The sequence below is a fragment of the Phoca vitulina genome, unplaced genomic scaffold, assembly GCF_004348235.1.
Source record: "Phoca vitulina isolate PV1807 unplaced genomic scaffold, GSC_HSeal_1.0 scaffold1, whole genome shotgun sequence".
Taxonomy (NCBI): domain Eukaryota; kingdom Metazoa; phylum Chordata; class Mammalia; order Carnivora; family Phocidae; genus Phoca; species Phoca vitulina.
This window is the reverse complement of record NW_022589704.1, coordinates 18717430-18827520: the sequence shown is the minus strand read 5'-3', so window position 1 is coordinate 18827520 and position 110091 is coordinate 18717430. Positions and strand designations below refer to the sequence as shown.

General features: G+C 49.4%; 4 protein-coding genes across 4 annotated transcripts in view; 3 read left to right on the top strand and 1 right to left on the bottom strand.

The window, feature by feature from the left end:
* The first annotated feature begins 13395 nt into the window (after positions 1–13395).
* On the top strand, positions 13396–46891 carry LOC116630995 (sterol 26-hydroxylase, mitochondrial). The gene is made up of 9 exons (XM_032402019.1): positions 13396–14269; positions 40334–40524; positions 43761–43960; positions 44086–44283; positions 44473–44645; positions 45170–45336; positions 45504–45585; positions 45666–45878; positions 45989–46891. The coding sequence occupies exons 1-9, from the start codon at positions 14006–14008 to the stop codon at positions 46106–46108; spliced, it is 1608 nt and encodes a 535-aa protein (XP_032257910.1). The 5' UTR covers positions 13396–14005; the 3' UTR covers positions 46109–46891.
* A 5206-nt stretch (positions 46892–52097) lies between these two features.
* Positions 52098–59240, bottom strand: PRKAG3 (protein kinase AMP-activated non-catalytic subunit gamma 3). The gene is made up of 13 exons (XM_032412146.1): positions 59197–59240; positions 58447–58486; positions 57847–58002; positions 57081–57484; positions 55845–55926; positions 55275–55333; positions 55109–55154; positions 54820–54874; positions 54508–54634; positions 54209–54374; positions 52875–52912; positions 52553–52699; positions 52098–52214 (listed from the first exon to the last, which is right to left on the bottom strand). The coding sequence occupies exons 1-13, from the start codon at positions 59215–59217 to the stop codon at positions 52098–52100; spliced, it is 1458 nt and encodes a 485-aa protein (XP_032268037.1). The 5' UTR covers positions 59218–59240.
* Positions 59241–87092: 27852 nt separating this feature from the next.
* WNT6 (Wnt family member 6) lies at positions 87093–100098 on the top strand. The gene is made up of 4 exons (XM_032427737.1): positions 87093–87163; positions 97199–97419; positions 97647–97981; positions 99637–100098. The coding sequence occupies exons 1-4, from the start codon at positions 87093–87095 to the stop codon at positions 100096–100098; spliced, it is 1089 nt and encodes a 362-aa protein (XP_032283628.1).
* A 7216-nt stretch (positions 100099–107314) lies between these two features.
* The window catches only part of WNT10A (Wnt family member 10A), an 11874-nt gene continuing 9097 nt past the window's right edge, over positions 107315–110091 (top strand). The window contains exons 1-2 of the mRNA XM_032412056.1: positions 107315–107427; positions 108465–108727. Of these exons, the coding sequence (XP_032267947.1) occupies positions 107315–107427; positions 108465–108727 (376 nt within the window). The remainder of the gene's footprint in view (positions 107428–108464; positions 108728–110091) is intronic.

Below are 110091 nucleotides of genomic sequence, written 5' to 3'. Positions count from 1 at the left end.
TCAGTAGCATGAACGACATGCACTTTGTTACATAACCATTATCACTACCTGCTGCCAAATATTTCATCACCCCAAACAGATGGCTCATGTGGGAGGTTTTTTTTCCAAAGGGGACTGCCGTAATTTCTTTGGAAACTCATGTAATCCTACAACTGATCTTGCCATTCTTCCATTAGGAATTGGAGTCTGATTTCTCTCGCCTTGGATCTGGGAGAGCATGTAACCGCTCTGACTACAGAGTAAGGCAGAAGTGATGTGGTGTTGCTTCTGAAGCAGGGTAATCACAGATCAGGCTGCTTTTGTCTTGTTCTTTGGAACCTTCATGCTTGCAGCCCTGAGCTGCCATGTACTCTGAAGCTGCTTTGCTACGGGGAAGCCAAGGCCACAAACAAAACCATGTGAGGACACTCTGGACGACAATCCTTACCCCTGAGTCATCAGGCACTTCCAGATTCTTGCAGCCCTCAGCCTTTGCATCTTTCAGACTGAGGTCTCAGACACCATAGAACAGAAACAAGCCATTCCCACTGTGCCCACTCCAGATTCCCCTGACTCACAGAATCCGTACCCATAATGCAGCCGTTGTCATTTTATGTCGCTAATTATTTGGACAGTTTGTTATGCAGCAATAGCAGAAGTCTAATACAAATGATTGGTTTTATTTTTTTTTTTAAGAGATTTTATTTATTTATTTGACGGAGAGAGACACAGCGAGAGAGGGAACACAAGCAGGGGGAGTGGGAAAGGGAGAAGCAGGCTTCCTGCAGAGCAGGGAGCCCGATGTGGGGCTCGATCCCAGGACCCTGTGATCATGACCTGAGTCGAAGGCACACGCTTAACAACTGAGCCACCCAGGAGCCCCCAAATGATTGGTTTTAATGCATAATGCTAGCATGTTAGAACACATGAGCTCCATTTACCCCTTCCTGCCTTTTTTATTATTATTGTGACATTGTGATTTATGAGATATATATAGTCGGTCATGCAGATGACCAATATATATTTCTCATATACATTTGGTCTTCATTGATGGTTCCTAGCTTACAGCTCTCAAGACCCTAGGAATTTCCTGAGCAATAAGAGCAATGGGAGAATCTTTTGCTGTAATATTTGCTCTCCCGGGGCACCTGGGTGGCTCAGTCATTAAGCATCTGCCTTCGGCTCGGGTCATGATCCCAGGGTCCTGGGATCGAGCACTGCATCAGGCTCCCTGCTCGGCAGGAAGTCTGCTTCTCCCTCTCCTACTCCCCCTGCTTATGTTCCCTCTCTTGCTGTCTCTCTCTCTGTCAAATAAATAAATAACATCTTTTAAAAAAAAAATTTGCTCTCTCATGCTCAGTTCCTGAAATCACTCCAGAGCCATAAATGTGCAATGTGTGTCTTGTGGTTTCTAACGAGCCCCTTTCCACCCCAACTGGGTTTACACTCATAAGGTGACTTTTGGAAAGCACCTAAGAATGGGGGCTAGTTGCCAGGGGAGCCAACCATGAATAGAGGATTGGAACTTTCAGTCCCGAGCCCTGATTTCCGGGGAGGGGAGAGGGGCTGGAGGCTGAATCAGTCACCAACGGCCAATGATTTAATCAACATGCCTCTGTAATGAAGCCTCCATAAAAAACCCAAAGGATGGGGTTCAGAGAGCTTCCAGTCTGGGGAACCAGAAGGCTTCCACATGCCACCATCCTGGGCCCAAAGTCCATGGGGACAGAAGCTCCTTTGTTCTGGATATTGTCCTATGTTTCTCTTCATCTGGTGGTTGGTTTATCTCCTTTAAAATTCTTTGTAATAAACCAGCAATCTAGTGAGTAATTGGTTTTCCTGAGTTCTGGGAACTGCTCTAGCAAATTAATCAAAGTCAAAAACCTGGGACCCTCTGATTTAGAGCTAGTTGGTCAGAAGTCTAAATAACCACCTGCCCTTGTGGCGGGCATCAGAAGTCTAAGGAAGAGGTCATGGGAACCTCCAAACTGCAGCTGGGTGGTCCGAAGCACAGATCACCTGGGCTCGAGATCGGCATCTGCGGGGGTGGGCAGCAGTCTTGTGGGACCGAGCCCCTCACCTGTAGAATCTGATGCTGTCTCCGGGTCCATAGTGTCAGAATGGAGCTGAGCTGTAGAACACCCAGCTGGTGTCCCAGCACCATGTGGTGGTGTCTCCCCGCACCCCCCAGACACGTTGGAATTAGGTGAGCAGAACCCCTTATTTAAAATTACATTTTAGGGGCGCCTGGGTGGCTCAGTTGGTTAAGCGACTGCCTTCAGCTCAGGTCATGATCCTGGGGTCCTGGGATCGAGCCCCACATCGGGCTCCCTGCTCAGCCGGAAGCCTGCTTCTCCCTCTCCCACTCCCCCTACTTGTGTTCCCCCTCATGCTGTCTCTCTCTCTCTATTAAATAAATAAATAAATAAATAATAAAATAACATTTTAATTCTACATATATTGCAAAACTGCTGAAAGCAACACTCCGCTTTTTGGAGGCTTTTCTTCTTAGCTTTCCAATCTCTCACTTTGCAACCCTAGAATCTGGCAAATGTCCAGAGGTAGAAACTGGCTGCGTGCTGGAAGTCTCCTATAAGTTCTGCCAACATTCTTTCTAGTTTCTCTCTCCCGCCTGAGTGACTCTCCTTGAAATTAAAGCCTGGACTTTCAACCTCCCATCTGTTCCCAGAATTTCCGAATGCTCCCAGCATGAAAATACCTGTAGTGATCAGCTATACATTCTTTTTTTTTTTAGATTTTTTTTTAAAACTATTTATTTGACAGTGAGAGAGACAGCGAGAGAGGGAACACAAGCAGGGGGAGTGGGAGAGGGAGAAGCAGGCTTCCCGTGGAGCAGGGAGTCCGATGCGGGGCTCGATCCCAGGACCTTGGGATCATGACCTGAGCCGAAGGCAGATGCTTAACAACTGAGCCACCCAGGCGCCCCTCAGCTATACATTCTTTTCCCTCAGTGGCTTCATCACTCTGGACCTACTACTCAAAATGTGGTCTATGGGCCAGAGGTCTTGTCATTACCTAGGAGCTTGTTAGAGATGGAGAATTCAGGCCCTCCCCCAAGCCTCCTGAATCAATACTTTCTATCCATTGTGAACAGAGCCCTGGTTATAGATTAAATAGGACACCCTGGTAAATTACAATAGTGATAATCATTAATTGAGTGATGAACTTTACTTATATTATCTTTCATCCTCACAACAGCCCTGTAACTTTGGTATGCATTATTGTTATTTAATTGTTGAGAACTGAGACTTATTCAAGGAGTTATGTAACTTGCCCAGAGTCTCATAGCTAGTAAGTAACAAAGCCAGGACTGTGCGTCCATTACAGCCCATATACTTTACTGCCATGAATCTTTGTATCTTATTACAAAGAAATTCATTTAAAAAATTAAGACAACATACAGAAAAGTATAAAGAATAAAAGTCACATATAATTTACCACCATTATTAATTTTCGTGTGTGTATTTCCAATTTTGTGTGTGTGTGTGAGAGAGAGAGAGGGAGGGAGAGATGAACTGTTGAAATGGTTTTGTAACTTGTTTTTGTTTCTTCTTAATGAAACGTTGTGAGCATTTTAATACAACCCTTGCTCTTTTCACCATATCAAGCTGCCTCTTGTTTCAATAAATTCTTTTGTATTAGGGTAGGGAGCCCCATTCAAGGGTCAGAATATAGCAACATTCCCAGGGGCTCCCTTTGCATGGGTGGCCCTCCCCCATAAAGGGAGCAGTGGCTGAAATATTTCATCTCATTCCTTTTTGGGAAAGACCAACACAGCAGAGAAGAAAATAGTCATTTATTTGTTTGCAAAAAATTTCAGGTTTATTATTTTTTTCTAATTTTATTTTTTTATTTTTTTATTTTATTTTTAATTTTATTATGTTATGTTAGTCACCATACAATACATCATTAGTTTTTGATGTAGTGATCCACAATCCATTGTTTTCGTATAACACCCAGTGCTCCATGCAGTACGTGCCCTCCTTAATACCCATCACCGGGCTAACCAATCCCCCCTCCCCCCCAAAAATTTCAGGTTTATATGTGTGATGAAATATTTAGAAAAAAACATATTTGGTTACAGAGAGCCAGAATTCCTGCTCCGAAGAGCAGACGGGTTACCTGAGGTGGCAGAAGGGGAGGCAACGGCGAAGAGGTCTAGTGAAAGGAAGTCAGTACGGAGCGCTGCAGAAAGCAAGATGGAGTCCCTCATGTCAAGCAATGGTGCAGGCAGCTGGGGGCACTGCGGTTCAGACCAGGTTACCACCGAGAGCAGCACCTGCTGACGACGCACCCAGAACAATAACCAGCAGAAAGAGAGCAGATCTGCAAACGCCCGACACTGACTAAATCCCCTGTAAAAGGGAGGATTTTGCAGCAAACGGTCAGACTCTCTGGACACTGAGCCTTCTGCGTCTGACCACTTCAGAAAGGTAGCTGCTGCCAACGGCTCTGCCCAATTGATCTCTGAACAGAACCGAGATCCTTGCCGGCCTGAACACAATAAGCAGTCAGTGCCGAGAGGGGACCCGGACCGGACCTGGACCGGACTGAGGCCTTATCTCAAGCCTTATCTCAGGGGCGACTCAGACTGAGTCTTTTGATTCATTAACGTCCTACACCTGCTCTTATCTTGTTTGTTGTGTGACTTGCCTTGTGCCTTGCGTGACTTTTTTTTTTTTTTTAAAGGAGGCTCCCCACCCAACGCGGGGCTTGAACTCAAGACCCTGAGATCAAGACCTGAGCTGAGCTGGTATCAAGAGTCAAACCCTTGGGGCACCTGGGTGGCTCAGTCAGTTGAGCATCTACCTTGGGCTCAGGACATGATCTCGGGGGAGGGGGAGGTTGGTCCAGGGATCAAGCCTCTGTCCAGCTCCCTGCTCAGCGGGGAGCCTGCTTCTCCCTCTCTCTCTGCCCCTGCCCCCCACTTGTAAACACGTGCTCTCTAAAATAAATAAATAAATCTTAAAAAAAAAAGAAAGAGGCAATGTACCAGTTTGCTCAGGCCGCCATTACAAAGCACGCAGACTGTGCGGCTTAAAGAGCAGACATTTATTCTTTCAGTTCTTCTGGAGGCCAGAAGTCTGAGATCAAGGTGTTGGCAGGGGTGGTTTTTTTCCCCTAAGATCTCTCTCCTTGGCTTGTAGACGTCCTGCTCAGGTGCCTTCACCTGGACTCCTCTGTGTGTGTCTGGGTCCAAATCCCCTTACAAGGATGCCAAATGTATTAATTTAGGGCCCACTCAACCTCATTGAATCTTAATCACCTCTTTAAAGGCCCGATTTCCAAATATAGTCACATTCTGAGGTACTGGGGGTTAGGACTTCAACAAACGGGTTTGAGGGGCAGACACTTCAGTCTATAACAAGCAGTATTTCAAAGGAGATTCCACTAGCCCAGGAACAGGCCGAGAGAAGAGTGGGACATAAAGCAGGGAGTGAAAACCGGCACACACAGATTTTGTTTGGACTGATTAATTTGTTTATTAAGGCTGTAGGGGGTATTCTCATAAAAATTCTGATGATTTGGCTTCTTGCTTAAAATCTAAAGCTCCAGCCCCATGGGGCCTGCATTCCTGCATGGCAATGCTTGGCTGGGGTCGGGTGGTAGCTGCCCCAATTCCCAGCACTCCCCTGCTCTGCTCTCCGGCCTGGTCTGCTTCACCTAAAGCCATCAGGGTTTTTGGCACCTGGGGTGGAGAGTATAGATGTAGATCCAAATTCATGTTCGAACTGAAGAAAAAAACGTATGTGATATTTCAAACCTATGGGGAAGCATTGTGTGGAAGAACGGGCCATGCTGTCCCACCCCCACTGAGAGGACAACTGTTGACTTGAGGAGTTTAAGGCAGGCGCCTTCCTCTGGGCGACTGAGAGTGCAGCCCTTAAGTGCTAGCCTAGAGCTCCTGTGATGTCGGCAGTTCCCCTGGGCCCCAAGAAAGGCAGGGGAGGAACCAGCTGCTTTGTTTGTTCTTCAGCAAAGTGATGGACACTCACTGATTCTATTAAGAGGAAATGCTCTGGCGTCGATATGGTTTAGACTGCACCGTCTTTAAGGGGAAGAAAAGTAATTTGCCTCGGGTGAGATGCTCGCTTTTAGAGGTCAGCCAATAGAGGAACGATGCCAGCTGCCCGGCCGCGTGCTCACAGGCGGGAACACTGTGAATACAACAGGAACCGGAGGGTCTTCCTTCACCATCTCCCGGCGGCTGGGTGCCCACCCCCCTGCGCCTGCGGGGCCACTGGCTGAAACTCAGGGTTGAATGAAACTACCAAACTAAGACTCAGAACCTTAATCTGAAGAAAAGAATCCAGGTTCCTTGGGAAAGAAGTGGGGTTTTCTTAAGGAAGGGAAGTAGAGTTTCTCTACTTTGAGACTTGAAGAAGAGAATGCAAGAGGGACCAGGAACAAACCAAGTTCTGGAGCAGCCAGTTAGAAAGCTGTTCGAGAAGCATCTGAAGCACAGGGTCATGAAGGTCTAGGGCACCAGCTGCCCACCCTTGGGCAACTTGAGGGAGAATGTGTGATTCTCCTATGTAGCGGTTCCCTTCTGGAAATGTCTTTTTTGCTAAAGGAACATAGGCTGTCTGCTCTGTTGGTCTTGTGAACACTAAAGAGGCAGAGTGGCATGACGTGGAAGGGTATGTTCCTTCCCATCTCCTCCTGGCCCTCAGTGAAGACAGAGGGTCACCCTTGGGTGAACTGTAACCCTAAGCTGCAGGTGGTCATTGTAATATCAGAGGATAATCCTGAAAGCTACACGGCACCGGGACGCCTGGGTGGCTCAGTTGGTTAAACAGCTGCCTTCGGCTCAGATCATGGTCCCAAGGTCCTGGGATCAAGTCCCGCATCGGGCTCCCCGCTCAGCAGGGAGCCTGCTTTTCCCTCTGCCTGCTGCTCCTGCTTATGCTCTCTCTCTCTGAAAAATAAATAAAATCTTAAAAAAAAAAAAAAAAAGCTACACGGCACCAAAGCAATGTTCTGCAGTGAAATGGAAGATCAAATCTGCTAAGTCTTGTAAGTTAAAGAATCCTGCTCCCAGATGGGAGATGGGGGCACCCAGCAAACTCCCAAGCTATTATATAATAAATGATGTTGGAATAATTAGATGTTATTTAATTTAATGATGTTGGAATAATTAGATACGTTAACACCCTAGGTCACACCAGAAACAAAAATTCATTCTAGATGGATTGGATTGCTCAATGTGAAAAAAATATATAGCATATAAAAAACAAAACTATCAAATATTAGGTAAAATATATGAAAGCTTTTTCTTTCTTTTTTTTTTTTTTTAAAGATTTTATTTATTTATTTATTTGACAGAGAGACACACAGCGAGAGAGGGAACACAAGCAGGGGGAGTGGGAGAGGGAGAGGCAGGCTTCCCACAGAGCAGGGAGCCCAATGCGGGGCTCGATCCCAGGACCCTGGGATCATGACCTGAGCTGAAGGCAGACGCTTAACAACTGAGCCACCCAGGCGCCCCTATGAAAGTTTTTTCTGCTAACAATCTTGGGGTAGTCCCAAGCAAGATATGAAACCGAGAGGTCATAAAAGGAAAAAAATGCCAGGCTTGACTACACAGAAATGAACAAAAGATACTTTAAATGCAACCAAGATATAGGGAACAGATGACCAGAAGAAAATACTTGTAATATATAACAGACAAAGGTTAATCTCCCTAAATAGGAAAAGAACACCAACACACTAATAAGAAAGACAAAAACAAAAAACAAACAAAAAAACTCGACAGGAAAAAGATCAAAGGATATAATGAAGGACTTCATAGAGAAATAGAAATGGTCAATAAGAATATATTTTTAGAAACCCTGAGCCTTTATAATATTTTTTTTTTTTAAGATTTTATTTATTTATTTGACAGAGAGAGACACAGTGAGAGAGGGAACACAAGCAGGGGGAGTGGGAGAGGGAGAAGCAGGCTTCCCGCCGAGCAGGGAGCCCGATGTGGGACTTGATCCCAGGACCCTGGGATCATGACCTGAGCTGAAGGCAGACGCTTAACGACTGAGCCACCCAGGCACCCCCGAGCCTTTATAATATTTAAAGGAATTCACATTGAAGTATCATTATGACTCTTTTACCTGTAGGCGAAAAAAGATTTGTAAATACAGAATAAGGTCTGGAAGAATATGCACTAAACCCTGCGCAGTGTTTCATTCTGAGGGAATATAACAGGAAGCAGAGCAGGTGTCTTTTATTTTGTTACTTTATATTGATTTTTCATGTGGTGAGATTATGGGTGATTTTTACCTTGGGGATGTTTTGTCGCTGTACAATTTAATTCCTTGGCAAGCAGTGCAAACATAAATTCACTGCTTTCAGGGGGTTTGAAAAGTTTCTGTTTATTTTAGTTTTCAAAATCACAAAAAATGTATGAGTTAATTAGAAGAATCAGGCCAGTTTTTACCTATTTTCACATCTCAAATTTTTTTAGAGGGGGAGGGGCAGAAGGAGAGGGAGAGAGAGAATCTTAAGCTGGCTCCAAGACCCTGAGATCATGACCTGAGCTGAAATCAGGAGTCAGACACGGAACTGACAGCCATCCAGACGCTGCTACAACCAATTTTTATTCACATTATTTGTCCTTGTACTTAATTCATGGATATCTTCAAGTATACAATTTCCCCAACATACTTCTTTCTAGATATCCCCCCTACTGAAAATAGAAAAGAAAGAAAACAAGGAAGAAGGAAAGAAAGAAAAAAAGAAGGTGCCATATATATACGGCTTTGATTATTTTAATACATTATTATTGCTTTCACTAAAGTTTTGCCTCTAGTGAGGACCAAAGTGACCAGGATAAGAGATAGCCAGACATCACTTTGGGAAACAAGTTTCAGAAAGGTCAAAAGAAAACGTCCTTGCTACGTGACTTTTGAATAAGCCACTTGAAAAAACTAGGTATTACATGTACATATTACATAACTCAAAGAGTCCAAGAGAGTGTGCTGGGGAATTGTGTCCCTGCCACCTTTGTTCCTGAGGCAGATACCATTACAAATAGTAATATCTAGTATATCCTTCCAGAGACAGTCTATGCATGTGCAAATGTTGGCTTAATTATAGGGTAGCCTACCGTAACACTGGTTTGCCTCTTACTCTTTTTACTTAAAAAAATAGATCTTAGGGGCGCCTGCGTGGCTCAGTTGTTAAGCGTCTGCCTTCGGCTCAGGTCATGATCCCAGGGTCCTGGGATGGAGCCCTGCATCGGGCTCCCTGCTCAGTGGGAAGCCTGCCTCTCCCTCTCCCACTCCCCCTGCTTGTGTTCCCTCTCTCGCTGTGTCTCTCTCTGTCAAATAAATATTTTTTAAAAAAATAGATCTTAGAAATTGTTGTATATCAGTATATCGATAGAGCTGTATCATTGTTTTCAATGATATGCAAATGCAAATGATTTCAGTCATTGAATGATGGTTAACCATCATTTACCTCATTAGTCCCCTACTGATGAGCACTTATGTTGTTTCTAATATTTTATCTGTTCAAGCAATGCTGTGATAAATATCCCTCCGTGGGGCACCTGGGTGGGTCAGTTGGTTAAGCAACTGCCTTCGGCTCAGGGTCCTGGGATCGAGCCCCGTAACGGGCTCCCTGCTCGGCAGGAAGCCTGCTTCTCCCTTTCCCACTCCCCCTGCTTCTGTTCCCTCTCTTGCTGTCTCTCTCTCTCTCTCTGTCAAATAAATAAATAAAATCTTAATAAATAAATAAATAAATAAATAGCACTCCGTATTTGTGATTTTGCAAATGTGCAAGAATTTGTAGAAGAAATCCCTGCATGTAGGATTACTGGCTCATAAGGTAAGTGCAATTTATTTTTTATTTTTATTTTTATTTTTTTAAGATTTTATTTATTTATTTGACAGAGACAGACACAGCGAGAGAGGGAACACAAGCAGAGGGGGAGTGGGAGAGGGAGAAGCAGGCTTCCCGCTGAGCAGGGAGCCCGATGCGGGGCTCCATCCCAGGACCCTGGGATCATGACCTGAGCTGAAGGCAGATGCTTAATGACTGAGCCACCCAGGCACCCCCCAAGTGCTATTTAAATTGTGAATGCTCTGTAGTAATTTGTATTCCTTTGAACCATGATTAAGGGTTTGTTTCCCTATACCTTCAACTACATAATGATATCAAGCTTTTGATCTTTGCCAACCTCATAGGTGAAAAATGGTCTCTTACGTAGTTTTGATTTGTCTTTCTTTCATTGCAAGTGAAGTTGAACATTTTTGTATATGTTTAAAGCCATTTATATTTCCTCTAAGGTATCCATTTATTATGTCTTAATTTTATTCAATTTCATGTATTTAGTTTTAAGCGTTCATTCAAATTATAAAAATAATTTTTGCTATTTAAAGATTCGCTTGCTGGGTAAGAAAAAATCCAGCTACATGGTATTTATGAGAGATACTTCTAAATCAAAATAACTGGAAATAGAGGGATGAATAAAGATATATCAAACACATGAATAAAAAATAAAGTAGGAGTAACAATATTAAAACCAAAGCAATTTAATATTTCAGATTTATGAGAGGTGCTATTCATCAAGAATATATAATAGTCATGAACCTTTATGAATCTAACAACAGATTTCAAAATATAAAACAAAAACTGTTGGAAATACAAGAAAAAAATTTTTTTAATACAGCTTTTTTTTTTAAGATTTTATTTATTTGTAAGAGAGAGAGAGAGCACAAGCAGGGGGAGCAGCAGGCAGAGGGAGAAGCAGGCTTCCCCCTGAGCAAGGAGCCCGATGCAGAACTTGATCCCAGAACCCTGGGATCATGACCTGAGCCAAAGGCAGACACTTAACTGACTGAGCCACCCAGGTGTCCTGAAATGCAAGAAAATTTGATGAATCCACAGATACATAATATTTTGGGGATACTAAAATGTATCTCTCAGAAGTTAACCAATCAAGTAGACAAAAGTAAGTAAGGTTATAGAGGATCTAAATAACAAAATTAAGTTAATAAACAGAGAATACATATTTAAAAAAGACACATGGAATGTTCAGAAAAAGAAACAATTATGAGACTATAAAAACATTTTGATAATTCTAAAAAGACCATATACAATCTGACCACAATGTAATAACTATAATTTAATAACAAAAGAATGGAACCTTTCAAAACAAAACACAAAACCGCAACTATTTGCAAGAAAATAAAATCACCTTTCTGTATGACTCTTAGATTAAAAAGAAAATCAAAATGGAAATTACAAACTATTGGGACATGAATGACATTAAGGGAGAATGTTTAGTGAATCTTGTTGGAATGGCCAACACAGTAACATGTGAAAATGTATAGCATTAAAAGCATTTATCGGGAAATCAGAAAATTTTACTAAGCAGTCAGTTTTTTAAAAAGGTTAAAAAATAGAAAATAGCAAGAAAATGAATCCGGTGGGCAGGGGGGAAGAATAAAGATAAAAGCATACATCAGATTTCTACTTCTGTTAATACTGGACTTTCTTCTAAGGATAGCTAGAAAAGCTATATGACTACAAATATGACAAGCATTTACTTGAAGCATCAGCATCAGCGAACACGCAAGGTAATAAGACAATAGAACCAGAAGATGGAAACCCAGAGGTAAGTTAGGCATTAGGTACCACTTTCCTATTAGTGGTATTTCCCATTTTCTTTTCTTAAACTTTTTTTTCTTTTAAATATTTTATTTATTTATCCGAGAGAGAGAGAGAGAGAGAGAGAGAGAGAGAGAGAGAGAGAAAGAGAGATCATGAACAGCAGGGAAAAGGAGACTCCCCACTGAGTAGGGAGCCCAATGCGGGACTCGATCCCAGGACCCTGGGATCACAACCTGAGTCAAAGGCAGACGCTTAACTGATTGAGCCACCCAGGCGCCCCTGCATCTTCATTAGAGGAAGCTGAGTGGTTTAGCCTCACAGGGCTGGGTGAAGAAACGTTGGAATCCATGATCTCTTATACCCAACTTCAGATAGGGATCCCAAAGGGTTAAGGACTGACTAGGATTGCAGCTTGGCTTCAGAGAATCTCACTCCTGAAATTGAATTAGGCTCATCCTGGGTTGCTTGTGCCTTCAGGCAACTGTCAGAAACAAAAGTAAATCTTGCCTGAGGAAAATGAAATCATCCTAAACCTTAATGAGCTCCACCAGAAACTTAAAGAATGCATTTTTCTGGCACACAATCAAAAGCAACCAGGCCCAGGAAGAAATACGGCAACATGAACAAAAACCACTAGAAACAATGGACAATAAAAACTGTTTCATGTAGAACCCAGATATTGGAGTTATTAGTCATAATTCTTAAAACAACTATGTTTACAAAATATAAGGGAATAATAAAAGATAAAACTAAGAATTCTGACATAAAACTAGAAATATAAAAAAGGACATAGATTTTAAAAAAACTATTCAAAATTAAAAACTGAAAAATACAATAGCTGAAATTAAGAATTCAATGGACAGATTTAACAGCAGTTTAGACACAGCTGAATTGAGGATTAAGGAGCTAGAAGAGACAAGATAATTTAAAAAAAATGCAGAAGAGGGGCACCTGGATGGCTCAGTCGATTAAGCGACCAACTCTTCATCTCAGCTCAGTTCTTGATCTCAGGGTCCTGAGTTCAAGCCCCACTTGGGCTCCACCCTGGGCGTGGGGCCTGCCTAAAAAAAACAAAAGTTAAAAAAATGCAGGAGAGAGGGTAAGAGACAGGAAGGATCGGCCAGAAGGCCTAGCATAGGTATAATCTGAAGTTTTAGAAGGGGGGTGGAGAAAAAGGAATGGGATTGAAGAAATGTTTGAACAGATAATGTCTGCAAAACTCCCATACTGATGAAAGATTTTCAGTCACAGATTTAAGAAACCCTATGGCCCCAAATGGGATAAATACAAACATAAATCCACACCTAGGCCACATTAACTGACCCTCTAATTGTTGCCCCTTTGAACCTAAAATGACCTTTCTCCCTCTGGCTGTTTGTAAATAACCAGTTCTTCCAATGTTCTTAGAACAAGATTTACCATCCTGCTTTTAACTTTTTGAAATAGAAATAACGTTTCAATGTACCTTGAATATATAGGAGACAAAGGATTCATGAAACACTACTCTTTCTTCTTGGCAGTATTTTCTGTACTATTTTATTCTTTTCCATCTTATTAAAAAATAATTCTGGTCACAGTCCCTAAATCCGGGCTCAACCTACAGTTTGGAAAACCCTGCCTTAGCTGATTTAGGAGTGTGGAGAGAATAGAAATGCATTAACAAACCTCTGATATGTAAATTTGTTTGTTTGGCTTTTACCCTCCAGGAATCAGATGACCTTGGACACGGGCCGGTTTTCTTTTCTTCGCTGTGCTCTGCTTTGTTTGCTTCTTCTTCCTCTTTTTTTTTTTTTTTTTTTTTCTTTTTCTTTGCTTTGGGGGTGGTGCGCATTAGGAAAAGCCGGCGGCCAGTTAAATCTCAGCGGCCGGTTCCTGCTCTCGGGGAAGGGAGGAACACTGGGGCGAGGGCGCTCTGCGGTAGCGACCCTGTAGGTCAGGCGAGGGCCCGGCTCGCTGGCTGGGGCTTCCTGGCCTTGGAAGCGCCCGGAGCTTTCGAGAACTTTGCTGTCCTGCGAATGAAATGTCAGACCAAAGAACTTCAAGTTCTCCTTGAGAGTCCGCGGAAGTGCAAGGTGGGGAGTCGCGGAAGAGGGGGCCGCGATCGGCGCTCTGGAGGTCTCGGTAAATCCCGGGGTGCATCCTCTGCAGTCGTGTTGGCCGGCGCCTCCCCCGGGCCGCAGGCTTACGGCTGGAGGAGGTGGCTTCTGTGTGTTCGTGAGGTCCCGTCGGGGAGAGACCGAGGACCGCGAGGAAAAGTGAGCGGTAAGGGGCCTGGCCGGCCTTCGCCCGGCCCACGCCTGGCTGTTGGCGCCCTTGAACCCGCCCCTCCGGATAGATCTCGGAGCGGGTTCCAGGCGCTCTTCGCTCGCGGTCCAAAGGCGCGGCGGCGCGGGCCATGGATCGCCTGGCTGCGCTGCGGGGCGCGAGGCTGCGGTGGGCGCTGCTGGGGACGCGGGTGGCCCTCCCTGGCCTCTGCCCGCACGGGGCCAGAGCCAAGGCCGCGATCCCCGCCGCCGTCCCGGTTACCGCCGAGACTCCTGGAAACGGGCCTGGCGACCGGAGACTGCGGACCCTGGAGGAGCTTCCAGGGCCCGGGCAACTGCGCTTCTTCTTCCAGCTGTTAGTGCAAGGCTACGTTCTGCGGTTACACAAGCTCCAGGTAATCGAGCTGGGGCGGGGGGGGGGGGGGGGGGGGGGGGGGGGGGGGGGGGGGGGGGGGGGGTGAGCACCGGGACAGAGAAGCTGGAGATGGAGAGATGTTGGACAAAAAAGTGAAGGACACGAGAATTTAGCTCAGGACCGACTGGAGCTATGGTCCTAGACTGGACATCTGTAGGGATTATGTGTAAAGGGTAGACAGAACCCTTTGAACTGAAATGAATAGGTCCAGGAGTGGTAGGGCACCAGGGAGGAGGTGACTTGGGAGGCCAGGTTCCAAAATGAACAGAGGTTGAGAGAGGCAGGAACTGTCTTGGTAACAGAATGGCAGATGCAAGTGTCTTAAGTTGCCAGATGTGGTAGAACCACTATTTAATTCCGGGATGACGTTGGCAACCACAGACTTCTTCCAAAGGAAATGGCTTGGGGAGGATTACAGACATCTCGCAATTTGCAAGATAGATTTTTCCATGGGGAGAAAAATGTCACTTCTCAGGGAGTGAAAGCAAAATCGTAGACGTTCGGGAAAAGGTGCATTTTTTTGTTGTTGTTATTAAGGAATCAATGTCCAGTAAGAAGAGTTTATTCAGTGGAACACTGAGGCAGGGATGGATGGATATCCCACTGTGAACGGGCGGAAACTGGAAAACCCAATGTGGGTTAAGGTGGAGAGGTTTTAGGAAATGAACTGAAGAGATTCATCTGGGATCTGTCTTCCTCATGACTATCACAAAGTTATAAACCCATCCACTCTGCCCCAGGCATTTTTCCAAGTGCTGGGATTCATTGAGAGGTGGCCAATGCCCTCATGGTTTATATGCTCAGTTGGAAGCTTACATCCCAGGGTTTATATGCTCCTTTGAGGGAAGGAGGAGGACAAGGATATGAACAAGTCAATAAACAGCTCATTTCAGAAAGAGAACTTGAGTGCCCTGCGAGGAGAAGCCTGTCCAGCGTTGGGGGCGGAGTGGGACCTTTGATTCATTTGCCCTCCACATGTGTGGTTCACAGTGATTGGCAAGAGGAACGGGCAAGCTCACCTGCTGGGCTGGTAAGCAGGCTGGTTACCAAATAGGTGTGCTGGCCAGTAGTCAAAAACTCAGAGGAGCTGTGGGCACTGGGGATAGGACAGGCCTTTGAGGAGGGCCTCGAAGGTCAGACTGAGGGCCCGGGTTCCTCTGAGGGGCTTCGATGGGTTCTTGAGCAGGCCTGGGGGCAAGATGGCCTCCAAGGGACACTGTCCAGGTTATGGTGTGTGCAGTAGGATGGACTAGACAGGAGGGGTAGAGAGGGCCTCAGGGGACAAAGGCTCGGGCGTGGTGTATTCGAACCACCCTCCAGACAAAGCTGGACCAGGAGTTGAGGATCAGGGGGGAAAATGACTCTGAGGCTTTGAAGCACTAAACTGACCGGTGTCTCTGCACCCACCCGGGCTGCTGCTGTCTCCTGGGGCCGCCTTTGTTAGCTCCTGTTTCCGAGACTTGGTGGGCAGCTCCCAAGGCACTCAGAGATGGTTAAAAAATCATTCCTTCCGGGCTCAGCCTCAAGAAACCAAGTAAGCCAAGAAACCAGAGTCCTGTAAACTTTTCCTACTTGATTTAACCTCTGGAAATATGAGAGGCCCAGTGAATGCCCCGAGGGTGGCGACTAAGGATTTCTCATAACTTCTTAGGGAGAGTTTACCGGAAGGTTTTGCTTAGGATTATCTCTGGAGCAGTAACTACCAAAGAAATTCTAGGCCATCTTAGGAGGTGGAGGAGGAAGCAGGAGGAAAGCCAGGAATGTGTAATATTTTATTTTATTTTATTTTAATGTTATTTTATTTTATTTATTTGAGAGAGAGAGAGAGCCAGGAGAGAGGGAGAGAGAGAATCTCAAGCAGACCCCCTGCTGAGCGTGGAGCCCAACATGGGGCTTGGTCTCACGACCCTGAGATCATGACCTGAGCTGAAATCAAGAGTCGGACGCTTAACCGCCTGAGCCACCCAGGCGCCCCAGGCATGTATAGCCTTTTAGAGCAGCCAGGGCTAGGATCTAAGAGAGCCCCCTGGCTCCAGCCCCTGTATCCCAGAGATCTGGAGTCACATGAACCTTCCCAGGGCATTGATGGAAAAATACATTAGCCCTTCCCCCTACATGCGGCTGGTGTGAGGTAATAAAGAGAGGAGTGCTGCACATCTATAAAACACAGTTAATACCCCTATTGAGGAGGAGGATACATTTCAGTGACCCACTTTGTATCAGTTCAAGTTTATTTGGTTGCCACTCACACTGGCTGCAGGTAGCTTTACTGGCTCCTGTAACCAGAAAGTGTAATAGTTGGATGCCCTCCAGCTATATGGTTTGCTCTGGAGCTTCATGAGATCGTCAAAGCTTTAGTTTTGTTTTTCTGCAGTTCTCTTGGCTCTGCTGTCTTGAAGAAGTTGGTTGACTGACCCGGGTTAATTGCCTGTCTCTGAACCCATCATAGTGGCCAGAGACATACTCTAATGAGCTTAGACACGTGCAGGCTCACCCCTAAAGCTGGGATTGGGGTCCCTTCCACCTAAACCACGTGAGTACTGCACAAAAGGCAGAGGACTGGAGCTGATAGAAGGGCAGCTGACCATAATATCCCCCGGACCCTCAGTTGTCAAAAACTGCGCATCACACACAAAAATAATAAAATCAGCTCAGGGAAGCGTTGTAGGACTTAAGGGGCGGGGTGGGGATTGGAACATGTGAAAATCGTGCCAGTCCATAAATGCAGTTCCCTTCTCTTTCTTAACTAAAATAATACCAAGAGTGCTAGAAAAATGAAATGTGAGCGTACATTAAATTTATATGTAGATTTATATCAAATTGGTTTCTTTCAAAGAGGTCGGCCCAGAGAATGATGAGACCAGTTCCATATTCCGTAGTTCTTATCGTGGACTGCCTCGGTTGGCGACCCCTCGTGTGCCCCACAATGCCCTGTGCACGTAACTGTCATTTCATATGCATGGTTCTCTCTCTCTCTCTCTTTTTTCATAGTTACACATATTTTTTCCTGTGATGAGAACTCTAAGATCTACTCTCTTAGAAATGTTCAAATATACAATACTGTATTAATAATTATAGTCACCAGGCTGAACATTACATCCCCCGGACTTATTTACTTTGTATCCGGAAATTTGTATCTTTTGACCCCCTTCACCCATTCCAGCCCCCTCCCACCTGCCATGCCACCAGTCTGTTCTGTGTATCTATGAATTCGGTTTTGTTTGTTTTGTTTTTAGATTCCGCATGGAAGAGAGATCAGTCAATATTTGTCTTTGTCTGACTTATTTCAGTTAGCATAATGCTCTCAAGGTCCATCCATGTTGTCATACATGTCAAGATGACCTTCTCTTGTGTGGCTGAATAATATTGCATTGTATATATACCACAATTTCTGTATCAATCCATCCATCAATGGACATGTAGATCACTTCTGGGTCTTGGCTCTTGTAAATAATACTTCCATGAACATGGGGTGAGTAGATCTTTTGGGTTAGTATTTTCTGTTTTCTTTAGATAAATACCCAGAGTGAAATTGCTGGATTACAGGGTAGTTCTATTTTTGATTTTTTGAGGAACCTCCATACTCTTCCACAAGGGCTGTACCAGTTTGCATTCCCACCAACGGGGCGCGAGGGTTCCCTTTTCTCCACGCCCTTGCCAGCACTTTGTCATCTCTCGTCCTTTGAGGTTCATTCTAACAGGTGTGGGATGCTGTCTCATTGTGGTTTTGATTTGCATTTCCCTGATGATGAGTGATGTTGAGGGTCTTTTCATGTACCGGTTGGCCATTTGTGTGTCTTCTTTGGAAAAATGTCTACTCGGATCTTCTGCCCATTTGTGAGGCAGATGGTTTTCATTGATATTTTCTATTGTCTTTTTCGTCTCTATTTTATTTATTTCCATCCTGATCTTTGTTATTTTCTTCCTTCTACTAACTTTGGGGTTAGTTTGTTGTTCTTTTTCTAGTTCCTCGAGGTGTAAAGTTAGGTTGTTTATTTGAGATCTTTCCTGTTTCTTGATGTAGGCATCTATCACCATGAACTTCTCTCTTAGAATTGCTTTTGCTGTATCCCATAAATTCTGGCTTTTTCCACTCTTTCCGTCCTTTCCCTGAAGCCTGCATTCCCATTCTCCACTGGACATCAGCATCAAAGGCCAGATCAAAGGCCAGATGATCTGTGACCTTCTGAACCTGGCAGGCTTTGTTCGAGGATGTCGTGTCCAGCTCCGGCAGCAACAGCGCCAGGTCAGCCTCCTTGCTTGGCTGTGGCTCAGCCGGCAGCCTGAGCAGCCCCACGGGGACTGTGGGAAGGAAGGGTGCCCGGGCGCCCCCTCCTGCTGGGTCTCCCGTGCGGCACAGTCTGCCCCTATGATTTATGCAGGCACCACTGCCCTGTCCGTGTCCCTTAAAGCATGTTTGGTTCCCCTGCTCGGGAATCTCCAAAGGGCCTGGGCAGTCAGCTTTTAACTCTTCACAGGGATGTCAGAGGCCCCAGCCTCCTTTTCCCAAGAGGCCCCCTCCTCTTTTAAGGTTTAGGATGCTGTATTTCCATTTTCTTTCTTTCTTTTTTTTTTTTTTTTAAGGTTTTATTTATTTATTTGTCAGAGAGAGAGAGAGAGAGAGTAAGCACAAGCAGGGGGAATGACAGGCAGAGGGAAAAGCAGGCTTCCCGCCGAGCAGGGAGCCTGATGCAGAACTCGATCCCAGGACCCCAGGATCATGACCCGAGCCGAAGGCAGACGCTCAACCGACTGAGCCACCCAGGCGTCCCTCTTTTTTTTCCTTTTAAATTTTTTTTTAATTTTTAAGATTTTTATTTATTTACTTGAGAGAGAGAGAGAGAGCATGAGCACGGGGGAGGGGCAGCAGCAGAGGGAGAAGCAGACTCCCCTCTGAGCAGGGAGCCCGATGTGGGACTCGATCCCAGGACCCTGAGATCACCACCCGAGCTGAAGGCAGATGCCCAACCAACTGAGCCACCGGCGCCCCTGTATTTCTATTTTCATTTGTCTTTAGGTATTTTTTGATTTTTCTCTTTCGGTTTCTTCTTGGTTATTCAGTAGCCTGTTGTTTAATCTCCACATTTTCGTGAATTCTCCAGGGTGTTGGGTGTTTGTTTGTTTGTTTGGTAATTGATTTCTAGATTCATACCCTTCTGGTGACAAAAGATGCTTGATAAGATTTTAATCTTCTTAAATTTGTTAAGACTTGTTTTGTGGCCTATCATGTGATCTCTCCTGGAGAATGTTCCTTGTGCACTTGAGAAGAATGTGGATTCTGTTGTGTTTGGATGGAATGTTTGGTATATGTCTGTTAAATCCATCTAGTCTGTTGTGTCATTTAAGGCCCATGTTTCCTTATTGATTTTCTGTCTTGGTGATCTGTCCAGTGGGGTATCAAATTCCCCTACTATTATTGTATCACTGCCTATTTCTCCCTTTAGGTCTGTTAATATTTGTTTTATATATTCAGGTGCCCATGTTTTATATCATCACCTGTTTATATGGCTTAGAGGCTGGGCTGATAAGTTCTGAGGGCTGGGCCTATGTCTTTCCCACCTCTTTGTCTCCCAGTGCCAGAGACAGGCCTGGGTACAAGGAATGTTCTCAGTAATGTTTAATAAAAAATAAATTTCAGGGGCGTCTGGGTGGCTCAGTCGGTTAAGTGTCCAACTCTTAACTTCGGCTGAGGTCACGATGTCAGGGTCGTGAGATGGAGCCCCGCGTTGGGCTCTGTGCTGGGCGTGGAGCCTGCTTGAGATTCTTTCTCTTTCTCTGCCGCTCCCCACTCTCTCTCTCAGATAAAAAATAAAAATAATAAAAAATAATAAATTAAAAAAAAATAATAATAAATTTCATGTAACAGCCAAGGGACTGGGACGGATACCAAGCAGTGGCTACATCTGGTGGCAGACTTTGTGAGTCTCTCCTCAGCTCTTGGGTCTGGGTTGTGTGACGTTAGATGGAGTAAAGAAGAGACAGTGAGGGCGGTGGGCAGATGGAGTAAGCCTGACCCTTCAGGTCTTAGCTTTTCGAGTTCAGAAACTAAATTTCATCAGCAAATTCAGCATGGGCAGACTATTAGGGACTGACCAACATTGGCCAAACCCACAGAAACAGATTGTGGACCGGAGTGCTCACATGTTTATTTACTGGAGAAGCTGGCCCTCTTGGGGATCCTAATACTCCATCACATAGAAACCCTATATTCTAGTTATCTATTGCTGTGTAACAACCTACTCCAAAACATAATGGCTTAAAGCAACATTTTGTTACACTCCTGGTTTTGTGGGTCAGGAATTTGAGCAGTACACATCAGAATTGACTTATCTCAGCTTCACAGTGTAGTGGGCTTCCGTTTGAATGGCTAGTGATGGTTGGGATGGCTCGAGTGGGGTGTATTTCCGGGCCTCAGGCCTGGTTTTGGGCTGGCTTCCTCAGTTTTTCCCCATGTCACAACTCCTGGGCCTGGAATTTCCAAGATTGTTTCTTCAATTGCATGTTTGGTGCCTGGGCTGGTTTGGCCACATCAGCTGAATCTCTCTCTCTCTCTCTCTCTCTCTCTCTCTCTCTGCATGTGGCTAGCTTGGGCTTCTTCACAGCATGGTGGTCTCTGGATAATGAGAGTTCTTACAGGGTCCTGGCTTCCCCCAAAGTGAATTTCCAAGGGCTAGAAAGTGGATGTTGCCAGTTTCTTAAGGCCTGGGCCTGAAAATTGGCACAGCATCATTTCGACTGTATTCTACCCATCAAAGCAGTTACAGAGCCCACCCAGATTCTAGAGGAGAAGACGTAGACCTCACCTCTTAATGGGAAGGGTGTCAACGAGTCTCTGGCCATCTTTAATCTGCCACATCCTCTTCCTAGGATCCAGGTACCTAGAGACAGAAAACAGTCATTACATTAATGGATTGCTTGGTGTGCAGAGACCCCAGAACGAAAGGAGTAGAATCGTATGGAAGGAAATTTCATCTAGGCTTTGGAGAAACCTGGTTGAATGTGACTCTCTTGTGCCTATCCATTAGATTAAGTATCTCTCTCTTGAGAGATGAATGCTGCCAAATTCTTGCTGCTTGGCTCCCCTCTTCTGGGTTTTGTAAAGGCCACTCCCATTCTGTTAACACATTCTTTCTTCAGTTTGGCTAATACCATTGATTGGGTGGATTTTCTGCCCCAGGACTCCTGTTACCATCCAGGCTTTCAGAGATTATCCTCTAGTTACCTTTATTTGGCTCTCAGTCTCATCTGGCAGACATGATAGGTTGTCCTTGAGACTATGGCCAAATTGGGTGGATGACTTTTAAGCCTCAGGGGTGGGCAATTTGAAACCAGGTATTAAGGTCAAAGGTGTGAATCATACCAATTTAGCAACTGCACTGTGGAATTTTTATCTTACAGATACAATTCTCTGGTCAAAGAGAATACCAAATAGTCAAGGTAGCAGTATTTCTGATTGGGAAAGATTAGAATGACGTGCATGTCCCAGTAAGGGACTATTTGATTATAGTATCTTCATACAATGGAATTTTATGCAACCGCTAAAACAGACCACAGTTCTATGTGTATTACTATGAATTGCCTGCTAAGAGATGGGAAGAAAGTAAGGCACAAAACTGTATCTATATGCATGCATATATTTAGTGGGTGCATAAAATCTCTCTGGGAGGACGCACCAGAACTTGGTAATGATGGTTGCCTCTGTGTGGGGTCTTGGCATTGGAGACGAGAGTTAGGAGGAGGTCTTACCTTTAATGTGGGACTGCTCTGGACCTCCACCAGGTTTTCTCTGTTACAATGAAATTACCTATTACAATAAAAACAATAGCAGCAGCCAAAGAATGGAAAGCAGGGGATAAGTGCACAGCTGACCACATGCTTCCTGGTCTAACATAATGTTTTGAGGTCCTCTGATGGCCCTTCCTCTTGCACCCTTGTTTGGCTCCGGGTCCTTACTTTGATTTCCACCTCTGTGCTACATCCTCTTTCCAGTTCTGTATCCGCTGCTGATTGCACGTTCCTTGTTCTTGGAATACTCTCGTTGTTCCGCCCGCCTGAGACCAGCCCGGTGTGTAGGCAATGATAGGTGTAGTAGAATACTATTTCTGTAAATTAAAAAACCACACAAAGATACTATAGGCTATCATTGGACCCATATATATGTAGTAAAATTATATAAACATTGACAGAAAGGATACATTTCAAATTCAGGATAGTGGGTTGTTCTGGAAAGGGAGGGTGAAGGGAAGGATAAGGAGACTTTGAAGTGTTTTCTTTTTTTTTTTTTAATATTTTCATTTTTGAAAAAGATTTGAAGCAAATATGACAAACGGTAACAGTTCTTAATTTTGGTGGGTGGGTGCGTGTGTATTTATAATGTTATTTTCTTTAACTATCCACATTAAAATATTCATAATAAAAAGTACAAGTACTCCTGCTCATCCTAAGTCCACATGGAGCCACCGATCTCGGAAATCATTCAAGGCCAGGTCGAGAGCTGGGAGAACCGGGGAATGCTGTTAATTATCTAGCACCTTCTGTCTCTTGGAAATGTGAATTCCATTTGTGGGAGGGGGTTGGGGCTAAATTCCTGATGACACTTTGACAGTCCTGAGACATGACTGTCCCAGCGGGGCTCCTCTTCACCTTTGACCCCGAGTGGGCCTTCTTTCTGCCACATCTGTCAGTGTAGGCAAAGGAATGACCTGTGCCTACAATTACCTCTCTCCTTCCGTTTATCCAACTGATGGCTGCCAACTTTTAGGGGCAGGCTTGTTGGTACCGGAAAAACAGTACATGGTGTTTGTGAGTTTACTTTTGTCCTCAGCGCTGTTTACTTGCTGTTTTTGTGGTGGTTTTTTTTTTTTTTAATGCTGTGCCGAGAGCCTCCCTGAGGAGTCCACTTGTCAGTACACTGAACAGGCCATTAAGTAGGAAAATAGAATATTGCGATGTGGTATCAGTTTTTCCCAGGGGAGATTTTAGATGATTTTAATGTTCTTTTTTCCCCCCCTCTGCTAACAGCTTTATGGAGATATAATCACGTGCCATCTCATCCACCCCATTGAACAATTACATGGCTTTTAGGAGATTCACAGACTTGTGCAACCATCACCACGTCAATTTTAGAATATTTTCATTGCCCCAGAAGGAAACCTTGTGCTCTTTAGCGTCACCTGGGCCCCATTCCCTCATTAGCCCCTGGCAGCCACTAATCTATTTTCTCTCTCTATGGATTTGCCTATTCTAGATATTTCGTACAAACGGACTCAATGGACATGTGGTCTATTATGAGAGGCTCCTTTCACTTAGTGTGCCGTTTTCAAGGTTCATCCACGTTGTGGCCTGTATTGGCACTTTGTTCCTTTTCATGGCTGACTAATATTCCATTGTGGGGATACGGCACAATGTGTTCTTTCCCCATTTGTTGATGGAGGTTTGTGTAGTTTCCACTTTGGGGCTCAGTATTACTTTTTGAGTTTTCAGGGTACACATGACTGTCAAAAATAAGCACGGCGGACATTAAAGTGGTGAAAACAGATTTTATTCAGTAATGAGTGACAGGAGGGGAAAGAAATTAAACTCCTTTCTGGTTTGTGCGGGGGGAGTGACTGGGCATTTTCAAGGGAGAGTGAGAGAGCGGGGAGCGGGATGGTGGGGGCTTGAGCAGAGACAGGGAAATGAAAAATTACAAAAGCAGGAAGCGGGGCAGTTGGTCCATGTGAAACTCATCTGGTTTGTTAACTGGTGCTTATCAAAGTCAGACTCCCACATTTCCTCAGAGCCTGGAGACAGGGGCCTTATTTTTAGGTGTTGGCGGGAACAAACAAGAAATTCTTTTGGCAGCCTTGAGTTTTCTCAGGCAGGCCTTTCTCCTAAGGATGAAGGTCATCCTAGGGATGCTACTCTGAGCTATTAGATGTCGGTGTGTTCAAATCTTTCTCGGCCCCAGCTGAGGCCTAGCTGAGAAGAGGCCTGGGGAGAGCCTGACCAGGTCTGGTTAAGGACTGAATCTCTATCATATCCCAAAGCTGAGTTTCCTAACTTTGTTTAGGTCCCTGACCTTTTAAAAATCTGAAAGTTACAGCCCTTTGCAACAGCAAAAAATGAGTCTATATACAACATATTACATAGAATTGCAGCTTTCCCTCCCACCCCCCAGCCTGTCTGCACCCCAGGTAACCACCCCTTACCTAGAGGCAGATTAGTGCATTCTAGGCACTATGCCTAAAATTTGGGTAATGGCCATTATGACCTGCCTTGAGTGATTTATCTTAACGTATGGGTAGCCACAGTGTACCTTTGGGATCAACTAATAGTCTAGTTCTCTTATTTAACTGATGAAGTGTCAAAGAGGAAAAGGCAAAGCTAAGGCTTGACTGATTTAATCAGTAAAGATACAACAAGCCACTTACAGATTTAGACATTTTATTTCTTACATAGTAAAAGGAAGAATAAGCAAAGGTACCAGCTCCCCGGGAACCGCATCCCACACATTCAAAAGGACAATACTGAAACTTTTCCCACCAGATCAGTGCAATGTGAGTTACAGGGTACCCTGTTGCTGAGGCATTCCTTCTAGACGGCAGCCAAGGGGATTTCTCTTCGGTGGCTCTTGTCTGGGTGGGGGTGGGCAGAAAGCCAGCACTTCATCAGAACCTGGGAGGTGATGAGGAACTGTTTCATGACAACCTCCCAGGGGATATTAGGAAGGTGAGTGCGAGGTGGCCTTATAGCAGCTCCTTATAGAACATTCTCTCATATTCCAGGAAGATGGCAGAGTGTTCTGCCAAAACTCATAAGCTATGGCTCAAGTCATTGCATGTGTGGATATGTACGGGGCTGTTCCATTATTCTCCCCTGACCTTTCACATATCCAGATATGAGAGAGAATTCTCAGTGATGTGAATATCCCACCAGATAAATAGTCCAGTTCTACTGATAGGAGCTCATACCAAATCGGCCGTTTGTCTTCAGCAACATCAGATGAGAGTCACCACACCCTCCACTCCCTGGAGGCTGACGGGGCCTATTTGGAGTATAGACTGCGGCCGGGCCCGCACCCGAGGGTAGCCAGAGGTGTCAGCGACCACGCACGCCCCACCCAGCCGGCCTGGGAAGTCGTGGGCATTACGACTGCCCATCACCACTGGTGCTGAGAGTTTAGAGCAGCCCGTGACAAATGAACAAAAGAGGCCAACAGTAACAGGATGAAGCTAAAGAGACCAAATCAGTGTCCAGAAAGTTAATCTTGTTCTGTTATCTTTACTGGAGGCTGACCATTTCTGAAATCAGTGTCTCTTGGGAAGTTTATAACAGTTTTTAGATTGAGATTCCGTTTGGCCGGTGGTCAAGTTGAGGGTGGTGGCAGTCTGGGTTAAATTGGCCAGATGTCAATTAGATGCCATCTTGTCTGTAGATAGATGCTGAGAGAGAGAGAGAGAGATTAGTAGTCCTTCCTGAACCTCCAGCTACCAGGGGATGGCCCCTGATCTCCCACAAGCCAGAGGTATCCCTTTTTTCCACAGCCGTGTGACCAATGACCATTTCTTCTAGCAATCACTTCACCTTTTTGTCCCAGTCCTTCTTTTGTCTTACTCTCACACGAACCCTGGTTTCTCATGAGGTGCTTCAGTCATTTCTCCCTTATCTACCAGCTACGTATTCTAGAACATCTCCGAACCCCCATGGCAGGACCATCTGGGGAGTCGTCATGTCATAGTCATGACCATTATCGTCAACATCTATTATTGCCCAAGAGCAGCAAACACAGCTGATGGCAAGAGAAGTACCAGGTTAGAGTCGTTCACTCCCTGACTCTTCTTGCTGCATGCAAATTCCAGGAACCTTGGTTTTCCAAAGGGCAAGTGTGGGAAGAAAAATGGTAGAATGAGAAGAGTTAATTATGTGGCTTGGGTCCCTTACAGCTTATCCAGGCCTCTCGAGAGGATGGTAGGGGACCCCTACGGTCTGTATGCCAGGACAGGCTAGCGCTGGTACTCCTCACTACGTGCCCCCACATTTCCTTTACCGCTGGACTGTTTAGCGGACAGTCCAGACATATTTGCCAGGCTTCTTTGGCTTCATGTGCCGGAGTCACTATGCCTTGTTTGGGGGCCAAGTCTTGAATTGTAGATGGAGTACCATGCCCTGTGCAATGGTGTACCCAGGTGGCTAGGGTCCTTACATGGGCATCACAGGTCCCCTCCGCTTGCTGATTTCCACTGATGTGTGTTCATCCAAGGAAACCTTTGCCACGGGCATCCACCTGGGGCACGGACAGAGGGTATGGGTCTTGTGTGATCTGCTGCCATAATGTTCCTTACCAGAGAGCCTGAGACTTGTTCATCCAGGCATTCCACTGCCAAACATCAGCTCACAGGGATCAGGGATGAAGGGAAAATGTAGCAAGGTGCATTTTGGGAGGGCTTTTCCAGAACAAGTACCACAGCTCCCAACTCTGCCTGTTGAGCAGCGAATGTTCTCTTTTCCACATATAGTTGTAAGCAGTTTTCTTTGGGGCCACACAGCAGCAGCCCAGTATCCCCCCCCTGGCCCTCAACTTAGCTGATCTGTCCATGAACCAGGCCCAGGCTTTGTCAGGAACCTCAGTGCGGCAAGGCCTCCAAGAAATTTGAGGGCTGGCCTGGACCCTGCATCTGAATCAACACATCTGGGGGGCGACTAGCCACTTAATGGCTGGTGGACGACTTCCCTGGATGTACCACTGCCACATAATAAGGGACGCTTGTTAGGCCATACCCCCTTCGTTGGTGTTCTCATTTCTGACCCATCTCATGGGAGGGACCCCAGGTAGAGCCACGCTTTGCTGTGTTGGCCTGTCCGTGGGCACTAGCTCTGGGTAATAAGCCAGTAACGGTCTCTCACATGGGGTATTCCAGGTCCTGATGACAGGCGAGGGCCACGTCCAAAACCCTAGAGAACCAGTGTCCCATGGCCACATCATTTCGCTGCAAAACTCAGTCTGCATGTCAGTCACTGACCCGTGTAGCTCAAATGGCGAGTGAGGGTTGACCCAAGTGGAAGGGCAGTCTGTACTGTTGGATTGTTTGTTTGTTTTTCTAAAAAAATACAAACATACATCTATCTATCTATCATCTATCTATCTTAGTGACCTCTACACCCAGTGCAGGGCTTGAACCCATGACCCTGAGATCAAGCATCGCAGGCTCTTCTGACTGAGCCAGCTAGGTGCCCCTGGATTGTTTTCTTAAGCATCATGTTTGTCTGTACTGGTTCTTTGATCAAGACTGTGATCTTCCCTTCTACCCCTTCCCTTTCCCTGGAGTCCTGTACTACTTTATTGATTATTGATAACACATGACTGAGCTGAGAGAACAAGGTGGACTCCCAGTGGTCCACTCAACCCACCACCATTGTTCTAATCATGGCGTTTCCCCACTGGGAACATCCCTGACAGTGTACAGAAGCATGAGATGTACTTAACACACCTATTCCCACAATACATTCAGTAGTATCCATGACAACCATTGGAGTGTGTATTGGCTCAAAAAAGGTCACCCATGGTAATCGTTAACTTTATGTGTCCTCTTGGCTAGGTTATGATGTTTGGTGAGACACTGGTCTAGATATTGCCATGAAGGTATTTTGTGGGTGTGATTAACATTTAAATCAGTACCCCTTGAGTAGAGCAGTTTACCCTCCATAATGTGGGTGGGTGGGCCTCATCAAATCAGTTAATGGCCTTAAGTGAAAAGACTTAATGTCCCCAGAAGAAGAAGAAGGAACTCTGCCTCCAGACTGCCTTCAGACTGAAGACTACAACATCACCTCCTGCTGGAATTTCCAGCCTTCTGGCTTGCCTTATAAATTTCAGACTTGTTAGCCCCACAATTGCATGAGCCAGTTCCTTAAAATAAATCTCTCTTTATATATACATATACCCCAGTGGTTTTGTTTCTCTAAAAAGGCCTGATTAATATACCCACAAAATTATATCAGTCCATTGTCCAATTTGAGAGTCATTTCCAAATCCAGCTGAGGTAATTTTTCAGCCATGCCCATGGGTATTTCTCAGCATCCTAGTGACTTGTGCCCAGAGTCCAAAAAGGCTGAAAAATTCTGACAGCCTTGGTTGCCATCAAGTCCCGAACCCATCTTAGCCAGTGAGTGCATAAGAACCCTGGTCCTCCTTAGGGAAGGAGGGACTTGGGTCTCTGCCCTAGTCCTGTTTATTCTTGAAAGGGGTAAGATCTGGGGGGAGGGGCGGGGTGGAGGCACTGGATCAGCAGGGCTCCAAACTGCACAAACCTCAGCAAGGGCATCTCGATCCTCTTGGCCGTCCTCCTGTTTGTCCACAGTAAGGGCCAGTGGTGACTGGGGATTCTTCTCTGTTACAACCTGGGTCTTTCAGTTTTGTAGCCCTCTCATGGCCTGGTAGCGAGAGAGAATTTCCTTCCTGGACAAACTCTCAGTCTCCAATTCAGTGTCATCCTGGCATAATAACCAGGTCCATATGATCCTACATCCTGGATGCCTGTATTCCTATGTTGTCCCCGTGTGTTCGTTTGCGAGGGCCGCCATAACAAAGGACCCCAAGCCAAGTGGCTTAAACAACAAAGATGTACTGTCGCACGGTTCTGGAGGCCAGAAGCCCTGGATCAAGGTGTTGGCAGGGTGGGTTCCTTCTAAGGGCTATGCAAGGAGGATCTTTTCCAGGCCTCTTTTCTTGCCTGGTAGAAGAGTTGTCTTCATGTTCACCTGCCATTCTCCCTGTATGCATGTGTGTCTGCATCCAAATTTCCTTTTCTTAGGACACCAGTCATAATGGATTTGGACCCACCCTTGTGTTCACTGGATTACTTCTTTATTCTGTCTTAAAACAAGGTCACGTTCTGAGGTACTGCATGTTGGGACTTCAACATATGAATTTGTGGGGGGGGGCACATTTCAATCCATAACACCCCCCCCCCCCTTAGCCTGAGGGGCATTGACCTTGCTCTCTGTCTAGGCTTCCATTCTGGGAAGTTTGTTGCCCAGAGATGAATAGTTTTCCAGAGTCTGTCTTTGGGGTGCAAGAGCAGATTTAACTGTCCCCTAAAGCCTGATGGTGCCCCTTGAACAAACAACTCAATCTAACCATAAGTGACTATCTGATCATCCAGGCACTCATGTTTTCCACTATAAATCCAGCTGTGGTTACAGCGTCCCAAGAGAAGTTATGGTTTCCTCCCTGGTCATCCCTGGGTGCTTATCAGATGATGGTTTCATTATGGGTGGAAGGACCCAGTGCAACAAGCCCTGATCAGTCTTCACCTGTCCTTCCTCCATCACCTAAGGAATTTGTGTTCATGGCCAGGGTGTCTAAAGAGCATGGGGTTGGTCATTAGGTGACATGTTGATTTCCATTCATTCTCATCCGGCGGAACTGGTGTGGCTTTCTTATCTACTACCTGGTGCAACCAAATTTCCAGAGTCTCATTAGGCTTTTGCCCAAATCGCTCCCTAATTTCTCCTTTCCTGCTCATTGTAAGAGGAGACTTCAGTACATCTCTGGGGAACTGACTGCCCTTGATGACCGGGGGTATTTTACTTCTAGCCACAGCCACCTGTCCGATGGAAACAGTGTCGCTTTCCTTGGTGATAAGGAACAACTGTGGAATGCTTTTTAAACATTTTATGGGCCCCTCTCCCCTTTTGCTCTAAAAACCAACACAACTCACCAGGGCTCTCAGGAACCACGGTCAAGAACCTTTTGTCACCTTGTCACTAAACACATCCACCAGGTCTGCTACTGCCTACCAGGATCCTATTGCAGACTTCGCGAGTTGGCCTGTGGGGTCTCACTGTCTTTTTCCTAAAAGGATGCTGTGACCTCATCAGCTTTGGTGAGGAGGGTTTAAAAACCCCATGTAAGTCCATCTGTCAGGAGCAATGGAGTGACACCCCGGGTACTGTGGTTCTTTTTTGCGGGAGCAACTTTTTTTAAAGAAGATTTATTTATTTATTTGGCAGAGAGAGAGACAGAGAGAGCGCACAAGCAGGGGGAGCGGCAGGCAGAGGGAGAGGGAGATGCAGGCTCCCCGCTGAGCAAGGACCCCGGGATCATTGGCCTGAGCCGAAGGCAGGCGCTTAACTGACTGAGGCACCCAGGTGCCCTGCAGGGGCAACTTTTATATCAGGAATATACCGCTTTTTAGTTGGTAAAAGACAGCAGTTTTTCTCTGACTGCTAGAGGGATTCCATGCTGTCACTTTACCAACATTGTTGCCAAAACTACTTGGCAAGCGGACTCTGAATCTTACTGGTCATTCCTACTGAGACCTTCAACTTGCCAACCAACAAGACATCATTATACAATGAAAAGTTGAGACATCAGAGGAATGTTCGTAACACCTTAGGAACACTGTCAGGGAGACGTCTCAATACTGGTCACACATTTTGCAACAGTCTGTAGGAGGAATCGCCTTGGGGACCTCTCACGGAAGGAATTTTCCCTTTTGTTCTCTCTTGGAGGCCATTCTTGTCCCAAACCATCAGTCGCTTTTTACGGAAGCACAGACCAAGGGGTTTACGTCAGGCACTTCAGTGAGCAGTGGCTGGAAGGTCAGGGGAGAAGGGGCAGCGCGGGGGGACAGCTCCAACAGAAGGACAGCTTTGCAGTTAATTTCAATTTTCGGTGGCCTTTGTTTTTTTTTTTAAGATTTATTTATTTGAGAGAGAGAGAGCGCGAGAGTGAGCGGGAGGGGGGTGTGAAGGGAGGGGCAGAGCGAGAGAACTCAAGCAGACTTCCCATTGAGCGCGGACCTCCCTCTGGGGCTCCATGTCATGACCCATGTGAGATCATGACCTGAGCCAGAATCATGAGTTGGAACGTTAACTGATTGAGCCACCACAATGCCTTTTCAGTAGCCTTTTATTAACAGGATGGATAGCACGGTGGGAAGACCCCTACTCCTCTGCCTTCTCTCCCCTACCCTGGCCCATGCCATCCACCAGTGGGAGGACCCTTCCCTGCCTGCCCCCCCAACACACACTTAGCCCAGAGCATGTGCTCCTAGATCATGGGTTCTGCTTTGTCTCCAAACCTGACCACGTGGTGCCAGTTCTCTAAAAGGGCATTGTAACCTTAGCAGCCCCATGTTAGGCACCAAATGTGTCCAGTTCACTCTTTAGACAAGGCAAGGCCAAGACATAACCGATCTTTCTGGTAAAGATGTCATGGGCCACATTTAGATTTCGACAGTTCATTACTTACATAGGCAGTGAAAAGAAGAGTAAGCCCAAGGTGCCAGCTCCCCAAGATCCTTGTCGCACACATGCAGAAGGACAACCCCAAAACAAAAGGGGTACCCCATGGTGGAAGTGCCCCTTCTAGATTGCAGCTAGGGGTGGTTTATATTTTGCAGCTCTTTCCTGAGGGGTGCGGGGCAGAAAGCACACACCTCATCAGAGCCCGGAGGAGAAGCTGTAGGTCTCCTGACGGCCTCCCAGGGGACATAGGGAGGCAAGTGCTAGGTGTCCTTGTGGTGGCTCCTGGTCGGCCTCCTGTCCTCCGGTGTCCCGGGAGGGTCACAGGGCATTCAGCCCAAAGACCCAGGGAAGGCTGGGTTCCAGCCTTTGTGTGTATAGATACACACAGGGTCGGGAGGGTGCCATAGTGAAGCTGTCATCCAGTAAAGTGACAAAGCCTGTTAGTGTTGGGACTGGAACTAGAACAAAATCTCCTGCCAGGCAGTCCCTGCTCCCTGCCCTGATCCTGCCAGCTGTGGATGAGAGAAAAACACACAACAGCAACAGGCTCTTTTTTGCTGTAAAAAGTACTCTTGTTTTTTGGAAAAAATCACATAAATATGAGTTATGTGCTAATTATTTATGACTGCATACCACCTGTAGGAGAAAATGTCATTTCGACATGGCTGATGTAATTTTCGGATATTAAACAATATTCTGCACACATTAACGCGTGTTTATTGTAGAGGAATCAGAAGATATAAAGACACAAAAAGAAGAAAATCCAAAACTTCCATAATCCCCAAACCCTGCACAGGTCACAGTGCCTTGTGCACATAGGTGCTTGATAAACATTTGTGAAATGAATACATAAATACACACACCTGATCTTAGTGATAAGTAAGCATTATCCCTGTTTGCTTATCCTTGGTGAATAGATTTCCACACTTTCCCCGATGTGTCATCAACATTTATATATATATTTTTAAATGAAAGCACACCATATACTCTCTTTGGTAAACCTGCCCTTTATTAAAGATAAATATGGGGGCGCCTGGATGGCTCAGATGGTTAAGCAACTGCCTTTGGCTCAGGTCATAATCTCAGGGTCCTGGGATCGACCCCGCGTCGGGCTCCCTGCTCAGTGGGGAGTCTGCTTCTCCCTCTCCCTCTGCCCCTCCTCCATGCTCATGCTGTCTCTCTCTCTCTCAAATAAATAAAAAAAAAAATCTAAAAATAAATAAATATGCATACCTTTCTATATCAACAAACACTTCTAGAATAATTTTTAATGGCTGAATAGTGTTCTAGCGTATAGCTTCACCAGAATTTGCTGAACCTTACTGTTATATATTTAGATTTTTTTTTTATTTGTAAAGCTTTCACAAATATATCTATCATTAAATATCATGCCCATCCTGAATTAGTTCCGCAGAATAAACCCCTAAAATGGAATTGTTGTGTAAAAGATTTTGTTCAGAGGTTTGGTATGTATCACCTGCCAAATTGTCCTTTAGGAAAGTTGTAAACACAGTAGTTTAGCACAACAGAGGGCATTTTCAGAGACTCTGCCACTATGTTCTTCCCGGAACAAATAAACAGACCCACAAATACCCCCCAAAGCTTGATCCTTTGTCCTGGGTTAGGAAAGGTTGGTCTGATTCTCTTTCCTCCTTGATCTACAAGAGAGAAAACCTTGGAGGCAAGGAAGAACCAACTCAAGGGAACATTCCTTAGCCTCTTTCTGTTCTCTCTTTTCTGAGGGGCAATTTTTTGTTCACAGCAGGTTCTTTTTTTTTAAGATTTTATTTATTCACTTGAGACACAGAGATACAGAGAGAGAGCATGAGCAGGGAGAGAGGCAGAGAGAGAGGGAGAAGCAGGCTCCCTGCTGAGCCAGGAGCCCGATGCGGGGCTCGATCCCAGGACCCTGGAATTTTTAAGTAGGCTCCACACCCAGAGTGGAGCGCAACCTGGGGCCTGAATTCATGACCCTGAGCTCAAGACCTGAGCTGAGATCAAGAGTCAGTTGCTTAACCAACTGAACCACCCAGGCACCCCTGGAGGTTTTAAATATCACAAACTTGGGCGCCTGGGGGGCTCAGTTGGTTAAGCGACGGCCTTCGGCTCAGGTCATGATCCTGGAGTCCCTGGATCGAGTCCTGCATCGGGCTCCCTGCTCGGCAGGGAGTCTGCTTCTCCCTCTGACCCTCCCCCGTCTCATGTGCTCTCTCTCATTCTCTCTCTCTCAAATAAATAAATAAAATCTTTAAAAAAAAAAATAAATATCACAAACTTCTGGGCTTTTTGTTTTGTTTTGTTTTAGGGGAAATTCACATAATACAATTAATCATTTTAAAGTGAACAATTCAGTGGCATTTAGTGTATTCTCAATGTTATGAAACCACTACCTCGCCCTAATTTCAAAACTTTCTCAATACCCCAGAAAAACACCCTGTCACCAATCAATCTCTCCTCATTCCTCTCTCCTACTGCCCCTCGATAATCATTAATCTGCTTTCTGTCTCTATCGATTTGCCCATCCAGATAAATCATAAAAAGGATCATACAGGGGTGACTGGGTGCCTCAGTCGATTAAGCGTCTGACTCTTGATCTCAGCTCAGGTTTTGATCTCAGGGTCATGAGTTTAGGCTCGGCATTGGGCTTCATGCTGGTGTGGAGCTTACGTTAAAAAAAAAAAAAAAAAAGGATCATTCAGTAAATTACCTTTCGTGTCTGACATCTTTCACTTAGCACATGTTTTTAAGATTCACCCAAATTGTAGCATGTATCATATTTTATTCCTTTTTATGACTGAATAATATTCCATTGTATGTGTAGACCACAATTTGCTTATTCACTCATCAACCGATGACATTTGGGTTGTTTCCACCTTTCAACTATTATGAATAATGCTGCTGTAAACATTCGTGTCCAAGTCTCTGTGTGGCATATGTTTTCATTTATCTTGGGCATATACTTAGCAGTGGAATTGCTGGATCATATGGTAATTCAATGTATAACCTTGGAGACCTGCCAAATGGTTTTCCAGAGCATCTGCACCATTTTTACAATTCCAGTGTACAAGGGTTTCAGTTTCTCCACATGCTCACCAAAAACTTGTTATTTTCTGTTGTTTTGGATTAAAGCCATCTTAGTCAGTGTGAAATGGTATCTTATTGTGGTGTTGATTTGCATTTCCTTAATGACCAATGGTGTTGAATGTCTTTTCATGTGCTTATTGGCCATTTGTGTGTCTTCTTTGGAGACATGTCAAATCCTTTAACCATTTTAAAATTGAGCTGTCTTCTTATTGTTGGTTTTTTAAAGACTTCTTTGTATATTCTGGATATCAAACTCTCATCAGGCATATGATTTGCAAATATTTTCTCCCATTCTATTAATGGTCTTTTCACATTCTTGATAATATCTTTTGATGTGCAAATATTTTAAATTTTTATGAAGTCCTGTTTATCTTTTGTTTTTCTTTTATTGCTCATGCTTTTAGTGTCAAATTGAAGAATCTGTTGCCAAATCCAAGGTCATGAAGATTTGCCTCTATGTTTTGTTCTAAGAGTTTTAAGTTTTAGCTCTTATATTTAGGTTGTTGACCCATTTTGAGTTAATTTTTGTATATGAAGGGAAGTAGGGGTCCAACTTTATTCTTTAGCACTTGGTTATCTAGTTGTTTCAGCATCATTTGTTGAGGAGGCTCTTCCTTCTCTCTATTGAATGGTCTTGGCACTCTTTACAAAAATCCATTCACCATAGATGGTGAACTGTCAGTTCTTATCCATTGGTGTATATGTGTATTCTTATGCTACTGCCACACTGTTTTGATTATTGTAGCTTTGTAGTAAGTTTTAAAATTAGGAGGTGTAAATCTTCTAATTTTGTTTTTCTTTTTCAGTATTTTTTTTGTCTAGTCAGGGCCTTGATTTTCCATTTCTACAGAAAAGGTCATTGGCATTTTGGTGAAGATTGAATTGCATCTGTAGACTTTGGGGAGTACTCCATCTTAACAATGTTAAGTCTCCCTATCCATGAACATGGGATATCTTTCCGTTTATTTAGTTCTTTAATTTCTTTCAGCAATATTTTGTAGCTTTCAGTGTACAAGTGTTTCACCTCCTTGGCTAAATTTATTCCTAAGTATTTTATTCTTTTGGATGCTCTGTATTAGTCTTCTCTGGCTGCTATAACAAAATATGACAGGTAATAATAAGACACCAAAATATGGGTGTCTTAAACAATATAAATTTATTTTCTCACAGTTCTGGAGGCTGGAAGTCTGAGATCAGGGTGCCAGCATGGTTGGTTTCTGGTGACAGCTTTCTTTCTGGCTTGTAGACGGCCACCTTTTCCCTGTGTCCTCACATGGCCTTTCTTGGTGTCTACGTGCAGAGAGAGAATGCTCTCTGATGTCTCTTCTTATGAAGACACTAATCCTATTGGATCAGGGACTCACTCTCATTTAATCTTAATTACTTGTTTAATCTTACTTCCTTAGAGGCTCCATCTCTAAATACAGCCACACTGCAGGGCTAGGGCTTCACCATATGAATTCCCCCAAACACAAATATTCAGTCCAGAACAGATCCAATCCTGAATGGAATTATTTTCTTAATTTCCTTTTCAGATTACTCTTCCAGGCTTTTACAACTAGTGGCCACTCCTTTGGAGCCACTGTTAGCAGTTTCCTGTGAATCTCCTTCCCCACCTCCTTTCTGTGTGTCTTTGTTTCTGTCTGCAACTTGCGTTGCCTGCAACTTTTTTTCTCCACCTGATTCATTGACAACTGTTAAACAGTAAATGTCTAAAATGTGCCTAGTGGTATGTCAAGCAATATGGGAAGCAATAAAGAAGTATGACGTGGTTCCTGCCCTCGAAGATTTTCCATCTAGTTGAGGAGACAAGACATAACTAGGGAGTAATTTATAAGCAACTCCACTGTGTGGCTCATGCATTAAGATGTAAACTCTGTAAGGGTAGGTGTTCCTGCTGTGCTCACAGTTGTATCCTCAGCCCCGAGATCAGTATAGAAGGAAAGGACATGAGCTCAATAAATGAATGTTGAGTGAATTCATCACTCTCCCCCTTCAGAATCTCACTTGGTGGAAGCTACCCCTCCCATTCATCCTGGAAGATGATCCCTAGGGGACCGTGTTCTGCAAAGTGGCACTTGGACAAGGATTTATCTGAGAACCTTGAGGCTCTCTAACTGGCTCAGGTTACGGCCTAATGGTAGGTTCACAGACACAGCTCACTCTTTCAGCAAGTATTCTGGTGTCTTTCTAAAATAAGTTCTTACATAAATAGATCCCAGTTAAGTTCCACTGAGTAAACTGAGAAGAGGAATATGAAAGAAGAGGGAAGAAAGCATGGCCTATGCAAAGGGGGAAATGTCTCAGAAACCTGGAAATTGACAGCCAGGGAGAGGTGCCAGAGGCTTTGGATTCCGGAGAAGAAGCCAGTCCCCAAGTAAATGATGATTGCTCTAGTCTTTTAAAACATGATTTTTTTTTTCTGATTCCAAGATCATGGAAGAACATCTGAAAAGCAAATTACAGTATAAAGAAGGAAGTAACCTATCTACAAACCATGACTCAGCGATAACCCCTATTTGCATTTTTATAAAACTGTTGCATGTAATTGTATTTGAACTTAACACAAGGAAAAGAAACCAAACTTCAGATAAGTATTTTTTTCAAAATGAGATATTGTTTCTTAAGAAGAGTCCTCTAAAATTAAGGAATTAGAGTCGTATTAAAAGGTTGGGGTTACAAAACAACAACAAATAAACAAACCACCACCACCAACAACAACAAAAAGGTTGGGGTTATTGTGGAGGTTCTCAACCTGCGTGGTTTTGGCCCTCTGGGGACATTTTGGCAATGTCTGGAGATGTTTTTGATTGTCACAACTTGGAGGGCAGAGAGATGCTCGTGGGTAAAGGCCACGGATACTGCTAAACATCCTACAGTGCACAGGACAGTTCACCACAATAAAGAATCATCCAGCCCCAAATGTCAGTAGTGCAGTGAGGAACCCTGATTTATTGCATAGTTATGTTGGTTTTAAATAATGCATATTTTTAAAGGGCCTAAGTTTGTTTCTGTTAGTTGGACATAGTCAGTTTTCTCAGGGATCAGTAGAGTAAGTGGTTGAGAGCATGACCTCCATCTAGGTGGTCTTAGTTTGAATTCTGACTCTTCTGCTTCCCAGTAATGTGACCTTGGGCAACCTCCTTGGGCCTGAGTTCCCTCATCTACAAAATTGTGGTAATGTTACACCCCCTCATACAGCTGTAGTGAGGACTGAATTTCTAAATAAGTAAAGTGCTTGGAACGGTGTCTGGTTTATGCTAAGCTCCATGGAAATATTTACTGTTATTATCATTATTATTATGTCATTAATATTATTAATGAATCAAGTGGAAACACAAATTAAAATTTACATTTAGGATAATTCTCCTAAGGGATTCAGTACAGGAAAACAGACATATAAGGACTTTCAACTTTTTTTTTTAAGAGCCAGAGAGGGAGGGGTTGCACAGAGGGAGAGGGAGAGAAAGAATCCCAAGCAGGCTCCACACCCATTGCAGAGCCCATCGTGAGGCTCAATCCCACAACCCTGAGATTTTGACCTGAGCTGAAATCAAGAGTTGGAACATAACCAACTGGGCCACCCAGGCACCCCCATATAAGTACTTTTAAAAAATGGAACCTTTACGAGAAATAAACAAAGTGAATAAAGCTAGGGCCCAGTTACAAATCTAAGGAGTATATACATGAATTGAGAGGTTTGGCAAGCCTTTCCTGCTTTCTGGAATTACCTGATCAATGGCAGGTGACTCATTATTTCACAAGGCACTTTCTTTTTTTCCCTTTAGATTTGAAAAAGTTGAATTCATTCTCATAGTTCAAAACTCAAAGCAATATGACAAGATATACATCACGCAGTCTTGCCTCTCACTGCCATCCCATCCACCCGCCCATAGGTAGTAACTTTAGTTAGTTTCTGATGTATTAACCCAGTGTTTCTTTATAAAAGCAAATGTAAATGCTGTATATTCTTATTTGGCCCCCCTTTCTTAGACAGAAGATACCATACTTTTCCATTTAACAGTCTACCTTGGTTATCTATCTTTCCACATTACAATCCATCTTTCCATATTATTACACCAGAAGCCGCTTCATCCTCTTTTAAGGTGACATAGTATTCCATTACGTAGACATCCATATTTTGTTTATAAATGTATTTGTAATTTTTATAAATATTAGCAAATTATCCTCCATGTAGGTTTGTGTCATTTTAAACTCCCACCAGCAATGTATGAATATGCCTATTTTTCTCCAAGAATCACTGTAATTTCCAGACAACCATCTGTTCAAAACCAGACCACACTGGCAGGCATTACTGGCAGGTAGAAGTGGGAAACAAAACTGAAAAGATATTGGGGGTTTGTCGAGGCTGTTTTCCTAGAACCTGACAGAATCAGCTGTTAGTTCAGGATGGATTCTGGGCAACTCAGTAGTATATTGAGGGCAATCAGGTCACATTGGTCCTGGGAGAGTCTAGTTTTTAATGTCAATAGTAAAACCCAGGAAGATTGCTGTTTTTCTGGACCAGGAGCTGGGTGAAGTTTCTTTCTCTGGTTTGAATGAAAGATCTCTTCTCTATAATTTAACACATCTTTTACAGAAATGCTTTGGTCTAATTTCTGTACTGGAGCAGATTCTGATCCTCTTAACATCTTTTCAGTAACAGATTATGAAAGATGAAGTACCTGGGAAAACACTATGTTTCATTTTCTTTAAGTTTATAGGTGTAACTTAGCCAGTAAATTTAGCCTCAGTTATTTGTGGATTCTTCTTAAGTTTTACCCCCCAAACCCAAAATATATTTATTTCCCCCCTCATTTTCAACAACTCTAAAAACATTATACTCATGTCAATTTCATAGATGCTATGGATATCAATTGTCAAGTGCTTTAGAAATTCTAAGATAAAATATTTGAGAATCATATTACTTAACACAGTTAATAAATTTTTTTATTCAAAAAAAATTCATACCAGGGTGCCTGGGTGGTATAGTCGGTTAAGCGCCTGACTTTTGGTTTTGGCTCAGGGTCCTGGGATCGAGGCCCTCATCGGGCTCTGAGCCCAGCATGGAGTCTGCTTGAGATTCTCTCTCTCTCTCCCTCTGCCCCTCCTGCTTGTACTGTCCCTCTCTCTCTCAAAATAAATAAATAAATAAATAAATCAAATAAATAAATAAATAAAAATCATACCACAAAGTGTACTTTCATATTTGAATCTTGGCTTTCTCATTCAGCTTCTTGTTTTTCCTGGAGTTTCTATTGTGTTTCTTTTTTCTTATTGATTATATGAGATACTTATCTTTAGCTCATTGACAGCAAGCTGCATTAGATTTAAATGCTTCTATGAAGGAGCTATAGGCATTCTATTATACCTCACTAAAGGGTTCAATTTCTCTAAAACCTCAGACCCCAAACATCTATACCTCAATACAGACCCCAGTTTGCCACATATCCCATTTTTTTAAAATTTCATTTCTCCAAGGACTTCAGCTCCACCAGTTCTACCAGATGCTTGGTGCTCTCAGTGTTCTAACTCCTGTGTACCCATTTTTTTTGGAGTTCTCCTTTGAGAACCACAGGCCATCCTAGTGCCTACCTCCTATAGAATGTGCTTTTGCCCAGCCCACTTACTCTGGTGTGACTATCAGATACTCCCTGATCTCATCTCCTCTCTAGTAAATGCCTGCCTGGATAGGCCATGGTTATTCAGCTTTGGTTGAACCCCACAGGTGCTGAACAAGGCCAAGTATGGTCCAATGTGGGTAACCCGCATAGGGCCTCAGACCCATGTGAACCTGGCCAGTGCCCCTCTCCTGGAGCAAGTGATGCGGCAAGAGGGCAAGTACCCAGTACGGAACGACATGGAACTATGGAAGGAGCACCGGGACCTGCAGGGCCTGGCCTATGGGCCCTTTACCACGTGAGCTGGGGCCTGAAGGGACTGGTGCAAGGCCTCAGAGGGCCAGGCCCAAGGACAGTGGTATTGGGAAGCCAGTGGATAATGGGCAGAGTGGGCTCTGCCTGCATCCTCTGAGCCTGATACTCAGTCTAGAAAGCAGTGGTTGAGATGGGCTGAAGCCCAGGGACCATTCATTATCTTTTCCGTTAGTATATTGTATAACTTTGGACAAAGGAATAATTTCCTTCTTCCTTGGCCTTATGTTTCTCATATGTAAAATGGGAAGTTTGGAGTGGAATATCTCCAAACTATCTCTAGGACTTTTCCAGCTCCATTATTCTCCATTGTAGTTGAAAATATACCAACTTGAATCATAATAGGACGTATCTGTTTATAGTTGAAAAAACATCATCACCATACTAGTTAGGAAGGCTGAATTTAACTTTAAAAATACTTCCTAAATTATGTGTTATAGGTTTGTTGTTGGATATAACTTTCATAGATGCTCTCCATACACAGACAGATGTAGGTTTCTGCCTTGACTTTACACCCAGAAAAGTTAAGATTATTTTCGCGTGACAAATTCAAGGATGGGCTGAATGTGTTATATATGCATATGCCAATTGAGGTAAACCATTGAGAATCATTGGTGATGAACCATTCCTGCTGCTGCAGGTTGTAACTGGGTGTATTAGAGGGTTTTTAAAAAATTGTTTTTTATTTTAATCCCAGTATTGTTCACATACAGTGTTATATTAGTCTCAGAGGTACACTATAGAATGATTCAACAATTCTACTCAGTGCTCATCAGGATAAGTGTACTCTTTAATCCCCATCACCTCTTTCACCCTATTACAGATTTCTTTTTGCTGTAGTATGTTAACAGAGCTCCAAAAATAATGAAAGACTTATTTTCCCTAGTTGCTTGACATCTCATGCTTTCATCATTTCTTAAGGGATTAAAGTTGATCCTGATGGTGGTTATAGTAGCAGGACCAATGATAATAGCTAAGCAGGTGTTAATAACATGCCAGGTATCAGGCTAGTCTCTTTACATTTATCATTTCATTTTATTCTCACAACAAGTCCCTGAAGTAGATAGTGTAATTATCCCCTTTTATAGATGAAGAAACTGAAGCCTGGAGAGGTTTTGGCATCACTTGCCACTAGTAAGTGGTGGAATAGATTCTCTCTGATTCTGAAAGTTAAGAACTTAATGCCTTGATACTTTTGGAAAGGAAGCAAACCGGTTGGAGGGTGCATTTCATCTGTCTTTGATGCCTCTATGTTCATTCTCCCATCGCATATTTGTTTCTTTTTTGTGGTTCCTTCACAGGTGGACAGTTTCAGAACTGCAACAATTAATGAGCCCTTTATTCAAAGTTATGAAGAGAATCGAGTGTCTGTCCTTCCAGAGCTCTTTAACTTGATGTCTGGCCCTGAGGGCAGGACTTGGGTCTTAGGTTTTCACCAGATCAGGTCACCACTAGAGTTGATGGCTCAGGATTTAGAATTGGAGCTGAACATTATGTATACCCCTATTTATCTATTTATAGTTTTTCACTCTACAGCCAATTTCCTAATTATATGATACCATATATGTGTATTTTAAAGCTATTTTGCTAACCAATGATAAGTTATTTTTGCTTTACATATATATAGATGTGTGTGTATATATATACATTTTTTTAAAATCTCATTTTATGAAGCATTTTTCTCCCAGGAAATATTTTAACAACCACAGAAATGTTCTCATTTAAATTCTGCAAATCTGATTGCTACTATTGGGAGAATTTTTTCCTCTTGGAGAAGCACCCACACCCTGAAGTTCCAGTAAATGAGTCTATTCTGGTTTTTGTTTCTTTTTCAGCAGCACTTTCAGTTGACCTTTTTGCAGCTTTTCCCAGCATAAGAAAGAAAACTCCTGAGGTTTGAGGTTCATTTAAATAAATACTTTTCTAAATAAAAAACCCCCGATTCTTGCTGTAAGCCTTTTTAATATCTTTTTTTTTTTTTTTTAAGATTTTATTTATTTGACAGAGAGAGGAAGAGAGGCACAAGCAGGGGGAGTGGGAGAGGGAGAAGCAGGCTCTCTGATGAGCAGGGAGCCCAATGCGGGGCTCGAACCCAGGACATGGTCCTGGGATCATGACCTGAGCCAAAGGCAGACGCTTAACCCACTGAGCCACCCAGGTGCCCCTAATATCTTTCTTTCTAAAATACCTTATTGGTTTTTACAATTCAAAAGTAATGTTTATTGTAAAAAGTCCAGTAATAAAATACTGTCTCCCTACCGCCCAGTCCCATCCCATTCTTCTAAGTAATCCTGACAGTTTGGTGGGTATTCCCTACATTATGGGGAAACAATCGAATATACATATGGATCTATAGGGTTTCCTTTCTTCTTCCTAAAATTGGGCCATATTGTACTTACGACTGTACAGCTAGCTTTTATAAAACTGACCCATGCCCAGCTTGCTTAGGAAAGGTAACAGGTTTGGGGGACAGCTGTGGGTGGGGACAGTCCCTGCACCTGAAGCCCCCTGTGGGAAGCATGCTCCCACCCTCGTGAGCATCCCTGTCTAACCAGGGTGGGGACCCAACCCTCTCACTGGATAACTGTAGCAAGAGGACCTGGGGCATCAGCCTGGTGGGTCTCCCTGTCCCTTTGGCTCACTGAGCCAAGCAGAGCATGAAGGTCCAGAATCTGAGCTGCTCAGGAACCCTGATTTGCTCCTCCTTTATTCCTCATCCTCCACACAGAAGGACTGGAACGATTGTACTTCCTCCTCATTTCACATACAGAAGATCCTGGAGTTGTATCATCCTAAGATAATCATAGCCAACATTCATTAAGCATTCACCATGTGCCAGGCTCTGATCTAAGCACTGTAATCGTCCGAAGAACCCTACCAAGATAGGCATGCTTATTATTCCCATTTCACTGAAGGGGAAACTGAGGCACAGAGGAGTTAAGTCGCCTGCCTAAGGTCACTCAGCCAGTAATCATCAGACCTGTCATTTGGCCCTAGGTAGTCTGGCTCCAGATGCCTACCTTGGCTACTTCCACGATGCTGTAGTGAGACTCTGAAGTTTTGTGGTTTGAAGATTCTGGTCTTCGAAGTTCAGTGATTCTATAATTCTAAATCTAGGAGATTTTCCTAGACTCTGTTGGGGTCTCAGGGCAGGGGGAAGAATGCATCCCATCTAACCTCCATCAGCTGCTTACAAGTGTGCGCTTCCTCCGTTCTCCATAGGGAAGGAGAGCAGTGGTATGAGCTGCGCCACACTCTGAACCAGCGGATGCTGAAGCCGAGGGAGGCTGCGCTCTACACCGATGTCGTGAATGAGGTGATCGACGACTTCGTGGCCCACCTGAACCGGCTGCTGGCAGAGAGTGCCTCGGGGGACCAGGTGTCCGACATGGCTCACCATTTCTACTACTTCGCTTTGGAAGGTACCCTTGTTGGGAGAGGGGCTGGGGTGGGCAGGGGCAGAGGCAGGTTGTGCTCCCCCTCCTCAGCCCCCTGGATTCCAGGCGCCATGACATTGCCGCCTTTGACGGCCTCTGTGCACTGGCAGCTATTTGCTACATCCTGTTTGAGAAACGTATCGGCTGCCTGGAGCGCCCCATCCCCCAGGACACGGTGGCCTTCGTCACATCTGTCGGGCTCATGTTCCAGAACTCAGTCTATGTCACCTTCCTCCCCAAGTGGACCCGCTCCCTGCTGCCTTTCTGGAAGCGCTATCTGGATGGCTGGAACACCATCTTCTCTTTTGGTGAGGAGGCCGGGGAAGGAAGTGGCGGGGTTAGGGTTGGGGGTGGGGGAGTGGGTTCCAGGGTCTGTGCCATCAGCAGTCTCTCCCAGGACCTTCTACCTCATTGCTACCAGCTGTCAGAGTGGCTCTTGGTCCTTGGAGATCATGACTTTTGACCTTGCCCCCCTTTGTTCTCCATTGTCCCTCTAGGGAAGAAGCTGATTGATCAGAAACTCAAGGAGATTGAGATCCAGCTGCAGACCAAGGGGCCAGATGAAGTCCAGATATCTGGCTATCTGCACTTCCTGCTGACCAGAGGACAGCTCAGTACTCATGAGGCCATGGGCAGCCTGCCTGAGCTGCTCCTGGCGGGCGTAGACACGGTGCGTGAGGGGGGCCAGCGAGGAGACCAGGGGCTCCCAGCTCCTATCCTGAACCAATTCCCCATTACCCTCACCTGAGCCTGACCTTCGTCCCTCCAGGTACCTGCTTCTCTCTTTCTGTATCCTAGATGTAGAGCTAGAAGGAAAAAGGGGGGTGTGTCATTCAACCTGGCAGAGGCAGGCAGGGAAGGGTCCTTTTGTAAGAGGGATCCCATCACCTCCTGGAGCCTCTCTGGGCCAGCTAGAAGTTTCCTCTCCCATCTATTTAAGGTGTAACTTAAGTGGAGAGCTCTGTTCTCTCTGTTCCAATCTCCTTGTTGTTAGAGCATGATTCTCCGTCTTGTGGGTCCTCACCCTGCCGTGGAGTCACGCTCAGCAGGGAGGGTCCCCAGGAGCCCCTGTGTCTATTTCTGCCATGCTCGTGGCAAATTCATTTTTCGGTGCATGCCCACTCCCCTCCTGCTACCTCACTCGCCTTTTGCCTAGAAATCCCTCCTCACTTCATCTCTCCCTCTGCCTCCCAGACATCCAACACGATGACGTGGGCCCTGTACCATCTTTCAAAGAATCCAGAGATCCAGGCTGCCTTGCATAAGGAGGTGGTGGGTGTGGTACCAGCCGGGCAGGTGCCCCAGCACAAGGACTTTGCCCACATGCCCCTGCTCAAAGCCGTGCTTAAGGAGACCCTGCGGTAGGTGGTGGTTCCCGGGAGCACAGGGTCTATGCGGAGGAGGACTCAGGGACAGGAGTCGGGAGTGGGGGCTGGTGGGCTGGAGTGAGGGCTAGGGCCAGGGGTGAGGTGGGAAGAACTTGGACCTGGGGGACCAGAGGCAAACCTGCACCTTCTTTTCCCTGCAGCCTCTACCCTGTGGTCCCCATGAACTCCCGGGTCATCACGGAAAAGGAGATCGAAGTCAATGGCTTCCTCTTCCCCAAGAACGTGAGTGGGGCTGAAGAGCTGGGATTCCCAGGGCTGCGCTGTAGCCCTAAGCTGATGTGCTGCCCATTCTTGCCCTGCAGACCCAGTTTGTCTTCTGTCACTATGTGGTGTCCCGTGACCCTGACATCTTCCCCCAGCCAGAGAGCTTCCAGCCTTACCGCTGGCTGAGGAAGAGCCAGCCTGCTGCCCTTGGGGTCCAGCATCCATTTGGCTCTGTGCCCTTTGGCTATGGGGTCCGGGCTTGCCTGGGCCGCAGGATTGCGGAGCTGGAGATGCAGCTGCTGCTGTCAAGGGTGAGTGGGGAGAAGCTGCAGGGCTGGTGGAGACCAGGGGGAGGAGCCTGTAAAAGAGGGCAGTGGGTAGAGATGGCAGATTCTAACGCCCCGCGTGCGTTCTCTCCCAGCTGATCCAGCAGTATGAGGTGGTCCTGGCCCCCGAGACAGGGGAGGTGAGGAGCATGGCCCGCATTGTCCTGGTTCCCAATAAGAAGGTGAGCCTGCGTTTCCGGCCGAGGCAGTGCTGAGCTGGGCCGCGCTGGGCCCGTGCCTCCTGGGAGGAGCCCCCTTCTCTCTCCCTGGCGCACTCATTCCTAGCCACTGCTGTGTCTCAGACCAGGAAGGGGAGAAGGTGGCTGCCAGACACCGGAGGTCAAAGAAACTCAGTGCACTTTCTGTAGAACCCTGAGCTTTTGCCACTTTGATCACTTTGAATGTCTCCTTCTCAGATAAAAGGCCACCACCATGTCACATTGCTCTCCTTGGAGAAAATACAGAATAAAGGGACTTGTATTCATAATTGGAGACCTTTGTCATTCTCTTTGATGACCCAGCATCTGAGCCCCTTGCTGTGTTTGGGGAACAGCCTCTCCCCACTTAGGGATCTTGTGGGAGGCAGAGCCCTCTCCCTCTATAGAAAGTGAGAACACCTGTGCTTTCCTGGACCTTCAGCTGGTGCTGCTGAAGCCCAGCCTGAGTAGGATCTGTAGAACAATCCTCCGGACCCCAAGAGGGGCCCCCTCTTTTGAACACAAAGTCCTTTGATATAGGCAGTGAAGTGCTGCCAGAATGGATGGAGGCGTTCTCGGCTGGATCTTCAGCAACGGCTCCCGGGGCGCCCATCAGCCTGGGAAGCACCAGGTTGGCCGCCCTCAGGAGCATGAGTGTCGCGAAGCTGTCGCCACAGCTGCTGGCCCCAGTGCGCCTCCGTGTCTCCCGGGTCAGTGCTGCCGGTGGGGAGAAAAAGCGTCCTCCCTGCCCCCACTCCTGGCCCATGACTGCCCCTCCTCCCGCCCCCCACAAGGCGACAGCGACACAGCGACCTTGGGAGGAGCAGAAGCATGGCCTCTGTCCTGCTACCACCTTCCACCGACATCTCACAAACAACCGAGAGGTGGAACCCAGGGCCGGCCTGGAACCCGAGCTGCAGGGCAGTATGGGGATTGTAGTTCTCAGCTTTCCAGCCTCTTCAGCACAGGAAGCCGACCAGAGGGCAAGCGGGCTGGCGGAGACCGAGAGTACCGCGGGGTTTGACGAAGCGATGAGTCCCAGCCTCACAGTCCCAGCCCCGGTGGTACATTTCTGCTGGGTCATAGAAAACTAAAGTCGAATTTCTTATGTTGGTGAGATTTAAAAAAAAAAGATGTCATTGTCCTTATTAAAATCCTTCAGTGGCTTCTCTCAGCCCTGAAGCAAAGTCCTAAGTCCTTACTCTGGCTTGGAAGACTCTGGCACCTACCCTCCACCCCTACTCCCTGCCCAGAAACCCTTTCCACAGCCTAACCCCAATTCCTTGTATAGACCTGAGCACATTCCGCTCTTTCTGGCCTCAATACTCTGTTCTTAATGTCCCGTCTCCTTGGAACACTCTCTTCAACTCTGATGCCATCCCAGAGAACTTGCTCTTCCTTAGGGCTCAGCTCAAATGTCACTGCCTTTGAATAAGCCTCCCCTGACCTCTCTGGGGGAGCACAAGCACTTCCTTTGTGTTCCCCGCCTACCCCCCCCCCCCCGCCATGTTACAGAACTGAGTGCTCTGCCTGTTGACCATATTGGAGACCCGACTGTCTCCCCAACCAGCGGTGCACCCCCTGGAGGGCACAAATCAAGCTCCTTTCAGTTTGGATCCTGGTGACCAACTCTGTGTCTAGCCCCTAGGAGGCGATTAATAAAAGTTTGTTGAATGAGAAGAGGCTGCAATAGTAGGCAGGGGAAGGAAGAAGAGGGGACGATGCAGAGTTTTTCCTACTGAGTCCGGAAATCTGGAGAGAGTTCGGAGGAATTCCTGATTATAAGGGCATAGCTCTTGACCCCACCTGTGCCAGGATTCAGCTGTGAGAGCGCCTTATGCATGCGGAGCGTGGGAGCCAGGCTCAGAGGGGGCAGGGATTTCTGTCACAAAGTCAACCAGAGCCACTTCTGCCTTCCCAGTGGGCTGCTCCTTCAGACCACCAGGGGTCTGCGGTCTCAGGGACCCTGCGCTGCCCACATAAGTCACAGGGAAGCAATGTTAACAGCTGGGCTCCCTGATTATCCACCCTGACCCGCCTCTGTAAGGAAAGAAGAACAATAGGATTTAGGATCATTGCAGAGAAGCAAGCGAATGTTAACTCAGCACAGCAGATACACCTTTGGTTGAAAAGAATGTGCAAATCTCCTTACCGCCATCGCAGCTAATTTGAACTTGTTGGCCAAATTAGAATCCATATTTTTGGGTAAGATCCATAATTTGGGGTAAGAAATCAGCTTGTCAGGCACCTGGGTGGCTCAGTCAGCATCTGCCTTCGGCTCAGGTCATGATCCTGGAGTCTCGGGATCGAGTCCCACATCGGGCTCCCTGCTTAGCAGGAAGTCTGCTTCTCCTTCTGACCCTCCCCCCTCTTGTGCTCTCTCTCTCTCTCAAATAAATAAATAAAATCTTAAAAAAAAAGATGCATGTTAAATAAAAATTCTGACAACTGTCATCATGAGAGGGACATACGGGACATTGTACTGAATTCTTCTGTATTTGTGGATGTTTGGAAGACCAGCAAGAATGCCAGCAAATCGTGTCTCTCCTATGCTGTGCCCCTGCCCTTAGCCAGCTCTTCTTGTAGATCTTAGTCATAACAAATAATATAGATGCAATAACGTGACAAATGATTTTCCTAATTATGGAAATGAGGCATCCTTATCTCTCAGCAAGCCATCGTGCTCATCACGTGTTATGCATCATAAATCTCTAGTGTCTGCAGAAAATAAATACAGTTGCCCAGGTCCCCCCCCCCCCCAAGTCAGGATATTAGCATCTCTAGGCACCGGCCCTGGAATTTCCATCTTATAAAGCTCCCCGGGGCATCCTGTTGCCCTGCCAGGGTTGACAGCTGTTGAGATGGTGGGAGAGAAGAGAAGGGGTGGGCTGAGAAGTGGGAGAGAGTCCAGCCTGGGGTACACAGAAACTTGGAGAGGCTTCGGAGGTCGGGGCAGGAGTCAGGGGCATGGAGCCAATGATGCCTAGAAAACGTGGCCAGCCCCAGGTTCAGAGGCATGAACAGAGGGGCCAGCAGGGTGGGTTTCACACTTTTATTCAGAGTCGGGAAAGGAGTTATCCCCATGGCAACCCTTTGCCTCTGTTCTAGCAGCCGTGATGCTGGAGGACTGTCGGGAACGGAGGGCTGGGCTGTGATCCGAGCAGGAGGTCTGAGGCAGGGCGCTGGCATGGTCCCTCACAGAAGGGCCCAAGGGAGAACTGCTGGGTCCTCAGCATGGTGGGGCCCAGGAGGCTGGAGACCTATCTACTCTCAGGGGGAGTAGGAAAGGGAAGGAGGGACGTCCTCAGGCTGCCCCTTCTGCCTGCGCTATGACTTCTGAAGGTCTGCTTATGCGGAGCAATCTGCCCCCCCCCCCCCCCCCCCCCCCCCCCCCCCCCCCCCCCCCCCCCCACCCGCACCTGGAGGCAGCCTGCCCCCGGCTCTCCGAGGACACTGTCACTTGAGACAGGCCCAGAGAAGCACCCCCATCCCATCATCCCACTTGAGCCCAAGGCCCGGGGCCTTCCCAGGGAGGGCCAGAGCAGTGCCAGCACTGACCCGTGGGTTATGGCAAAGTCGGAGACAGAGGCTGGGTATCTATGAGAAAAGGCCCTCTTTTGCTGCCTGACTCATCAAGCACAAATGTCTCCACTCCGTTGCTCCATGAAGTAAATGAGGTGGGATCATATTTTAGAAATATTAGCCTATCCTCTGCCCACAGGACAGGAGACCTACGGTGTCCATTGCCACAGGGGAGGGATGATGCAGCAGAAACCTGGTCTTGGTTTTGGAATTTGGCCCTCAAGGTAGGTGGCAAGAAACACAAGACACAGACAGTGGACTTGGAAGAATGCATGGTGGGTTAGTAAAAAGGCCCCAATGGTAAAGATGCCATAGGTTGATGGGGGTTGGGGAAGCAAAGAGACTGTGGAGATCTCTGAAGTCCACATTTCTGGGGTCCCTGAGAAGAGGGGCCCTGAGAAGGGAGCTGTGTCTGAAGGGAGGGGGGAGTGTGACAAATACCCCAGAGAGGTTTGGAGATGACAAGGGTAGAAGGGCCCTGTGCCCTATGTTTCCAGGGTGGAGGCCGAAATAAAGCAAAATGCAGAATAAAGCAGACCACTTGCTGTCCGTCTGAGCAGATGGGCTTGGGACGGCCCTGCAGAGCTTCCCGAAGCCCAGAGGGGTGCAGGCCCAGGAGCTAGAATGTCCTCAAGCCCCAAGAGCAAGCGGGCCCAAGGAGGCTTCGCGGTAGGGACTGAGGGAGAACCTAACAGGCGCCAGGCCCACCAATGACCAACCAGTGACAACCAGATGGGAATGGGATTGTTTTAGCTGGTGCTGACATGCATGGGTGATGATGACAGAGGAACAAAGTCTCACGCTACTTAAAGCCTTCCCCCCCTCACCGAATTTAACCCCAGGCAAAGGTGGGGGATGAGCCCCAGACTGACTGAGATTAATTTCTCCCACCTGGTGAAACGGGGTTCATAATAGAAACTCCATTCAGTGTTAGAAAAATAAAGTTATGTTTCCTGCAGATGAGAGTTTGTCGACTGAGTTGTATTTACTACGTAATTAACTAATTCATATCTTCTTTGTGGTTTTGTTATAAATGAAAGATGAAAAAAGAAATTTCGGTGGGGTAACGCTCTATGCACCAAAGAAATGCCAGTCGTAGTGTTTGTCCATCACAGACCTTCCCTCGTGTCTCTGAGTTCAGAAAGCACAGGGGTCTTGCCACAGGTTCAGGTCAAATGACTGGCCTTTTCTGAGTTAAACTTGCACAATTCAAGTTCATTCGTGGTTTTTTCTTTTTGTTTTCTCAACGGTTCATCCTCAGTGATCCAAACCCAGGCTGTCCCTGGGGAATGAGAACAATGTTTGCTGGTGCTCAGGATGAAAACGGAGGGAGGACCCCACTCAACAGACTCCACCCAGAGCTGCTATTCCACGGCGACCACCAGCAGCCCTGAAATGACAATGTTGGGAGGAGGAGGAGGGGCACAGTGGTGCGGAACCACCTTGGTGGTTGTGGAGGAACAGCTGGGACTCCCAGGTAGTCCAGAAGCTGAGGAATCCAGAGCTCCTGACGAACCCCGCCGGCCGAGGCCTTCCTGCCCTGCTGGGGCCGGTCAACCCCCCAGGTGGGGGGAAAGTGACGTGGGTGGGCCCGGAGCCACCGGCCCTGGGGTAATCCCAGTGCTTCTGGTTCACAGATCTCTAGGCTTGACTCAGCCGTTCTCCTTCATTTCACCATCCCACGGTGCACTGGGCATTCGTGAGGGCTTCTGGGAGCATAGGCAAGGCAGAGGCAATTAGGGAAGGCTGGAGAAGCCTGTGGGGAAAAGAGAAGGGAAGACAGTGACTACACTGTGGGGGGGAGATTGCCGTTCCAATCCGGGCACCTCGTCTTGCCATGCCCCGCCAAGCAGGTGGAATCTGTGCGAGCCCCTAGCGAGCATGCTACCAGCCAAGAGTCTGAGACGGTGTCAAATTTACTGAGATGAGTACTTAGAAGCTCCCTCCTTTCGGCCGTAGTTTTTACTGAGCATGGAAATTCCATTCAACAAAGGTTTATTAACTTGCTTCCTTCCGGTGGAATTCCGAGCCGGCGGGAATTGAGTCGTGAGAGGGCATGTCAGTCTCCCCAGAGCATCTGAAATCACATCACTGCCCTTGCCTTTACCCCAGCCCCTGCCCATCCCTCTTATGAGGACCTCCATGACCTCAGCTGAGACCGGGACAAAGTGGGGGCCCCACAGTGAGTCCTGACACTTGGAGTTTTCATGGGGCTCCTCAGCAATGAGCTGGGCCACTCCCGTCCTCGAGGTGCCCCAGTCTGAGATCTGAGAGCCCCAAAAGATAAATGGCCCAGGGCAGAGCCTACCCGTACCAGAGCCAAACCAGCAAATGGGGGTGAGGGAAGACGAAGACCGGGTCCCCTGGCTCCCCTCATTGGCTTTGGCGTGTGAAAGGTGGCCTGGGAGGGAGGACTCGGACGTTCTCAGGCACCGAGGGCGTCGATGCCCGCAGGGCTGAGCACCAGCGCCTGCAGGATGTCGGAGAGCGACACGATGCCCAGGAGATGCTGGCTCTCGTCCACTAGCACCAGCCGGTGTACCTGTGGGTCCGCAGAGGGTCCGTGAGGGGTCAGAGCTGTGCGGCTACGGCAGCCAGCAAGGCTGGTGCCAAGAATCGGCATCAAAGGAACATAACTGGAGGAGCAAGAGCGTATCTCCTAGAAACCAGTTAGGGGTGGCTCTGACCACTCTGGGTGATCAACTGTCTGTGGCCCTTAGCACGGGGGCCCCATGGGCAGGACCAGTTGCAGACCAGTGTGGACACCGAGAGCTCGAAATGGCCACGAAACGGGAGGACAGGGTGTATAGGGACAGCTGGAGCCGCTCATGAGGACTGGACTGTATGTGTTGGGCGTGCGTACGCAGGGGTATGGGGTACCTGCTCCCGGACAATCCGGTCGATGACTTCCCCCAAGCTCTCGTGGGGCTGGCAGGAAAGGACTCCCTCCAGACACAGTGTCCTCTGCTTCAGGGCTTCTGCCACACTGATGTCTAGGTGGTTGTAGGTTTGCTGGGCAGCCAGGTGCTGGGGCAGGGAAGGAGGTGCCGTGTGAGTCAGCCCCTCAGCCAGGCTCCGGACCCACACATACTGCCCCTCTACCCTCGTAAAGGTCCTCTGGTCCACAGATAACCCTCCACCGATCCTCACACCCACCGCCTCTCCCTGTGGCGCCTTCATTCCCCATCCCGCGGACACTTACAATCACATCAAAGCGGGAGTAGAGGCCCACGACCTGTCCTGCGGGGGGCGGGGGGTGGGGAGGAGAGGAAGAAAGGGAAGAGGTTCACATCAGGACCAGGACGTTGTGCAAGGGCCGGGGGCGGGCTTTCAGAAGGAACTACTGGACACCCCCCCACCCCTCCCTGGCTACTGGCTTCAAAAATGACACATCGGGCTGTCACCACCTGAAGCCACAGGTCACACAGCATCATGGACAGACAGGTTGATATGCCGCCTGATGTGATGCAACACGAGTACATAGTGTCACCTCCGAAATACCCTAGCTTCAAATGGGTAGCCTGAATCTGACCAAGGCTTTAGATCTAATTTCCAGTTTACGGGGAAACCCGGGAACAGAGGAACAACACTGAGGCCACCTGCAGGAAGCAGAGACGAATCTGGAGGTGGGACATTCTATAGGACAACCGACCCATGATAATGTCACGGAAATTAAGTGAAGACAGAACCGTTCCACATTAAAAGAGACTTAAGACAAAATAAGCAAATGCAAGCATGGACCTTAACTGGATCCTGGTTTGTCCAAATCAACTGTAAAAAAAAAGATATTCTCAGGGAAGGTGAGCAAATGAGAATTAGGATCAGATCTTAGATAATATTAATAAATTATTTAGAGTTTTGTTAGGTGATATGGGAAATATACTGATTTTAAGAGGTGCAGACTGAAGGGGTAGGGGGGAAATGACATGATCTCTGTAATTTAAATTATTTCAGCAAAAAAAGGGGGAAAAAAAAAACAAAACACAACTGGTTACAGCAATATGTTAACAGGAGTTAATCCAGGTAAAGGATAGGTGGATTTCATTATATGTTTTTTCCTACCATTTTCATACATTCGAAATTTTTCATAATCAAAAATAAATCAAAACATTTCTTGGTATCTAGCGTCATTACAGCAATTTTAACTTTGAAATGGTTTACAGCCATGGTTCAACCAAAGAAATGGAGTCCCTCTAACCCCTCTTCAGAGTGAGAAAAGGGGAGATCTGGCTGGATCCCATGGCCCATTTTAGGATGAATTAACATTAAAAGCCTCATCTCTTGTTTCCTCTCACCACGCTCATTTTATTGCATATATTCCTTTCAAATCATCCCCTAAAGTCAGAGGATGGGTGTTGTTAAGATTCCCATGTCACAAATGAGGAAACTGAGGCACAGAGAGGCTAAGGAATGGCTCTAAGACTCAAAGCAGGCAGACTTCAAGCCCCAGCTCTACCCTGGGTCCTGAGCTGATGCCCACAGACCCCTGCCTGCCACCACCCCACCCTAGCCAGCCCCACTCCTGGGTGCAGGTACCAGCTTCATTGACCACGGGCAGTGCAGACACGCGCCGGTCCACAAAGATGTCCAGTGCCGTCAGGATGGGCGCTGTGTCCAGCACCACGGCCAAGTCCCGGAATGTACCGATGCCCAGATCTTGGATGGCGCGGGAGAGGAAGGAGGGCTGGGGCAGCAGGGTGCCCTGGGTGGGTTAGGGACAGGTGGGGATCAGGGTGGAGCAGCACCCCGAGGGCTCCCAGCTGCTCCCTCCTCAGTCTGTTGGGCCAAGGACTGTTTAGCCCCCCAGGGCACCCCGAGGCTGTGCCCAGGCTCACAAAGATGTGCAGGAACTTGAGCAGCCTCTTGTGTGTGAGGATGTGGAGCACGGCGCCTGAGACCGGGTCCAGGACCGGCAGACGGTGGATCCGGTTCTTGATGAGGGTGTAGACAGCTTCAAACAGGCTGCAGAGGTGGGAGCAGTGGGTCTGGGGGAGATACGCCCTCCACCCCAGCCCCTGCAAAAGGAGGACAGGGTGAACAGGCTGCCTTGTCCCCTGCAGGATGAGCCCATGAGTTCAGAACTGAGGAGCTGGGGAAGAGGACTGCTCGGGTAAAGGAGGCGCAGGTGGGTGGCTGGGGACACTTACCTTCTGTTGGGAGAGATGGAGACCAGAGGCTTGAAGCAGGCTTGAAGGTAGATCTCTGTAGGCAAAGCCAGAGTCAGGCCCAGGGAGCTGGCTGCCCTGCCCGTCACCTGGCAGCTCCCAGACTGTCTTCCTCCCTCAGGCCCTCTGGGCTCCCTCTGGCCCTTCCCTTGCTCCCTCCAGGAAATCCCCACTGCCCATCCTCCACCCCAGGTGCTTGGCCCCCCGCTCACCCACACACACCCTCAGCCCCTTCTAGGCGCCCCCCCACCCCCCACCCCCGCCAGCTCACCTCTCCAGGTCTCAATCTTATGTTCTTCAATCTCATAGATCTGGACCTAGACAACAGACAGGACTCCAGAAGTCAGACATGGGCCCTTCGGGACACCAGGCTCCCTGAGCCACCCTCCGTCCCAGCCCAGATGGGAGCCCCCGGGGACCCCCAGCCCACTTCTCACCAGCGGGGACCTGTAATAGCGGTGCAGCACCGAGATGAAATCCGTGATGGTCAGCATCCCTGAAGGGTCAGGAGGGGAGAGTGGGGGGGTCAGCCTGGGGCCTTGTGGTGAGAGGCGGGTTGAGGGGTCGGACCCCCTTCCCCGCTCTGCCAGAGGCCGAGGACTGAGACAGCTGTGGGAGCTGTGGAAAGAGGGGAGCAGGGCAGCCCCTCCCATGCCTGAGAAATGGGGGTCGTCCCTTCTATGCTTCCCCTGTCATTTCTCTCCTCCCCCACCTTCTATTCTCCTAATTTCTTCCTCTCCCTTTCCTCTCTTCCTATCTAGCACCTATGACATGGGACCACGGGGGAGTAGAGCTGCAGTGGTCAGCTGGTCACACCTACTCCATGCGTGGGGTCTCCCACCCGGTGGCCACAAGACCGGGATCTGATGTTCCCAGTGCCAGCCCCCAGCTTGGCTCGGCCCGAGGGTCTGCTCAAGGCTGTGGCGCATCAGAGCTCAGCCCCAGAATCTCCACCAAAGATCTCTTTTTCCCCTTCCCTACCACCTCTGCCCCCCGCCCCTCCTCACCCACAAAGCTCTGCTTCTTGCTGTCCCACAGAGGTGCCGCCCGAATGCCATTGGCCACGAGGGCGAAGAAGGCCTTCTTGATCTGAGGGCCAGAGAGAACGGTGGGGGGTGAGTCTCTCCCTGCCCCTCAGTGGCACACTGTCCCCACCACGGGCCTTCCCTGGGGCCTTCTCCCAGGGTCTCCTGTATGTGAGCTTCACTGCCTTTCCTAAGCCTTGGCATCCACTGGACGTGGTCCTTGTCAGGTGCACTTGCTCGGAGCTAAGGCTGCTGGTGGCCAGAGGCGCGGCAGGGACCCCTTCCCCTGGCTTGCCCGGGGGTGGGAAACTAACCCAGCGTTCCCACTCGGAAGTCATATGTGGACAGTCACACACAGTATAGTTTTTGCTAATCTAGGCACTAGAGGTATACTTACTTACGTAATACTTACAGAATACTTTTCTCTAAATAAATCTGACGGTGACTCGTGTGGCCTCATCCTAATACCACTTATACTGCTTGTATTTGTTCTGGGTGGATTTTTCTAATGCGTATTAAAATAAATGCAAAGCTACTAAAATAAATATATTTGTTCATCTACCACTGGAATCAAATAGTGTACTGTGGATGGTCCATATGCTGTGCTTCTGGAAACACTGGCCTGCTCTCTGTGATGGTAAGAATGGAATCAGGCATTCCATAGCTTAGCCTAGTGGAAGAGCAGGGACTAGAGCTCATCCTAATTTTCCGTTACCAAGAGTTCCCTGTTGTTTGTCCTAGGCCACCCTGCTATGTCTTCCACATACTCTGGGGTTCGCAAAATGCTCCCATTTATCCTGGGTTGTCCCAGGAGTCCTCCGAAGCTTGTAGGGCAAAGCAGGCATTCCTGTCCCCACTTTATTTCATTTTGTATTTGTATTATTTTTTTTTTTAGTAATCTCTCCACCCAACATGGGGCTCGAACTCATGACTCCAAGATCAAGAGTTGCATGCCCTTCCGACTAAACCAGCCAGGCGCCCCCCATCCCTATTTTAGAGACAAGAGAGGTAAAGTGACTGACCCAAGATCCTACAGATACTAAATGGCAGAGCTGGGATGACAATTAGGGAGAGAAGCCCTCCCCGGCCCTGGCCTCTTGGGTGTTCAGAAGGAGTTCTGGAAGGGGACTTGCAGGGGGTGCCCGGCAGGGTGTCCCGGAGGGTGTGAGCGGGGGCTGCAGCCCCTGAGGAGGGAGGTGGGGCAGAGCCATGGCCTACCTCCAGCATGGTGTCGAAGATGACCATCTTGGAGCTGGTCGCCATGGCATCATAGCAGGTGTGCTCCTGCATGAAGCGCATGTAGACCTGGGCCCCCGGCTTCTGCAGCTCATCGTCCCAGCCCGGCCTGGGTAACAGCGCCCGCGGGGAGGGACACAGGGAAGGTCTCTCTTCCACCAGGCCGAGCTCATACCCCCAGCCCGCGGTGGCTGGGAACTCTATGTCCAGCTCCAAATCATCTGTGCTGGAGCCCACCGCTGAGGCTGCATCGTCATGGGGGAAGATGTCCCACTCTGCGGGTGGGGAGCCCAGCCGGGCCAAAGGAGCATCTTGGGACAAGTGTGTGGCCTTGGGGAATGTGGCCTCCAGCCCGGTGTACTCAGCAGGTGGCCTGGCCTGGGAATCTGTTGGATCTGTTGGAGGGGGAGAGGACGGTAAGTCCATCTTCTGGAGCACTTTCTTATCTGCTGGCTTGGGTCAACCTCGCAGCAGCCTTGGGAAGCCTGGATGCTGTGGCCCCATTTTGCAGGTGAGAAAGCTGAGTCTCAGAGTCACACAGGATAGTGGTTCTGTCCTGAGTTGGCCGTGCCGGACCCCTGGCTCTGCAACGCAGTTGACCTTTCCCATGTGGACAGACTGAGGCTACAGGATGAGGCTTGGGTCCACCTCTGTGCTTTGGAGGGATCCAGAGGAGAGCCCCAGCCCCAGGCTCTGGGACATCCCACTGCCCCCACTCCCAACTCCCCAGAACTGGCCTGGGCCTCACCTTCCCCCAGACCCGGCAGCTCCCCTTCCTCCACAGTCTCCTGCCTTGTCCATCTCGAGGCCTTGGCCCCCTGTTTCCCATGGCTTCTCTCTGAGCCAGTGGTCATGGCTGGTGATGGCCATGAAGTGTTCTCTCCTTGTTCTATGAAGCTCATCTCTGGAAGGGGGAATGGGGCCTGTTTGGTTAATAGGGAGTAATACAACAAAATCAATTAAAATGTTATCAATAATAATATTTAATATTTGCAAACTCCCCAAGGGTTTTTCTCCTATATATTTCTCACTCAAACCTCATAGAAATCTTATAAGGGAGGCATTATTATCACCCTTATTTTACTAAAGAGGGACCTGAGATCAGAGAGGTTAAGCAACTTGCCACAGTTCACACAGCTGGTAAGTGATAAAGTCGGAACTAGGGTCAAAGTCTTCGGACTCTAGGTCCCCCCACTTTTTCTTCTGAAAGAGGAAGGAGGAAATGAGGGACAAAGGAAGAAGAAACAGGAAAAAGAAGGAAAAGGAGAGAGAGACAGAAGCCCGGCTATGAAAGTGGAGGAGATTGGGGGCCCAGAGAGGTGGGAGACAAAGGAAGTGGCCCACATACCTTGATGCTCGGGTCCCCCAAGGTGGCTCCAGGATGGGTTCTGTGAGGGAGAAGAAGGTCTGAAGGCGTGGGAACATGGCCCACATTCCCAAACCACAGGGAGCTCCTTTTCCCACCGCGTGTGTGCGTGTGCATGCCCGCACACACACGCACCCACCCCCCCCACGCCCCACAAACACATACACCCATACACACTTATACAAACTCAGAAAAACACACATTCAACCATTCCCAGATCCACACAGAACCACATACGTCACTTACACGAAGAATACACATACACACAGAGCCCACATGCTCACAGGCGCACACCTGCGCGCGGGCGCACACACACAGAGGAAATCCAGACCGCACGCGCGCGCGCGCACACACACACACACACACAGAAAATCCAGACGGCACGCGCGCGCACACACACACAGAGAAAATCCAGACGGCACGCGCGCGCACACACACACACACACACACAGAGAAAATCCAGACGGCACGCGCGCGCACACACACACACACACAATCCAGACCGCACGCGCGCGCGCACACACACACACACAGAAAATCCAGACGGCACGCGCGCGCACACACACACACACAGAGAAAATCCAGACGGCACGCGCGCGCACACACACACACACACAATCCAGACCGCACGCGCGCGCGCACACACACACGCACGCACATTCACACAGTGTGGTGTGCCCGCAGTCCCCTGGCCTCGGCTGCCCCAGCGCCCGTCCCCCGGGACCCCTGTACCCGGCGCAGTGCGTGCTCCATGTGGCCAACCCCGACCGACTGGAGAGCAAGTGCGCAACACTGGCCGCACCGCACTATTCTGGGCCCGGCCGTTGGCGCCCGGCCCACCCCAGATCGGTTTCTCTCTGATTGGGTGTCAGGCAGCAGGAGGGAGGGCCCCACAGGCTCAGCTGCTCCCGCCCAGAGCCTGGGGCTGGGTGGGGAGGGCAGGGGGGCACCTGGAATCTTGAGGCCTGGTCCTGGGCTCCCTCCTGGGTCTTCAAGGACAAACTTGAAAGACCTTGCTACGGGGGAGGTGGCTTGGAGCACTGGGGGGCACTGGGGGGGGGGGGGCCCGGTGGGAGGAGGCGGGCTCTCGGAGTCCTGGGTTCCTTCTCATCTTTGTCAGGTGCCAAAGGAGGGAAAATGGAGGCGAGTTGAGCTCAACGTTCTTCCTCTTAGAAACTTCCGTCGTGGGTGGTGCTGGAGTTAGAAAGGGCAAGTTGGAGCCAGGGGGGAGGCTGGGGCCAAGGGGTTTGTGGGAGGTCCCAGGAGAGTGGCCATTGTGTGTCCAGATGTCCCCATCTGAGTCCCAGGAGCCTGTCCCTTTCCCTGCTGGAGGAGTTGGAGTGGGATGGCCGGGAAGGTGGGGAGCTAGGAGAATCACCGGGAAGTTGTGCGGTGAGCTCGAGGGCCCAGGGTGAGAGACGTCTGTTTCTACCAGTGGTTCAGAGGTGGGTCCCAGAGTGTGGGAGCCCCAGTCCCAACATCCCTCTGTGCATGCTGTCCCTACATCTCCTGGTGCCAACAGGATCCCAGCCCGGCTCTGGTGGCTGCCCACCCCCCTTCCTTGGCATTCCTGGGGCCTGAGTCAGTGTCCAAATCGGGAATGCTGACCAGCTGCTCTAGCTCCCCTCTCTCTGCCCGCCCCTCCTCTCCTTCTTCCAGCCTCTTCCATCCCAGTCTCGGGCCCTGGAGTGGACACACAGTAATGGATTACTGGATTTCTTGCTGAATGTGCCGAACACATTTCTCTTCACCCCTCAAAGCCCCTGTCCTGCCTCCAGGGAGGGCGGAGGAGAATGGGTCAGGGAAGGGACTTTCCTTTCCGTGTGTGTCTTGGGTAAGTACTGGGGGTGAGTGCAGATCTCCTTCTGCAGGATCCCTGGCCTATTCCTGTCTTGTCCCAGAGGATGGATGTCTAAGGCACAGCAAAGTGTCTAAGGCACGCCTCAACTGGTGGAAGGATCAAGTGGACCATCCTTGGAGAGACGTGATGCATCAGAACTGGCAGGCCTCTACCCTCCCTTAAGCTCCGGGCCACCTTAAAACCAAGCCAGATACAGAACAGGTGCAGAACACACCATTGCCTTCTCCTGCGATGCTCCATTCCCCCTCTCCCTCAGGCCTGTTCCATCTACAGGGCCAGTAGGAGGGCTCTTCTTTAAGACAGTCTTCCCTGATGGCCTCACTCTCACGCACCGGTCTCCTTATAGAGCAGGCTCTGTGTACCTATCTCAGGGCGCACGGAGCTGACATTTACATGACTATTCATGTGGGAAGGTCCTGTATCTCCAAGTAAACAGTGGGCACCTTGATGACCAAAATATTTTGGCTGGATGTGATGGAAAGCCTGTTTTACGGTCAGATGGACCTGATTAAAATTCATGTTCTGCCGTTTGTTTGCCATATGACCTTAAAAAGCATTGCTTGTTTTCTTTGAGCCTGTTTCTACCAATGTAAAATGAGGATGAAAACATTCTGTGGCAGACTGCCAGTTGCTTCCCACCATCTATTTTCCTCTTCTTCTTTTAGTAGTAAAATCACTTGAATGTTAGCTGGAGTGGCTGCTGGTAATAAAGACTCAGATTCCCAATCTTCCTTGCAGCTAAATGAGGCCTTGTGACTAGTTTTGGCCAAAGTGATGTGAGTGGAAGGGATGTGAGCAACTTCCAGGTCAGGCCTTAAAAGAAAGAGGCGTGGTTCCTCCTCTTCCTTTTCCCCTTCTGCTGGCTGGAATGTTGATGTGATGGCAGGAGCTAGAGCAGCTATCTTGTACCCAAAGTGGAAGATGCTTGTTAAAGGTTTCAAAGTCACCCTACCAGCTTTAGACTGTCTACAGACTATTTTACATGAGAGAGAAATAAATTTTCTTGTTTAAGTCATTCTTAAAGTGGGCCTTTGGTACAGCAACCAAACATGCATCCTAATGAATGCAGAATTAGTATCTGTAAGTGGCACTGCTCTAAAAAGTCCAAAACAAGTGACATTGGTTTAGAGATTGGGCAGCAGATAGCAAAGAAAAGTATTGTATCTTGGTAAGGTGGTGACCATTGTTTTATTACAGCAAAACATATGGTGTGGCAGCCATCTATAATGCCTTAATAGAGCCTATAAGTCACAGAAACTAGATGGAAACACTCAGAATGTTAGTGTGTCTGGGCTGTTGCTTGCAACTACTAGCAAAGACCTACAGGAGAGGTGCTCTCAGGCTGGTTATAAGAGGTGGTTTGGAAGAGGCAGCCTTCGCCAGGGTTGTACCTGTGGTTCCAAACCTTTCCCAAGCACACTCTGTTCAGCAACAGTGGGAACTGGCCCAGTGGGCAGAATAAGGGAGGCTCCCTTCACAGCCAAGCATATTTTTTCAGATGGCCTCAAGATAGCCACCAGCAGTTTGAGAGAGAATAGAAAGTACACCACATCCAGAGTATCAGGCACAGAAATTATGGCTCTATGAGACCATTGGCTGTGGTTACTCAAATATGGAACCAGTCAGAAGCCTTTTAAGATTTTGAGGGTGGGAATGCCTGGGTGGCTCAGTCAGTTAAGCGTCTGCTTTCGGCTCAGGTCATGATGCTAGGGTCCTGGGATCAAGCCCCTCATCGGGCTCCTTGCTCAGCAGGGACCCTGCTTCTCCCTCTCTCTCTGCCACTCCCCCTGCTTGTGTTCTGTCTCTGTCTCTCTCTCTCTCTCTGATAAATAAATAAATAAAATTTTTTTAAAAAAAGATTTTGAGGGTGTTGGGGGCACCTGGGTGGCTCAGTTGGTTAAGTGTCTGACTTCGGCTCAGGTCATGGTCTCAGGGTCCTGGGATTGAACCCCCTGTTGCACTCCTAGCTCAGTGGGGAGTCTGCTTGTCCCTCTCCCTCTCCCTTAGCCCCTACCCCGGCTCAAGCTCTCTCTCTCTCTCTTAAATAAATACATAAAATCTTTTTTTTAAAGATTTTGAGGGTGTTGTATTGGCAAAGAAACTACAAACCTGGTCACCAAAAGCTGGTTTGACCAGCCTCCCAGATACGCGCCAGCAGGAAGGGGTCTATAGAAGCTGTAAGGTCGGGCACCTGAGTGGCTCAGTTGGTTAAGCAATTGCCTTCGACTCAGGTCATGATCCCGGAGTCCTGGGATCGAGTCCCGCATCGGGCTCCCTGCTCAGCAGGGAGCCTGCTTCTCCCTCTGACCCTCTCCCCTCTCATGCTGTTTCTCTGTCTCGCTCTCTTTCTCTCAAATAAATAAATAAATAAAATCTTTAAAAAAAAAAAAAAAGAAGCTGTAAGGTCTGCAAAGACATGTTCTCCGGGGCAGCCTTAGAGGATCCTGGGTAAGGGATAACTTCCCAGGAGGCAACACCAGACTCCGCTTAGGCTAATGGAAAGGGGAGGTCCTCCCCAGAGAGCAGAACCAGTGGCTGCCAGAGGCATACCCGAGAACTTACTCCTCTGTGGAGAAACAGCTTTGCAATTCCTGCCCAGCTGGATTTGGTAATTGATAAGATCCAGTGACGGCTAGGTGTTTGCCTTTCTTTCTTGTTCCAAGTGGATTTTAAAAAAAAAAATGTTCATGTGGGGCGCCTGGGTGGCTCAGTTGGTTAAGCGACTGCCTTTGGCTCAGGTCATGATCCTGGAGTGCCAGGATCGAGTCCCGCATCGGGCTCCCTGCTCAGCAGGGAGTCTGCTTCTCCCTCTGACCCTCCCCCCTCTCATGTGCTCTCTCTCTCATTCTCTCTCTCAAATAAATAAAATCTTAAAAAAAATGTTCATATGAACTCAATTTAGCTAACATATACGGTATTATTAATTTCAGAGGTAGGATTTAGTGATTCATCAGTTGCGTATAACACCCAGTGCTCATTACATCAGGTGCCCTCCTTCATACCCATCACGGGTGGGCACATAAGGCTGGCAACAGACCTGTCCACAGAGACCTGGCGGGCCAGAAAGGATGGGCATGATATATTCAGCGTGCTAAATGGGGAAAAGATGCAGCCAAGAATACTTTATCCAGCAAGGCTGTCATTAAGAATAGAAGGAGAGATAAAGAGTTTCCAGGACAAACAAAAACTAAAGGAATTTGTGAACACTAAACCAGTCCTGCAAGAAATATTAAAGGGGACTCTTTGAGAGAGAGAGAGCCCAAAAGTAACACAGACCGGAAAAGAACAGAGACAATCTACAGGAACAGTGATTTTACAGGTAATAATACAACGGCACTAAATTCATATCTTCCGATAATTACTCTGAATGTAAATGGACTAAATGCTCCAACCAAAAGACACGGTATCAGAATGGATTAAAAAACAAGACCCATCAATATGCTGCTTCCAAGAGACTTAGTTTGGACTCAAAGACACCTCCAGATGGAATGTGAGGAAGTGGAGAACCATTGATCGTGTTAATGGACACCAAGAGAAAGCTGGAGTAGCCATCCTATATCAGACCAACTAGATTTTAGACCAAAGACTGTAATAAGAGATGAAGAAGGACAGTGTATCATAACAAAAGGGTCTATCCAAGTGGATGCTTTAACTGAGTTTATCCTGTTCCTCTTCCACTGTTGTCTACGGAGAGTAAGAGGAGCAGATTATCTGTCTGTTAGTTTACAGGTCACTAGACCATCGGATCCCATCCACACCTCATCCTTCAGAGATCCTGGGCTCGGAGCTGGTGCGGTGCCCAGATGCCTCCCTTCCAGGGCTGCTGACTGTGTTCACTGCTTGGGGTGGCCAGATGGTGGGCTTTCACAGAGCAGTATCTACTCTCTCCTTCTACAACTAACCCCCACAACTTTAGCCAAGTGCAAGATTATATTTCCCAGCTTCCTTTGCAGATAGTATGGCCATGTGACTAAACTTGGCTAATGGGATCTGAGCATCAGCGTTATATGCAGACCTAAAGAATGACCTTAGAGGGCGCCTGGGTGGCTCAGTTGGTTGAGCGACTGCCTTCGGCTCAGGTCATGATCCTGGAGTCCCTGGATCGAGTCCCACATCGGGCTCCCTGCTCGGCAGGGAGTCTGCTTCTCCCTCTGACCCTCCCCCCTCTCATGTGCTCTCTCTCTCATTCTCTCTCTCTCAAATAAATAAATAAAATCTTTAAAAAAAAAAAAAAAAAAAGAATGACCTTAGAAAGAAGGGGCAGATTGTCTTCTTCCTATTGACTGGAATTCTGATACAATGGTCAGAGCTGGGGCACCGTTTGAACCCAATGGTGGAAGATGCAGGTTGGAAATGACAGAACCTCTCCCGCCCCTTGTTGGCCTGTCTACCTCTGGGCTGTCATGCTATAAAGAGAAATAAATTTCCGTCTTGCTTAAACCACTGACAAATCGAAGCTCTGCTACAGCAGCTGAGCCTCTCTCTAGCGAATGCATTCACATTGTAGGATTGGGGTAGGGTTAGAAATGACAAGTGTATGTAATGATCCTTCACATTTATGCAGCGCTTAATACCTACCAGACACTGCAAAACATTCTGTATGCAGTATCTCTTGTAATCCCTCACCACCCTGTGTGGTAAATATTATTATATGTTTGTTATTTAAGTTTGAAATATTTCATATGTATTAATATTATTATATACATATGATAAAAATTTTCCAGATGAGAAAATCGAAGTATAAAGAGATTAACTTGATCAAAACCTCAAAGCGAGTGAGATGGAGCTCAGAGTCAAAACCAGTGTTTCTGGACTCCGGTGCCACACTCTTAAGCCCAAAGCTTACTGTAAATAAAGCACAAGCCTGTCATCTAATAGATGCTCAGTAAGTGGTTACTATAATTACTGCCTCGCCACCTGCTTTCAGTCCCCCTAGCCCTCCAGCTACAAGGTTCGGAAGGCAAGCAGGCCTGGGGGGCACTGACCTTCCCCATGAGATATTGGTATCGAGGATGGGGATGGAGGAGGGCTTCAGCTCAGGCAGACCCTAGCACTGCTCAACACTACACCCATAGTGATTTTCCAGAGTAAAAAAAAAAGAGTTCTCTGCCCTGTTCCTGCCCTTTGCCTCTCAGAGCTCCCACACCCGCTCTTGCTGCCAGGTGAACCCGACCCATTATCTTTGGCAGGACGAATCAGCAGAAGGTACTGGCTTTGGCTGGGAAATAAATACTCCTTGCGTGTTTGCTTTTAGTCTCTGGTCATGGTATAATATTTCTTGAAACCCTATTTCTTGGCTTGCTCTCAAAACTGGGTGTAATAAGTCCCTGCACCCTGACCCTAGGGTGAATTTGGCTGCCATCTCTGGATAGCTGATCTGCCTGGGATATGGGGTCGGGATCCTGTTTAAGCATTATTTTTATATCAGAGGGAGAAAAACAGCTCGAGGAGGCCAAGGGGAGCAGCCTGATAAATTCCAAGTGGGGTCTGCCGTACCAGAGTGGTCGGGAGGCTGTGGGAGCAGCCTTCAGGTCAGTCACCTGAACACTCCAGCTTTCGTCCTGTCTGCGTGTGGCTGAAATCTATGTCCGTGTCCCAAAGACCTGGATAGAACCAGCACCTCATTAAGGCAATTTATTCTGCCCCAGGGCCCCATTCCTGAGTGTTTTTTCTGTGAGCTGTTGGAGACTGAAGTGGACAGATGGTGCTTGTGGATACCCAGTATCCATTTACCCCTCTTTTGGCAATCCTCCAAGTTTTCCTTCAGGAAACCACAATTCCTCCCATCTCAAAACTCATGGTTTTCAGAGGGGCTTAACTGTGGGTTCCAGGAAATATACCTCTGATGCAGACTTGGCTAATGAGCACATCACATTCCCCTAGCCACAACGAAAGAAAGGGACATTGACCGAATTAGTCCAATGGGGTAAATCTTGGAACCTTTGTTGGAGTGAATAGGAGCACGCTTCCACTGGATTTGGAGCTGAGGTTGTAAGTGTGGAGGTTCTGCTACCATGCAGAGTGGAACTGCCTGAGAATGAAGGAAAAATAAAGGGCCAAAGAACCATGATATGATAAGAAAGACCAGGTTCTCCTGATATATACTGAACCCCTGGATCAAACTGAAGACCTACCACTGGGTTTTTCCGTTACATTAACCAATAGCATCTTTTTTTTTTTTTTTTTTTAAGAGAGAGAGGGGATGCCTGGGTGACTTAGTCGGTTAAGCGTCTGCCTTCGGCTCAGGTCATGATCCCAGAGTCTTGGGATTGAGCCCTGAATTGGGCTCTCTGCTCAATGGGGAATCTGCTTCTCCCTCTCCCTCTGTCTGCCACTCCCCCTTTTTGTGTTCTCTCTCTCTCTTTCTGTCAAATAAATAAAATCTTTAAAAAAGAGAGAGAGTGTGTGAGTGGGGGAGGGGAGCGGGGAGAGGGGCAGAGGGAGAAGGAGAGAGAGAATCCCAAGCATGCTCCGTGCCCATCGAGGAGCCCAATGTAGGGCTCAGTCTCACGACCCTGAGATCATGACCTAAGCCAAAATCAAGAGTTGGAAGCTCAACAGACTGAACCACCCAGGCCCCCCGAATCTTTTTTTTTAAATGCAGTTTGAATTGTCTTCTGTCACCTGTAACTGAAAGAGTTCTGATACCAGAGTTAACAAAGAAACAAGATCTCAACACCTTCAGAGGCTTCTGGGAATGATGTTCAGTCATTGCGCTTTCCCAAGAAAAAGTGCACATTTGAAAAAACAATTAGAATAAATCAACAGGCTGAAAAGGTACTTGAAGAAAACACAGTAAAGGAAGAATTGGAATGGAACAAGGTTAATGAAGGAAGTTTTCCTAAAAAGGCAAGTTTGGATACAGAAATAATAATGATGACAATAGCAACTATTTACTGAACCCTAACTATGTGCTTGGCACTAGGCTAAGCAGTTTAGATGTGTGGCACAATAATGTGTTGAAATAATAGCCAAATTGAAGGGTACTTTCTTCTACCCGATAGACCTTTTCTCACTCAGGCTTGGTGTGTCCTTGTTTATTGCTTCAGGGAATAAATGATACAGCGGAAAGAAAAGCATCTTCTGACTTTTAAGTTTTGAGTGAGGTCTTCTGGGAGGAAAGGGAATACCTTTGGCTTAAACAAAAGATTTGGGAATTTTGACAGGCTAGGTGATTCAGAAAACACATGCCACCAAAAACAACTCAAAATGCTGGATAAAATATAAAGAGCAGCTTCTTAAAAGCTCTGAAAAGACAAGATAATAAAGAACTTACTAGGTCCTGGGGCACCTGGGTGGCTCAGTTGGTTGGGTGTCTGCCTTTGGCTCAGGTCATGATCCCGAGGTCCTGGGATCGAGCCCCGCATTGGGCTCCCTGCTGAGCGGGGAGCCTGCTTCTCCCCCTCCCTCTACCTGCCACTCCCCCTTCTTGTACTCTCTCTCTCCGTGTCAAATAAAAAAATAAAATATCTTAAAAAAAAAAAAAAAGAACTTACTAGGTCCAATTGAAAGGAAAACAGGGGTACACAGTGAAATTAGTGAAAAGAGAAGAGGCTCTGTTCTAGGGCATTTGCCAATTCTAGCAAGAGCCATGTGTGACGATGGGGGCCCAGGACTTCCACAAGCTGGGAGGATGAGAGGCAATCCCGTCTATAAAAAACTGGGATCTCGAAGGACCACACCCTCAGAGTAAGTGTAATCCAGAAGCAAAGTAGCTCTTACATAGATTTACAGATAAGGTTTTCCTCAACTGGCTCGTTCAGAGAGTGTCAAACCTTGAACTTGGTTTAAAGTGTTACTAAATCAGTAATGACCCTAGGTGGTTGGCAGGAGCAAACACAAATGTTCTCTGGAGAAAGTTAGCTCCTTCAAAGTGACAAATTATTCCAGTAATATCCAGCACATGGTTGAAAATAATGAGATACACTAAAAATTGTAAGAACCAGCAGAAAAGACGGATAGCAGGAATAAGCCCATAAAAACTTCAGAAACTGGAATTATCAGACACTTCATATACAACAATGTGCTCATTATGTTTAATGAAATATGAGACAGTTTGAAAAAGTATGGAGCAAATAGGAAACTAAAAAAAGCAGCATAACATATTATTTTAAAAAGCAAACAGAACTTCTAGGGGCGCCTAGATGGTGAAGTTGGTTAAGCAGCTGACTCTTGGTTTCAGCTCGGGTCATGATCTCGGGGTCATGGGACCGAGCCCCAAGTCAGGCTCGACATTCAGCGTGGAGTCTGCTTGGGACTCTCTCTCCCTCTGCCCCCCCCATAAATAGATGCAATATTTTTTTTAAAAGCTGACAGAATTTCTAGAAATGAAAAACACATAAGTGAAAATACAAACTTAATAAATGTACTTAACAGATTAAGTGCAGCTGAAGAGAAAATTGAATGTCAAGTCAGAAGAACTTACCTATAATATGTGTAATACAGAAAGTTAAAAAATATGTAAAATAGATACGAAAGAGATTAAGAGACATAGAGGTTAAAGCCGAAAAGTCTAAAGCATATTTAAATAGAGTCTCAGAAGAAGAGTGGAGAGAGAATGGGGTAGAAGCACTATTTGAAGAGATTGCTTGATACTTTCTGGAACTGATCAACAAATAACAATTCCCAGATTCAAGAAGTCTATGAATCCCCAGGAGGACAAATGAAAGAAACTCACACATAGAAAAGTCATAGCAAAAATTGTAGAAAACCAAAGACAAAGAGAAAAAAAATTGAAAGCAACTGAGGAAAAAAAAAAAGATCACGGTTGATCCTTGAAAAACACGGGGGTGAGGGGCGCTGACTTCCTGTGCAGTTGAAAATCTGAGTGTAACTTGTGACTCCCCAAAACTTTACTAATAGCCTATTGTTGACTGGAAACCTTACTCACAACATAAACAGTCAACTAACACATATTTTGTATGTCATATTTATTATATACTGTACCCTTACAATAATACCTAACTTTTCTTGATTTTTTTCAATATTTCTAGGCTATGTGGTTTGTCTGAGGTTTTCAAAAATTGTCATAAATCTCCAAAAAATTGTCCAATATATTTATTAAAAAAATTCACAAGTAATCAAACCTACACAGTTCAAACCCATGTTGTCAAGGGTCAACTATACTTTCAAAGAAATGATGGTCTGACAGCTAACTTCTCAATAGAAAAGGGAAACCCAGGAATAGTAGAGTATCTTCAGTGTGCTGAAAGAAAGCAACTTCCAACTTATAATGTTACACAAAAAGAAAATTTACCAAGAAGACAAAAACTGTATTTTATGACAAACAAAAACAGGTGGCTCATCACTTCAGTAAAGGAAATTTCCAGAGAACATGCTTCAGAAAGAAAGTGATCCTACATAGTAGATCTGAGACTTAAGAAGGTAAAAACAAGAAGGAAAGTGGTAAAAATGTAGATACATGTAAATTAATCATAAGTGCAAAAAAAGAGAGATAATGGTTGTAATGTCCTGTGGGGTTAGAATGCAAATACTACCAGCCATGTTATATAAATCAAAGGTGGTGAAAAATGGAGTGTTTAAAGCATTTGAAAATCCTTGTATTATCTGGGAAGAGGAAAAGATTTTGGGTTTTGATTAACTTTAGATTTTGATATATTAATCATGAGTGCTGTAATGTCTAGAAAAGGCACTAAAAGAATATAAATGGGGTTAATAAATAAAAAGGGAAGAAATTGAGAGAAAAAAGAAACGACAGAACAGGCAGGACAAACAAAAAGCACAAAACAGTTAGGAGAATAAATATGAGTTAGATTAAGACTTTCTTGGCCCCAAGAGGAGACAGAGATCTCTTGGTTTGGCAAGAGTCAGATGAGAAGCAAGGGTGAGCAGATGTGGGTTCTTAAGGAAGGAAGGCTCTGCCCTCTGCCCCCTCCCCTGGCTGGTTAGTGGGATCTGAGAGCAGAGACGGTCTGTGCTTCCTGATAGAATCCAGAGTAGAAAGGGTTACATGGTGTATGTGGGGAGACAGGACCTTACAGTGCTCCCCCAAACACAGCAGAGTAAGGGAGCAGCAGAATGATCTTAGCACCCAAGAGCAATGCAGGAGGAGACCAAGCTTTTGAAAATCATATAACGTTTCCTATGATCCAGCATAGCATCCACACAGTGAGAATGTTTATTGTGTGCCCATGAGTGGGACAGAAGTGGAGAGAGAGAGCGAGCTGATGGGAATGAGGAACAGCACAACAGTGACCTGTATGGCCCATCAACTAAGGACCAGATGGTTTGATGGATGCCTCAGTGGATGCTACGTGGAAAGATGACGTCTGAGGACCAAATACCTATTCTCACAACCCAAAGCTCAGCCTTACATAAATACATGGGGATTTAGACACAACCCCAGGGGTGCTGAGGAGACTCTGATTAATGGAGATTAAATTTCTCAGAGGGCAGGCTGTATCAGTCAGGATGATTTCAGGCACAAGTAATAGAAAACTCAATTCAAAGTGGCTTAAGCAGGGATGCCTGGGTGGCTCAGTCGGTTGAGCCTCAGTTTCCTCAACTGTTATCTGGGGATAATTATCAAAAACCTCGTGTAGCAGGACGCCTGGGTGGCTCAGTCGTTTAAGCGTCTGCCTTCAGCTCAGGTCATGATTCCAGGGTCCTGGGATCGAGCCCCCTCATTGGGCTCCCTCCTCAGCAGGGAGCCTGCTTCTCCCCCTCCCTCTGCTGCTCCCCCTGCTTGTGCTCTGTCTCTTTCAATCTGTCAAATAAATAAATAAAATCTTTTTTTAAAAAACCTAAATTGGTTTAAACAAGATGGAGGCTTATCGATTTGCTTAACCAGTTGATTGATTCTGGTTGATTTAATCCAGTGGCCTTGATATGTTTTTCCCTTGATTCTCTTCCCTTCGCTCTCCTCCGGTGCCAGCTTCACATACTAAGGAAGCAGCAACAGTTCTGAGTCCCTTATCCATGCCTATCAACATCCAGAAGAAAAGACACCATTTTCCCCCTGTACTTTCTTCTAAGAGGTGGAAATATCTTCCAAAAGCCCTTGGAAAATTTCTCTTTGTATCTCATTAGCCCAAGCTAAGCTATGAGCTCATCCCAGAACCAGTCTCCATCACTGATAGAATACACTTGACTGAGATTAATCTGGGCTCATCCTTGGCTGAGGTCAATTCTCCCAGCTGTGTGGCCACCACAAAATAAGGAGGAATGGAATGGCTATTCTAGAACAACTGTAACTGTAGTCCTCCCCGTTGGCTGCCAAATAACCATACACACCCTCCGTGCTATGTTACAGACAACTTCAGAAATGCATGTGTCTAAATGCAATGCACTCATGCCCTTCTGAAAAAGTACCACCCACACTTCATCCAGTGTCAAACCTGGGATTTCTGGGAGATGTGCCCACCTCTCCATCACATCAGAAATGTGCACCTGGGGGGTATAGCTCAGTGGTAGAGCATTTGACTGCAGAAATGTGCACCTGGATTTAAAAGAAAATGGGTCGGGGAATGAGGTGAGTGCTTCTCGCTGTGTGGGTTTGGAAAACACTGACTCTAGTGTCCGCATGTATGAAATGAGAATAGTAATGTCTGCTATGCAGGTTGTGATGTTGATTTCAATGAAAATAGTGACAAAGATAAACCAGCGAGAGCTGTATATATTCATAACCCAGCTGCTGACCCCTAATAAATGTGTCACATTTGCAGCTGATATGCCAAAATTCTGCAGCTCAAAGTGATATCCTTTTGATGAGCGAAAAGACCTGTTATTTTCCCCTGGGACTAACCCTTCCCCACCAATTCCTTCTAGGAGTTTGAACACGTTCTGCACATAGTTAGAGTTATCATGCTGGGCTGCAGTTCCATCATTGTGCTGCCCTCTGCACGGTCATCCTTCTCTTTGTTGACTAAGTCCACCCTACTGGCACACCACCCCCTGTGCCATTTCTTTACTCCTCCGACCACAGACCTCTGTGGCTTCTGTCCTTCTCTTTGGCCAACAGAAACTTTCCATCTACTTCTTCACATTAGCTATTTCAAAACCCCAGCTGCTGGCCCCAAGTAATACTCTTCATTCCCTTGCATCACAGCCTTCTCCTTCCAGACCCTCAGGGGATGGAGGGGGTACTAGATTATGGTCGTGTGTGGCCTCACTTCCTGCCTAGATTCACAGCATCCTCCAACATCTTGACTCTGCTGCCCTCTACCATATCTCTTTCACACACAGTGATTTATCTCAGGGACCCATTAGTGATCTCATTCTCTCTCTCTCGCTCTCTCTTTCCCTCCCCCAGTCTTATCTTCTTCAGAAAACTCCAGTCCAACAGCTGTACATGTTTATATGACAATAATAGACCAGGTTCAAGTTCTCTCTTACAGAGCCCCTGGGTAACATGTAAACTCGAGTGGGTATCTTATCTAAAATGCCCTAGTTTATCTAGAAGCCACAGAGAAACTTTGAGAAGAGTCTGGGTCTCAATAGAGCTCCTGCTCTTCCCAGCCAAGAGATGTTGCCACACTAGCCATGTGAGTATCAGCAAATCACTTACTTTCTTTGAGCCTGGATTTCCACATCCCTGTAAAGGCTAAAGCAGTGTTGAGAGGGAAATTTATAGCACAAAATACTCATGTGAAAATGGGGGAGAAGAAAGATGGGAAAGATATTTTAGTGATATAGAAAGATATCCAGGACACTGCTAAATGGAAAAAGCAAGATGCAGCAGTGTACATAATATACTACCTTTTGTATGTGAAAGAGGGACTAGAATATTTATATGCTTGATTCTGCACAAAGAAACACCAATGGGATTACATGAAGTGATAAATGTGGTTACCCATAAATAATACATTAAAAGAATCACATACCATGATCAAGTGGAGTTTATTCCAGACATGCAAGGATGATGGTTCAACATCCACAAATCAGTCATTGTGATACACCACATTAACAAAATGAAGGATAGAAATCACATGATCATTTTAATAGATGCAGAAAAATCATGTGACAAAATTCAACATCTATTTATAATAATTCTCAACAAAGCTGGTTTGGAAAGAACATACCTTAACATAATAAAGGTGATATATGACAAGCTCACAGCTTACATATTCAGTGATGAAAAGCTAAAACCTTTTCATCGAAGATCAGGAACAAGACAAGGATGCCAATCTCACCTGCTTTATTCAACATAGTACTAGACGTCCTAGCCAGAGCAATTAGGCAAGAAGAAGAAATAAAAGACATCCAAATTGGAAAGGAAGAAGTAAAACTATCACTATTTGCAGGAGGCATGATTTCATATGTAGGAAACCCTAAAGACATCATCAAAAAAACTGTTAGAAGTAGTAAGTGGATTCAGTAAAATCGCAGGATACAAAATCAATACCCAAAAATCTGTTGTGTTTCTATACAGTAATAATGAGCTATCAGAAAGGGAAATTAAGAAGAGAATCTCATTTACAATTGCATCAAAAATAATAAAATACTTAGAAATAAATTTAACCAAGGAGATGAAGGACCTATATACTGAAAACTACAAGACATTAATGAAAGAAACTGAAGAGACACAAATAAATAGAAATATATTCTGTATTCATGGATTGGGAGGATCAATATTGCTAAATTATCTATACTACTCAAAAGAAATCTATAGATTCAATGAAATCTGTACCAAAATCCCAATGGCCTTTTTCACAGAAATAGGACAAATAATCTTAAAATTTGTATGAAACCCCCCCCAAAAAAATCCCAAATAGTCAAAGCAATTGAGAAAGAACAAAGCTGGAGGCATCACACTACCTGATTTCAAACGATATTACAAAGCTATAGTAATTAAGTCAGTATGGTATCAGTATTAAAACAGACATGTAGATCAATGGAAAAGACTAGAAAGTCCAGAAATAAACCCACATATATAAGGCCAACTGATTTACAAAAAAAGAGCCAAGAATGTACAATGGAGGAAGGACAGTCTCTTCAATAAACGGTGTTAGGAAAACTGGAAGCCACATGCAAAAGAATCAAACTGGACCCCTATCTCACACCATACACAAAAATTAACTCAAAATGGACTAAAGATTTGAATGTAAGACCTGAAATCATAACGTTTCTAGAAGAAAACACAGGTGGTAAGCTCTTTGACATGGGTCTTGGTGATGATTTTTTTTATCCTGACCCCAAAAGCAAAATCAAAAATGACTAAGTGGGACTACATCAAATTAAAAAGCTTCTGCACAGCAAAGGAAATCATTAACAAAATGAAAAGGCAACCTACCAAATGGGAGAAAATAATTGCAAATTATATATCCAATGAGGTGCTAATATCCAAAGTATATAAAGAACTCATACAACTCAATAGCAAAAACACAAACAATCCAGTTTTTAAAAATGGGCAGAAAATCTGAGTAGACATTTTTCCAAAGAAGACATTGAGTTGGCCAATGTGAAAAGATGCTCAACATCACTCATCATCAGGGAAATGCAAATCAAAACCACGATGAGCTATCACCACACACCTGTTAGAATAGCTATCATCAAAAAGACAAGAAATAACAAGTGTTGGCGAGGATGTGGAGAAAAACTGTCTGTGGGAATGTAAACTGTGCAACCACTGCGGAAAACACTATGGAATCAAAAATGGAATTACCCTATGATCCAGCAATTCTAGAAAACAAAAACACTAACTCAAAAAGATAATATGCGCCCCCATGTTCATTGTAGCATTATTCACAATGGCTAAGACATGGAAACAACTTAAGTGTCTGTCGATGGATGAACAGATAAAGAAATATGGTTATGTATATATATATAAATAGAATATTATTTGGGTTTTTAAAAAAGATTTATTTATTTTAGAAAGAGAGAGAGCACACATGAGCGGGGGGGGGGCAGAGGGAGAGGGAGAGAGACTCTCAAGCAGACTCCCCGCTGAACTGGGAGCCCAACTTGGGGCTCAATCCCATGACCCTGAGATTATGACCTGAGCTGAAACCAAGAGTTGGATGCTCAACCGACTGAGCCACCCAGCCGCCCCTAATTCAATTTTTTAAAAAAAGAGTTTTTGCCATTTAAGACAACATGGAAAGATTTTGAGGGCACTACGCTAAGTGAAATAAGTCAAAGACAAATACCATATAATCTCTCTTATATGTGGAATCTAAAACAAACCAAAACTGAACTCGTGGATACAGAGAACAGACTGGTGACTGCAGAGGCAGGGGGTGGGGGTGGGAGAAATGGGTGAAGGGAATCAAAAGGTTAAAAAAAAAAGTAGTTACTCATAGGGTTTGGCAGAAGATGGGCAGGGGGATGGGGTAGATGAGAGCAGGGTGGGAATAAGATTTCTCCATGTATACTTCGTTACATTGCCCTGAATTTTTGAAATTTATGTCACCCATTCAAAATAACAAAATGTTTTTTTTTCTTTTCAAGTTTTTATTTAAATTCCAGTTGGTTAACATACAGTGTAATATTGGTTTCAGCAAAATGTTTTTGTTTTTTAAAAATGTAAAGCATAAAGATAAAAACTTACAAAAATGGTCCATAATCTTCCCACCAGATAATCCCCGTTGACATTTAAAAAAATAATACACACAACGCACGTTGTTTGAAAACTCCCAATTTTATATACAGAGGTATAAAATCAAAAAGTAAACCTTCCTTTTCCCGTTGTCCCAAAGGTAGCCCCTGTTAACAGCTCCTTGTGTTTCTTTCCAGAAGCTTACCCATTTATAGAATTTATCCTGGTGCACCATTCTTGTCTGCTTCATGAACTGCACGTCTTGACCCTGTCACTATATGTGGAGAGCTTATATTTTATGGTATTTGCTGTAATACAGGTTATTTTCCTATTGGTGGACATTTTAGGTTTCTAGGTTTGTTTGTTTTTCTTTACTATTACCAGTAACGCGCTAACGAGCTGTCTTGTTTAAGCATCTTAGATGGCAAATGCATTTTGAACTCAGATGAAGTAAGAATGATGCATTTTGAATCGTCTGTAGAACATGATACTTTCCCATGATGCTACATTTCTTTTCTCCAAATATTTAAAAATAGTTTTGTAAGGAGAGGGGTCGGGGGAGAGGTCTTCAACCCCCACCCCACGACGGAGCCTCCCCAGGGGGAGCGTTGTGCTGGAATGGAAAGTTGCTTTTGAATGCCAGGTGCTTGGTTTCTAATTGCCATTAGCCCAGAGCCAGACTGGGACGCCGTCCGCCCTGCCCTTACACAGAGCTCTTTCTTCTGAGGAGACTGTCCCTCCAGTCAGTCGCTTGGGTACCCCATGTCTGTTCGAAGCTGTCACTCTTCCTGCCTCACTGTGGCTCTTTCAGCCCTCTTCTTGAATGGTCCGAAGGGAGCCTGCAATCTGCTCCTCAGGGTCTGGCGCCCTCTGCTGGCATTGAGGATTCACCACTTAAAGGGCTGTCCAAGTGCGCAGAACGGAGAGCTCATTCATTCCCAGCCCCCACTGTCATATGGGGAAACTGAATCAGCAGGGGCGGAAGTGACTGGCTCAAGAACACAAAGCAAACCGCTCCTAGGACCAGAACTTGTGCCTTCTGACCCGTCTTCCGGTCTCCCACACGCCAGTGTTGGAAGGAATGAAGACATAGGAGATGCCAGACTGGAGTCCCCCAACAGGGGGAGTCTGCCATCCACACATCCCTGGGAGTTCTAAGTCACTCTCCAACAGGCAGGGGACCCCTGCTCAGCTGAACTTGTCCTCTATTGTGTTCTGGGGCAGTGGCCCTCCTGTCCTCTCTGGGACGCCTCATTATTGCCCTCAGAGCATGGGTAGGTTTAATCAGGCCCTAAGCATAGACATGTGCCTTCCCCTACACCATTATTTGTAGGTCCTTTCATGGATATCCACGTACCACCTAGACTATACTTTTACGTAATGCTTTTCTTTAAATTGTCTCATTTTAAACTTAAAAGTCCAAGGACATGTATTACCCTTCCCCTGGATGATGATCCATGGATGCTTCTGGTTCCCTAGGAATTGTCTTTGAATCCTTGTCTTCATTTGGCACAAGAAGACCTGATCCTCGCCCTGAATTCTCTATTTAAAAAATAACCATTTCTAGTGAATGAGAGCCTGGTATCTTGCAGGTCCTGACTTTGCACTGTGTCTTCACTATATTATTGAATCCTCATGACAGGTCTATGGGGGGAGGGGGTGTTCTTACCTCAGGGGAAGATGAGGCACAGGTGGGATCATTAGTTGTCCAACAGCTGGCAGATGGCTGAGCTGAATTTGATCACATTCTTTCTAAAGCCAATGGATGTGACCTTGTTGTCTTTTGAAATTAAAACTAAGACGATGCCAAGCTACAGTGAAGAGATGAGGACTGGGGGGGGCATCCCCCCATGCTGCGGGAGGCAGACAGAGAACGTGTGAGGGCAGTGGGCTAGGCTGTGTTGAGACCCGGCAAAGTGTGGTATCCTGGCATATGGGGATGGAGGCACCAGAGGATGTGTGTGCCAGAAGTCCAAGGGGTTGGGGGCAAAGGGAGGAGATGGAAGTGGCTAAGAGGGGCATTCCAGGTTCCATCTTCCTGACGCCCTGGGGAACGCCACTGACCCTGCTGGATATCCTGTGGCCCCTTCTGATCACTAGTGGGCTATTCAGTAATATTTTCTCCATGGGAGCCCTTTTCAATGGGGGGGGGGCACTGTGGGATACACGGAAACAGGCGGGCGTAAGGGTTCACCAGAAGCGCAAGCTGGACTCCTAGCTCTACCACTCGCGATGCCTATGATCTTGGCTTCAGTTTCCTCATCTGTCAGATGTCCCCTAATAAACACAGAGATGCAACGCCCAGGCTGCTGTTTACAGAAGGATCTGCTGCCCCATGGGGACTGAGGTCAATAGACAGTCTCTCGCTGTCAACTCCTTCAGGGTCAGCTGCAGAGAACACACTCTTCCTTTCTCAGGGCTGCCCACACATCTGGTGACCGAGTGAGATAGAGGTATAAAGGCCAGGCCATTTCAATCCGTGGGGGACATTCTGGTGGCAAAATTGCCTCGAGAGCTGGCAGCGCCTGTGTTGGAGGCTTGGCTGAGGCTGCGTCCCAGCCCCACTTCTCCCTCTGCTCAATCCTGCTTCCGCCTCCTTCCTTTCCAGATAAACCCCTTGCACCCCAAAAGCCATCTCCAGCATCTGGAGGACCCAATCTGTGATGTTACTATTTTCCATGCCCAGGACAAAGGAGGCAAGCTGCTAGATTTGATGAAATGATGCCAGATATGAATCCAAAGTGTGAGAATTATCCAGCTCGTTGGGACCTCCCTCCTGGCCAGTCCTAGATCCATTTTGGGTAGAAGCACTGAAGGCAGTAGGAAGGTCAGGCTGTGGGGTTCAGTGACAGCCTCGAGGCATGATCTGGCCCTCATCGAATCAGGGCGAATAACTTGAAGACTTTAAGGGCTGCAGGGCAATCAGGGGAGGCTTCTTGAGAGGAGATGGCACTGAGGAAGATGGCTGGTATTCAGGCTTGGCATCACTCAAACTTAGGGGCTCCACAGACATTTACTGAACGCATATTATATACAAGCTCTTGCACTGGCAGGTGGAAAGTTTTGGAGAAAAGCCCCAGGAAAAGTCTCTGGCCCTGACTGTCCCCAAGGGACATTGCCCAGCCCCATGAGCTTTGAACATTTTCCTAACCAGTTCCCTCCTTATTTGATTTCTTTTTACTGAATAGCTGAAGTCTCTATCAGAAAAACAAGCTCCCACCAGAGAGGAAATAAATAAGCCAAAACCTCAAAATGCTTCTTCACCTTTGAATAACGTCAACTTCTTATAAGATTTTTAGTCCTCTTCCTATCCTTATTGCTGCATGCACTGTTTCTACTTCATAAGTGAAAATAACATTCTGGGTGCTCTTTTTGTAACTTAGCATTTATTTTATAGAGACTGTTCCTTGCGTCAGTGCGATGAACATATGTCATTTTAATGCCTGACCAGTATTTTATGGTGTGGTCAACATACCCTCTGCTAGCTAGGCATTGCATAAGCTTTGAGCTCTCCACTAATACAGAAAAGGTAGTTACATTTGTGTGCATAGTTTCTTTTATTTTCTCTTAAATAACTTACACTGGGTGTCACTCCAAAGTGAAATCACGCAAGGCACACGGTCAGTTTTGTGGGCACGCGCTCCGGAACACATGGTCAGCTCGACAGCACTGCTAGCAATATGCAGAGGTTTCTCCACACCTCTCCCAGCTCTGAGTTTACACCTCCTAAATTTTTGTTGTTAATGTAACAGGTTGGTATTCTTCCTGGTTCTAATTTTTAATCTGCGTTTCTCTACCATGGAGACAACCTTTCAGAAGTATTTTCTCTTGAGGGACAGTGTCTCCTCTCGCCAGGAGATGGTGCTATGACTCTGTGCTAGGCTCCCGGGGAAGGTGCGGTCATGTTAGTGGTGGGCCGTGGGGTGGGCTGTGGGTTTGCACCGAGAGAGGGGATGTTAAGAAATCCTCTGGTCTCGGGGCGCCTGGGTGGCTCAGTCGTTAAGCGTCTGCCTTCAGCTCGGGTCATGATCCCGGGGTCCTGGTCGGGCTCCCTGCTCAGCGGGAAGCCTGCTTCTCCCCCTCCCACTCCCCCTGCTTGTGTTCCCTCTCTCGCTGTGTCTCTCTCTGTCAAATAAATAAAATCTTAAAAAAAAAAAAGAAAGAAATCCTCTGGTCTCCCCTGGGCCCCAGTTTCCCACCTGAGTTCAGAAAATCAGGTTTTGGTGAGGAGGTGACACCACATGTTGGCGGGGGGCGCGGGGTGGGGGGGAGCGGCGGGGAAGGGTCTGCCTTGCCCGGCCCTGCTGTGTATCTTTCATGCTTTCAAAGTTCCAAAGAACCCAAGTTTATGAAGTGTCCACTGCAGGCCAGACATAGTTCTTGTCCTGCAAAAAAAAAAAACCAAAAACCAAAAACAAACACAAACCAAAAAACTCATAAGCAAGTGGAGGAAAAATATACAGACAAAATCAACTCTAAATGCCGTACTTCCTATAAAAAAAGGTTCAAAGTGCTACAAGTTAATGAGAATTGGAGAGATTGCCTCCCACGATGGGTGTGTGGGATCCTGGAGAAAAGGGCAGAGCTGGGCCTCCTGGGGCCAGGAGGCAGATGAGCAGAGTGTGGAGGGGAGGCCAGGGTTTGGGGCCTGACTGAGCACCACAGTGAGCCACAGTGAGCCTGGAGCTCTCGTGGAGACAGAAAGGAAGGTGAGGTTGGGAGCGGACAAACAGACAAACCATGGTGGGCCCTAATGCCAAGCTAAGGAGTATGCACCTGATTTTGTAAGCAAAGCTGAGCAAGTTTGACAGCAAGAAAACGGTGGGTCATATTTGTACTTTGGCCAAATCAGCCTGAGGTTTAACTGATTCATTGGTTTTCCTCCTGTGTTATATAGACACATTTTCCTCCCCATCTGACCGACCTCTCACAAATGGTTGATATGATTGCCCACTTCCCTCATCTCCAAGTGCTCTCTTTGCTTGGCTTCCGTCAAACCACAATGCTTTTTCCTCTTACACTCCTGGAGGCGCTTCTCAGTCTCCTCTGCAGCCTCTTCCCCTTCCTCTGGCCATTAAATGTTCATGGAGCCTCCATTCCCTCTGCACTCTCTCTTGGGCGATCCTGGCCCTGAGCTTGGCTTAATTATGCTCTACACCACGATGACTCAGGCCTGGCCTCCCCTCTGAGCTCCAGAGCCATATTTCCAACTGCTAGTCGACAGTGAATGTTTTGGAAGCATCTTTAATTCATGTCCCAAACTCCCCATCCAGCCCTGCCTAATGCTGGTCTTCTGCCGGTGTTCCTTAGCTGAGTGGACACACCACCGTTCATCCTGCTAGGCCAGTGAAACATCCCAGAGGCGTCCTTGTCAACTCCCTCTTCTTTTCCTCCTTTTCCAGCCTCCCCCCAAGTCCACCTGACCCTCCTTCCTCAACAGCGACCAGAACTGTCCACTCTATCCATCATGGCTGCCATTCACCCAGCTCAAGGCTGCGGTGGCTTTTCACCGGGGCCCCCGGGGAGCCTCTGAGCTGGCCTTCTGCTTCTGCTCGGGCTCCCCTGCAATCTCCCCTTCACACCGTGGCCAGAGCCATCTTTTCCAACTGTACAACTGACCATGTCACTCACTCCCCGGGGAAACCGCTACAGTGGCTTCCCGCTCAGGCCCAAAGGGAGCGTTCTTTTCCTTAACCCTTTTATCGTTAGGAAAATGAATACAGAAAAGAGCATAGAACAAATGTACAATTGAACACCCTTGAAGCCAACTGCCATGAAAGGAGACAGAACCTTGCCAGCCATCCCATTCTGGTTGCTCCTCAAAATAGAACTGCCTCCTTCCCCCACCCCGGAGGAACTACCTATCCTGACTTTCCTGGGAAGCATCTACTTATTTTTGTCATCCAACCACATGTCTCTAACTACTATAGTTCAACTTTGCCTGTTTTGGTTTTTTTATATGTCTGTTAGTTCTCCTTTAATCCAGAGGTTCCCCCCCACCCCACCCCCATCTCCTTTTCTTCCCTCTTGCGGTGTATTTGTCTTGTAGAGTTCCCATTGCTTTTAAAATAAGAAAAACATTCCCTTCCATGCCTGTAAGGCTTGACTTGGTTTGATCCCCCTAAATCTCTCTAGCCTCATCTCCCACCAGGCTGCTTTTCACTCTCTTTCAACCCATGCCAACCTTGAGGCAGTGCCCCCATGCCTTCTCCATACCCCTGCGGGCCTTTTGCAAAGGCTGTTCCCTCGGCTTGAAATGCTCTTCCTTCTCTTGTGTCTCCCAGTTAACTCCAGCTTATTTTTGTATCTCCGAGGGAGCATGCTCTCCTCAGAGAAGCCTGCTCCTCCTTCCCTGACTGGCCAGTCCCCTGCAGCCAGAGCCTCACGGCCCCTCCCTTCTCCTGGACAACACAGGTCAAGGTTGCAGTTTTCCATTTATTTGTAAGATGATATGATTAATGACCATGAGTTCCACGAGGGTAGGGATTAGGTCTGCTTTTGCTCACCATTGTTTCTCCACTACGTAGCTGGGTGCCTGGCACACAGTAGGTGTTCAATTAAAAGTGTGCTGCCCTCTGCCCAGGGAGAGGTAGCCCCAGACACCAACACAATTAGGAGACAGACCGACACTGAAAGCCCTGATTCCCTCAGAGGTGGGAGCTGAAGCAGTGTGGATAGGGGGTGTCTCCTGGAGGAGGATGGAGAAGAGGGTGGAGGCTCCTCCCAGAACACCTGAGGCCATGCCAGAGTCCTTCTGCCCACCCCCAGGCCCTAATGCAGGAGCCAGGCCTGGACTGGACGGCTGGAGAGGCTCCTGGGGCCAACCGCTCCCACCCGGGGCCACTGGGGCTGAGCTAAGTGGAAACAAATGTTCTCTGGCTGTTCCCAGCCCAGTCTTGGCGAGCAGGCCCTCCCTCTCAGCCCCTGCTCCCCTTCCCCTCCTCAGGGCTCCTCCACAGCCCCCCTCCAGTTCTTTCTCCCTTTGACTCATGGAGTGATCGGAAGTTTGGGGTGTAGGTAGGGTTGAGAGATATGGAAAATGTGGGGCAGGTGGACTCTGTGGGGAACTGGAATATGGGGTGGGGGCTCCCTTGGACAAAGGCCCAGAGAGGGTCTCAGAGGAAACTTGGCTTGTAAGGCAGGGATCCAACGGGCTAAAGTGGGAACCAGGCATTTGAGCTCCCACCCTTGGCTGGAAAGCCACACTCTCCTGACTTCAGGTGGGCTGGGGAAAGCTGGAGTGGAGCGATGATGCCGGGTACAGGAGAGGAAAATGACCCTTTTTCTTTCTCCTTCCCTTCATCTCTCTAGAGGACTAGGCTTTCCTCTCCCTGTTCTCCTGGAGAACCTAGACACCTAGGGCCCTTAGGAATTCTCAAGTCCCAGTCACCACCCTGAAAGAATGGCAATCAGGTCACCTTGCTGGGGAAGGGGGAGGGAAGACGGTGCAGAGGGAGGGAGAGAGGGAGGTTACTGGGAGGGGAAGGGTCACAGGCCCAAATTCCTAGGCTCCTGCAGCTTCAGTCATTCTGAGAAACAAAGAAACAGAGAAAGTGATTTAGAGACAGACACAAACAGAAACCGAATTCTGGAGATGGAAGAGACGTGAAAAGGCACGGAAAGACAGAGAGAGAGGATCCAACAGACAGAGGGCTCTGCTTTCCCCTGCAGCGACTCCGATGTTATCTCTCTCCAGCTGCCTCTCTCCCCCTCCCCAGTCCCCACCTCTGCTCCTCCTCCCTCTCCCATCCCACAGCCAGACATCCCTGTGCTCCTTCCCCCTCTTTCTTTTGCACCAGGGCCTAAAAGTGGAGTTAAAAGGTTCTCAGAACTAAAGGCAGAGCAACAGAGGAAGAGGTGGAGGGGGCCCAGTGCCCAGAGGACTGACAGAGCGGGGATAAGAGTGGCAACACTCCACTCCATGCTGCCCCCTTCTGGGCTGCCGTCTTCCAATCTTCCCAGAACGTTCCTCCACATGCATGTCTGAGCAGAGGTGGGGGGGGGGGGGTGGCGGGGAGCAGTGCATGTGATCTCCAGGGAGGCAGGCACTGTCTCAGCCTGAGCCAGCCCGTCTGTGTGTCCATCTGTACCTGTGGGTGAAAGTTACTCAGCATTGTCCATGGGGAGGCAAGGATGTCCTGGTGTTTCTGTGGGGTTATCTGGATGCCCGTTGCCCAGGTGTGGGGGGGTGTGTGCAAGTGTGCATGTGTGTGCACGCATCTTGATCTTTGTGTACCTCTGTCTCTGTCCCCCCAGCCCTGCTCCATGAAAAGTCTTCTAGGGTAATAGTGGGGGACCGAAGCCTCGGGAACATCTGAACTCATCTCTCTAAAGGTTTGGAACGCATAAGGGCAGAAGTCATTGCTCTGGTTTCTGCCCAGATGCCAGCCAACCCCTAGGTGGGGGTGCAGAGAAGGCAAAAGAGAGTAAGCAGAGGCACAGTTGCCCTCGGAGCCGAGGCCTGCCCGTCGCAGACTCCAGCGGACCCCTCCCCTGCCCCAGTGCTTCTGCAGACACTGCTGGACCGATGGGTTCTGCAGTGGGACTCTGGGGGGGATGAGGGCTTAGGGAATCCGGGGATGGCCAAATATTCTTTAAGATCTGGCCAGAGAGAGTGCTGCAGGAGGGGTGGGGCGATCTGTGTGTGTTTGTAGGAAAGGTGGGGGGTGGGGGCAGAAAGGCCGCCTGCGGGGGAGAAGGCTTCTTGGCAAACGCCCCAGTTTCCTGCGCTTATCCCTGCTCCCTGCCACTGCTCCCAATTCTGTTGTTTCAATAACATCATTTTTATCCACCCCACAGAGAGACTGTGTCTTCGGAGAGGGAGGTGAGGGGCAGGGCTAGGGCATGAGGGGGTGGTAATGGAAAGAGGCTGGGGTCTGGAGACAGCAGGGACTAGATTTGGGGCGCTCCCTCCTCAGGCAGAGGCAGGGCGGTCCCAGAGCCCCGGTCCCCTGATGACAAAGACAAATACATTAAAATTCTTGCCTCGGAGAAGAATGCAGGATAGGGAGAGCATTTCATAATCTGCAATAACAGTAGCAGGGTGGGGGCAGGGGTGCGTAGGGGACTCAGAACCCAGGCAGTGGTTCCCAGGAGTCTGGTCACTGGCCACCTGCAGCCTTTAGGAACCCCCAAAGCTTTCCAGATGCCTGTTTAGTACCATCTGGCCTGAGTGTGTGCCCAACCTGGGTCTGTCTTTGAGTGTGCCGTGTCCAAAGTTGGCATTGCCCTGCAGAAACAGTAACTGCGTACAAAATTAAGAGGTGCAGAGGCCATGGGTGGTAGCTGGCTGCTATGAAAGGCTAAAATGGGAGGGGGCAACACTTGGGCCCTGTGCCCCTTATTAGCTCCCTCAGCCACTAGACGACCCACCCAGGGTCCCTTCCCCTTCTCTAGAGTGCTCCAGCCCCCTCATCAAAATTCTCTGTCCCCAGTACAGGGCATTAGACTGACACAGCCGGCACACCACTGGCCATGGGGTTGGGCTCACAGCAAACCTAGGAGCTTCCCCATGTGCCTAGGGCAATGTTTCTCCATTTCTGTTTTCCACTTGCTCACCCATCCTTCCCCAGATCTGCCTCGTCCCCTGGGTTAGGCATCAATGGTCTTCTGTGGCATCCCCTTCGTCCCCCAGCTTCAGAATCTCTATTCACTTGTCCCTACTCTCTGGGGGACTCAATCTTGCCTTCTCTCTGCTCACCAAGGATGTTTATGTCTCTTGGCAGTGGCCTCACTCCCAGAGTTCAGATGCTATCTCCACCCCAAAAGACCAGGAGCTTTCCTCTGGGTGCCTGAAGCTTCTACCACTTGGGAGATCCACCCCCCTCCCCCTTTAAAGGTTGATGCCACTCTAGATGGCGGTGATAGGGAAACTGGCGCTTGCTGTGGAATGTCCTGCACCACCTGTCCCTCGGCACCCTTGGGGCAAGCAGGCGGAGGGGAGGAGCGGGGACTGCAGCCACTGCCAGTGGCTTGGCGTGATGAATGGAGCTGTCCCCCCTCCCCACGGGGCCTTTGATCTCCCCCCTGTGGGGGGGACAGGAGCATCAAAGACATTTTTGTGGCATTAGAGAATCAGATAAACACCATCTCACCTGCAGCTGGCTCTTCCACCCCTTCTGGCCCCGGCCAAGTTGGGGAAGGAACGTGAGGCAGGCTACACGCGGACACGCGGACACGCGAGGCCCGGCTGCAGAGAGATCTGCCCTCCTAATCTCTTGCAAGTCTGCAACCTCAGCTCTACCGCTCGCTTACACGTGCGAGCGCTTGAGCGCAGGCCATCCAAGAGGTTCCTCTTGCTGTCTAATCTCCCCTTCGCAGCCCTCCCCCGAACGCGGGCTTGAAGAGGCGGGGTGGCTGGGGAGCGAGAGCGGAGGCCTAGGGCTTCCTCCTTTCCTCGAGGAAAGGCTGAGAAAGGGGCGTGCAGTGCGGAGGCGGGACCGGTAAGGGGTGACCCCTCCTGAGTCCGCCCGTCCGACGGTCGAGTTCGGCACCCCTCCCCGGAGCACCCAGCGCCCCAGGCGGACTTCCTCTCCCGGCCCCGGCTCCAGCATCTCCCTCCGAACCGCCCCCCCCCCAACTCCCTCATTCCTGGGAAGTTTTCTCTCTTTACAGTCAACAAACCTGTCAAACGTCTCCCTTCCAGCCCGTCCCCCATTCCCCAGCTCCTCTTCCACCCCCCCTCCCCGCCCTTACTACTCTCCACCCTGCTCCCCCGCCCCTCCTTGCCCCTGACTCTGGGCGGCGGCGGGGGGCTCCCAGTCCGCGAGAGGCGAAGGGAAGGGGCGAGGCAGGCGGGTCCGCAGCCACCGGCGCTCTCGGGCCCCGCCCCGGGACCTCGCACCCGCCCTCCGCTGAGCTCCGCGCCTGCAGCCCCGGGGCGCACGGCTCCCTCCCGAGAGTCCCGCCGCCTGACTGTCGCAACTGCCACCCCACGGCCCCCCTGCCCCCGCCCCCGCCCGGGCCCCGCTCCCCTCCCACCCCCGCCCCCGGCTCTGATTTCTTCTCCCGAGCGAACTCCGCGGGAGACACAGGCGCTGGCTGCCCCGTCCGCTCTCCGCCTCGAGCCGCGCCCTCCTCGCCCGCGATGGGCCCCCCCGCCGCCGCCGCCGCCGCCGCCGGAGCCCTCGCCTGCCGGCCGCCGCCGCCGCCGCCGCGCTCGCCGCGCTCGCCCTGAAGCCCGCTCTCGCCCTGAAGCCCGCGCCCCGGCGCGCCCCGGCTGGCCCGGCAGCCTCGCCCCGTACCGCACCGGCCGGCGGCAGAGCGCTCGCGATGCTGCCGCCCGCGCCCTCGGTCCTGCTGCTGCTGCTGCTGTGTCCCGCGCACGTCGGTGGGCTGTGGTGGTGAGTGCGGTGCCGGCGCGGCTCGGGCAGCTCAAGGGTGGGGGCTTCGGGACTGACGGCGGCCGGTGAGGCGGGGGCGGGGGGGGGGCTTCCAAACGCGCTCCCGCTGCCTCCGGGCTCTACCTGCGAGCCGAGCCCAGGCCCCGGGCCGCTGGAGAGGTGCCGGGGAGGTGCGTGCCGCTCTCCTGCCGGCCCCCGCCTGGGCCACTTCTAAACTGCCACTCAGACGTTCCGAAACCTCCACTCCGCACAGTCGGTTGTATTTCCTCCTATCTTGTGCTACACACCCTTCCCCATCCTCCCCTTTCCCCCTCCGCTTATGCGCTCAATCCAGGTCCTCAAGGAACTGGCACGTGGGTAAGAAAGAGCCACCGGGTAGACAGCGGGTGTGTGTGTGTGGGGGGGGGGAGATCTGTAGTCAGAGATCCGAAGAAAAGAATGTGTGAGGAGGGCCCTGGATTTAGGGGAGGAGGACTGGATTTGTGGAAAAGAGAGGAACAAGGTGGGACGGCACAAGGCAAAGAGGGTCAAACAGCTGTCTCTTCCCCGCCTTACGCTGCTCCACAAACCCACCAGCTTCTCTCTGAGGGCTACTTCAAATGGACAGTAGTGGCGGGGGAAAAACGTAAAGGGAAACTGAGTCAGGACCCCGGCTTTCTCTACATCCTCCTCCTGGAGCAAAGAAGAGGAAGAAAGACAGGAAAGGGACCCAGGCTCCCGGTCCTTCCAGATGTGGGGGTCAGAAATGAAAAAACACAGCTTCGGAGGTACTGGGAATCGTGGCGGGTCCCGGTGGAAGGGAGGGAGGCCTGGCCAACCAAGGAGACGTGGCCTCCAGACCTGGCCCTACCTAGAGCAGACAACTACGGAGCTAAGGTCGCGGGAACTTTGAGTCTTGGGGATGGATAGCAACTAGGAAGGTGGGTGCCAGGTCGGGACCTCTCAGAGATCTCGATCCCGTGGACTTTTTTTTTTTTTTTTTCCTTCCCGGTCTCTCCAGAGCTGCAAAGACCCGCCCGGAATAGCTGGGTGTTTAAAGAGGAGGGACTTGGACAGTATCACTGATGCATCAGCCAATCCTAAGAAAGCAAGGTCTTGTCTATTTGCATAGCGCCATAGCATTGGCTGGATTCTCTACCCTCCACTCCGCCCCCACCCCCCGGTTTGGAAGGAGGGGTGGGCCGGCAGATCCCTCTCTTCCAGGGAGATAGGGAGCTGGATGCCCACACAGGGAGCTGCTGGCTGCGAGCCCTCTTTCGTGATGCGGGAGAGATGTCCCTCGGGGGTGTCAGCGAGGGAGCAAATCGAGGATGACCCAGGTCCCGGCTAGGGGACTTGCGTCCTTCGATCCTGGCTTAGCATAACTTAGTATAATAATAGTGTCAGTTTTGAAATAGACCTGAGATCCAGTCTCGGCCATTTGTTAAGTCTGTGACCTTGGATAAGTCACTTCTCCCTGCGCCTCAACGTCTCAGCTATAAAATTGGGAAACAGTCCCCCTATCTGGTAGGCCAGACAGGAGGATTACCTACAAAATGATATGGCGTTGGGAGGTGCTCTGTAAATGCTAAGTCACCCTCCTCCACGCTGCGGTTCTCCTGGGCAGCTTCTGTAGGCCTGAAAAGGAGGATTAATTTAAATTTAAAATCCAGAGTCCCAAGCAAAACTTTGTAAAGGGATCTCTGTCTTGTTTCCCAGACTCGCATTTTCTCATTTTGCCCTTTCTCAAGGCATGGAGACAGGGGTCTCTGCCTGATGGTAGTTGCCCTCCCTCTACTCCTTTTCCATTTCTCCAAATCATTCTCATCCTTCCAGGTAGAATACCACATCCTCCATAACATTATCTCTTTGTCTTTCCTCCTTCGCCTTCTGTGTGCTCCCACTGCACCCCACGCATTGGGCAACTATGCCAGTTACTGGGACAACCATCCCCTCTGTGGTCCTTCTTCCTTGCTCCTGGAAGGCGGAGGCTTTGTCTTTGCGCCCTGGAGGCTAAAGGTGCTGGGGAAGTTTTGTGGAGTGTTGCTGAATTGGTTGATTTGCCTTTCTGAGACTTGTGTCTATGAGGGTTCCTTTGTTCAGGAGGGGCTGCTGGGGTGGGTGACAAGCCAGAGGGAGAGAGGCCTGGTCCCTTGGAGACTGACCCTGAAGCTGGGAAGCAGGGAGTGGGGGAGGAGGTGAGGAGGGCAGGTGTAGGAGAACACAGGGGCCTTCATGGCTGCAGCTGCAGGGTGAGCTGGGTGAAGAGTGAGGGGCTGGGGTGATAAGGTGTCCAGCAACTGCCTCTCTCAGCTGCCTCTCAGAGAGAACCTGCCTCTCCCACCTGCACTGGCTCCCTCACTCTCCTCTGTCTGTTTCCGACACTTCATTCCTTTGGTTTGATCCCAGATTCCTTTCTCAGGATCTTTGACTCTACTTGCTTACTCTCTTGTCCCCACCCCACCTGACCATCGATCTCCAAGATCTGGCTTGGGCTGGAGGGCTGGACCCATCATCCCCAGTAGGCTGAGGCTCCTGCCACTCCTTGCCTATCCCTCACTCCCCACACTGCCCCCCTACACCAGCTTTACTTTGGCTAGGAACTTTATCAGGCCCAGAGCGTCTGATGTCTAGGACCTGCTTGCTGGCCCCCTTTTCCCTGCTTCTCAGAGAATGCTAACCAGGCCAGAGTTCTAGCGGTAGACAGGAAGGCAGCAGCCCCTGCAGTCGACTCTGACATTCTAGTAGCAGCCAGGCTGGGAACAGAGAGGACCCCAGGAACTCTGAGTGACTGGACTGTCCAGATTAGGAAAGGAGGGTCCTGTAGGGGAGTGATCCAGGTCCTGGAATAGGCTCAGGTACCTAGCTCCAGGTTCCAGAAAAGTTTCCCTTCCACCTTCTTTCCCCCTCCTCCTTCCCCCTCCATGCAATGCATGCTTTCTAAACTCTGCCTCCGGCCTCTCTGTCTGTCTCTCTCCCATCTGTAACCGTATCTTTGTAAATCGCAGAATCCCAGATTCCAGGACATTGGCCAGGCTCTCTTGAGGTCATCTTGTCCAGCCCACTGCCTCCAGGCCATCCAGCCTGTGCTCTGGCCCTGACAGATCCCATTTTGAGAGTGAGGAAGAGACGGAAAGTCCGAGGCTTCCTGGTCACCAGCTCCCAGCCCTTCCAGCCTGCTCTCTGAGCCCCTCCCTCCCTCCCCCAGGAAGTTCTTCTCATTGTCTGACCCATCTTTATTTATGCCTTCAATCAGTGGATGTGGAACATAGATCACTCTCACAGAATGGCCAAATCAATCTCCCTTCTTCTCCCTTCCTCTTTCTGTTTTATATTTTCTATGAAAGAAACCAACCCTCCCCCTTGTTCCACAAGCAAAACAGCACCCAGTCTCACTCCCTTCCCCCATCTCATCTTGCCTATCTCTCCCCCCCCCCCGCCCCCCGCCTTATGGAAAGGAAATCGGAACCAGAGGCTTAGGATAGCCTCATCTCTGGCCCCACAGGGAGTCAGGGAAAGGACCCAGGCTTCTTCCTGACACCCAGGTTGTCCAGCTTAGACCTCCCACCACCACTCCAGGCTGGGCTTGGCCACCCTCTTCCATTGCGTCTTTATCTGACCCTTTGTGGGCAGTCCGGTGGCTGGCCCCCATCAAGCTCAGGGTGGGGTGGAGAATGGGGGTGGGGTGGCCATCCAGTACCCCCCCTCCAGGCCTCCCAGCTTGGCAGCTTCCCCTGGAGGGAGACAATGGGGCTGTGAGCAGAAAAGGGCAGGGGCAAAAGGAGGCTGGCTCGATCCAGCCCAGAGCATGCCCTGAGCCCACCAGAGTCCTGGCACTGTGACATTTCCTGGTGGGGGGGGGCAACCCCCTCCTGCCCCGTTCTCATCAGAAGCCAGGAGTTGGTGGGGTGGGGGGGAGGTCAGTGGGAGGTTTGATCACCAGGGCCCAGTGAGGGGGATTCCAGAATGTGTACTTTGATGGAGAAATGCAGCTGTGGAGGGGATGAGGCGAGGGCGGGGCGGGCAGCCAGGCCGCGGTCAGGCTGGTAGCAGGGCGCCCAGCCAGCCAGAGCAGGAGGCGCTGGGGAACACAGCAGCCTGTCCCCGGGGACTGGGCAGAGCGCCCTCTAGCCTGTGTCCTCCTTCCTACCCGGGGCAGAGTGGGGTGAGACCTTGGGTGCTTCCCCTGATCAGCCTGAGGAGGAGCTGAGGGAGGGAAAGGTCGCTGGGAGGGATCTTCTGTTTTCCACCTGGCCTCCAAAGCTGGTTCCTCTGGCTCCAAGCCCTTCATCTAAGCCAGAAATTAGATCTAGGAAGGACTTGGAGATCATCTAAGCCAATCTTCTCACTTATGGTTAGAAGTCCAGCAAAGTCCAGGGACAGGAGGGGACTTGCCTAAGGCCACCCAGGATCCAGGCAGTGAGGACCATGGCTGGGAGTCCACCTCTTGCTGAGTACCTCATCCCTGTGTGCAGTCAGGAAAGGGATACAGGGCCTTCCACAGGCCCCTTCTGCTCCCCAGCCCCACCTTCACCTGGGTATTCCCCACCGCAGCATGGGAGAGCAGAGGCACAGGACAGAGAATCCAGTGGAGGGTCAGTGTGTCCACTCCTTTGCCTTCCAGAGCCCTGCCTGATAGGAAGCCCTCTCGACTGGTGAAGGCCATCAGGGAAGGGAGAGCCCCTGCCTCTCCCAAGAGCTACGAGAAGGAGAGGGGAAGGGCAGTGTCCAGGACGAGGCAGAGGGAACCCGATTGGGCCAGTGTGGGAGAGGGGGGGAATGGGGTGTCTGGTGGGCGGTGGGGAGGCAGGGGTTAATGGAGCTGGGGCATCACTGGCTTTGATGTGGTGGTTGGGGTGGGGGTAGGGGCTGGGGGAGGGGGAGCAGTAATTACCGAGTTAGACAGAGCAGGACAGGACAGGCGGGCGGGCACAGGCCCGGGCCCAGCCGCCTCAACAGCCGTCAGGCAACATTTTTCTGCCCCCTCTCCACCACCCACCTCCCCCACCCCCATGCAGCCCCCACCCACAGCCCCGGGGCTCAGGGCTCCCTCTGCTGGCTCCTAGGAGGTGGGGGTCAGACTAGGGACCCTGGGGGTGAGTGTGAGGAAATAGAGAGGGGCTGGCCATGAGGCCCTTCAGAGGAGGCTGGACATCAAAAGGGTCTGTGATCTCCTCAATAATCCACCCAGGAGTGCTCTCTGGGGAAGGGGAGGGGTCCTGGAGGGTGCTTCTGGTCCAGGGGCAGGGCCAGGAGGAGGAAACACAGGGATCCTAGCTGAGGAGTAAGGGCAGAGAGTTGGTGAGAAGGGCATTCTCACAAACCCACAAACGCTGCCTGCCCCGCACTGGGCAGGCCCAAGAGATGAATCCGGGTGTGACCCAGAAGACAAAACCCACTTGCTGGAGCTCGCTGTCCGGACAGACCCTTTTCCTGTTACCAGAGAAGCAGTCAGGTATCATTTATTTCCATTTTACAGTTGTGGAAACTGAGGTTCAGAAGGTTAGGTCTCATTCATTCAACAAATATTAAGTGCCAACTTCACGGGCAAGGGACTTGCTAACATCTTAGAACAAGCAAATGGCAGAGCCCAGATCCAAACCCCAGTCACAGTCTCCCCAAACTCTGAAGGTGCGCTATTGATGATGTTATGCTTCCTCGTGAAATCTTTGTCTTTAGTGTGTCTTCAAGCTAAGTGGAGAGATAAGACGAGAAAACAAGACAGAATGGTCATGCGCTAGCAGGATCACAAGCACCCCCATTCGAGCGACACCTGAGGTGATGCGTTGTGGGAGGGGTGGGGTCAGTGAGGGCTGGGGCTCAGGGCTGGCTCCTTGGGGCAAGTGGGATCTGAGGTGAGCTTGGAGACATGCTGGGTATGATTTCAATGACTTAGGGTTTGCGAGGGGGTGGCTTTGAGTCCAGAAAGTTAGAGGTGTAATCTCAGATGAATGCAGAGTTAGCCAACCCAGCTAAGAGTAAGGAAGGGCTGTGTGGAGGAGGGCGTGTGACTCCATCTGAGGTCTCCTGAGACCTCATGCGGTCATTTCCCTCCAGCCCCTTTGGTTTCAAAAATATTCACCTAGGGGCGCCTGGGTGGCTCATTCCGTTTAGCACTTGCCTTCAGCTCAGGTCATGATCCTGGGGTCCTGGGATCGAGCCCCGGCATGTTGGGCTCTCTGCTCAGCATGCTCCTCCCCCTGCTCATGCTTTCTCTCTCTCTCTTTCTCTCAAATAAATAAATTAATACCTTAAAAAATTTTTTTAAAATATTCACCTAAATTCCTTGCAGTAAGGATCCCTCTGCTGAGTGGCCTGCGTCAGTCACCTCCCTCCTTAGATGTTCATCTATATAATGGGGGGGTGAGGTGGGTAGAGAGGACTAGGGGATTTCTTTCTTTCTTTTTTTTTAAAGATTTTATTTATTTATTTGACAGAGAGAGACACAGAGAGAGAGGGAACACAAGCAGGGGGAGTGGGAGAGGGAGAAGCAGGCCTCCCGCGGAGCAGGGGGCCCGATGCGGGGCTCGATGCGGGGCTCGATCCCAGGACCCTGGGATCATGACCTGAGCCGAAGGCAGACGCTTAACGACTGAGCCACCCAGGCACCCCAGAGGACTAGGTGATTTCTGGCATTCCCTTTGGCCCTCTGAATCTAGGCATGGAAAGGTAGGTTAGGCCAGAACCTGGGGCCCCCGGGGCTTAGATCTACAGATGCTGCTAGTAGGAACTGGCTGGCCCTTAATGCCACCTCACTTGGCTATTGACTCTACCAATCAAGGTCCCTGGGAGGGAGATCTTGGCGCAGGCCAAGCCAGTTAGAATGGCCAACCCTAGGCTTGTCCCTTCTTGTCTGCATACTGATTTCTCTTAGGACTAGCCTCCTTTTTTCTATGCCCAGGAATGGTTATTTGATTAGGATCTCAGATCCTACATACTACATATTATATATTTCCTACCACCACTGTGCTCCAGCCCCCACAACATGCAGATGCTCCCAAATGGGCACATCTTCCCTGGGCTGACCCCAGGTCAATGCTGACTCAAAGGCCAAAAAAGCAGAGTTGGTTCCCTAAGGAAGCAGAAGGGAAGAAAGGAGGGTAAAGGAAGAGGGGAGATGGGCGAGTTATTTCTTGATGTGGAGTCAAGTTGTAACGTTAGAGGGGATAAGGGGGCTTCTCATGCTAACTCCTCAGGTTTCTGAAGCCCAGAGAGAGAATGATTTGCCCACAGTGGCTCAGCTCACCCAGAGTTGACAGAGACCAGGGTACAGAAGTGAGGCTTGATGTTTTGTCCAACACCCCCCTGCCACTCCTCTTCTGGAGTTTTCTTTCCTGTGACTTGGGGATGGGAGCGAGGACAGCAGGGCAGGGAGCAAGCTGGCCCCTTGGGATTCTAGCTGCTACTACTGCCCATCCCTCCTCCTGACCAGCTCGTAAACAAGCCTCGTTCCCAGGCAGCCAGCCAGCCTGGGGAGCCAGACCCAGACCAGCAACTGACTCTGGGGCAGCCCCTCAACCCTGCAAAGGGCTGGCCCCACCTCCTGGAGGGCCCTACCCTTCCTGCTCCTCCTGATTTCTCTCGTATCTCTAGCCCCTGGCAAGCAGACAAGGTCGGGAGGTTTGGAGGTTTTTGCTTTTTTCCCTGCATACCCCCACCCTCTCCTGCTTCCCTAGGGTAGGAGGAGTGAGAGGAGAGGGATGGGGTCAGAGTGACCTTGAGAGGATAAGGCCAGTCAACCTTGGGAAAGTAGGGAGTTAGCAGAGGGCAGGGTTGGGGCGGGGAGACTGGGGAGCTTAGGGGCATGGGGGGGGGGTGGGGAAGATGAGTTTGCAGAGCCCCAGACTCCGAGGTGGCGGGAAAGGAGCTGGACAGCCATGGGGAGGCCTGCTTCCCTGCCTCTGCATCCAGTGTAGGGGGGAGGGGGTGGGGAGAGAGGAAGCTAATAAGGAGTCCTGGAATCACGGGTGGACAGGAGCTTGGCCTCAAGTGAGGACATTCTCTGTAGATGGCTCATTCATTCATTCAGAAACATGTATTAAATGGTGTTCATTGTAGTATTATAGTAATCATAACATGCAAATTTTCATAATAAAAATTGGGGGAAATACAAATTAAGCATCTAAAAATCTGCCGTGGGAAACGAAGGAAAATACCACTTTTAACTCCCAAGGCGCTCATAGTCTTATCTACTGACCCTATACAAGCATGCTGGAAGCTGCCTCAAATCCTTGTAATGAGGTGGATAAGTCGGTGGAGGGAGGATAGATAGATAGATGATAGATAGATAGATAGATAGATAGATAGATAGATAGATAGAGACTGATCCACACTTGAAGGTCATTGGGCCAATGGGAACCAGCTTGGGTTGCCCTACCCTACCCTTGGCCCACTCCCCACTACTCCATCCACCACTTTTCTAGGGTTGGGAAGGGGTTGGAGCTGGACCTTTCCAGGCTGCGGTTGGAATGCAGTGATGAGTAGGTCTTAAGCATGGAGGAATGAAGGTCTGGACTGTAAGTCTCTTCACTGAGAAAAGAATCTTGGCTCCAGGACTAGTTGGGTGGAGAGGTTGACAATGATCTGATAAGTGGGGGTCTGGTGGGGGGGGGAAAGACTAGGAGACCTTAAAGGACTGAGCTTACACATCTTCCTGCAACTCCCTCTTCAAGCACCTCACACCCCAAGAGTTGAGAAGTTCTACCTTAAGACCTAAATTCTTCTCGCTGCTGTTCAAGCCCATTACATCTCATTGTTGTGGGGCCAGAACATGCCTGGGCAGCCTGCACTTGCAGAACAAATGGGGATGGAACTGAGGGGGGGGGGGCGGCGGATGGGCATGAAAGCTAAACTGAAAAGTAGGCCACCTTGACCTTTAGCACCTAGCTCCCACTCTCCTCTGCGTTTTCTATCTCCTGGTGCCACTTCTCCCCACCAGGGAGTCATTTTCTGCCCTCTGCTGAAGGGCTTTTGTGTGATCTCAAATGACTCTCAGGTCCAAGTGCTCCACCCACTCATTCCTACAGCAAGCACAGGGATCCCAGCTAAGGGTTCAAGTCGGAGCAATCTGATTAAAGCAGTTCCACTCAGGAGTGAATAACCTTAACCTTCAGGGGTCTGCTATATGGAAACCAAATAACAGCTCTCTCCTTAGGTGGAATGAAGGCTAGGCATGGAGGGATTTCTGAAAGTGTGTGGAACTTCCTGTGAGGTCTTTACCCACCGAGCCAAACAGCAATTCCCTCTCCCCAAACCAGTCACAACCAGTGACATCAGGGCTTGGCTTGCTGACCTGCTGCTCTGAAAAGGTCACAGACCCCAGAGCAGAAGGGTCCCGTCACTTACTTCACAATCATGCTTCAGAGACTCAGTCCCCAGCTACTTCCTCCTGCTCTCCAGTTCAGGGAAACAGGATATCATGGTTGAGGGTCCACCTTAGAGATCAAAGCCCAACCTTCCCATTTTACAGAAGGACAAACTGAGCTAGAGAGGGGGTGTGACTGCCTTCAGAGCTTCCCTTCCCTAGCCATTCTAAAATCCTGTGGCCTTCTATATCCCTGGGATTGCCCCTGCCTTTCTAGCATCAGGGTTGTTCAGCTGCCAAAACCAGCTTGTTGTCCACTAAGACCAGATCCTTCTGTGATACTGCCCACTTTTCTTTGTATCTTTTTGTGATTCATACTGTTTTCTGCTCTGACAGTTTTCTTGATCTTCCTCCTGTTCATTTCTTCCTTGTCTCCCTTTTGGCTCACCTGGTGCCCCGTGCATTGACCTTGAGTCACATTCCTATAAGGACTTCTTAATGAAGATGTGCACAGAAGGATAAGACCGAATCCTTGCCCTATAGCAATTTCAGTCTAAAATCTAGTTAAGAAGGGACCTGGGATGGTAAGAGAACCAGACAGGACAATCTAAAACTCAGTTGGGGTGGGGTGAGACAAGAGGCACATGCCAGCTCTTAGCCCTGGGCTGAGCAGGGCCGGTCTCCCTCCCCCCTCCCCCCTCCCCACAAAGCCCTGTGAGTCATACCCTGGACCTTGGCTCTTTGCTTTCCAGGGCGGTGGGCAGCCCCCTGGTCATGGACCCCACCAGCATCTGCAGGAAAGCACGGCGGCTGGCAGGGCGGCAGGCTGAGCTGTGCCAGGCCGAGCCAGAAGTGGTGGCGGAGCTGGCCCGGGGCGCCCGGCTTGGGGTGCGAGAGTGCCAGTTCCAGTTCCGTTTCCGCCGCTGGAACTGCTCCAGCCACAGCAAGGCCTTCGGGCGCATCCTGCAGCAGGGTCAGTGAGGGCAGAGCACCCGGGGTCGGGGTGGGGGGGGCTGTTTTTAGTCTCTAGGGGATCAGGGGGATTGGGGGAGGCTGCCGGAGCCCCGCCTGTCCCAAGGGTCTGTGGGCCCCCTGCCCTGACCCTGTCTCCCAGCCACGCCTCCTCGCCCCTCCCCTGCCCCCGTGCCCCCGGACCGGGCATCGGTCCTGCCCGCTGACCGCCCCTCCCCGCGCCCGCAGACATCCGGGAGACGGCCTTCGTGTTCGCGATCACTGCCGCGGGCGCCAGCCACGCGGTCACGCAGGCCTGCTCCATGGGCGAGCTGCTGCAGTGCGGCTGCCAGGCGCCCCGCGGCCGGGCCCCTCCCGGCCCCCCTGGTCTGCCCGGCACCCCCGGGCCCCCGGGCCCGGCCGGCTCCCCGGACGGCAGCGCTGCCTGGGAGTGGGGAGGCTGCGGCGACGACGTGGACTTCGGGGACGAGAAGTCGAGGCTCTTTATGGATGCGCGGCACAAGCGGGGACGCGGAGACATCCGTGCGTTGGTGCAACTTCACAACAACGAGGCCGGCCGGCTGGTGAGTGGGGGCGGGGGTGTGTAAGAGTGTGTGTGGGTGTGAATGTGTGAGCATGGGTGGGTGTGAGTGGGCGTGGGTGAGGGTGGGGTCTGTGGGCGCGTGTTTGTGGAAGCGTGAGGAAGTGGGGGTGTGTGCGAGGGCCTGTGGGTGCAGGAGTATGTTATGTGTGTGGGAGCCACCTGGCAGAGAGGGACTACTTGTAAGATGGGCTGGGTGGAGGGGTATGTGGGAGGTAAGGTGGAAGGAGTCCCTTGGGAGGCCTGGGAGGGCCTGGAGCTGGTGGTCTAATGGGGAGGGTAGGGAGGGGACACCCAGGGAAGAGGACTCGGGGCCTTAAGGGACCTCAAGTAAGGCAGAAGAACCTCTGAGACCGGACAGATGGGACAGAGCTTGGGGTAGGTAGAGACCTAGCTGCCAGGGCATGGGCAGAGGAGGGTGACAAAAGCTGGGGATGAAAGAAAAGATAGAAGTTGGGGCAAAGGTATGGGGTCTGGAGGTAGGGGAGTCGGGCAAGGCCTGGGAGGGACTAGAACAGGCCCAAGAGGGACGGGCTTGGAAAGGTGTGAACGACAAAAAGTAGATGTTGGTGAAGGTAGGAGGGAGTCAGGCAGAGGCCAGGAAAGCTGTGACCGAATCTGGGTACTTGCCAACTGGCTACCCACCAACCCCAGAGTGGGGGCCCTGCTCGGAATCCTGGCAGCCTCTCTCTTTCCCTCTGCAAAGAGGGGGGCCCCAGGAGGTCCTGTTTAGGGACAAGAAAGCTCTCTGGGTCAGATGTTTCCAGGAGGGGGTGTGAGGAAGGAGAGAGGCCTGGGAAGAGGGGGGCACACAAGTCCGTAGATCAGGTTGGCCTCTGGACTCTGAGCTTCCAGAGATGATCTTCCTGGATCATCTGACACCATAAATTTCTAGTGGGGTTGTGACTCTTAGACCCCCAGCTTCAGACACAAAATAGCAAATAAGGGGCAGGAGTTCTGGATTCCCGTTCTCAGTAATGCATTCACGGTGGGCCCTCCCGCACCCTAGGCCTCAGTTCCAGGGTACTCTAGGGACGCCCCCACACACATTCTGTGTCCTCCAGGGTTCAGGCCTGAGGCATCAGGCAGGGGCTAAGAGGGGGCCCAGAGAGGAAAGTCCAGACAGGCCCACATACCTGTCAGAGAGGAGTGGGGAGGGGTGGCAGAGACAGACGCCCAGGAGGCCGGCTCTGCGACTCTGCTCAGCCCTGCCTGGGGCCGTGAGGGGCAGCAACGAGAGGGGGCCGGGTTGGTAGGCTGGTAGGAGGAATAGAGCGCAACAGCTGCAACCCCTGCCTGCCTCCCTCCAGGGAGAATCTCACCCCTGCCGTCCATTCTGCTTTCTCTCCCATCCCTGACTTTGGATCCTGCGGTCTCTGTGCTACGTACGGTACAGCGCCCCACTCCCCCAACTTCTCTTACTCTTCCATCTTTATCATTTTTCTTTCTCTCGGAGCTGTTGCTCCCTGGATTTCCTCCTCTCCACCTTGCGCTCTCCTTTTTGTTTTTGGTCTGCTCTTTTCTCTCTTCCGTCCCCCCCCCCCCCCCCATCTTATTCTAGGTCGGTCCTCTAGGCCTTTTCAAACCACGCACCCGCAATCTGTCCCCATCCGCGCGCTCATTCGCTCTCCGCCGCAGGCCGTGCGGAGCCATACGCGCACCGAGTGCAAGTGCCACGGGCTGTCGGGCTCGTGCGCTCTGCGGACCTGCTGGCAGAAGCTGCCCCCGTTCCGCGAGGTGGGCGCGCGGCTGCTCGAGCGCTTCCACGGCGCCTCGCGTGTCATGGGAACCAACGACGGCAAGGCCCTGCTGCCCGCCGTCCGCACTCTCAAGCCGCCCGGCCGCGCCGACCTCCTCTACGCCGCCGACTCGCCCGACTTCTGCGCCCCCAACCGGCGCACCGGCTCGCCCGGCACGCGCGGCCGCGCCTGCAACAGCAGCGCCCCGGACCTCAGCGGCTGCGACCTGCTGTGCTGCGGCCGCGGGCACCGCCAGGAGAGCGTGCAGCTCGAGGAGAACTGCCTGTGTCGCTTCCACTGGTGCTGCGTCGTGCAGTGTCACCGCTGCCGCGTGCGCAAGGAGCTCAGCCTCTGTCTCTGACGCGCCGCCCGGCGGCTGCGGGGCCTCTGGACCCCAGCGGGGGCGCTGCCCAGCTTCTCCCGGCGACAGCCCATCTCCCAGGCCTCCGGAAACTGAGAGGCGGCGGGGCTGGGGGTACACGCCTGCCCAGGAAGGCCCCAGGGCGCTGGAGAACCGCACCCCCCACCTCAACCCGCCAGGGAGCGCTCTGGAGGGCTTGGGGGCGGGGAGGCAATGCAATCTCTCTCGCTCTTTGGCCCCCATATGGAAACCAAAGAGCCAGTCTCTAGGCCTCTGGATGCAGGACTCCTTAGAACTGCTGGCCATGGGGTGGGTGGGTGAGTTTAGTATCAATAAAAGTATTTAAACCAATAGGACTGGGCCCAGAGTTTGGGAGGGGAGCTGGCCTCCAGGGGGCTGACATGGGGCCAGGCTTCCCAAGGAGTGTGTAAAGGAAGATGGTTTTGACAGAACTAGCATCTCAGGGGTCATCCTTAGGCCCCTATCTTCTCACCTATTGGATTAAGCTCTCCTGGCAACGTGATGAAGAGTCACCCTTGCCACATTTCTCCGGCCTGCATCTTAGGAAGACCTAAGCTGTCCCTTTTTAAAGGAACAGACTGAACAGGTCTAGGAAAAGAAGCCCAGACACCTCTGGTAGGGTACTCAGCTCTCAGATCAGCCCTCATCTTAATTCTAGGGGACTGTGACACCTTCATCTGTCCTTCTGTTTCTGTGACCCCTGGGGGAATTCGAGGGTAGATTTTTAGGGCCACCCAAGCCCATAGGATTAAAGCACTTTATAAACTAGAATGTGATGAAACAATGTTATTAGTAACATCCGACTTTGTTACCATCAAAACTAACTTCACCCCCGTTAGTGTCCAAAAGACTGCCCAGAACGGCATTTCTAATCACACTCAGAAGGAGAAGAAGCTAAGCTGTCCCAAGGTTTCTCTTGCCTCCCAGCCACATTTCCTTCCTTCTGGTTCTTTCTCAGGAAGCCCCCAGTTTTCCCACAGTCCAAATACTATGGTGGACAATGACTGCCCCACCCAGGTATGTAGGCAAAGCATGAGCTTCGGATTCAGGCACTCTGGGTTGGAACCTGCTGCTGCTGCTTAGAAGGTTGCAATATAAGCATGTTAGCCTCAGTTTCTTTAGCTATACAATGGGAACACCATCATGTCTCAGTTATCTATTGCTGCATAACAAACAACCCCAAAGTAATTACTTCTCATGATCCTGTAGATTACGAATTTGCCAGAATTCAGCTTGGTGGTTCTGCTCCTTATGGCAGAACTATTGGCTGTGGTCCTTCATTTGGTCCTTCACTGCTGTGGTGGCTGGGCTGGGCTGGACAGTCGAAGAAGCTTTCCTCATATGTGTCTAGTGCCCTGGGGCTCCTCCATGCTCCTCTCCATGTGGCTAGCTTGGCCTTCCTCACAGCATGGTGGCTTTAGTGTCATCAGACTTCTCCAGGCTCACTTTCAAAATAGATTGTGTTGAATGTCAAGGCAGAAACTCCTTAAGGTCCAGCTTTGAAAGTTACACAGCACTGCTGTCACTCGCTATTGGTTGACACAAGTCACAGAACCAGCCAAAATTCAAGGGAAGGGCAAATAGATTCCATCTCTCAATGGGAAAGTGGCAACACCGTCATAACCCATTCACATCATCATAGAATCATGGGGAGGAATTTTTTTGAGATATGAAAAGCACTTAGCACAACATTTGGCACAATAATTTATGTCAAGCTTATATGTAATAAGTGGCAGTTACTGTGGGAGTGGGGATAGAGAGCTGATACTCTCAGGGCAGACCCTGATTGCAAATGAAGATACCCAACTCAAACTAGCTTAGGCCAAAGAAATGAATTATTGGAAAAATAATTAAAAAGGGAATTAATTACCTGGGAAGTCCAGAGGTAAGACTGAATTCAAGCACAACTGAACCCAGTGACCCAAACAATGTCATAGGTCTTTCTCCCCTGTCTTCTTCCCTCACCACCATCCTCACATCTATAGTTTCTAGCTTATCTCTGCTCTTCTTTTCATACTGTCCTCATTACCTCCTGCTGCAGATAGACTTTCTCTATATGTCAGCCCGATGCCCACATTCTTAGAGCTGGTGGTCTAAAAAAGAATGGCTTTCCCAGCAAAAGTCTTAAGGAAGACCCTGATTTGGTCAGCGTGGGTCACTTGCCCATCCCCAAACCAATAAGCATCCAGGAAGATGTATTACTGTGATTGGGACTGGCGCCCCACCCCCCGCCACCCACCCAAGACTACAGGTATTGGGGGCACAGGGAGGAGAGGAGAGTTTTTCAAATGAAACAAAAGGAAGGGGAACTCATCCTGGATGTAACAGACCTTAACCATGCCTTCTAGTGCATCTGTCCTCCCTCCCCACAAAGCCTTCACATCCACCTCTTGACCTAGCTTGGTTCAGCCTTTGAGAATCATGTTGGGACCCCAGTGTGAGGCATGTATGGAGAGGGGGTATCAGGTGGCAGTGGGAAGGAAAGGGCATCTGACTTTTCCTTCCTGCCTCCTCCTGGCTCTCTTAGGTCAAAGGTCAAGGCTTCAGGGAAGTGTCATGGAGAATCTGGACTCAGAACCTCTCTACTCAAGGGGGTTTGGATAACTTACCAAGGGGGAGAGTGGAATTGGCATCGTGGCATCACATGGAGGAGAAAGGAAGCTCCCTAAGGGTGGGGTTTATATTCACAGCTCTGCCTTCCCCAGAGCTGGGTTCAATACGATAAATAAATAAATAAATAAACAAATAAATAAATAAATAAATATCTCCTGCACTTCTCTCAGAGACCACAAGAGGGTGCACAGAGCCCAGCTTCCCTATTAACTGGGCCCAACAGGACCTGCAAGACATCTGGGGAGCTCAAAGAGCCGTGGGCAGGAGAGGGTAGGATGAAAGGAAACAAGGAGACCCATGGACAGCTTGTGTCAAGCTGCTAGGGTTCCAGACTGTCTGGAACCTCTGGGGCTGACCCGGACCTAGGGCTGGGACGCTTGCCTCCCGGTCTCTATTGCCAGGTCCTGGTGAGTGGGGTAGAGTGGGTGATGCTGGACTCCTCCATGATGCCACAGAAGGAAACTGAGGCAGTGGCATGAACTGAAACCACCCCAGTCAGGTTAAAAGGAATTCAGAGGAAGTAGTATGATACAGTGAAAAAAAGGCTTACTTTGTTAGCTGGACCTTGATCAAGTCAGTTAATCTCTTCGAGCCTCAGTTTCCCATCAAAAATGGCGGTGCCTGATAGCTTTTTATTTTTTTATTTTTAAAAGATTTTATTTATTTATTTGACAGAGAGAGACATAGCGAGAGCAGGAACACAAGCAGGGGGAGTGGGAGAGGGAGAAGCAGGCTTCCCACAGAGCAGAGAGCCCGATGTGGGACTCGATCCCAGGACCCTGAGATCATGACCTGAGCCGAAGGCAGACGCTTAACTGACTGAGCCACCCAGGCGCCCCTGATAGCTTTTTAGTACATCGTAAGAGGGCATTGCGATCTTCAAACTGCTAGTTGTATGCTAGTGGTCCATCTTCTGTGACCAAGCTCAGCAGAAGTCTGGGAGATGCCCTGTGTGAAGGGTCAGAGCCTTGTCCTGAGAGGCACCATTTTGACCATTATCTTGGTCATCTCTAAGCTCAGAGATAGCTCTATGCTCTTGCACATTGCCTTGGGAGAAGGCTAGGCCCAGAGCTCAGAAATGCCTCCTCACCACCACCCCCTTGCTCACCCAGCTGCTCAGCCCAGGGCACAGTCTGAGCCATGAAGGTTCCCTGCTGGCTGAGTGATGGGGGACATGTGGTACCGGGGAGTTGGGGGAAGAGCACAGAGGCGCCCCAGATGTGTGCATGACCACATCAGGAACAGCCAGAATGCAGGCAGATGGGTGGGGAAGCTACTGGAAAGCCCATGATCAGCCTAAGGCCAAGGGCTCATTTCCCTTCCTTCCAATGACCAACCAGGAGTTTGGGCAACTAAAGCAGCAAGTTAATCCCCTTACCTTACCGAGGGGCTCTGTCCCTGAGGCCTGAGGATAAGACAAAGACCTCCCTTATTGGTCTGGGGCTCCTTCCCTCTCCTCTTCACCAAGATAGACTTCTCTTGCAGAACCTCGGGACTGAGCCTGGCCTGGTCTGGGTTGGGGCCGTGAGGGTCCCACCTGTTCTCACCCTGGTGCCTCCCCTTGCCCTCCCTTCCCTGCAACCTCCTCCAGAGTTGCCACAGCTTGAACCATTCTCTGAGCTGCCTTTCATCCCTGGTGCTCCCCCCACCCCCAGTGGCCCCTATAATTGTGGTCTCAGCTGGTGGCTGCGGGGGCTGGGGCTGGGCTGAGGGCCAGGGCCCAGGGCAGGGCCAGGGTGGGGACTGGGGGCTGCTGATAGGGGCTTGCCCATGGCAGGGGTCATTTGGGACTGGGGCGCCAGTTGCAGACACTCTTTCTGGGCCTCCTCTCCCCACATGCCAAGGTCCTGTGCCTATATATGCCCTCTCCTCCCTGCACTGAGAAATGCCCCAGGCTTGGGCACTTTTAGACCCTCATGACATCAGGCCAGAACTATGTCCCAGTGCAAACAAGACTTGAAAATCATTATTTGCCTCCTGGGGTTTTCAAAGAAAGGGCCTTCTCCTTCTCTTTTACACCTCTATATTTCATGAGGAGTAGAAGGGGGGGGGGGGGGACGAAGAGACCTTCCCTCGGCGGGTCGCAGGAAAAAAAAAATTGACCTCTCAAGCAGCTCAGCAGAATTTCCCAAATGTGGTCCTCACGAAAATCACTTGAGATACCAGCTAGAAATGCAGAACCCTAGACCTTGCCCCTGGACAGGCTGATTCAGCTGCATGGGACCCAGAATCAGTATTCCCCACAATGGCCTACCCCAGGGGATACATATGATGCCTCAAGCATGGAAAGGCTAGTGTGAGCTCTACCCAGGGAGTAAGGAAGTCATGAACGAATTCTCTGTCCCACCTTGGGCCTCTTCCTAATCCCTTCTGTGCCTCAGTCTCCCCAACAGTCAATGGGCACCTGACTCCCCAGCCTGGCTTGTCCCTGTGGTGCCCTCTCTCAGCCCAGGCTCATTGCCTCCTTCCTGTGCTGAGTCTGGTCCTGCCCTATCCTTCCCCATACTCTTCCCAAACTCTAGTCCTAAGCTGTCCTTGTCCTTGCAGCATGGCGAAGGAGAGTGGGGACGGCAGGGGGCGGCCAGGGTCAAACAAGGCTCTGGCTGACGCAGACTGCTTCCTGCCCCCGGCTGTTTTCCTGCTGTCCAGCCAGACTGCTCCCCCCATTGCCCCACCCCCACCCCCAGCAGCCTCAAGCCCTTAATTCCTGACAGCTGCGGTGGCTGCCGGCAGAGATGGGGGAAAGGAGGGGGGGAGGATGCCGTCAGCCTACTGTTGCTCAGGCTGCCCCCACCACCTGACAGTCTGGGGACAGGGAAGGCCCCACCCCTCTCCAATTCCCCAGGGATGGGCAATTCCAGGAATGGGCCCCTTTTGTCTCAGAGCCCAGAGTTTGTCCTTAAACCAGGAGAGGACACTGAGGTTGGGAAGGAGGTGTGTGTATAGAGGAGAAGACTTGCGCCCATTTTACAGAGGAGGATGCTAAGGCCACAGCGGGGGTAGGATTCACTATCAGGGCCCAGGTTGGAACCAGAAACAGCGCCTCTCTCCCCAACCCTCTGGTTTCTCAGGCCCTTCCCTGGGTCTAGTATACTAACCCCATATGGAGATGAGCTCAGTGTTCAGCCGGGGTGGGAGGACAAGAGGAAAATCCCAGAGAGGAGTGGGCCTAAGCTAGGAGCCTGGTTTGGGGTGGCTTCCAGAGGACCAAGTACAGGTAGCAGGACCAGGGCAAGATCTGGAGCATCTGCAGAAAGGCCCAGGCAAGTAACACTCAGTGTGGGGGCCACTGCTACCATGCTCAGGGTCAAGAGAACTGGGCTCAGTTCTAGCTCTTGGACTAATTTGCTGTGTGACCTTGAGTAAGTCATGACCCTCTCTGAGCCTCATTATTTTCTTGTGAAATAAAAAGGGACAAAATAAGATGACCCCCAAAGCACACTTTTGGAATTAAAGGACTCGCTAATCCCTCTCCCAGGGTGTGTCACCCCAAGGAGCTCTGCTCCCAAACAAGCATTTACTGGAGTCCCAGCATTTTTACCTTCATTGGCTCACTGACTAGATGAGGTGGGCCTCGGTAACCTCATTTCACAAAGGGGCAGAGGGTGGCTCAGTGTGCACGAGGCACCTGTTTAGGGTCACACAGGGAAGAAGAGCAAAATCCAGAGGCTGCCAAACCCCTTTACAGGACCCCCCACACCTGCCGCACCAGCCAAGCCTGGGAAGTCCCTCCTGAGGTGGGAAAGGCAAGCAGGGGGGACAGCCCCTCCCCTCCAGCCCCTGCAGGTGTGTGTATTGGGGAGGACTGCTCCCCGGCAGCTGTGTCCCGGCCAGACACACACACTTCCCAGTAACACACAGCTTCTTACACAAACCAGCGCGCCCTGGCACTGGCAGCTCCACGTGCACGCGCGCACAGACCCCCAACACCTCTCCTTCCCCCGCCCTCCCACCGCCGCTCCCACCCGGAGTCCTGAGCGGACGCAGTGGCCTCAGGACCCATACACGCCTCCACCCCCCGTCGTGACGTCACCTGGGGTAGAGCCCTGAGACACTCGGGCGGGGGCTGGGGGGAGGAAAGGGGAGGCGGCAGAGCTCCCCGAGCCGGGACAGTCACTCACTCTCTGGGCGGTGGGGCCGGGCACAGACAGCGCCGCCCCCCCAAATCCCCCCCCCCCCCCCCCCCCCCCCCCCCCCCCCGCCCGCCCGGGCCCGCCGCCCGCCCCTGGGGGGCCCCCCCGCCCCCCCCCCCCCCCCCCCCCAGCCCGCAGCCCCCCCGGCCCCCCCCCACCCTCGAGAGGTACCAGGAGTTGTCGCAGGGGGGCCTCGGGAAATTCCCTGGACCCCTGTGCCAGGAGGTGCCCGGTGCGCCCGCCCGCCCCCCCACCCCGAGGGCGGTGCCCGGGGGCGCTGCCCCATGGAGCGGGGAGGCGGGCGCCGTCTGCTCCCGGAGCCGTGACCCGAGTCGGAGCTGTGTGTCGCAGCCGCCCCGACCCCCGCGGATCATGCGCCGTCGCCCCTGGCCCGCCGGTCCCGCCGGGCTGTGAGCCCCCCACTCCTGGCCCGTGACGGCCCGCGCGCCATGGGCAGCACCCACCCTTGCCCCTGGCTGCGGCTCCGACCTCGGCCCCAGCCGCGGCCCGCGCTCTGCGCGCTCCTGTTCTTCCTACTGCTGCTGGCTGCCGCCGTGCCCAGGTGAGCCCTCACGTATGCCCCGCCCTCCTGGAGAGCTGGGACCCCCAGCCACGGGGGGCCTCTGGTGCTCCCGCCGGGGCAGGGGACCCTGGAAGGAGGGAGGGACAGTGTCGTAGGAAAGTGCTGGTACCCAATGAAAGACACTGCCCTCACAGGAGGGGGCTGAACTGGTGACAGAATCTGGGCAGGCCAGGGAGACAAGGCAGTGCCCAGGAAAGTGAAGGCTACTAGAAGAGGAGGTGTGTGTATGTGTGTGGGGGAAACAAGTGCCAACCTGGAGTCCATGCCAGGCTGGGGGCATGCACCCCCACCCCAGGAGAAAGCTCAGACTGCCTTGCTCCATCTTGGAGATCACTCCCAGGAAGGGGCATGGGTGGGGGGCTGGAAGGGAGTAGTTCAGGTGGGGTCCCTGAGACACTGAAGCTGGAAGGGTTCTCAGTGTGTGTGTGTGTGTGTGTGTGTGTGTGTGTGTAATTTTGTGAACCTGCTAGTTATGCTATAAACAGCAGTCTGTGTGTGCACATGGGTGTGACTGAGAGCTTACGGATCGATATATGTTAAGATGCGCACATGTACATGCTTGTGAGTGTCTGTGTGTATACCTCTGTCTGAAGTGCGTGTGTGTGTAAGAGTTCCTGGGTCTGTGTGGCCCCTCGATGTGTGCAGAAGTATGTCTGTGTGAATGGGACTACTGAAACATGCGCTGGGAGTGGTCTCCTGGGGAACGCTACGTATGTGAGCATCTCTGCCTCAGGATGTACTTATGAAATACTATGTGCACAGGCATTTTGGATGTGTGTGCATTTACACGTTAACTTGTGTGGGTGTGCAGCTGGGCAGGTGGTGTTGGAGGAAATGATGATGAGAGGACCAAGAACAGGAGAATGCTTTAGGACTCTACCTATAGGCCTAACCTTTAGAAGAGGTTGGAACAGAGGGACTATGGCCTTTGGGACAGAGTGTAAATTGCTAAGTGGGGCCCTCCTAGCTCCCCAAAACACTCACCCACACCCACACCCACACCCCATCGCCTGCAGGTCTGCACCCAACGACATTCTGGGCCTCCGCCTCCCCCCGGAGCCCGTGCTCAATGCCAACACGGTGTGCCTGACGTTGCCGGGCCTGAGCAGGCGGCAGATGGAAGTGTGTGTGCGCCACCCTGACGTGGCTGCCTCCGCCATCCAGGGCATCCAGATCGCCATCCATGAGTGCCAGCACCAGTTCCGGGACCAGCGCTGGAACTGCTCCAGTCTGGAGACTCGCAACAAGATCCCCTACGAGAGTCCCATCTTCAGCAGAGGTAGCTGCCCCCCTCACCCTTGCCCTTCTGCGCACCCATCCAACACCTTCACCCCAAAAGCCAACCACCCCCAACCCACTCCCTCAAGCTGGCAACCCCCCCCCCCCCCACACACACACAGGTGCCCATCTACCAGCCATACTGCTCCTTTCTGGTCTTGGGCAGTCCACGAGGGCCAAACGGGGCAGACACGTCTCCAGCCTGAGCTGCGTGGGCTAAGGGTAGTAGGTTCCATGCCTGAGAATTGACTCCTGGGTTATCTTGCCCTGTCATTGACACTATATATCTCAGGCCCAGGAAATATCCACATCTGTCACCTTCCTCAATTTACCCTCTACCTAGTAAACAGCATTTAGGATGGAGAGCCTAGGATAAGGTGCCCAGAGTCAGCGTGAAGGACTTTTGCCAAACGGTGTAGGTGAGGGAAGCCCGGGCAGGTAAAATGTCTGTACTTCTGTAGAAACTCTTCCCGGCAGGGTACACCACCAGCCTCTGTGTCATTCCCGCCGCCCCCGAGAACCTTCTCTGAATCAGAGGCACTGGGTGTGTGCATGCCTCCTGCCCAGCAGGCCCAACAGCTCTGCCAATCCCTCTTCCCTTCACAGCCCCGAGAAACCACAGCCCACTCCCTGTCCTCCCTCTGGGACTTCTGGGTGACCCAGGGCCCACCCTGACGACCCCTAGAGTAGCTTGGGCTGGAGATGGCAGGAGCTTTTGTCACTCCTTTCTGTTCACAACCACCTCAGGCCCTGAGATCTTAGGCCTTGACTCAGGTCTTTTGGGGAAGATGGGGGTTATCTATCTTTCCTCTCAGCTGCTTGAGTGGGACAGTGTGGGGACCTGGCTCCTTGGGACTTGTCCAATTCTCAGTTGACAGTGGAGGAAGAGGGGTACCCCTATACCCTTGTGGCCTTGGGGCCCAGAGGCTTCTGGAAGAGTCAGATTTCTAAGGTACCCTAATTTCAGAAAGAACTCGGCCAGCCGGGGACTTTCCCTTTTCACCAGGACCCCTCCTTGCATCCCCAAGGGCCCCCAAGTCAGGGGCCATCGCAGCCTCCCCCAGCCCAGCCCCACGCCGCCCGCCCCGCCCCCGCGCACCCTCCCGCCTCCCTCCCCCGCGCGCCCCGGGCGCTGTTTCTACCCGGCCGAGCCCAGCCCGACGCGTGTGGCGGCATGCAGCCGCGAACTAATCCCCGCGGGCCGCGGCAGACGGCTCCGGGCCCGAGCCGCGCGGCTCTCCAAGGGGCGTCCCCCGCCACCCCGCCCCAGCCCCGCGCTCCCGCCCCGCCGGCCCCGCCGCGCCCGAGCCCCGCCGGCCGGCAGACGGCGGCTGCGGGGGACCCCGGCCGGGCGCCCCGCCCCGC

What these genes read in the sequence shown, in the direction of transcription:
- LOC116630995 (XM_032402019.1), top strand. Translation starts at nt 14,006, where the DNA reads ATGGATCGCCTGGCTGCGCTGCGGGGCGCGAGGCTGCGGTGGGCGCTG. An exon ending in CTACTACTTCGCTTTGGAAG is followed by an intron (nt 43,961 to 44,085) that starts GTACCCTTGTTG and finishes GTGCACTGGCAG; the next exon opens with CTATTTGCTACATCCTGTTT. An exon ending in GCTTCCTCTTCCCCAAGAAC is followed by an intron (nt 45,586 to 45,665) that starts GTGAGTGGGGCT and finishes CTTGCCCTGCAG; the next exon opens with ACCCAGTTTGTCTTCTGTCA.
- PRKAG3 (XM_032412146.1), bottom strand. Translation starts at nt 59,217, where the DNA reads ATGGAGCACGCACTGCGCCGG. An exon ending in TAAGATTGAGACCTGGAGAG is followed by an intron (nt 54,875 to 55,108) that starts GTGAGCTGGCGG and finishes CTTTGCCTACAG; the next exon opens with AGATCTACCTTCAAGCCTGC. An exon ending in ACTCCCGCTTTGATGTGATT is followed by an intron (nt 52,700 to 52,874) that starts GTAAGTGTCCGC and finishes TCCCTGCCCCAG; the next exon opens with CACCTGGCTGCCCAGCAAAC.
- WNT6 (XM_032427737.1), top strand. Translation starts at nt 87,093, where the DNA reads ATGCTGCCGCCCGCGCCCTCGGTCCTGCTGCTGCTGCTGCTGTGTCCC. An exon ending in CACGTCGGTGGGCTGTGGTG is followed by an intron (nt 87,164 to 97,198) that starts GTGAGTGCGGTG and finishes TTTGCTTTCCAG; the next exon opens with GGCGGTGGGCAGCCCCCTGG. An exon ending in CGGGCGCATCCTGCAGCAGG is followed by an intron (nt 97,420 to 97,646) that starts GTCAGTGAGGGC and finishes CCGCGCCCGCAG; the next exon opens with ACATCCGGGAGACGGCCTTC.